General features: G+C 35.0%; 1 protein-coding gene and 1 pseudogene across 1 annotated transcript; one reads left to right on the top strand and one right to left on the bottom strand.

The window, feature by feature from the left end:
* The first annotated feature begins 25258 nt into the window (after positions 1-25258).
* PTPRC (protein tyrosine phosphatase receptor type C) lies at positions 25259-143917 on the top strand. The gene is made up of 34 exons (XM_030818694.1): positions 25259-25389; positions 25478-25593; positions 78488-78514; positions 80165-80299; positions 82809-83006; positions 85693-85833; positions 88508-88651; positions 89405-89479; positions 90871-90897; positions 93137-93352; positions 94531-94659; positions 96073-96210; positions 99370-99489; positions 103353-103511; positions 104764-104972; positions 109099-109159; positions 114979-115087; positions 115772-115806; positions 118254-118363; positions 118933-119023; positions 119114-119190; positions 120834-120870; positions 120967-121064; positions 121764-121889; positions 128518-128675; positions 128874-129009; positions 130690-130839; positions 134739-134829; positions 136048-136181; positions 137129-137263; positions 138894-139016; positions 139239-139417; positions 140928-141063; positions 142561-143917. Exons 2-34 carry the CDS (start codon positions 25521-25523, stop codon positions 142834-142836), a joined length of 4053 nt encoding a protein of 1350 aa, XP_030674554.1. The 5' UTR covers positions 25259-25389; positions 25478-25520; the 3' UTR covers positions 142837-143917.
* LOC105738748 lies at positions 65278-67013 on the bottom strand (annotated as a pseudogene).
* Positions 143918-144179: the final 262 nt, after the last annotated feature.

Raw genomic sequence — 144179 nt, 5'->3', positions numbered from 1 at the left:
CTTTGCTCTTCTTTCCCCTCAAAAATCCTCCAGGACCAAATGCTTTTTGTAATGGTGGGGTTTAGAACATCATACCCCAAACTATCGTGCCTTGCCGTGCTGACTGTCTTTGAGCTCAAGAAAACAAAAGGGCCTCAGAAGTGAGGTCTCTCTGACCTTCTTCCATCCTTTTGCCTCCTGCCCCACTTTCTCCCCCAAAGCAAGCCATAAAACCTAGAAAGAACAGTCTATGACCTACTTTTCCTGAAAGTAGGTCATAAGACCCTCCCGTGACAGATGCCCTGCACTGTGCCAAGAAGAAAGAAATGTTGCACAGTTAGGCCAAGAAGACTGAACACACAGGCCTTGCTCAGTTTATTCCCATTAGAGCATACGTTTTTGTCCAATCATATTTCTATAAAATTACCCACTTCTTTCATTAGATTTAGCATAGAAACAGATGGTCTTCCCTGGGCCTTTAGGTTTTCATTTCTGAAGGATCCCATGTCACATAAAACCTTGATTATATATAAATTTCACCTGTGAATCTTGAAATGGGTGAGGAAAACACACAACTTTTTTCTCCTCTGCTGTAAGAAGTAACATTCACTGTATAAACTTTTCTTGGGAACTCAGAAAAGGAGACACTTCCGTTTTATTTTAAGAGGTTAGCATAATCTTTTTCTTTTTTTCTTTTTTTTTCTTTTTTTTGAGACAGAGTCTTGCTCTGTCGCCCAGGCTGGGGTGCAGTGGTGCAATTGTGGCTCACTGGAACCTCAGCCACCTGGGTTCAAGCAATTCTCCTGCCTCAGCCTCCTGAGTAGCTGGGATTATAAGCGTAAGCCACCATGCTTGGCTAATTTTTGTATTTTTGGTAGAGACACGGTTTCACCATGTTGGCCATACTGGTCTCAAGCTCCTGACCTCAAATGATCCACCTGTCTTGGCCTCCCAAAGTGCTGGGATTACAGGTGTGAGCCACTGCGCCTGGCCTAGCAGGATCTTGTTATCAAAAATTTACTCTAGCAAATTACAAAAAAAATGCAAAAATACTAAGTAAAATATGAGTACAAAAAATTAGTGAAATGTAAAAAGAATAATAGACCTACCTAGTACCATGTATTGCGACCAAGTAGACTTTATTCCAAGAATGAAAGGGAAAGTTTACTATTCAAAAACAATCAATGCAATTTTACCACATAATTTAAAAAAAGAGACAGATAATGAGAGAGAGAAATCCTATAATAATCTCCTCAGGTGCAGGAAAATATAAACACATTTATGATTCAAAAAAAAGCAAAACACCTTAAAGAGTTGGGAAGAGAAAGGCAGTTTCTTAATCTGACAAACAGCTTCTGTAAAAACCTACAGAAGATCCTATAGTAAATGTGATATATTGAAAGCTTTTTGCCTGTGTTTGGGACTGAGAAGTTATTGTCCAGTATCATCACTGCTTCCCAACAAGATACTGAAGGCCCATCCTAGTAGACTAATGCAAGAAAAATAACTAAAAGGCATAAGACAAAGAATGGCAGAAATATGGCCATGTACATAGAAAATCCAAATTAATCTGCAAATTACTGATATTCGTAAGTGATTTTAGCAGCATTGAATTACAATAGCATGTGGTCATTAAACAAAAATCAATTACATTTCTTTTTTCTTCTTCTTCTTCTTCTTCTTCTTCTTCTTCTTCTTCTTCTGCTTCTGCTTCTGCTTCTGCTTCTGCTTCTGCTTCTGCTTCTTCTTCGTCTTCTTCTTCGTCTTCTTCTTCTTCTTCTTCTTCTTTGTTTGTTTGTTTGTTTGTTTGAGACAGAGTTTTGCTCTTGTTGCCCAGGCTGGAGTACAATGCCTGATTTCGGCTCACTGCAACCTCTGCTCCTGTATTCAAGTGATTCCCCTGTCTCAGCCTCCCAAGTACCTGGGATTACAGGTGTGTGCCACCATGCCCAGCTAATTTTGTATTTTTAGTAGAGACATGGTTTCACCATGTTGGTCAGGCTGGTCTCGAACTCCTGACCTCAAGTGATCCACTTGCCTCGGCCTCCCAGAGTGCTCAGATTACAGTCATGAGCCACCACAACTGGCCTACATTTCTTTATATCAGGAACAAAGAAATTGGAAATGAAAGTAAAAATACAATGCAATTTATAATAGTATCAAAATACAGAACTATTGGCCAGGCACAGTTCACTAGAACTCGAGAGGCAGAGGTGGTAGTGAGCTAAGATTGTGCCACTGCACTACAGCCTGAGTGACAAAGTGAGACTCTGTCTCAAAAAAACAAAAACAAAAACAACATCAACTATTTAAGAATACATCTAATAAAAATATGTAAGACATCTACAATTAAAGCAATAAAACTTTGCTAAGAAAAATGAAAGAATACCTGAATAAATGGAAGTGTATACCATATGAATAGTTTGAAAGACAAGTAATATAAATAAATTATCTCTAAATTGCCGTATCTAATGCAATCTCAATAAAAATCTCAGGAGATATTTTGAGAACATTGCCAAGCTGTTTCCAAAAAGTATAAAGAAATGCAAAGGACCAAGATTAGCTAAGACGATGTTGAGGAAACATGCTGGGGGGCTTACCTTTTTATATATCAATATAAAAGCAAGAATGAGAGGGTGAAATCCTATAATAATCAGCAATTATGAGTATTAATAAAGGTAAAGTAATTTTGAGTGTTGGTGTAAAAATAGGTAAACTAAAGAGCTGAATAGAATCCAGAAACAAACCGAAACATAAATTGTTTTACAATTTGTGACAAAGATACCACTACAGTTCACCAGAGGAAGGGGTGGGGTTTTTTTGTTTTTGTTTTTGGTTTTTTTTTCTTCAGTAAATGGTGCTGGGTCAGCTGGATAACTATGTGGAAATACATATCCTGACCCATACCTCAACATCACGGACAGATATCAATTCCGGATGGATTGTATATATGAATATGAATACTCAAATAATAAATGTTCAAAAAGAAATCATAGCAGAATATCTTCATAAACTTCAGATGGCCAACAATTTTCTGTACAGGGCACAAAAATTACTCTTCATAGAAGGAAAAATTTTAAAAAGGCAAATTAGATCACATTAAAATTGAGAACTTTTGATCATGAAAAACCATGTTAGAAGTGAAAAGTCACGCCCACATGTGGGAGAAAATAATTTGTAAGTCTGACAAAGCCTTGTATTTAGAATATATAAAGAATTCCTACAAATCAATTAGGAAAGGAAGGAAAACTCAAAAGAAAAGAAAACGGACAAAATACTTTGAGAGGCACTTCACAAAATAGGATATCCAAATGGCCAATGGACTTGTGAAAAATATTCAACTTCGTTCATAATCATTGAAATACAGATTAAAACTATGATGTGGTACTATTACACCACATTGGAATAACAATAGATAAGGCAAGGTAGAGAGAAGAAAGTGGTGGTGAGAAAGTGGAGCAGTTGGAATGATCATACACTACTGGTGGAAGTGCAAATTGGTACAATCACTTTGGAAATATTTTTGGTATTATCTAACTAAAGCTGAATATATGCATACCATATGACCCAACAACTCTATTCTTAGGTGAATTCTTATGATAAATGGTATATACATTCACCAAAAGATATTCATCAGCAGAATATTCACAGCAACACTATTTGCAATAGTCTTAAATTAGAAGGAAGTCAGATGTATAGCAAAATCAACTGAATAAATAAAATTGATGTTTCATGAATAGAATCTATACAACAACCAGAATGAACAAGCTTCAAATACGCAGTGCAACACAAATGAATCTCACAAACAAAATGATGTGAACAGAAGCCACACACAAGAAAGAAATTGTGTATCACTTATTTAAAGCTCAAAAACAAGCAAAAATGGCCAGGTGTGGTGGTTGGCCAGGTGTGGTTGTTGGAGGCGGAGGAAGCAGGGGGATCTCCTGAGGTCAGGAGTTCAAGACCAGCCTGGCCAACATGGTGAAACCTTGTCTCTACTAAAAATACAAAAAATTAGCTGGGCATGGTGGCGAACACATGCAATCCCAGCTACTCGAGAGACTGAGGCAGGCATGAGAATTGCTTGAACTCAGGGAGCAGAGGTTGCAGTGAGCCGAGATTGTGCCACTTCACTCCAGCCTGGGCAAAAGAGCAACACTCCATCTCAAGAAAAAAAAAATAATAACAAAAATAACCTATGGTGTAAGGAATCAGGATAGTGGTGATGTTTGGTGGTGGGAGTCATTTGGAAGGAACACAAGCAGGGCTTTGGAAGTGTTAATAATGTTCTGTTTCTTGATTTGGGTATTTGTTAATGTAAAAATTAACTGTGTTAACTTCATAAAAATAATCTTTTTTTCTTTGCATTTTTCCATATGTGTATTACATATTAATTACATCTTTAACAAAAAACATATTAGTGACTAGTTGGGTGCCTTGTTTAAAGGAACATACGTTATTCAACATCAGCATATTATTGTCATGCTAAGAATGTGGACTCTGGTGTTGTACAATATCCTTGTTTTTAAAGGGAAGTTTATATAAATTTTTATGTAAATTCTTCTTGTTTTTGAATACTGCCAATTAATTCAGATTAAAAGAGCCACAGCAACAATGTGAGTCAAAAAGAAAAAAAACAGCCATAAGTTTGCAATCGTTGTTTTGAAATCCCTCTACCTGCTCTATAATAGAGATAATACACTACTCAGTATTGATTCTCACATTTAAATAAAGTAATGTATGTAGGAGCTTTATGAAACCAGCAACCAATAGATAATGGTTATTAATATGGTATCATCGTTTTTCTATTGTTGTTTGGAATCACGCTCTCTCCAAATTTATCTTAATTATTCTTAATTTTGATGTACATTTTTACTGGATCATTATTATACCGTCACTATAATAACATCACATTGAACTAATAAAGGGTAGACGTTCATTGCAAATTTGTGGCTTAAATAAATGTGGATCAGTTGATTAATAATACCCTATATTTTACACTTCAGAGTTTCAGTGTATTTGACATGTTATTCTAATAGCATATACCACAACACGGAACATTGTATTAGTGTTAAGATTCTGGAAATTGTGGAAAATATAGATGCTAACTATAAATGATTTAGATTGGCTATAAATGGTTTGCAGACAGTTGGAGTTTAAAAAGCATCTTATTAAAATAGTGCCAAATATGTTTCCTATTCCATTCTCAATAGATGATAAGAATACGTTCACAGTATCCCTTCTGCCATTTGTGAACTCCAGCCTTCTTCACATTTCTCTCAAGTAGTTTTGAGTATCACCTATGAGGTGGGAGGAGATAGTTTCATATATGCTGCGTTTGACTCATCCTCCTGCCACCCCTCACCATCCTTGGTCTTTCTTTTTTACAGCTCTGATGGCATCTCTCATTCCAAAACTTGCCGAAGGTGCCAATACTACTCCCACTTGCTCCTGCTGCTGAAATCAGATATGCACAGCAAGGTACCTGATGTGCATTGTTGAGGACATTAATGTCTACATTAAGGACCATATATCTTTTGACAGAATTATCTACATATCCTGTTGTTGTAGAAGCTACCAGCAGCAGTGCTCTGATATCTTGTACCAAAACACTTTTAGATTTCGGTTGCATGTTTAATTGTAATCCTCTTACCAGTTACAGAAGCTAGATCTGAGATATTATGCAGAGGGGCAAAAACTGGCTGCAGAGGGAAGGAAAGATACAGGAGTATCAGAAACAGAGAGGGATGGAAAACCTCATAAGCTGCTAGGAGGAGAAACAATTTCAAATGCAGACTGAAGTCATACCTTAATGTACTGATTTCAACCAGGCTACCTATGTAACTGATGCAAATGACCACGGAGGAGGGATCCTTGAGTTTTTTCGGATACTGATATGGAAGAAGACACCTTACAGCATCAGAGGAAGTTGATGGATTCACCTTGGCTGGTAAACAGCTCCAGAATCTGGCTGTGCTGTTATTGTCTTTGTGCATTACATCCTTTCATTCAGGGGAAATGGGCCCTTACACTAAGATAATGTTTTCCATATTTAAATATTAGCATATATGAACCTTAGAGATTCTGAAGTTTAAGTCATTTGTTTTGGCAATTACAAAACTGAGACTTGCTAACTTGATTAGAAAGTCAAACAATTTGTAGAACACCACTCAGCTAATTAATAGCAGAAAAAAGACTAGATCCTAGATCTTTGATTTTTAGTTCTACCATTCACTATATCACTACTAGTGAATTTTTCTGATCCTTTCTTGAGAATATGGCCTCTATAGTATGTCAACAATTGTAAACTTGCAGCTAAAATAGCTCATCATATCCATCTACAGGGAGGCACTACACATTTGTGTGAATACTTCCTCTTCTATTTGAAAAGTGTAGATTTACTTACATTCTTTTAAATATATCAGCACAGACTATCAGGCCAAGGGTCACTGTCTTCCAACACAGTAACCATGGACCTGGTTCTTTGGCTCCAAAGAAACAAATGAAAGAGCAGGCTTCAAGGAATTTTATTCATTGGGATCAGTGGGATCAGAAGTGTAGATCTAAAGAATGGAGTTCCTTCAGAGCTCAATTCAGGTGGCCAAGATGAAAATATATACTTTCCTTCATAATATACTTAAGAAGATAAGGTCAGTTTTGTCACCAATATGGTCCTATTCACCTTGTTTTTCTCTTTTAAATTATTTCTTTACCAAAGTGGAGATAATCAACTACATGGTGTCATCACTCATTTATCTCTAAGCATAGCAGACATTTTCAACCCGTTTCAGGTGTCCTCAAATTATTCATTTTTTATTTAAATGAAGAATCATCCAGAGTTAGCATGTAAATATTAGTTAAGGGCAGGGTGTGTGTGTGTCATGGAGGGGAGGACCTCTCCTGTTTAGGAGGAACTGCTGGCCCTAATATGCATGTCACATACATATGAACCTTGATCGGCTGTCATGCGGAAGGAATTACACTTCCGTTGGCCTCCCCTGCCACAACCACAGGTGGAATCTAACCTAGGCACTGAACTTGGCTCACACAGCTGTGAGCTTGCGCTGAGTCTCATCCTTTGCTGTGGAACTCCCTCTGCTGCTTCCTGCGCCAGCGAACTCCCCTCTACCCAGCCACTGGAAAGGAGTCCCACAGGAGGGGAGGGACAGTAGAGTAGAGCCCAGCTTCTCTGTCCAACACATAGAAGTTCTGAAAGGCAGTTATAAAAGGCTGAACTGGGCGCAGGTATTGTTAAAAAGGGAACCACTGACTTCCTGTGAGCACATGTTCCTGTCTCACTCTTGCTCGGTGGCACAGTAGAGGCTGTTTAGTTCATCACAAAGGCGATGCATCAGCACTCCTGAAGATGCTACTCTAAGGGCACCTTTGAGTTGTGGGCCAGGAAGGCATTCCATAGTAAGATGAAGGAAAGGCCATGTTCCTATTGTTAGCGTCACTATGCCTCTGGTTTTATAGTTTCCTAAATTATTGCCACAGGTCATGGATCTGTGGCTCTCAAATGTTCGCTCACAAGATTCACAGCACATGCTCTGCAGTTGCACCACCCAGATAGGAGGGGCGAAATCAGCGGAGCATTTTAGGCAGAGCTCATTTCCGCCCACATCAAAAGTAAGAGAGAAGTTTGTGGAGAGCTACATCTGAGTCCACCATTAGCTGTTTTACATCTTGTAGGCCAAGGTGACACTTCCTACACTATGTGCTGGTGAGATACCACGTGGACAAAATGTTGTAGAGGACCCAGCCCGAAAAATGCTCAGGCTTTAAGTCTGAACAATCTCCACCACATCTCTACTCCACTTCCCACCACTCCTGGAATTTTAAGTCAGGAGACACATTGTGAGTGCATGGACAAAATAAAGAAAAGAGAGAAAGAGAGAGAGAGAGAGAGAGAGAGAAGAGGGAGGGAGGGGGAGAGAGAGAAAAAATATATCAATTAAAAGTTTGCTGAAAGAGTCATGACATAAAGAAGATGAAAGAAAAAAACAAATTAGACTGTTACCAAGCTGTACATTCTTTGTTGAGGGAGAATAGAGATGAATTGGTAGCAGAGAGGAAGAAAAAGGAAGCATTTGTAAGATGCAAAACAGGAGAAATCGGACTTAAGCGAGAATGGAGAAATAATTACATTTATCCACATCAGCTGTATCTTACCAGTTTGACTACTCTGAATGCTTGGGGATAATCTGGGAGTTTTTCACTGCTCCCCTCCTGCTGACCGTCCCAAACATATTGATGAGGCATTTTTAATAGCTTTCACCTCTGGCTCCTACTACAGCTTCATGTCTTTTTCCTTGGTTCTTATCCTCATCATGGTGTCATGATTATTGTATTCTCAGGCAAGCCCATCCTGTGCTACTGACTGAATGATTTTTATTAAAAATAAATTTTTCCCCTGTGCCTCTCCTGTTTACAATGCCTTGATGATCCTTGATTGCTCACATATTGAAATCCAAACCTTTGAGGATCCCATTCAAGATCTTTCAGTACCTGAGTATAGCTCCTCTCTCCAAATTCTTCTTCTGCATATTATGTGTCTGCTAAAGTACTTACAGTTGTTCAAATGAGATGTTTCTTTTGGAAACCTCCCTGCATTCCTACCTGCTAATCCCCTATTTGGAAGTTAATTGTTGCCTTCCCCCACTCAGCTCACAGGTGTCCCCTGTGCACCTTCCACTGCCCACTCAAGCATAGCTGATCACTTCCTCCTTTAGATCTCAATGTCATGACAATTTAATCACACTCCATTTTAATTATTTGTTTATAAGTCTGTTTCACTACTTGGTACTGAGCTTCTGTTTGTAGAATGTGCACTTTGTTCTTACTTATTTTTGTGTTCTTGGGTCCTATTGCCAGTACCTTGAATATACTAGATATAAGTCTAAAAATATTTGTTAAAGAATAAGTAAATGAATATTTCAGTGGAAGAAACTCTTTTCCCATGTGGGGACTTTGCACTTTCTGTTGCAATTGTCACAATATTTGACTTAATCTAACTTAAGCAAAGATGTAATTTATTGGCTAAGATAAAACGTTTAGGGATATAACTAGATTAGACATACTAGATTGAGTGTGCAAACGATATATTTCTCTGCATCTCTTAGTTCCCATTCCCATGGTTGAATTTAAGCTGCTTTGGCTTTAGACTTAGACTTTCTACGGTAGCAAGGGAAGACCCAAACCCCAGCCTTTCCAATTTTCAGTCCAGCAAACACACATGTACACACACACACACACACACCCAACAACAACAAAAAACAGAAGTGAGAATCTCTTTCCACAAAATGCCACTTAAAATTGCCCAGACTACAATGACTACGACTGGGGTACGTGTCCATTGTAGAACCAATTTTTCTGGTCAGGTAAATGCTATATCCTTATGGGCTTAGACCTGTGCCTCACCTCTATAAACAACTCTGGAATTATAGGGAATGAGAGTGGCAGAGGAGGATGTATTCAAAGGGTTACCAGAAGAGAGAGGAATTGCAGTTGAATGGCACAAATGAATAGGTCAGTTATAGAGTAGATTACTCTTTATTCCTTTAAATCTAGATTTGAGACATTGAGAGCTTCATTTATTACCTAATTTCTAATGGCAAACTCAGAAAATTCATCTCCTATTTGGTTTCACTATAACTTACACCTTTCAATATGATTTGTAACAAAACTTTGCTGGTTTTGATAATGGCATGTATCAATGACACCAAGAAAATCAATTATCAACCAAAATTATTTTATATATTACATGTATATTTATAAAGGACACTTCTGAGAGGTAATACTAGTGATGTGGTCACAGAGTTAAAACTAAATGTAACTTTTCATTGTTGTGTTTTCTTTAAGAGTTGTTTCAGTTATCTACTGTTGCTCAATAAATGACTCCCAAATTAGGGCTTAAAATAATTTCTTATTACTATATTTGATGATTCTTGGGGCTAAGAATTTGGATAGTACCCAGTGCAGATAACTTATCTTGTTCTGACGCTCGGGACCTCAGCTGAGATGACATAAATGTCCATAGGCTGGAACAATTGAGGGCTGGCTGAGTATCTCTTTTCTCTCTCATTTTCTGCCAAAACCCATCTGCAGCCTGTGGTTGTGCAGACCACAAACAAAAAGGTTTTCAAATTTTTTAATGTTTAAACAAATCTAAAGAAGAAGACTGCTTCTTCATGAGGTGTGAAACATATGAAATTCAAATTTGTGTCCATAAAGATTTATTGGAAGACAGCCACATGTGTTTGTTTAAATACCCTATCATCTCTGTAATTGCAGGGTTGAAAAGTTGCAACAAAAACCATATATGTTGCAAAACCTAAAATACTTACCATTTGGCCCTTTACGGAAAAATTTGCCGATCTCTACTTTACATGACTTCTCCTTGTGGCTGTCTTGGGCCCCCTCACAGTGTGGAAGCCACAGTGTAGTTGGATTTCTTAGTTGAAGTTCAAGGCTTCAAGAATGAGTATGCAAGAGACAGGACATATAAGCTGCCACTTTTGTTTATAATTGAAACATAATAATTGTACCTGTTTATAAGGTATAGTGTGATTGTATAACAATCAAACCGAGGTGGTTCGCACGTCCACCACCTCAAACATATCCTTTCCTTATGGAAAGCTGCCATTTTCTCAAGGATCTTTCTATTGTTCAAGTCTTGTCAAAGAATGTGTAGCCATCCTTAACCTCACACACTTTACCCACAGCAGGGAATTCTGGAGGGCAGAGGGTTTTGTTGAATTGTTTTCCTCCAAGTCAGTGGACCTTTTAACAATTAGTGTTCAATTATCAACATGATAAAATTTATGTCTTTATTTCAAACTTGGGGGAAAAATGCTAGTTTCATCCAATCTACACCTTTAGTTTAAAAATGAGGATCAAATGAGAACTGAAGATTTTAGAATGCTAATAGCTCTTAGTGTCCTAGATTTATTATTCAACTAGATGTTTCCAAACTAGGATAAACTGATGGTTCATCTAATGAAGAAGTTATTTGTTATTAAATAGCCATCCCTTTGATTTTCTAGTTTTATGCCAAATTACACAATATGGAATATTATTAGCTGGTAACTCTTCTTGTGTTCAGGCTGGAGAATGAAGCACCTGTGTGATTATTAGCCAGTGTGCTGACCATAAAGTGGAATGGTCAGTTTCTTTTGACCATTTCCCAAAAACACCATGTGTCTCTCAAAGGAAACAAAGGTCTCAAACCCCTGACAGTTAGTTTAAGCCAACGGCTTACATATGAAAGCAAAGTCCATGGATCCAAAACAAGTGTCATCTGCAGGCATGGTGGCAGGGTCCTTCAGGTAGGTGATTCTCACGGGCTTGTAACTGGTTATCAAATTGTTAAGTAAGGGGTTGGAAAAGATGGGCTTGTAGTTTTTTGAAACTCATGTTCAAAAATAGCTAAAAATTATAGATTGAAATATTTTGGAAATTGGACTAGGATATCATTTGAAAAAAAGTTAGCATTTTAATTTTTCTCCTTTAGCTACTGTTAAAATTCTAAAAGAAACTATCTTAAATTTTTCTAGTTGAGGCAATGATAGGTTGTCTATCATTAGCTGAGGAAGCTAATGTGAGAGAGAATTTTGTAGGTAGGAAGAGGTAGAGAATTTTCCTTAAATAGGGAAATAAAAAGAGTGGTTAAGTGGTCAGAGAAAAATGTAGTGGCAAGACCAACAACAGAAATAAGGTCCCCTTGCTTCTTGCATCAATGTCTAGATTACAGCCTCTGTTCTCCAAGGAGCTAAGATTTCTTGAGCTCCTTCTACGTATAAAACACTGTGCTGGATGCTTGATATGTCATTTAATTTAACTCACTGCTAATTTTGTAAAATACTATCTGCCCTCTTATATTTGAGGATATTGTGCCAAGAAAAGGTAAATTATTTGTATAAGGGTCTCAAAACTTAGTGGCAGGAGTTAAATTTTTACCATTTCTCTATCTAACAAAATCATTCATGTTAGAGATTACTCTCACAAGAAAAAAGAAACGCACATCTTTTATTTATCTACTTACTCGTTTATACCATCACTATCTTCTTTGCTAACAGATATTTATTGGGCATCTTGTTGAAAAAAAAAAAAGTCACCGTTCCTGGCACGAGTGATTCGATGGGCAAGATAAGCAAGGCCCTTGCTCTTATGGAGTTTACAGTTAAGTGGGAAGATAGGAAAAAGGTTAGTAAGTAAAGTGAAAAATAAAAATTCACAATTATTGAAAAATGTTATGAAATAAATGATTAAGGAGTTGAGATGAGATAGAGAATAGTTGGGGATGCTCTTTAGAAAGGATGATCAAGGAAAGTGTTGCTGAGAAGGTGAGAGTGAAGCAGTGATGTAAAACTGAGAAGGATCCAGTGATGAGAAGTAGTAGAGAAAGATAACTGTTGAAGTAACAGCATATGTAATGGGATGAAGACAAATGTGGAAAAGTCGTACAGGATCAAGTGTGAGAACCAGGTGAAGGCTAGAACTCACAGGAATTTATGGGCTCTGATAAGGAGTTTGAATTTTATTTAAATTGCAAATAAGACCTTTGAACAGATTTTATGCAAGGAAATAGCATGGACTTGTTTACATTTTGAGAAACTCTTTTCTGCTGCAGTGTGGAAATGGCTTAGAGGAGCGCAAGAGTGGAAGCAGGGAGACAGGTTAGGAGACTGCACCAGTCTCCAGAAGAGAAGTGGTGCTGCCTGGACATGGAGGTATTTGGATATGGGAAGGAGAAGATGAAATTGACAAACATTTTAGAGGACAGAATGGAGAGAACTTGGTTCTGGATTGGGTTTGGATGCTTGAAATGAGAATGGGGAATGAGGAAAAAGGAGGATCCAAGATGACATCAAGGTATCTGGCTTGAGAAGCTGTGTCCTCATCAAGGTAGGGGAGTGTGCTGGGGCAGGAAAGCAGGTGAGAAAAGTGAGAAAAACAAGAGTTTAGGTTTGGATATGGTTGTCCTTGAAACACCCAAGTGCCTTTTTATTTTAGGCAGTAGAAAATAGGGGCATTGAGGTTGGGGCTAAGGGTAGAAAATATGGATGAATATTTGAATCCCTAGAAATCTATAGTATTTCAATTGGTGGGAACTAATAAAATCTTAAGAGAAAATGTGGAGAAAGAAGAGAGCCCCAAATGGTAATTTTTAGAAGTTAGATAGATTAGATATCAACTCCCTAAAAATATTTGCTTTTATATTGCATGTGTTTACACTGTTTATTCTTAGAGATAGGAAGTATGTTTGATTTAGAATGTTATTCGATTCTGTGTCATTTCGGTGGCCATTTGCGTTACATAGAGTTTGATCTATTCGTAAGTGAAAACTTCTTAATGTAGAATATTTAGGGTTCATATTATTGAACTTGGGACTTGGGTTTAAATATAATGTAACAAACCTGCACATTGTGCACATGTACCCTAAAACCTAAAGTATAATAATAATAAAAAAGTTCTGTTTCTTATAGTATAAATAAGCTATGGAAAGTTTCTTTACTAATTTGGACCTGGTCACTCATCTGCAAAAATGATGATGCTAACAATACCTACCTCATCCTGGTGCTATGATTAAGGGAGAAAATTCATGTGAATGCTCAGCACGGTACCTGAAATGCAGTGAGCACTATACTACCACTAGTAGTAGTTTTCGAGAAAAACATAAGTAATTAAAACTGAAACTCCTCTTTTGGTACTTTAAATGGTAAGTGTGTCCTATAGAATTGTGCAAGCACATGATATTTTTCTATTTTCACTTCAGTTCACTTCTGTGATGTCTTTTTATATTGTTTAGTTTACAAGATTTTTTGTAACGTGAAAAATTACTACCTTACATATTAACAGTCCATAAAAAATGAAAGTACCAAGATTATTTGACAGGAAAGAAGGTATCACAAATGCTGCACATCTATAAAACAAGTAACATTTTAAAAGTAATATTCCTTTGGCACCAACAAAACCCAATGCTTGGCATTCATCTAAGAGAAAACTAAGGAAACGTTAAAGATCTAAGCAAATTCTGAAGGCTCAGACAGACTTATATTTTATCAAAACTTGAACATACATACACATATATTTGTTTATACATCTATCACATATAATACTATATTACAGGTAGTTGTGCTTTTGTCGTTTTCCTCCCTGGACTGAACTCCTTAACAACATAGATAAGGTATTACTTATTTTTATTCCTACCGTACTCTACATATAGTAGAATGTTTCAGCACTTTCTTGTTTCTAATGTTATCAAGTTCTCTTGGACAATCTTTTTCTTGTTCAAACTCAGGTTATTTTTGGCAGAAATGCTACTTGTTCCCCAAAAATCATATTTATGCTTCCCTTCCACAGTTTAGAGTCCTGATTGGCTAGTGAATGCTCAAATGGAGAATACATTTCCCATCACCTCCATCCCCTGGTATCTGGGTCTGGACAATATGAGTAGTTATTGCCAGTGGAATGGGTGGCAAGTTGATGTGTGTCACTTCCAGTCCTAGGCCTTTAAGAACTGTGTGTGCCTTATGCACGCATTCCTTCTTCTTCTGCCACTAAATGCAGACAACAGAAAAGCCAAGAGATTACAGAGTCTCAGAAAGAAACATACTATTAATTGAATCCCTATATGGAGAAGATCAGCTGCCCACCTTGGAACGCCACTTTGAACTGTTTCGTGAGGGAAGAAATAAGCTTCTGCTATGTTAAGTCATTGTAAATTTGAGGATCTAATTGTTCCAGCAGATAACATTAACCCTCACTAACAGTGTTTAGACAAATAGGATCTTCCATTAAAATAGAACTATATCTTTGGGAGATAACTTTGGTTTTACATGCACATTTTGTTTCTTCCTGCATGCAGGGTAGAAAATGAATTCGTAAGTAGGAAGAATAAAGGTGCTCTACTAAAAAAGTTAGCAGATAAGGTTTTGTAAACTCAATTCAGGTGTTCAGAAATTATACTCCTTTATTTCCTACAACTCAAATTAATTCTAACCCTCTTCCCAGGAAATTTATTCTCTATGTCAGAGTTGTGAGAAGACCTAAGAGTCTTAGGTAGCCCCAAAGCATCAGCAAATATTTTGTGGTTATTCATTCAACTCAACAACTAATTGTAGTACACCTCTGCCTATGGGCTAGTGTATTAGCTTTCATGGAATGTATGATTTACTGAAAGCAACAAAATTAATCAAACAATCCCCCAATTATTCTGACAAGATCCATGAAGAAGATGAAAAAAAAATACTAGGAGACCCATGGTAGGGTATTTGGTATAATCAGAGAAGTACAAGGAGGACTTCTTGGGGACAGGAACAACTGAGCTCATAACTGAAGGATTGGAAGAATATTACTAGATGATTATGGGTGGTGGGGGCAGAGTTTTTAAGGTGAAGAGGGCACTAGACAGAAAATCAATTACCTTCCTAGGAACATGGTAAAAAGCAGGGTCTAAGCCAACACCTGTGTGACAGGGATGAGGAGCCTAGAAAGATGGTGAAAGTTGGGGCTTCATTGCGAGTTCAGCATTGATGCAGAGCCTTTGAGGTCCTCTTAGGCATTTTTCTTTTAATCCTAAATTCGATGGAATGGGGTATGGTGTACACTATATGATTTTATTCAGAAAAGCCTTCTTAGGATGAAGGTGGATAATGGATTGGCTAGTGAGAAATAATATTAGAGGAAATATGGGCAAAACTGTTAAGAGGCTGTTTCAGTTGTTTATTTGAGATGTTAGTAACTTGGACTAAGATAGTGATGGTGTAGACAGGAAGAAGTTCATAAACTTAAGATATATTTAGAAAGTAACATGAAGAGGTATTAGTGATAAATTGGAGGAAGTAATTTTCAAGAATGATACAGAGTGATGAAAAGAGAGTTGAAATAGCTGCAAGAACCTACCTAACTCAGCATACTGGCTGCTGCTTTTAAGAATAAAATGGGTAAGAAAACTTCCTTGTTACGTTGCATTTTGTCAACCCAGAGACAGACTCAAGATCGTATCGAACTAAAGCCAGCATAATCAGAATTTATACGATAAAAACTTTAGACAAATCAGAGTAGAGAATGAATCTTTTTAATGTGTTTATTGGCTAAAGCAATATATAATGACTTTGAGATGTCAAGAGTGTGATTGTTGAGACTTGCAACAGATTGAAGTTCTAGGAATACATTATATCAAAATTATACATTCTTACATATGTTTGGCTCTTGTTTTAATTAGTTCATTCTTATTTACCTTTTTTTTTTTTTTTTTGAGACAGATTCTCTTTCTGTTGCCCAGGCTAGAGTGAAGTGGCATGATCAATCTCGGCTCACTGCAACCTCTACATCCTGGGTTCAAGTGATTCTTGTGCCTCGGCCTCCCCAGTAGTTGGGATTACAGGTGTGCGCCACCATGCCCGGCTATTTTTTTGTATTTTTAGTAGAGACAGGGTTTCGCCATGTTGCCCAGGCTGGTCTTGAACTCCTGATCTGAGGCATTCCGCCTGCCTAGGCCTCCCAAAGTGCTAGGATTACAGGCGTGAGCCACTGTGCCCAGCTCAGTTTTATTTACTTTAGATTAATAGGATTCAATCCATAAGTAACCTGTCACTGTTTACCTTGTGACTCTGTTACAAACTTGGAACATCAGTACATCTATGTTCTTTCAATTTTGAGATTCGCTTTAGCTTTTTCAAAGAAGCTTCTGTTTTTGTGTGTGTGTGTGTGTAATCATTTTCTATTGGAATTAATTACAAGATGAATGCAGAAATTTTAATTTGAAAGTACACCCTTTGCAACATTGATAACACTGTCCACTGATTAGTTATTGATGTTATGTTGCTGTTCCACAGTGTATTCAAACCACTGTGTGATTCAGAGATGGACTTCTAGAAATTTTTTTTGTGAAAAAAACAACAACAACAACAAAAACCACAATCAGAGCTACCAAAGAAGAAACCACTACGAAATACAGCTTCACATCAAATTGATGACAAAGAGTATGTGAGTTGTATGACAAGTGATGAAAAACTGCACATGAAGGTAAAAAAATTCATGCAGGTGAGCAGAACACCAGCTGGGTAGACATGGTGTGAGAAAAACATCACTGACAGCAGAGGTACAGTGAAGTGTGCATGATGTTTTGTTTTTATTTCCTATTATGTTGAAAAGGCAATAATACTATCTTAGCATTGTCATGAAATCTATATTAGTTAATTAAGCAAGCATTCGATAAATGGTTTAAACACACTAGGTTATAATTAAGCATATATAATAGACCATGGACAGATTTATGACATCTATTTTATACTGTTATATTTTCCAACATTATGTATCCTCATAGAATTTGGAAGCTATTTTAAACCCTCTGCTATACTTGCTCCATGCTGTCTTTATGTACCAAGATATGCAAATGGCAGAACCCAGACAGGAAAGTCATTGCCAAAAGCCAGTGCAGAAAGAGATGCAGAGACAGAGAGAGACAGAGAGACAGAGGTTTCAGCAACCTGCAACCATCAAAGGAATCAACAAATGTTATACATGGCTTGTAACACTGAATGTGAGGCCTGAAGTAAAACACATTCATCTCAGCTTAGACCTCATGGAACAAGAAAAATATGAAATCCACAGAAGGCCACTCCAGAGTGGAATTCTCCCTTCATGTGTGAAAAGTTACAAGACTTTCTCATTAAGATGGATTTGGAAACTGGCCTTAGAGTTCATTACCTATGCTTTATAGTTCTTTGTATTTATTACTGGCTTATTAAGCAGTCTGGATTCAATCAGGTATAAATATTAAACGTCATATGTTATCTTGCCACTGGTCAGCTATGCTTCTGTATTTCATTGATTCTAAGATGCACATTTTACAAAACATATTTTAGTGTTGCCGAAGTCAGGACGCATCTTGAAACCAACAAGTATCTTTAAGTTAATAAAACTAAGAATATTTAATTTCCTCTTTCCATCTTTTAACAATATATATGGCAGGTCCCACAACTTCCTAGTAACTTTTGAGTAAAAACAACCCAAAGTTCATTTCAGGCCAGTCGAACACTTTACTTTCATATCTAGTTTAACTCTTTCACCTCCTCTTTATCTTTAGTACCCATCAGGACTTTGCCTGTGACATCTGCAGAAAGGACACATATTTCTTTTCCACTTATCTTTGTCTGTATTTGCATTTTACACAAAGGCAGAGAGATACGTTTTATCAAGTACTACATATTTCTTTTCTCAATGCCTAAATTTTCAAAATACAAAATGGCAGAATGCAAAAATATTTCCTGGTCAAGTCCTAGGGGAACTCTTCTCCCTCCCTATACTTCTTCTGTTGGGGTTAGAAAGAGGAATAGGATGTATGCTATGTTGGTGTATTTTTTTTTTTTTTTCGAGACAGAGTCTCGCTGTCGCCCAGGCTGGAGTGCAGTGGCGCGATCTCGGCTCACTGCAGACTCCGCCCCCCGGGATTCACGCCATTCTCCTGCCTCAGCCTCCCGAGGGGACTACAGGCGCCCACCACCTCACCCGGCTAATTTTTTGTATTTTTAGTAGAGACGGGGTTTCACTGTATTAGCCAGGATGGTCTCGATCTCCTGACCTCATGATCCGCCCGCCTTGGCCTCCCAAAGTGCTGGGATTACAGGCGTGAGCCACCGCGCCCGGCCGGTGTATGTTTAATTATAACCGAATGTGTTTACTTTATACCATTTATTGAATGTTTGCTTAATTAATATGCTTAGTTCTCATGGCAACACTTACAAGTATTATTATCTCCATATTAAAGAGATGAGATCATTGCTAGAACTAGGATTTAACCATGTTTCTTGGCCACTAGGAAAAATATTTTCTTAAAACACCATATTAAAGAACTACAGTGTTGGCATTGATCATTGATACATAGGTATATATGCACTGGGTGTATCTAAGATGACCAGGAAAGTTAAGGTTCTAGTGCTCAAAGTGAGAAAAACTTTCAAAGCAGCACCACCTCCCACCTTGGTCAATTTGCCAGTGGTAAGACTTGTCTTTGCCTGTATTTGCATTTTACCCAAACACAGTACCACATATTTCTTTCCTCAATGTCCAAACTAAATTTTCTTTTCTTTTCTTTTCTTTTTTTTTTTTTTAGATGGAGTCTAACTCTGTTGCCCAGGCTAGAATGCAGTGGCATGGTCCTGGCTCACTGTAACCTCCGCCTCCTGAGTCCAAGTGATTCTTGTGCCTCAGCCTCCTGAGTAGCTGAAATTATGGGGACATACCACCACACCCGGCTAATTTTTGTATTTTTAGTAGAAACGGGGTTTCACCATGTTGGCCAAGCTGGTCTCGTACTATCAACTTCAAGTGATCTGCTTGCCTTGGCCTCCTAAAGTGCTGGGATTACAGGCGTGAGCCACCACACCCAGCCCTCAATGCCTAAATTTTCGAAAGACAAAATGACAGAATGCAAAAAATGTATTTCTAGATCAAATCTTAGAGATGTAGAAGTATTCTCTCCTTTGTGCCCCTATATTTTCATTCATTGATAAGGATGTGTATACAATTTTGTAATTGCTAGAGTTAAGTAATCTGGTAATTTATTTAACTGGTAAACACTTCTGCTGTCATCATTCTTTGCCTGTGCAACAGCACAAGCTTCTCCACCATTCTCCAGATTCTTCCTTTTGCCAACCCCCAATATGTTGACCACGCCACAGCTTCATGTGTAACTCTTATCATTCATCCTTCCATTTATTCATTTAACATATATCACATATGGCAACCATCATATTAAGTACTTTCTAGGCCTCATGGTCTATCATGTGGAACAGTGGTCCCCGACCTTTTTGCCACTGGGGACTGGTTTCATGGAAGACAATTTTTTCATTGGCTGGGTCAGGGGATAGTTTCCAGATGAAACTACCCCACCTCAGATCATCAGGCATTAGTTAGATTCTCATAAGGGGCATGCAGCATAGTTCCCTTTCATGTGCAGTTGAGAATAGGGTTTGCACTCCTAAGTGAATCTAATACCACCGCTGATCTGACAGGAGGTGGAGCTCAGGCAGTAATGCGCAATGGCTTGCAGCTCACCTCCTGCTGTGTGGCCTGGTTCCTAATAGGCCACAGATGGATACCAGTCCACAGCCCTGGGGTTGGAGACCCCTGATCTAGAAGACAGGCTTGTGTTCTTGGCGGGGAGGTGGATATGAATATACAAATATATCCTAGAATTTGGAAAAAGCAAACAAGGTTCTGAGACAGAAAGTAACTTAGAGAGGCTTCTTTTATGTAGGATGGTCAGGGAAACTCCATTGAGGAAGTGACATTTATGCTGCTACCAGAAGGAAGTTATGTAGAGTGGTTGGTGGGGGTGGAACCAGAAAAGCATCTTGGGAAGAATGTAGAGCTAAAGTCCTGAAATAGGAAAAAGCATGACATTTCTAGGAACAGAAAAAAATCAGTGTGGCCAGAGCATAATGTGAACTAGGTGGAAGTGTATTAAATGGGTTGAGAAATAATACAGAGGTTGGATATTATTAAAAATGCAAATAAGAAAAATACTGATAGATTTTAAGTAAGGACTTATCCCAGCTTGATTTGTACGGTCAGAAATCAGTTTGATTTCTCTTTGGAGGAAATACTGAAGGAAGATAAGATGGAGGCTTGGAAGTTAGTTACAAACCTGAGCAGTGATGATGGTTTGATTCCTGGTACAATTGTAAACAGAACACAAGAGAGATGAGGGAGAGAGTATGAATGGGATTTGTTGATGATTTAACAGTTGTAACAGAAAAGAAGAAATAAAAAATAAAAATCAGGTTTCTGTTGCAAGTTACTGTGTGTATACTGGTGCATTTACAGATATAAATAAGATTGAGAACTGGGATGGGTTTAAAGAAAGGATGGGTCAAGACTTCTATGTTCTGTTGAGTTGGCTCTGAGACAATCTAGTGGACTAGTTAAGAATGTGGTAGCAAAATGTGAATCTAGAGATCTCAAATAAATCATAGATCTGATTGGAAATATAAATTCGTGAGTTATTCCCATGAAGGAGCTCACACAGAAAGAGAGAGGTGGGTACAGAATTGAGCTTGTAATGTATCTTAGTAGTACTTAAAAGTTAGGTAGAGACTGGGCAAGGTAGACCACACGTCTGTAATCCCAGCACTTTGGGAGGCTGAGGCAGGTGGATTGCTTGAGTCCAGGAGTTCGAGACCAGCCTGGGCAACATGGCAAAACTCCGTTTCTACAAAAAATTGAGCTGGGCGTGTTGGTGTACGCCTATAGTCCCAATTTCTTAGGGGGCTGAGGTGGGAGGATCGCTTGAGCACTGGAGGTAGAAGCTGCAGTGAACCCTGATCGCACCACTGCACTCCAGCCTGAGTGAGAGAGCGAGACCCTGGTTAAAAAAAAAAAAAAAAAAAAGTCGTCTGGGCACGGTGGCTCACACCTGTAACCCTAGCACTTTGGGAGGCCGAGATGGGTGGATTGCCTGAGCTCAGGAGTTCGAGACCAGCCTGGGCAACATGGTGAAACCCCATCTCTACTAAAATACAAAAAATTAGCTGGGCATGGTGGTGCATGCCTGTAGTCCCAGCTTCTGGGGAGGCTGAGGCGGAAGAATCACTTGAACCCAGGAGGCGGAGGTTGCAGTGAGCGGAGATCGTGCCACTTCACTCCAGCCTGGGCGACAGAGCTGAGACTCTGTCTCAAAGAGACAAAAAAGGCAGACAGGGGAAGAGGACCCAATATGGCAACTGTTGAGGAATAGCCAATAAGGGTTAAGGAAATTTAAATTTGTAGCTAATGATGTTTTGGAAGCTGACAAAACATAATGGTTAGAGAAGGAAAGATTTTGTTTAATGCTACTAAGAAGTCACATAATATGAGGGTAGAGAAACAGATGATGGTATAAAATCTGGCAACATGGAGATGATTGGTAAGAAAATTCAAGAACAATGTTTACAATGCTTCGTAACTTCCTCAGAGCTCTTAGGGTAAATACATATTTCTTGGAACCTGCAAGGCCTGGCAAGGTTTGGCCATCATCTCCCTCTGAAACCTCCTTATTTTCTAGGCTCTGCTTCTGTCTACATCAGCCACACATCTCTTCCTGTTCCTTGCACACAGTCTCCTCCTTTAAATTTATTATTTCTGCCTAGAATACTTTCCTTCTCCTCATACTCATTTAACTTACTTTCTTCGGGTCTAGCTCCATTGCTTTTTATTCCAGGAAAACTTCCCAATCTCCAGAATAGACCAAATATCCTATTATATGCTTAAATCGGAGTGTGGAAGTATTTCCTTTGTGATGAAAGTGTCATGATGATTGGATAATTAATTATTGTGTCTTCCACTAAAGTGTAGATAGGGAAGAAAGCATGACTGTTTTTGCTCACCATTTTTTTCCTCATGTCAGGTAAAATGACTGGATTACATTAGGAACTTGCTCTGTATTTGTTGAATGAATGAGTGAATGAATGCATGAATAAATGAGTAACATCTGCCTCTGTAGTTAACTTGTAATCTGTTTCTGTCTTTATATAACCTCTACTGTATGTAGCCTTAAAAATCTAGAAAATGACTTGATTGTTTTAAGTAAATATTAAGTTTTTAAGCTTTTAAAAATCTATTGTAAGTTGATTAACTATGATTATTTTGAAATTTTCTTCATCAAAGTTTGAGATGACTTTGGATACATACTGTTTTCAGCTACTCAACAAGTGCCATTATATTTGCTATGTATGAAATCTGGTGTTACTTCCTGGCCATTTCCTAGACTCAGTTGTTCTTTGCAAAATACCCATTTATCAGCAGCCAGCCCACCCTCCCTCTGGGAATCAGTGAGAGTGGATCACTTCAGTATGTCATAAATACTCCTTCTGTTTTCTTTGAGAGTTTTCTGCTGATGCAAGTGGAAGGCTTGGATGCCAGGCCTGTATGTGATACAGTAGAAATTTCCCCAGATGCCCTGTGGAAAGACCAGCTGCCACCCAGAGTCCTTCCTGGATGTCCAGCTTAGTGTAGTATACCATCAAGGGCAACCTGGCTCTGTCTCCTAACAAGCTTCTAAGGCCTTCCCTCTTGCCTACCCTCCTGACAGCCTGGACCTCAGGCTATCAAACCTCTGGATAGCCACTGTCTGCATTCTGAGCCATCAGAATTGTATATACATTCATCTGCTGATGTCTCTGTATTTCAAGCTCTATGTCTTTATACCTTTATAATATACAGTACAGATTTTGCTACTTAAAATTCTAATATTTCCTATAGACACTAAACTCAATTTTAACACAATGAATACGTTAAAACATTATATATGTGTTGGATTAACACATATAATGCAACTCATTTGTTGCTAATCTATCTTGGATTCCTTGGGTAGAATCTGTCTTCTCACCTGTCTGAAATGGAATTGAATCTCCTAACTTCTTACTATTTTTTTAAAGCCACAAATCCCTTTAAAATGTCTGTTTAAGGCTGCTATATTGTATAACAATATACATTGTTATAGAGTATATTTTATATACTTTTCTTCCTTTTAAAAGATCATATACACTTTTCTCCTGGCCTCTAATTTTGCCAAATATTCTGCCATAACAGCAAGCTCACAGAACACAAGTATTTGCTTAAAGATATTTAAAGCTAATCCCCAAAGAGTTTTCTGTTGCAAATGTATTTTAAGACATAGGCTGAGGAGCTGAGTATTCAAATCCATGAGTTCTGACACTGATGTTTTATTAGGCCTACCCATATGAAAATTAGTGCTTACTTGCACAGCTATCTTATTTAAAAATACATTTGCAAAAAGAGAATAATTTCATTTTCACTGATTCAAAGGTCTGTCTTTTAGAGTATTATAAACTTACATAGTACAAAAAGATTGGTAAAAGGGATAAGAAACAAAGGGCAATAGTAAGGTGTCTAAGGAAAGCAAAAGGAAACTTGGAGACTCTGGTTCTAAATATAGCTTGTCTACATCCTAGCTGCAAGATCTTAGACAAATCAACTAATCTCTCTGAACATCATAGATAAAATGGGGAATAATAACATTATCTAGCTCAAGGGTATCGTACAAATTATACAATATATGTAAAGTGCAAAGCATAGTTCCTGCACATAGTAAGCGCTCCATAAGTTAAATATAATAATAATCATAGTAAAATAATATTCTTAACTACAATCTTATTAAAAGGTTATTACCTAGAGTTTAAGCTGTGGGGTTAATTCCATTTGCACAAAGTGTGATAGAAATTTGGCTCTGTAGTTCCCAACAGCCAATGTAAGAGTAAAACAAAAAGTTTGTAAATATCAAAAGATTTATTTACTTAAATACAAGGACCCTACAATAATGCTTCCCAACTAGGGTTTGCAGAATTACCACAAGGGCTCTGTCTATCTAAAAGTCCCCCAAGAATTATCCATTGTTCAAATAAATGAATTGCACATGTGTGTACTTTTATTTTTAAAGGCATATAGATATTGTATTAATAAAACCAATGCATCTAATTGTATTGTTGAATTTATACCTTTTGCCAGTAAGCATTTTCCTAATAGATGGACTTAACTAAGAACATCAGAATTGTGAAGAGCATTGTGTATTAATTGATTGTCTTATTTGTTAAAAAAGTTGAAAAAGTATTGTTGAGAAAAAGGAAACAAGTTAACTTTTGTTAAAGATATGTCTTGTTTTTCACTGTCCTTTCCCTCATCAGTAGCGCCAAGAACATCTTAAGTCACAGAAACATTAGTTTTTGGAAGCAGGGTTTGCTGCAGCTATAGTAGAAATGACATTCTGATTCCACTCCTAGCTTCACAAGGATATCTGTGAAAGATTTGGGGCAAAACCGTCAAGCTGTCTGAAAGTGCTTTTGCATAAGAAATGGGTTTTACTGCTAAAACTGTCATATTGCTGAGTTTTGAATGCCCTAATGGTAAATGATACTGGGTTGCCAAAAATAACCAGATTGGTAGTTTTTTCATTCATATGGCCGTCTCAGTAAGTCAAATATTGATACTTTCTACTAAGTCATCTTGCCAACCCCCATTTTGTTACACTCATGCTGAATCTGTTTCTCATCTCTTAAGTAAGAAAATTATTGATTATTTTGTGGGAATTTAATTTAAAAAATGGTAATGGATACTGTAAAGGAGCATTATTTGGATGGTTTAAAAACATCTTCCTTGATGGGAAAATCTTTTAAAAGGCTTTCTAACTTGGCGTAATTACTTGAATTAAGGAAGTGCAATGCCATTCTACTGACTTAGAACAACTTTTTTGACTTCCTGCAAAGAGGACCCTTACAGTATTTTTGGAGAAGTTAGTAAAACCGAATCTGACATCATCACCTAGCAGTTCATGCAGCTAGCAAGTGGTTTGTTCTTAGGGTAACAGAGGAGGAAATTGTTCCTCGTCTGATAAGACAACAGTGGAGAGTATGCATTTATTTATTTACTTTTACCTTTTTGATTCGTTTTTACAGAGAAAAACTTCTACAGAGATAACAATTATTTTGCTTTTCAGAAGGACGCATGCTGTTTCTTAGGGACACGGCTGACTTCCAGATATGACCATGTATTTGTGGCTTAAACTCTTGGCATTTGGCTTTGCCTTTCTGGACACAGAAGTATTTGTGACAGGTAAGTACAAGGATATTCATATTTTTTAAATTATTTTTTCTCTTTTGGAGGAATGTTTGAAATAGACATAAAAATAATTTAAATGCGTTGGTAACTGGAAGTGAGAAGCCTGCTGTAAACCATCAAGATTGTTGTCTCAGGGAGACACAGCTTGTTGTGTGACAGAATACATTGTTTCTGTTTAAAAAGACATAAATGTTTGGGGACAAAAAATACAATTTTAAAAGGAAAGCATTGTCTATCTGTATCTTTATTTACAACTGTTCAAAGATATTACAAAAGCAACATTACTACTTAACCTCCAAAGTGACAATAACACGCATTTATAAAAGCCTGAGAATTTTTTAATGATAAAATGAGTGAGTTTTTATTCTTTTAACAAATTTGGTCTTTTAAAAAGTCATAAGACAGCTTTGGTTGTATGTAAGCCCCTCCCTCTTTTCAGACCTGAAATTTGCTTCCTCAACTTTTGAGTTTAATTGACATATTTTATTGAATACTTGGGTATATAATAGTTCAAAAATATACTGAGATATTTAGTAAAATATTAACTTTCTGCAATTTTTATCACAGAATGTATTTTAAATCAAGTTTTTAGCTTCTTGTTAATAGTTTTAATACATTTTTGCTTTAGAAATTCTTGTGGAGCCACCGCCCTTCCTGGGTGGTGGGTAAATATTACAGCCTTGATGAGATAGAAATATTTAAACTCTTAAAAATCATGCAAATGCTGTATTCCGTGGGAAAATGCAACTAGTTGGACTTCCAGTGCCTATTAAAGTTTGAAATCTTTGCACATTTATGGTCTATTCAATGGATAGTTCTTGAGCGGTGTCAATATGAATCATGAGTACATTTCAATAGATTATAGAATGTAACTAATAATTAATATTTAATATTTCTCTTTATGATGTAGTATCTAAAAGGACATTGAAAATAAAATTTTTGTAGAAATTCCAAAAATTATAAAAAGTATTTTAAAACAACTTGCTTATTACAATTCACTTTTTTGACTTTTACCGTTCTCCTTTCCTCTGAAAGTCAGGGAAGTAGCTACCTCTTAAGCATGTTACATTGACAATTTCTATTTGGAGTAACCTAAGAGAGAGGAAAGAAAAACAACATAAGATTTTTGTTGTTGTTGTTGTGGCTGTTTTGCTTTTTATTGCAAAGGTGAATTTTTAAAAAATCTATATAGATGCAGCATTTGTCTTAGTACAGAAAATGTTTATCAAGTTACCATCCCTTTAAAGCTTATGATAATAAAAAGTAAATTATAAAGAATAATAATTTCAATAAAGTGATATATGTATATTATCACAAATAAGAACAGATTTTCATTTAAAATCCCCACTCAGGAAATGTCAAAAAGCATTTTTAAATGAGCATAAAGAAATACTGAGACATTTTGTAAGCCAGAATATTTTCCTTCTCTTCATATTCATTTAACTTCTATTATTTTCTTCAGGTCTAGCTCCATTGCTTTTTATTCCAGGCAAACTTCCCAACCTCCCGAATAGACCAAATATCCTATTATATGCTTAAATCAGAGTGTGAAATATTTCCTTTGTGAATAAAAATTCAACTCATTCTATTACAGGATTTTTTTTAACCATAAGACACATCTTTGAATTTGTAATTGAAATAAGAATATGATGGGGTCTAGAAACCTTTATATCAACTTTGCTGAATAGTTTACACCATAGCAAATAAATGGATACACTAAATTTATTTTGAAAACTCAAGTTTATCTTCAGTTGCTCACATAAACATTGAGAGCAAACATTTTTCTAAAAGACATTTGTAGACTCCCTGAGATATATGCTTATTTGTGGAAAAACATATACAGATATAATTATTTGTATCTGCAAATGTTGTTTATAATCCTTTCAAGTTGCAAGAAACATTTTGTGATTTAATGTATAATTTGGAAAATTCTTAATGCTTTAAATTATTTATTTTTCTTTTTTAGCAACAAATAAGTTGGATTCTATGTTTCATTTTAACGTGTTAAAATTAGTTTAGTGCCTAAAGGAAATAATAAACTTTTGGGGAACAAAATTTATATTGTATCCTGTAAAGGCATAAAGAAATAGATCCAAATGTAGAGAGCCATCAATGGTAACTCTATGCACAATCCGAATATTTTATTTAATCTCTAAAACGCACACACGGACAAGGCCAAAGTTAATCTTTGCCAGGGCAACAACCAGGCAGGGTTCAGTTTTACTCAAGACTTCCTAATCCTCTTGCTCTGTGCCTTTTTGCCATGGCAACTGGAAGCCAAACTTTGTTTAAAATTTCTAAATAATGCTAGCGGACAATGATGGTTTTTAAGAAGGCAGGTGAGGGTGAGTGTTCTCTGGTTCTAATAAGGTTGTAATGCCAGGCAGATCTACCACAACATAGCATGGCAGTTAGGAGTGTATGAGTTATGCTATGTGAGGTATATGATGAGTTTTGTTATGAGTCATAACAGTTAAGACTCATTTCCTGGACATAATTCTTCATTTTTCCATCTGTATTAAAAATATATATCTCATGTTATAAACATGGACTGTGCCTTGCACATCACAGACATTCAATGAAAATTATTTAATTGAATTTGGTAAGCAGTCCTATTAAGTTCTAAATACTCCACAATTCAGAGATTTGGGAATGTGATTAGAATTACTTATTAATTTGAAAAAAAATGTCCTACTAAAAACCTGCCTGTGACCCTTATCATTGCTAAAGTTTGAAATGTACTTCGTTACAGGAAAGACTAGGGGCTAGGGCCTATATTATCTTTTTCTCTTTTGTTCTGTGTAACTAAGTATAGGGGCAGAGTAGTTAGCTTGAACTTAGTTCTTTCTTTGTTCTGGACTATTTGCTATCCTCTCACCAGTGACAATTAACCAGTATAGAAATGTATATGTTTCTACATTGTTCATATACATGAACGTATATTTCTTTATATAGATACTCACACATAAACTAGTTATATATTTGTGGGTTATATATACTAGTCTATCTCTTTCTCTATCTATCTATCTATCTATCTATCTATCTATCTATCTATCTATCTATCTAACTATCTATCTATCTATCGGTTCTCCATGTTTGTCTATTTGGCGTTCTCATGGACTTCAGACCTTCGCCTGTGTTGTTCTCTTTTCTCCACTTGGTTACGTTTCATTGACTACATGTGTTGATCACTCTGATTCTCTATCTTTAGATTCATCCCTCGGAAATACGGAACTTACTTCCTTTCCTAAATCCAGACATTGGCATGCTCCCCAAGTTCTGAAATTTTGCCTTGTAATAATCTCTAATAACTTCTTGCTTTGACACCTCCATTGCCATCACCTTAATTCATGGCTTTATTATTTCTCACCTGTAAAATTGTAATAGTTTTTTAATCAGTCTGAAGTCTCATCCTTTTTTTATGTAATCTACAGCTTAAAAAATAAAATAAAAAGCAAAGGGATACTGATTTCTTCTCATTGCCTTTGGTATAAATTCTAATCTTTTTTGCCATAGAAACTGGTTCCACTAATGATCTGGGGGCTAGGCCTGGAGCTGGGAAGGGATTTTTTTTTTCTTTCTTTCTTTCTTTCTTTCTTTCTTTCTTTCTTTCTTTCTTTCTTTCTTTCTTTCTTTCTTTCTTTCTTTCTTATATGATTGATTAAAAGAAAACAAACAGGAGGTAGTTTTAACACCCACCTCTATACTTTCTCAAGGTGTTTAAGGCTCTGGGCAAATCCTACTTCTTCTATTATGTTCTCTTATGTCACTTTTGCCACAAAATATCTCCATTGAATTACACACTTTTTATCACCTTTTCTTGGCATTTTTCAAGTCATTCCAATTTGCTGTTGTTGTGATGATGATTGATGATGATGATGACATGTGAATTAGTGGATTTATTGACATTGTAACCTACATGAAATCAGGTACAGGAGACACAAAAGGCATAAACGCATAGTTACCATATTTGATTTTTCACCAGACACTGAATAAATCATGGATTTAAAAAAAATAAAACTGCAGATTGTAGTGATAAAGGAAAGGAAAATTTTCAAAGAGGGAAGTCAAAAAGAGGGAGAATATGAGATAAAAAAATTAACCAGAGGCGAAGTGGGAGGATGAAGGCAGCAGGACTATTTTGTCCAGATTAAATAAGTTGATTTTGGATCTAGATGTTTACAGTCTTGCCTTTTTGTTTTTGTTTGTTTGTTTGTTTGTTTTTTCTTTGCTCCCTTCCTTACTCTCCTTATCTCACCTCTCATCTGGAAAGATCCTCCTGACTTCCTAAAAGTTCATAGTTTGAGAATGTTTTTCCTAAATTTTCTTTGATCTGCTCTTTGGACATTCTAGGTAATGTAATTTGGAGGGTCAATTTTATTTTTCAGATACACATACCCATCGGAGAAAAAGTAAGGAATGGGAGGGAAATGCAAATCTAGCAGAGTGATAACACAAACAGATCAGGTCCAGTCATGGCAATTGCTGATTTGAACACTGATGCTAGTGCTCTGGGATTGCTTGCAAGGGCAGATGGAATATGGTGCACCCTAGGTGTTGCATTATTTGCACACCAAAAGTTTGTAGAGATCTGGGAATAATTTCTTTTCAGATAGTGTGGTGATGAATGTCAATCTGAGTAGATAAGGGGCAGAAATTTGTACTGAGGTTGATTCATTCTCTTGGTAAATACACAATGTTCACAAAGGCAAGGTTTCATCTTCAGACCATGTGTGTCTGTGTCACCTTGGTGCAGAGAGAGAAATTTTTCATCAATGCTTGACCTTTGATTTTTTTTTCTAGACATCTTATAGATTTATGTAGTTATTTACATGGGAAACAATTAGAATGGAAATTTAACATATCTTCAGTTTAAAATTAATTTCAGTCTAGTCTAAATATCTTTGTAAGTACTGGACACTCAATCCCATAGCAGTGGCCTTTTACCAAAGGGTTAGTGCTATGACTTTTGCATACATAAAGACAGCACTTTTTAAGATATGATACACCAGAAAAAAAATATGGCAAGACTTTAGCAGTATGATTTGATGCCTATTTCTATATAATACCCAAATATACAGGAATAAAAATTATGGTAATCACTGGATTTTGTGTACATGGCTCTAACCAATATTTATATTAGAAAATATCTAATTATTGTCTAAAATATTTAATATTCATTCCTGTTTGTATGTCAGTGTGCTACTTCAATATCAGTCTGTTAAAAGAGTCTAGGAATGACTACTATAAGCAGAGAATTATATGTTTGGGAATCACAACAAAAAACAAGAACAAATAGAGAAACAAAAGCTTTCCTACTCTTTCATCCAGGACAAGAATAAATACACATAAAGTCAGTATTAGTGAAGTAAACAAGCATCTTCTATATCCATTCATAGTACCTTCAATTGATTGATTTCTTAAAAGACAATTGGAAAAATTATCAGTTTTTATTAGAATCTTTAGTAGAGACCAAGCTTAAACAAATATATTCTATGGCGCTTAACTCTATAGTATTTAAAGATTCAATATTTATTTCCTCTAAAAATGAGTCAAGTGTCTGAAAGGAAAAAGCCACTTAACTGAAACTTCAGTTTCTACTATACAGGTTATTTATTATAAAACTGTAATTACAATGCAATTATACTGAAGTATAAATGATCATCATTCATTTATTTAAGAAAATAATCAAAATGTGCATATCTGGAAGAAAACCATCCACCCTCCAAAATAGGGATTTGCTAATATAGGAGTAGAAGGCAAAAGTTGAGGATAACTCAGGTGACACATCATACGTATTAGGATATGAACAGCTGGTATAGCGAACTTGATAGAAATCACTGATAGACAAGAAGACATTTTCTGCATTTTAAATTAAAGTAAAATTTGTCTGTGTGCATTCAAGAGATAGTTTAGAGAAACCTATACAAATAACAATGATGCTAAGAGACAATATCAAAATCACAATAAATATCATGGCAATACAGTGTGGCCACTATATTTTAAACACATCCACTTGATGAAAAATATAATACTTTATTGATAAAAAATATTAAGGATAATAGAAAATGAGGCAGAAACCACTCCGATCTGGGAAACATCATGGCATTTGTAGTGATAAATATTTTGAAAATCTAACTCTATGAATCTTGTGATTTTTAGCTAAATCAATTTTCACCCTTGAGACCCAATTTCCTCATCTATAAAGTGTTGTAAGCATTAAAAGTTATAATATTTGTGAAAATGCTTTGAAAGTATGCGATACTCTGAGAAGCTGTAAATTTTTTCATGTGAGCCCATGAAATCAGAGCACATAGCCCTTTAGCATAAACTTGATTCCAAATGATATCTCTTCCTTTCAGACACTGTGAGCAGATAAAGGGATAGTTTAAGGTTAAGTGATAGAGGAATAATCCCTTATAGGCCTTTGAATTCTTTTAACTTTGCATTCTTTATTTCAGAGATTTTTCAGGCTTCTCCAGATTCTACAGTCTAAATAGTTTGTAAATCCACAGCCTTCTACTTTGCCAGGGATTTCTTAGTGTAAAAATATCCCGAAGTCTCATCTGCCTTCAATCTTTACTGTGTCCATACCCACCATTACCAGGATAATCTTTGTAAAAGGCAGAACTCACCTTTGTCCATTCCTCTTTTAAAGGCTCCTATGGGTAGAAAATATACTGAACCCGTGACTTGATACCAAGTATGCTTTGGCTCAACTTTTATGAAAACAAATATTTAATTAGAATATGCCAACATTTATGAGTTTTCCTTAAAGATAAATTTTGGAGTAAAAAAACTCCATTAGACCAATTTAATTCCCTGATGATTATATATATATTCCCTAGTTAAATCCTTGGCAGTTTTTCCATTTTAATTTTAATTTTACTGAACTAATGTTTAGCAGCATCGCTTTCATTTAATTTTTATGATAACTATTAGATTCATGAATCCATTTTACCCATGTCAAATTCTACTCATTATAGCTTATGCTTGGAATTTTCCTTCGTGATTATTACTTTTCTAAATGTAATTCTTCTTTTCAAACAATACAGATCTAAATTTTCCAAAACCATTTAAATTCTTCTCTTTGGCCAGAAACATTTTCTGTGTGTAGTTTTGGCTACTGCTAGTTTAGTTTTTTTAATTGGTTTTGTGTCTCAATGCTATAAAAAATATAATTTATGTAATTTTTCATTTTTGTCAAACTTAAATAGGGCAATATTAACCATTCTCAATTTTTTGTTGTGTTGAAATTTCTATCAGTGACATTAACGTGGAGATTCCCAGCTCTTTGAGCTAGATTCACTTTGAAATTTCAAGACACTTTTGATTATTTCTTAGCTAGCCAAAAGAAACTTTAGAAACACTTTTAAGACTGCTTGCTAGCCTAGAATTATTATGTTTTAATTCTCATTCGTTTGGATGGTATTCCTCTTATTAGCTTTCACACTTAGTACCAACTTCTTATTCATTATTGGAGCAAAAAGTAAAGAGGAGAATCAATGCGATAAGTTTAAAATCTTCTCAATGTAAAATGGTGTGTGGGGAAAGTGTCAAATCATCCTACTTTGGTCTTTGTGCATTTAGGAAAAATAAAAGCAATTAGCATTGCACACACATACCTAATTGAATCTCTTCAGATTTGTCTACCTTTATCTGCAACCACTTTGTGACTCTTTTTGTAACTTGCATTTTTCTAAAAATGTGACCCTTTTGGTCTTCCTACTGTTGGCCATGCTGTTTTTCATTCTCTCCACATCGTTTTGTCAACGGGGCAAATTATAAATTCTACTCAAAATTTACTTTAAAGATCATGTCCTCTGGACAGCCCCCATCCCACTTGTATAACCCTTGCTCTTCAGCCCCTTTCACACCTGCATAGGCGTTCTTCTGCTGTGATGATCCTTTGAATAATTCTCTTGGAGTTCTCTTTACCGGGCTCTCTTGCAGCAACTGGTGAGCTCATGTAGGCTATCACTGGGTCTCTGCTTATTTGCCAGTGCCTGCAGGTCCTCAGCACCTGTTTGCTGAACAAATGAATGGCCTGTCAGCTTAACCCAACTCTGTATGTAAAAGGCACTTAATAATTCTTAAAAACAATTTTGATTCTGTCCTTTCATTGTTATTTATGGGAATTATTTATGGTAAAATTTTCTACATAATAGAAAATTTGGAAAATGTCAAGAAATAGAAGGAAAAAGAAATTGCTTAGAGCCCTTGCTAACATTTTGTTTTTCTTCCTCTATCTTTTGATCACATGCTGTGTAAGAAATTTCATGCTCAATTTTTTCCCAAGTAAACCTTGATTATTCTAGACAATTTGAAAAATATAGAAATGAATAGACAAATAAGAATTTCAGGTTTCCAGTTCTCAGGATCTAAAAACTTTCTGAGTATTTCACTTGACTAGGACAACTAGATCTATTCAGTTATTTATTAACTTATTAGTTTATTTGATAAACAACTATTTTGTGAGTGTTTTCCATGTACTTTGGGCTGAGGATACCTATCCCATGAAGCCTGTATTCTCTATCAGTGGCTTCTTGGAGATGGTGTTTTAAATCTTCCAAAATCTTCATCAGCACCCCAAAATTTCCTCCTCAAAGTAATAATATACCTTGCTACAGATAATTATTGGTGTCATCAATGTTTTATAAATTATAAATTTAAAAATCACTATTTTAAGATCTATGTATAATATATTAAGTAAAACTTATATTCTTACAAGACTACCTCCAGGTCCCTGTTACAACCAGATTTTCTTTGCAGACTTTTAAATTATAGAAGTTCTGATGCTGCCACTGAGTTGTATAGATTATTATTAGATATTCAATAAACAAAGTTGGTAGATGTGGAGAGGTACTAGACAATAGTCCTATTTTGTTTTGGTTTATTTGTTTTGTAATTTATTCTGAAAAAAATGTTTATGTGGAGAGAAAAGGGAAAACATACAGAAATACACAGCACACAGACAAATTCTTACTTTTTTTTGGTAGTCTAATTTTCCAAGGTCACCAGCTAATAGCAAATGGGAGTTGTAGGGGGTGGGGTGAAGGCTGGGGTCTTAATCGGGGTCTATCTGATTCTAGATAGACCTGATTCTAGATTTTCCACTCGGTTACTCAATCTTCTTAGTGGTCAGTTTAATAACCTGGAATTTAAGACATGACTGTCTGATGATGGGCAAATCACAGCAGGACTGAATGGGAGCCGGTAATTTCTCAGAGGTTGTTCGTGTGACATATGCATGTAAGTTCATTCACCTGATTTAACTACGTACATGAACCATTGTGCACTGAGCTGCTTCTATATCTTTAGCGTATTCTATATCTGTATAAAATTCACATAAGATTGTATGACTTTTATAAAAAGCAAAAAGACATCTTTGATTAATTTGTCTTCACTATGAATACTGATGTGATGTGTTACAATCATCCTGAAAAGGAGGCTAACAAAGGACAGGACTGAGTCTGTCTTGAGGTGAGTGATATGATGGAAAGAATGGATTTTCCCCCACCCAACTCATTTTTGATATTACATAAAGTGAAAAACATTAAATAATTCACAAAAGTATCTAGATTTTTTTTTTTTTTTGAAGTGCAAGGGAAGTAACTTGACCTTTGTTAAACACTTTGATCATGGAAAACACATAAGGTTCTCATCTTATTCCAGGAAGTGTAAGCACTAGATAATATTTTCATAGTCATCCAAAAAGCATATTAAATGAACCAGGTAAACCCATCCTACAGCTTGTATTCCAGAGACAAGTTGGCTAAACTTTGGGGAGACTAAAACAAAACAAAACAAAATTATTGTTTGGTTTATTTGATAAATGTGGATTCCAATCAGATAATTTTGGCCAAATATTCTACTTTGACTTCTTAGACTTAGATTTCCAGATAGTCTGGTTTATAAAATAAGATTTTAACTTATGCTTACTGAACTCTATGTATTTCTACTTTCCAATGACCCATGTTCTTATTTTCTGAATTTACTTATTGATGCTTCAGGTATGATAAAGGTATGTAATGGCTAAGGAAACATAAATGAAGCATAAGACATCAGTTGAGAGTTTTGACGGAAAGGAAGTGGTGATATGAAGGAAAAAGATAAACCAAAGAAAAAGGAAAAGGTCAGCGAGCTGATAAAAGTAACTTGAAGAAATGTTAGTGAAATGTTGGATTCAGACAATCGCTACTTTTAAAGTACTTAAAGAAGTCAGTCTTTGAAATCTTGCCCGGATTCCATTCCAGTTTCATCATTGGAGACTTCCAATGATGAAAAATTGGGGAAGAATTACCTTCCAAAGCCTCAGTTTCCTTGTCTGTAAAATGGAAATAATAGCAAGAGATATTAAATGAGATGATTCACTCATCGATTCATCAATTGTTTATAGAGCACCTGCTAAGCTAAGAACTGTTTTAAGTGCTGACACAGTGGTAAATAAAGCAGAAAGTGTACCTACTTTTATGAAACTGACTTCCTAGTAGTGAGAGATAACAAGAAAACAAACAACAAATTGAGATAACTTCAATTATAGATAAATGCTGTGAAGAAAATTAAGTAGTGTAATATGGTAGAGTGTAATCTGGCCAGAGCCACATTTAGGGGTGAATGCACTTTTAGACAGAGTGATCGGGGAAGATCCTTATGAAGAAGAGTCATTGAGCTACTTGTTGGCTGACAAGAATATGGGGATCCATGTGAGGGACACTGGCAAGAGTAAAGGTTATCTGTCAAAACCAAACAAATTGGTGGGTTCAAGGCACAGAAAGGTCAGGCACCTTTAGTATGGTGAGTAAGAACTGAGCAGGTTGTGGTGAGGCTAGAAAGATAAGCAGAAGGCAGGTCCCACAGGGCCTTGATGGAAATGGAAAGAGTTTGAATTTTACCTGAAGTATAAAGGGAAGGAAGCATTTTAAATTCTTAAGTACAGAATAATCTAATCTTTTTTCTGTGTTGAAGAGATCACTTTGACTGTTACGAAGAGAATAGATTGGAAGTAAGGCAAAGCCTTGAAGCAGTGATGAGGAGACTGAATGGGAGGATGGAGAAAGGGGATGGTGATCTGGACCAAGTGTTGGCAGTGCAGGTGGAAAGAAAGGAAAGGCTGACATAGAATTAAGAGAATGGCTGCATGGAGAAGACAAAGACATTTTAGAGAATGACTTTTTTTCCCCATGAGCACTGGGATGGGAAAGAGCCAAATTAGGGTGTCGGCAATCCAGAGTTATGTTTGGGCTGTTATTGATGTCTGATTTTCATTAGATGGTAGAGATGTTAAGAAATCCGTTGGAGATAAGAGGCTGAGGCCCATTCAGTAGGTCTCAACTGGAGACATAAACATAGGAGTCATTGCATTCAGATGGAGCTTAAAGCTAAAGGACTGCGTGTGACAGTGTAAACAAACATGTAGAGAGGAGCAGATGACTGGTTTCTGAGCCTTGGGAAACTTCATATTTGGAAGAGACACAAGGAGGAGCTAGGAAAAGACAGTGAGAAGAGGTAGCCAGTGAAAAAAAGTAGAACTATACTTTGCTTTGAATGTTGAAAAGGGTTGGCATTATAGTGAGAATTCAGTAAATTCCACAAAAAAATCTGAATTTATGTCTCCTCTTGAAAGGTTGATTGTGAACATGCTATTGGTAAATATCTCTATTAACTTTAATATTGTTACAAAAGTAATTATTAAGGAATTTATAATAATGTTTGGAAGAATTAAATGTCTTTACCTAATATATCCCTTGCTAGCTTAACAATTAGAAAAAGAAAGAGGTACATCTTAACATAATTTGTTTTAATAAAAACTACAGAATGTATTGAGAGACTAATGAATTAGAAATTTAACTGAAAATTTCATGTAAAGGTAATGCTCTGTTGAACCATTTTGTGGCTTATGTTTTGTTTTGATACATATTTAAAAATATTGTTTAAGACAATACTTGAACAGAATGGGATTGTGTGTGTGTGTGTGTGTGTGTGTGTGTATTGGTTAAATAACTGGTTTATTTTTAAATTGAAATTAAACCTTCCATTTCTTTGAAAATTTAAAAAGTAGTTATCAATGTGGCAGATATTAGGTAGAATCTAATATCACGAAAATTAAACTGCACATAAATAGAGATAAATCCTTTTGTCGGTGTGTGTATATCTGTGTGTGTAATTTTGATCTCAGGCTTGGCAGCTTTCCTTAAAACTTTTTTTTAGAGCTACTTAATTTTGTACTTACTGGTGGTTAGCTAACAAGAGAAAGCTAATAAAAAATAGTGCTTACCCTGCGCCATGCACTTTTGTTAACATTTTATAAATGTTATCTCATTTAACAAGCCCATGTCATTAGATAATCTAGCTTATACTTGTCTTTAATGTAAACAAATTTGTTAATTTGTGTTTCCTGATATTTATCATAAAATTTACTGGTTGTCATATCCTAAAAGGGAATAGTTCAATTTAATTTTCCTTGTTCTAATTTTAAATACAGTACTAAGGTTGAAAAAGAAGGGGTCAGGAAAGGGAAGTAACATTGAGTGTCTCATGTGCCTAGCACTCCATACAGTGCTTCAATGCACACCAGGCTATTCAGCCTTAGATTTGTTTCTACATTGCTTCTAGTTCTAGAGATTATTCAACGAATGTACAATCCTTGGTCACTAGTCTTAATAGGGAAAACAGAATTATGGTTAAAACAAAAGAGTAAGTAATTTAAATATGAGCTATCAGTATTTATTTTGTATTATGATATTTTGCTTAAGTTGAAAAAAGGGTGCATCAGGTGTTTTGGCAGTTTACTGTGATCTCAATAGTGAGAATGTATTGAAAAAGCTCAGTACAGGAGAAAGCTGTGCAGCTTTCTCTTCCTGTCACTGCTTAATTTTCATGTAGATATAAAGCCGCAGTTTAAGCACATCTGCTTAATCCTCATTTAAAAGACTAGGAGAGAACTGGAAAGGGAGGGAGGGAGAGGAGGGGAAGGGGGAAGAGATTGAGAGAAATCTCTCCCATATAATACAAACACTGTATTAGTGTGTGAGAAACAGATAATCGTGCATGTGGGCACTATCATTTGTGAAATCAGAAAGCATAATTTACTCCCAATGCTGAAAAATCTAGTTGTCTGTAAGCAGCAGGGAGATATTTAAATACCTATCCAATAAAAGATAATAAAAGCCTAGCGAAAGTGAGTAATCCATTTTCAGATGTTAATCCAATTCTGTAAACAAATATTACCCTTTTTTTTTGGTCATTGTTTCAAGAATAAAGTGTGAATGAAAGAAATAGCATTCCATCTAGGTAAAAGAGGAATCAGCATCATTGAAATGTGAATAGCTGTAATTCCTCCTTGCTGAATGGTAGCTTTAGAAGAGAGGGAACCCAGGAGTCCATCCAGAAGCTCAAGGAATAAGAGGTTCTCACCCACAGGAAGATGAAAAATACTTTCAGGGTGACCCATGAGGGAAAATCACCAAAGCCTTTGAAATAAAAGATTTTCCCTTTTCTAAGAATAAAAGGTAGTGTTATGTCAAGGGCAGCTCGATGGTGTGGATGAAAGAACTATTGGGAATGGCTACTGAGAGATCAAAGGCAAGTGGAACCTCAAAATTCTGGAAGTAGAACAAGTCAGATACAATATAAGAAGTACTTCAAAGACAAGAAAATAAGAATAATAAAAATACCTTTAGTTGTCAAATTTAAAATTTGTGCCAGTTTTGTCACATTCTATTTTTCAGGAACACCGTAAAGGTATTTTCTATTCATATCAGTTTAACTGTACATATCTTCCCATCTATCTTAATTAGTCGATTTTCAAGAACAAATGTGTTATGCTCAAAGCATCCAAAGGACTTTTTTGTTAGCCTTAATAAAAATGCTTTCTCTTAAACTAAATTTTAATTTAGTTTACATGTCTACGTATAAGGTGGTTATAGAAAATGAATGTAAAATCACTTCATTAAGTGTAACAAAACAAAATAATATGAGGAATTGTTATACTGTTTAAGCATTTGGAAAACTATAAAGGAGTATAGAAATTTTGTTACCACTACTATGATTAGTTTCTCATTTGGTTTTTCACATTAAGAATTGGAATAAAAGTTGAAATCTTGATAAAAAAACAAGAAATGATTCACAAATTATTTTACGAATTGAAATACTGAAATATAGAATGTTCAACTACCGTCAACATGAACTCCTATTTTGTAATTAATCTATTCTATAAACATCTGTATTTGCTAAAGAGCAACAGATCAAGGAAAAGAAAAAATAATCCATGCCATCCATAGAGCCATGATTTTGTGGAATCTTCGCTCCAGTTTAAGTTTTGTCAGTGTCTGGAAGAAAATACTTCCCATAGATCATCTTTTTGCTGAAGAGTATTCTTTACATTTTAAAATTTATGAATATTTACATAAAGGTGTTTGTGGAAAAGGAAATTATGTGCCTTTTATTTTAATTCATCCATTATTCTATTCCACACGTAAAGTAGAAAATATTACTTTAAGACAAAAGTAAAGCATTATTTATTTAAAAATCTATTTTGTCCATGAATTTTATCAGAGGTAATACTTCTTAATCTTATTCAGTGCCATAACTTGCCTTTTTTCTAGGCTTCCATTTTATGAACTGAACATCTGGATTTGATGGCAAGAAAACATTTCCTTCCGCTGGCTTTTCTAATAACTCCCTCTTACAGATATACATGCCTCATGTTTATTAATAAAATTGACGTGATTTTAATATCTGGTATTTTAACACACTGTGAATTATGGAATTTTCAGTGGCTTTATTTAATTAAATGCATTTTAAAATCCTTACAAAAAAATATTAAGAGTAGCTCTAAAATGTATTAGAGCCACAGATGTTTTCCTTTATAGTGTTAATTGATTTAAGGTCCATCAAAATGCTGTTAAAATGTCTAGAGGTTAACAATAACAATGGCACATGGGTCAGATTAAAATTCTTTCTGAGTAAAATAAATAAATAAATGATAGCTTATTTTCCTCTGATCAAAAAAAATTAGCTAGTGGATTGAAACAACGTGATAGCTAAGATTTCATTCTCTCACTTTATAATGAAAGGAGATTTAAAATTAGGGATTATATGGTACACCAAAAATTTATATACACAGATTACAAGTAGTAGTTTTTTTAGTGAAGAAAAGACAACTATATATTTTCTCTTTTTATCTGTTGTCCTATTTTACAATTGTAGCAATTAATCTGCCAAACTCTTTAATCAATAAAATATAGTGTTTAACAACCAAATTTGGCCTCTCCCTCCCCTTAAATACATTTCCAGTGCTCCTTGCTCCATTTTAAACCTGCTGTCCTTTATAAGAGAATAATATACTTTGTAATTTGAGAAAATCATGCAAAGGAAAGTTTCTCAAAATTCACATTAATATGTAATAATAGTAATAAATATGTATAACAATAATATCTTAGAAAGTAGAATTTTACAATATTTTATAGAAAAGATGAATATTAAAATGTAAATTTAAACACATCAATTTTTCATGTTAAAATTACTAAGAATGAACTACAGATTCATGAATACTTAGGGCAACTTTTATCTCAGGGAACATATCAGTGGACTGAAAATGTCAAATCAATTCAATTAAATCAGTAATAACACTTTGCTGTTTATGTGGCTGTTTTTTCTTCTATTTTTATTGTCTTAGATTGCATGGATACAATCAAAATAAGTTAATTTGTATACAGGATATAAATGGACCAGAGAATGTGTCTTCTATTAAATAATAACAAATAAGAATATCTTTTATTTTGTGATGTTCTTTACTATTTACTGAGACAAGTATTGTTCAAGTTGGTGTTTTTTTTTAACTAGCTGACATATTTCCTGCTTTTATTTGAGTTAGAATTCCTGTACAAAACATTTTAAAAAGAGAAAAAATTTAAAGAAAGAGAAAAGGAATTTGGAAATTTGGAAACTACTAAAGTAGCATTATTTATACAATTAATTTTAGAGAAGCAAGAGACCTTAGAAATAATCCATTTCAACCCATCTATTTTACAATTGAGAAAATTGAAACTCATAGATATTTAGTGACTTGTCCTTTGCTACACCAAAAATGAGAGAACTTGGTCTAGAATTCCTCCAGTATATTATGAGGTATTTGTTCTGTGGCCTGATACAATGAAATTAATGTTGGATTAGGCATTTTGGGACAAGTTTTGAATCCTAACTCTATTACCAATTCCTCTTCACTAGACTGAGATTCTGGTGTGTGGTATTCAATAAGTGACTTGACTTCTTTAAGCCTTGGTTTCTTTTTCAGTGAGATTTACAGCTTAGACTAGTTTCTGAATCTTGGCCCTGTGGACAATCTAGTTGGAGAACTGAGATGACCTGGGCATTGTAGGGTGATTAGCAACACTCCTGCCTTTGCAAACTAGACACAGCAGCACATTTACCCAACCTGCTCTGACTGTGACAACCACAAATGTCTCCAGGCATTGCCAAATGTCAACTGAGGGCAAAATTGCCTACCTTAGCCACCTTAACTGAAAACTACAAACTTCATTGAAATAATTTTTTTATGGCTCCCAACAGTAACATTGTGCTATTCTATACCAGTTGGTTAAACTACTGGATGCTTCATCAGAAAACACCCACTAAGCATTACTCACCATGAAGTTCGTTGGGTACTCTATACAATGAACAAAGGAGATACCATATAATTTAAAAAAAAACTTAAAAGATTCACAGGTGAGAATTTTGTAGTAACAATTAACTATTAGAAAAATTTAAGAAGTTTTAACAAAATGATATAAAAATATATTCACTATAAGTAGGATGTAATTTTTGTCCTCTAAGAGTTATCCATGTATTTACAAATTGTACCTACCAGAGGTTACAAAAATTTGGTCATTATTTCAAAGGTTAACAGGGACTCATTTCCAATCATAGGTGTTCACTATACTATTCTAAGACATTTGCAACTGTGTAAGGTAGTCATTTCCAGTAAGAATTGCTAGAACAAACATTAAGCATTTCATAGTGAAAAGGGTCACAGGTATATTTTCATCCTTTGCATATAGAAGAAATAGCAATCTATTATTCTCAGTTTTTGACTTAAAAGATATTGTTGCTTCCCTTTCTTTCCCTCCCCCACTCGATGTTTTGCCCATGGATCCAGATACCTACAAGGGCCTAATACAGGGATAATGCACTATGTATGAGCTATGAAGGCACAACGGAAGCTTGCCTGGCAATCAGACCAGACAGCTAGTCTGATGAATTCTGCTACACATCACAGGGCTACTACTTTTTTTTTTTTGTCATACATTACTGCAAGTTCCCTGAGGAAATTTACTGATCTGTGGTTTTACGAGAAATGCACGTCATGGAGGTGGCGTGGGGGAGCAGGTGAACAAGGAAAGTTTAATTGCTATAAAATGGGAGCTGAGAGCTCAAGCAGGTTGGTTATGTTCTGCCAGATGGAGATAAAACTGTGGCAGCCACATCCTGTGACTAGAAATTGTTTAAGTAGGCAGACCTGTTGGAGGACTAAAGAGCATTAGGCAAGGAGATTAAATTAGTGTAGGAAAAAAAAATCAGTTTAAAATGAAACATCTCCTTGTGTTAATAGAACATTCTAACTCCACCATAGGATGGAATCAAGAGTTTTTTTTAAATACATATAGTATATATATATAAATATACAGCTATACACACACACTATATGTATTCCTATGTAGATTAAATATTTTGATTTACCTTTTTCTAGTAAAGCAAAGTTCGTTCTGAAATCCAAAATATTCACTTACTAGAGCAGAAAAAAATTAGCTGTGCATTTATGCTAATCACAGTGTAGATAGTTAATCTTTAAGAAAGTAGGTTTTTCTGTTTATAGTTGATAAAGTGTTAATAGCAAGAACTTTTTCTGTTATTGAATATTATCATCAGATTACTGGTGCTTTCCATTTTATTCCTTTAAAAAAATCCAACTTTTGTAAGCCACCACTATTTTCTGAAGATTTTATTTCTCTCTAAGCTAAGAAAGGATGTCAAGAATAAACCATTTTCTCCTTTTAAATAAAAATACATTTACTATAGATATTCATTTGAAATCTCAAACATACCTGAATTAAGTATACTCAGTTTTGTGAGTGAAAAATCAATTATTATTTAAAACAAAACAAAACAAAAAAAATGTCCAACGTTTTCATTTTACCCCTCTTGCTGCTTTTGGGCTCTGACTGGGTCCGGAAGCAGAAGTTGCAAAACATTATGAGAAAACTTTTGCTCTTTTCTTTTTTTTCTTCAGTCTCCACCCAAATGGAAATACCAGAAATCTGAAAGCCCATTCTTGCTAAATATTCATCTCAGGAGTGTATCTCTACTGCAGGTCTTCTATGACGTTTTACAGCTGGCCTCTTTCCATTCAGAGTTGCTGTTCATCTTTGAATGTCTCTGCTTTACTCCTGAATGAACACAAACACATTTTTTTTTTTAGGTTTCTTTCATTGGCTTTCTTCATAGCCCATAAAAAATGCACTTGTGGCATCTCTTCCTTAGACAAAAATAGTGTAATTATGATTCAATACTCGATGAATGTGTGTTAAACTAAACTGTGCCCAAGCTCTGTACAACAGTACAGGTTTTTCACCTTTCCAGGGGAAAGGTGTGGAGCACATATACATTTCAGCCATCCTACATGCCCACAGGGACGTCTTTCTGGTCTGTCTCATTGGAATACCCTTCCTTATTTGGTTTTTAGTTTCTTTCTGCTTTAAGCACCTTTCAGAGAGAGAGAGAGATCTTTTCCTTTGACTTTGTGTATGCAGTGCCTAACGTTACAGAGTAGCCTTTAAATACATATTTGTTGAATTAATAATGATACACATGAACTGATGAGGCTCTATAACTCTATGAGATAATCTGGTATCATGGGAATACTTTTGGAATGTTTGGTGTAGATAGACTGATACTATGACTGGTAATCTGATAGTAAAAATGGCAAAATATTGAGCTTGAGTATTATTTTATTATGTTGCTCTCTTATACAATGAGGGAATAAAATAAAGCAATGTGGACTGTAATTGTGCTCATGAAAGAAACACAATGTATAACATACCTCCTTGAGACGGAATGATAAGGATAACCTAGAATGTTTACCATGATTTATCAATCTCTCCTATATAAGAAAAATATTTCTTGTCCTGAAGTGGTAAGTTTGGTGAAGTCTTTTGCTTGCTCTTTTACAGACTAATTAACAAGTTTTCTATTCCTGCTCTGTCGTTTCCTCTCCTCTCACTCCTAAAAAGTGGTTAAAAGTTTGGCATTTGTTACCCAGAATACTAAATGTAACACATATGTCGCAAGATTTGATGGAATTGCACTTCTGTTCTTATTATTTTCTTTTCCGGAAAATTATGACAATTTGTGTCCCCTTAGAGAGTGTAGCACAGTTTTCTGGTTGCTCCTCATGATAATCCAAAAAAAAAAAAAAATCCAGATATCCCTTACCTTTTAGAGTAAGAATCTCGTAGAAGAAACAGTACTTTCATCAAATCATTTGAGAACGTTAAGTTGAGTAAGTGATACGGTACTACCCTACAGGCATGCGCAGGAAGTATCTGCATTTCTGTGGCGTTCTGCTAAGGAAAAGAATTTTCTTTCCAGACAAGATTTTTCAAAATCACATTTTAAAAATATCTTAATGATGAATTTGAAGTTGAGAACCAACTTATTTCAAGTAAAATTAAAGTTTTGGGAGATAAGAGAATATACTTTTTTTAAGGTTAGAATGCAGAGGCCATTATGACAATTAATGGGCCAGTGGAGACACCTGGTCTCTAAGAAGGAGACACCAGCTTCTTCATGTTTTGATTTCTGCCTTGTTCTCTTGTCTGTCGCCACTAGACACATACTATTTTATAGTAATTATTTGCATATTTTGTAGAAAAGGCAGCTGTGTTTTCTACAAATATTTCACAAATGTTAGTATTGCTCTATGCCAGGGAACAGAAGACAAATTGGTGGAAAAGATACATGTGGCCCCTCCCCAGGTAGGATTTCTTGTGTAGGCCCCATGCAGTGGAGGGACAGAGGGGGCCAGTGCTCATTTTGAGGACACGATAGTTCGGACTGTCTGAGGAAATCGACAGTGTGTGTTTAATGACCAAACCACCATGGCGTTGAAGAATATATATATATATATATTTTTTTGCTTTTTTTTTTTTCGTTGCCCAGGCTGGAGTTCAATGGCATGATCTCAGCTCACTGAAACCTACGCTTCCCAGGTTCAAGCGATTCTCCTGCCTCAGACTTCCGAGTACCTGGCATTATAGGCATGCACCACCACACCTTGCTAATTTTGTATTTTTAGTAGAGACAGCGTTTTTCTATGTTGGTCAGGCTGGTCTCGAACTCCCGACCTCAGGACGTCAGGTGATGTGCCCGCCTTGGCCTCCCAAAGTGTTGGGATTACAGGCGTGAGCCACTGTGCCTGGCCAAGAATATTTTTCTTAATTTTTCTGTAAAACTAGGTTTTTTTTAGTTTTCAAAGAAGGATATTTTGATAGTTTTTCTTTAAAATGTGTATCATTATACAGAAATCATTGTCCACATATATGGACATATATATGTGTATAAATAGATTATATATATCTATAAAATAGATTTCATATATATATTTGTCCATATATATGTCCATATATATATATACACACATATATATACACATACATATATGCACACATATATATGTACACATATATATATATATTCAATCTTTTTTTAATATGGTGTCCTAGACCTGGAATTCCTGTGTTAAAAAATGAAAACATTTTCAGCCTCTTCATAGATATTGACAAATGGCTTTCAGAAAAGTTGTTTCCTCTATTCTCTTTCTAACATTGTGTGAGTTTCCTTTCAGATACTTTTGTCAGAGTTTAATTTTATCATTTTCAAATGTGTTACTTTTATAAAAATTGGTATTTCTTCAATTTACCATTTTGTGATTAATTTAATTTTTACTGTGTTTAGGGTTTTATCACATGTTTATTATTTACATTTCCTTTGTGAATTGTGTTCCTATGATTTGCACATTTATCTTTTGTGCAGCTGTGTTTAAATTTTGAATATAAAGTTATATGAAAGAGGAAAATATGTAATTTACATACACACACCCAAATATATGTGTGTATGTGCGTGTGTGTGGGGGGGGTGTGTGTGCGTGTATTCTGTGTTGAAATAAATGGTAGAACCAGGACAACGGGTAGAGGTTATGAGGTTGTTATCTGTGACACAGTCTAGAGGAGAAACCGTGTGAGCATCTATCAACTTACCTTTTTGAAAGAGTCTTAACTATTAGTTTCTGGAATATTCAGAGAAGACTTGTAAGGCCAACAGGGAGTCCTGAGAAGACATTCCATTATGAAATCTAAGTAACTTTGACAGCGAACCCTTGAGCCTTATCATTTTCATTAGATAATCTACCACCAACATAATGATCCAAAGTGCATTATATTCTTGCACTGGGCTTCTTCACTTTTTGCTTCACCCCAAAACTGCCGCTCCTAACCACATGCTTAGCTGCTAACTTTCACACCAGGCTTATGAGAACAGTATTTTCAGTAAGCTCTCTTTTCAATTCCTTTCACAATGGAGCTGCAGAATCTTTGAGTTGAAAGAAGCCTTAGAGGTGACTAGGATCAATGTATATATATCCCTCTTACCACACACACTCACTGAATATTTTCTGAAAACTACGTTAAGAAGAAAAGAAAAGCCTAATCTGGTGCTGAACTGCTGAAATATTTTGAAATTTGTGATTTCAAAATCTTAACACTATTATCCAAACCAATGTTTCTCACGCCTTTTAGTCTCTGGACTCATTTTTAAACGTTCTTAGACATAAACACAATTTTTAGCATAATTGTGGAATATAAAGAGCTTTTGTCTACATGGGTTATATATATTTATTGTAAAATAAACTAGATAGAATTTAAAAATATTTAGTTATTTATTACACAGTAATAATAAACCAATGTATTAATATAAATAGCACATATTGTATGAAAAACAACCAGATATTACAAAACAAAGATTTAATAGGAATAGTGTCACTTTTTTGCATTTTTACAAATCTTTTAAATGTCTGTCTGAATAATAGATAGCTGGATTCTCATATATGCTTTTATATTCTCTATCTGTTGTAATATTATATACCATATAGTTTCTGGAAACATTAATTTTCTACTAATGAGAGAATGAGAGAGAAGAAGAAAAATAACTCCTTAGTACTGTTAGGTAAATAATAATATTATAACACTTAATTAGTATTATTTTGACCTCAAAGAATCTTTAAAAGGTTCTTGGGGACTATCTTGAGTCTCCAGAAAACACTGAGAACCACTGATAAGCCAACAAGATAAAATTCTTATCTTTACAGCAGCATAGAATAGGACCATACCTTATTCCTTATAATAATACTTCAAGTATTTGAATGTATTTATTGTATTTTCATCTATACTAGTATTTCTTAGGACAAAATAGACTTCTTTAAGTTTCCATATTTGACACATTATCTTGCTCCCTTCCCCACTACCTACCTCTGGTTAGCCTCCTCTGAATACTCTTGGATTTCAATTTCATTTTTAATGTGTGATATTCTGGACTGGACACAGCACTTCAGGGACCTGGTATCTTGAATCAACAAAGACTTGTCTTCCAAATGATGGTGATTAGGAAGCCACCATGTCCAACCGGTCAGCCAATTTTTATACTGTACAAATCAGCAATCTCAGAGTCAACCTAACCAGATTTAGGCAATGCACTTCCATGATGTTTTGATGTATTGGCTATTTTATTAATAGTAATATCAATAAAAATAATCATTAAGATATCTGATAATATTCAGGACTTCATATGTGCTAGATGCTATGTTTAATGCACACATTTATTCACTCTTCTAATTCTTAACAATTTTATGATGTATATGTATTTCTTATTCTTATTTTATAGATAAAGAATCTGAGGCATGGAAAATGTAGGCAATTTATTTGAGATTACAGAGCTAATAAGAGGCAGAGCCAAGGTTTGATCTGAATAACTTGATTCTAGGATCATTTTGGCTGGGAATTTTCTGAGAGCTGTGTGTGTGTGTGTGTGTGCACGCGCGTGTGTGGGTGTATAAACGTGAGACCGTATTAGTATATATACAAATGTCAATATATATTTTAAACTGGAATGTTTTAATAGAGTGGCTTATATGATAGAAATAAGAGAAATAGAGGAGGATGGAAAGGGAGAAAAAAGGGAAAAGTAATTAGGAATATTGAAAAACCTAAAATGTAGTTCTCTCCATATTCTGGATACTCCTGCCTTTTTTTTCCACTTTCCACACATTGACCAGTATTCCTTTCTCCTTTCCTAAAATAGTTTTACAGATACTGTAGATACCCTTAGCTATTTGACAGTTATGTTTCTGTTCTTTTAACATGTCTGCTTCTATAACTGTCACACTTAAATGTTTTCACAGGAATCATGAAAACTATAGTTTTTCCTCCAACGTAAGGATCTCACATCATGCTTTCATTCTGAACTAACCATTCCCTCTCTGCAGTTGATGTAACTGTGCCATGTGATCATTGTACACATGTGGGAGGGAGGAGCTGAATTACGCCTGACCCCTGGCCAGAGCAAGAGCTACTGGCCAAAGGGGAGATTGAGCATCTGTTTTGTACTTCCCACGTCTCTTCACCTAGGAAGTGCAATAGATTTCTGACGAGTCTATGATTGCCTACTGATGAATAAAGACAATCTCCCTGCACAATTGCACTGCAGGAAAGACTGAACTTATGACTACTACTTCTGCGTAATTTTGAATTTCTTAGACCTGAACCCTGCTGAGTACACCTGCTTCCCACCATTCCTTGCTGAAGTTCATTCTTTTCAGTGCGTTAATGGAGCCAAACCAAGCTGGTAGTGGTAACAATTTGAATAATGATAGTCTTTAACTTTTTATCTTTTGAAAAATAGAATTCTCAGGAGCACTTTTAGCTGTAAGATTCCTTCATCCAATTAAATAAGCTGTAAGCTTCATGAAAAGTGTAAAAGGGCATAGGTGCATTTGTGGAAATAGAAGGAAGCAATCTTGAGCCTGAATACATTGAGGTATTGGCAAGCTTCTGGAAGTAGTTGAAGAAGACTTCAGTTAGAAGCTTGGTCAAATGGACAAAGTCCTGACTTGGACATTGGAGACCTGTAGCCACCCTCTGAATCCACAGCTGACCTAGTGGCCTTGATATATAATATTGATTGCAAGATAGTTTTGTGATGGTTAAGATTGCAGGCTTTAATAATTAGATTTCTTGGATTTAAATCCCAACTCTGCCACTTACTGCTTTTCTCTGGGAAGAGTGATTAACCTCTTTGTGCCTCAGTTTCCCCATCTTTAAATGAAAATAATTTGAGTGCATACCTCACAGGTACTAAAGAATAAATGATTGGAAAATAAAAATTATTGAATATAAGTAATTATTATTTTCATTGTTATGCTATTATTATTTTTATTATTAATGTATGACATCATGTTACCTGCCTAACAGAGTATTAAGACAAAAGCAAAATATTTTCTCTATATTAATAATCCTAATAAACACCACTAATGTTTCCAAACTATACTTTGTTTTAACCCTACATGCCTTTAGTTCATGGAAGGAAAAGTATGTTAAAGACGCTATGGGGGCGAGGAGAATGATAAATATTATTATTTAAGACGTTTGCTATAATTTTTACATATCAATTAAGTTTATATGTTCTCAGAAAATTGGTCTTTGAATAATTGAGGACAGTGTGGGCTTTTATTCTGTTTCTGGAAGGTGCGGCTTGTGGCTGTGAGAAATAAGGAACAGACCATCTTCCCACATTTGAGAGGAAACTATACAAAAATGGGAAAATATTTGTTTTAAATATCTTTAGGATGTGAATTTTGTCGTAATTGCAAAATGTTTTGGCAGCAAAATAAATTATTTGGGTAGCAAGAAGAGACTTAACGATGCTATGTGGGAGAAAAACTAAGTCCCTACTATCTTTGTGAGAGCACGTCTCGGAGGACATGATGTGATCCTGTAAGTCTGTAGCAATCTTATTGTGCCCCAGTGCAGACACTCCTTCCTACTTCCCTGTAGAAAACAGAACTGTTTTTTTAAAATTCTTTCTCAACTACCATTTTTAATAGTCACGTTACTTGATGACAAAATCAGATACACTGGTCTTTAATACTATATAGCGAATGATTTTTGAAAATTTGGAAAACTCTAACCCAACTATACCAGGAACTGCTCTCCTCTTCATCTCAGATGTCTACTTCCTCTTCAGACCTGTGTGTGAAGCTCTAGAATAGGCTGTTTGGGAAGACTACAAAATCTCCTCTCCAAGGTCCCTTATAACCCTGATAGTTGCTAGATTTGAAATCAAGGATTTATTGTCCCCCTGCCCTGAGCCTCTCCCTTATGTCCACATAGGCTCTAGCATTGGAAGAAATATTTTAAGAGCTCTTTCTTTTTGACTTTGTGATACTCCAATATTAAAAATGGCTTATGACAGGAAGAGGACAAAAATGCTATATTTTTTCCCTTAAGGCTAATGTTCTGGGGGACTACCATGAAAAATCCAGGTATCCTAATCTGGAGAGTTACCCTTTGGATCTGAATAGCACTGGAGTCAGTACAACGGTTGGGGGGTGTTTTTAGAACATCCCGGCAGCCTTTTTTTTTTTTTTTTTTTTGAGATGGAGTCTCGCTCTGTCGCCCAGGCTGGAGTGCAGTGGCGCAATCTCGGCTCACTGCAAGCTCCGCCTCCCGGGTTCACCCCATTCTCCTGCCTCAGCCGCCCGAGTAGCTGGGACTACAAGTGCCCGCCGCCACGCCTGCCTAATTTTTTTTTTTTTTTTTTTGTATTTTTGGTAGAGACAGGGTTTCACCGCCCTGCAGCCTTTTAAAGCAATTTAATACATGAGTTAAATATCATATTTAAAAAATAGATTTTATTTTTTATTATAATTTTGATGAATGCATTTTCATCAAAGTTGTCAAAGTCAAGAAGTCCTTATTGAGACCCTGAGGGTAAGGCAGGAGCCAAGTGAGAACAAGCAGATGCCAAAGATGGTGAAAAACCAGAATAGCCAGGTCCCCCAGGCATACACAGAGATGTTTTGCAATGGCAGGTCCCCGTGGTTGTCTGACCCAGACTTCCACCTTGAGGTAATTGGGGTAACTATAACGATATTTTCATCCTGATCTCTTCATGCAGTTATATGTTTCCAAGAACAGATAAACTATGAACTTAGTACAAGTGTCTCCTTTCCTTGGATTCTCACCATCTGGGTGGTAAACATGACAGAAACATTCAAATATGTTCAATGCAGTACATGGTAACAAATGCTTTAGCACAGACTAGGGAGCATGTCTGGCAGCGTGTTGGCAAATAATTATATTGGCACATTCAGGATAAAATGAGAATATGGAAAAACAGAATATGATTCTCTTCCCAGTCCTGGAAAGACATCCCAAGTGTACGTATTGTTTATATTTTTATATTATGTTATTAGTACATCTTTACCTGCAAAGGGCAGGTCATTATCATTCAATATGCTCAAATACTCACATTTAAAGATGTAGGCACTTTGAGAGGCCAAGGCGGGAGAATCACTTGAGCCTAAGAGTTCAAGACCGGCCTGGGCAACATGGCAAATCCCATCTCTACAAAAAATACAAAAATTAGCTGCGTATGATGCCTGTGGTCCCAGCTACTTGGGAGGCTGAGGTGAAAAGATTGTTTGAGTCGAGGAAATGGAGGCTGCGGTGAGCCATGGTCACACCACTGCACTCCAGCATTCTAGCCTGGGCAACAGAGCAAGACCCTGTCTCAGAAAAAAAAAAAAAAAAAGATGTAGGGAGCACTGCAGACATCTATTCATAGAGGGTTAAACAATAGAATTAGACAATCGTGTATATGTCTGGAATCATGTGTTTTTTCCACGCATGTAGGAAGGAGAAGGTAGGAACAATGAGAAGATTCTTTTAGTGATCATAGTGCCTCCAAAACAGATGCTTTGGTATATGTAATACCCATCTATCTTATAAAGAAAATGAAAAAATAATAAAAGCATTTGCTAACCATGTTAGATGCTGTAGTAAATGTAAAAATAAAGGGTCTGTTAATCTATTAACTGAGCTTAATATATGATGTGATATAACAGCAGTCTTCAAATATGTGGAGGGCTATAACAGAGATCATGATGAACAGACTTTTATTCTGGCTTAGAAAGACTAGACACAGAAATTAAAAGCATAAATTACTCTACAAGCAAAGCAATCTTAACAAAACACTCCTTTCAAGGTAGACTATGAATATTTCCACCAATAATATATTTATTAAAATAGATTCATTTGTCTTTTTAAGTTAAATATAATCTTGCTCAAATGAGGATGAGTATAAGGTACCTCAATCATGACCTTGTAGATCACTGAATCAGCCAGCTTTGTATTCAGCTATCAAACAAAATAAAATGTGATCACTAGTGGTTCAAATACATTGGAGTTCTACAACTAAAGATCTAAAGGAATGAAATCCATGACTAGTACAAAAACATAATAAGACCCTAAGCAACTTACAATATTTTGATGTTTCTTTTCTGACACCCCATTCAATAGGCTTTTGTCTTCATGCTCAGCATCTCCTATCTCATTTGGGATGCTATGCAGCCACACCTTTCATCACATTCCAGCAAAAAGAAAGGGAGGGCAAAGTGGTAATATATTTTTCCTAGTGAGGTTTTTGCCTCTTTATTCAGGGATGGAAACATTCCCCAGAAGCTTTTGTCTACACTTATTGGCCAGAAATGTAAAATATAACCACTCGTTGCTGTCAGAGGTGGGAAGGAGTCCCTGAAAAAGAAATTATTCATGTTTTCCAACCTCTATTGTAGCATATAACAAGGAAAAATGGGATTATGAATAGCTTTGGAATGTTTATCATGTCTTCTAGTTGCCATAGCTCATAGTCATTTTATATGATTGAATCTATATTAGGCCTTTTATCTGACAAGTTTTCCAATGTACAAAGACTGAAAAAACTAGTCAACTTGCCTCAGACGGGAATAAAGAATGTCAACTAGTCCGACTAAGTGAGTTTGGAAAGCTAAGATTTAGCCTTGGGTGCATTATTGATGGACAATAAAGGAGTAGGTGGCACTCATTCATTCATTCAGTCATTTTAGCTGTGCTATTGAATACTTGCTAACTGCAAAGCACAGAGCTAGATGCTAGTAGGAATATAGAAAAGAAAGTCACAGTCTCTGCCTTGAAAACATATTTATTTTATTTGTAGGACAAGACATCTACACATATACAAACTGTCAATTCATAACATGTCATGGAAATATAAAAGAAGAAATCAGTGAAAGTGGAGTGTTTAAGGAAATTTCCATGCAGTTGATAGAATTTAAATCCTATAATTTCAATAGGTAGTAGCTGTGTCTCAGACATTCTAGGCAGTGCACAGCAAGAGAAAAGACCGTGATAAAGATAAAAACTAGGAAGAAGTAGGCAATCAGTCATATTTCTGCAAAGCAAGGGAGGCAATGTTAGAAAATTGCATGTGTTAGCTTGTATACACAATTTAGCTTACAATGTTAGCTTGTAGCTAACTGAATACAGATATGAGAGTTAAAATATACTCTCCTAACAGTAGAATAATGATTGTTAGAGTGGCAGGGATGATCTTACAGAAATAAACATTGGACAACCAGCAAAAACAGTGAAAGCCAGCCGTATGGCTATCTGGAGGAAGAGCATTCCAGCTACTCAAATCCAAAGTGGTATCATGGTGTGATGTCTTTTTTTTTTTATTTTTGTTTTAGAGACAGGGTCTCACTATGTTGCCCAGGCTGGTTTCAAACTCTTGAGCTCCTGTGATTCTCCTGCCTCAGCCTCCTGAATATAGTCACATGCCGCCATGCCTAGCCAAGTTATATATAAACATAAGCACAGAGTAACATGGTAGCAAAAAATAATGTCACCTAAATTAGGGTTTTGAAGACAATATAGGAGTTAGGTAGATAAATAAGAGAGGGAAGGGCATAACACAAAGGAACAGAAAGTATTAAAATGTCTGTCTTATGAACTTGCATACAAATTGAGTGCTTTAATTTTGCCAAGCACTTTTCATAACACTATAAGGAATTAACAGTATGAGACAGCGTAAGTAAGGGGGCCTGAGAACTTACATAAACACCCTTGGTACGTGGAAAGTAAATATAAAATGGTGCTGATAATTCTAATTACATAGTTTATAGAAGATACATGACCAAGCTTGAAGTAAGAATGATTGATAAGGAATTAGGTAGTTTCTGCATAAGGAAAGGTGATTTCAGATCCCAAAAGGGCATGGCTGAATGTTTCAGCCTTTCAGAGTTGAGGAATCCATTTCTTCCTGTGGAATGATTAGTCTTTAGGTGAATAGATATGTATTGAAGGGAAATTAAGAGAGCATAAGAAAAGCCCACTTTACCTGCCATCTATCCATGGAAGCAGCAATAAGACCACCTGAGAGCTATGGTACAATTAAATTGAAGATATTTGCACACATAAAGTAGGTGTAATGTAACATACAGGCTCAAACATTTGAAATTGATGATATTTGGTCATTGCTGGCCTACAAAAGAAATGATTTTATGTGATTCAGTCTAATGGTAGTAGTTACAAACGATTGACTTCTTTGCAAATAAGATGGTTGAAATAGTACCCAAAACTAGCACATTGGGCAAAAATTACAAAGAAATATCTAAATGGTTGCATAGTAACCACAAAAATGAACACGTTTATTTTCAGAGTTCAAACCGTGGTAGATTTGAGAGTATGTTTGGAAATGACTAATACTTAGTGTTGTTTACCCTGTCACCACATTCCTGCATGAGGCTCTTTATCTCTGACTGGTCATGCTCACATCTGTTTTCTGCCAGCCTTTTCTGGTGCCCGCAGGCACCCACCTGCACCTAATGTCCTCCTTTTATGCTTTCTGGTCTCCTTTCGTGTACTGTGTGGTCCACCATACTACCTAATCTGCTATATACTCATAAAACTACTTACTTCTTTTGAAAAAAATGTATTATTAGATTTAAATATATATATATTTATATTTCCCTTCACTTTTTAAAGTTTTCACTTTATTTTTATACTATGTTTTAAGCTTCCCTAATATCCCACTGCTGAATCCCACCAACATGGAATCCACAGCATGGTGAGTCCCTGACTTACCCATTCCTACTAGAAGTAGAGCCAGAATCTAATCCAGACCTCCTGCCAGCCACTCCCAGACCCCTACTTTCCCCCAAAGAAAATGAAGAACATATTTTTTTGTGCAAAGAGATACAATCAGGAAATTTTTTTAAAATCAGGTTTTATTTTAACTGAATAGCTTACTTAGTCCTGGGACTGTAAAGTCAATTGAATGATGGAGTCATTTTTTTCAAAATGCGACATCTTCTTACCCACTTCTCTTATTACTCTCATCATTATGAAAATCACATTTGTGAAAGGAAATGAATTTATGTCAGATTTTCTTTGGCATCACCCAAAGGACCTTAGTAAAGAAAACTAATACTAATTTTATTTTCTATTGTGAGCACCTTAATACAGAACTGTAAGAATAATGACTATTTTTAATGCCAGCTGAAGCGTGTAAGTATTACTAGCTTCTTTTTTGTATTGACTTCTATACTTATCTCAGGAATTTTTATAGTGATATAGACATTTTGTGAAATAGATCATGAGTGAAACATAGCCCTGGTATAGCTTGACTAGGACCTACTTTACAGATTTGTCCTTAAGTACTGAATATAAATGTTTCTGCTTCTTATTTTCCTTAGCATTTTTAAAGAAAGGCACTGGAAGCCAAAAATTTCCATGATGAAATATTTATAATTATTAATCACTGTTATATGACCTTATTAGGTATGAAAACTATATTCAACATCCTAAATATGAAACGTGATTAGTTCTGATTTTAAAGATTTGTGATAAAACAAGACACCATTGAAGAAATACACAGAAAAGGGAAGACAAAATAGCTTGGGACACATTAATAACTTACACAACAAATTTTAAAAATTAAATCATCTAATAGATTTAATATATAATATACCCCAGAAATATTTACATTATATTTTCAAAGTCTAGAGTATTTCTTCCATAGACTCCAGAACTATTTGTATATATTATCATCAAAACACAATTTTGAGAGAAGTTGGAATGGCAGTGCAGGTAGCAAATAAAAAAAATACCCACTTTCTTTACAAGTCTCTATCTAATTCATACTCTCTATTGCTCTTTCCTGCTTCACAAACTTCTTAAAAGATTTTTTTCTAGCCTCCCAGTCTACACTCTCACTTTTCACTAACCCATTTACTGCTTTCTTGCTTGTTGTCCCAGCACACCACCAAAACAACTTCCATGCATACACCAGTATCACCCCCTTTGCCCCCCCGTTTCCAATAAATTAAACCCAATGGACAAGCTAGAGCTTTTATTATACTTCACCTCTCAGAGGCATTTAACGCTATTGACGACTTCCTTCTTTTCAAAACTCTGTCCTCCCCTAATTTTCATGAAACATGAAACTACCTTCTAGTTCTCTCATTCATCTCAGCCCTCTGGCTCCTCTTTCTCTATTCCCTTGTTACATGTTGGTGTTGGTATGTATTCCATTCTAGAACTTTGTCTCCTCTACCCTGATGCTATCATTTAGGGTGAAATCACCTACTCCCATTGCTTAATTTGTCTTTTATAAATTTGTGACTTCTACATCTATATCTCCAGTTCTGCTGTCTTTTTTGTATTAAAGACCAATTTCTCCAGCTATGTACTAGACACTTCCAACTAGTATGCCACTGGTATCTCAAATTCAACATTATTGAACTCAAAAACTTCTTTCATTAACATGCCTCGCTGTCACATTTCCTGTATTGGTGAATTATATCAGCTTCTATACACTTGCCTGAGCCAATATAACCTAGGACATATTCTCCTTTTCCCTTAACTCAGCATTGACTTACAAAGAACATGCTAGGAAGTCTGTATTCTTCATGTCTTAAAATATTCACCTCTGCTTCCATTGCCACAGCTTTGATTTGGGCCACTCACATTTCTGCAGTAGTCTCTGAGATTGTTATCATCCATATCTCTGCATTTTTCTTGCTAATGAGACCTTCATTAAAATTATTTTGTAAGTATTTAATTATTTAGCTATTCATGCCTTTCCATATGACTTAAAATTCCACTGAGTTTTGCTGTTTTCCTGTAACCTAAAGTTACATCCGGATTGGTCAAAGTGAAGCATAGTAACTGCATTCCCTTTGATAGTGCTGCAATTAAGACCAATGAAATGTGAAGGAGTTTTAGGGAAGACTTTTCCTCAGTCTTAAAAAGAGACAAAAGGAAACAAGACCCCTCTCCTGTCTCTGGTTCATATTTGATGAGAATGTGGCATTGAGTCTTTTTGAGACCAGTGGGGTAGTTAGGCCCATACCCTGTGGATGTCAGAGCAAAAATATGGAAGGAATCTGAGTCCCGGTACCATCATCAAACCATTGAGCTAATTCTGTTTTGTAAGATAATAAATTCCTTACTGTTTACTCTGTTCGAGTTCCTTTTTTTTCTGTTAGTTGTAGCTGAAACCATTTTAATTGTTGTTTTTTGTTTTGTTTGGTTTTGTTTAATACGGAGTCTTGCTCTGTTGCCCAGGCTGGAGTGCAGAGGCGCCATCTGGGCTCACTGCAACCTCCACCTCCAGGGTTCAAGCGATTCTTCTGTCTTAGTCTCCCAAGTAGCTGGGATTACAGGTGCACGCCACCATGCCCGGCTAATTTTTTTTGTATTTTTTTGCATTTTTAGTAGAGATGGGGTTTCACCATGTTGGCCAGGCTAGTCTGGATTTCCTGATCTCAGATGATCTACCCATCTTGGCCACCCAAATTGCTGGGATTACAAGCCACCGTGCCTGGCACCATTTTAACTGTATTCTAAAAGCATTTTACAGCCTGCTAATACATAGCCTCATCTCCAACCTTGCATTCCTAAGTTCCACTCTGCATTCCACAAATGGGATTAATCACCTACTGAAAGCTCTATAATAATTCCTGTCACCTGAGGATATTGTTAAAACTTCTCAGTTTGTAAGAGAGGGCCTTCATTATCAGCGTCACATTTATCTTCCAGAAAGATTTCTAGCACCCCTCTACCTTACATCTTGCTTTTCAGCCAGGAAGAACAACTTTTACTTTCTGAAATGTACTAGATTCTCAATGTTGGGCCACATTGCTATTTTTTTTTCTAAAAGACTCATCATCTTCCTTTCCCACCTAACTCAAACATATCCCTCTTAACTTAGACATTACTTTTTTTGGGGGAGTCTTCCATGATTACCCTAATAATAGGGTAGGCATTCTTCCTCCCTGCTTCCATAGGAAGTAGGAAACTATTGCACTTACTCATTGCAATGTGGCTATAGTATGATCAAAATAATTAAACAATACTGTGTGGATTCAAATTTTTCTCAGCTACTCACAAGCTGAATGATCTCAAACAAGTTATTTATTGTGCCTTATTGTGCTTTCTTTGTCTCTAAAATAGAGGTAATAATTATACATGCTTCATATTATTACAATGATTGAGGAAGCTAATGTATATGATATACTTACATATATGTAACCTAGTATAACGCATGATACATAATAAGTGCTGTGTACATGCTCAGTCAAATAATGGTCATTTGAAAATATTTCTTGAGTAAATGAAGAGGGAAGTGTTTATTTTCAATACATTCAAAGATACTGTTTTGGTTATTTCCATTACAGAGGCATAATCAGTTTACTATTCAGAAAAATGGAAGAGTACATTTTAATTGCTCCTCCAGTGATACTATGGAAAACAATCTTTTAGAAAAATAAAGAAGCTGTGATTAATGACTAAAGAATCACACACTCTCAAAGTGAAACAATGTCCCAAGAAATGCAGTAGAATAAGCCTTTTGTTTTCTGATTTTTTTTCTTAACTTTGCTTGTGTGTTGTAGAAAGTTAACCCAAATTTAAGAAATTGAAATTTTGAAGTATTAATAATGTACTTCTCTCCCAAAATTGTTTTAATGTAATGATTTTTGCAATATGGATGAATTATATATGCATCTAGAGGCTAAAAACCATAAAAACAAGCTTATTAGTAGACTTTTGTTGTTCATTTTGTACAGCATAAAGCAGCAATCAAAAAGTTTTTCAAACAAATTATCTTACGCATTTTGACTAAATCCAGATTTATCTTCTTAAAACGAAGACCTTTGTTGTAGTTGCATTTGTTCCTCATATGCAGTAGAATGACCCAGCCTCTTTGGCTTAGAGGTTGTGTCTCCTTTTTATGACACTTGGAGCGGCATCTCATGCTCATCACTTCAGTTGGATAAGGAATGCTGTCCAGTCACAAAGACTCATGAGATCATGTCCAATGAAGGCATTTAACAATAAATTCACAACTAGTGAGTGAGAATTTTATAAAGCAGTTTCAAGTATTAAGTAGATAGGTAGGTAAGCTTTATTATATTTTTTAAATGTGAAATTTTACAATTGTGAAAATTTACAATTTTACAATTTTACAATGTCAGGATGGATAATATTGCCTTTTTAGTAATGGTAGCCTTCACTATCTGCATTATGACTGTACAATAATAACATATAATAATATATATAGCAAATATATTTTATACATATAACATAATATATAACATATATAATAACATATAATTATAACATAATAACTGGGGCTATGATTGCAAACATTTATAAGATGTGGTATGAAAATGTCCCAATCACAAAAACACTCAATTTAAAAACGAAAGAAAATGAATCTATGCTATGCTTTGCTTCATCTTTCCCTGAACTAGTTACGAACAAACCTTTTAAAAATAAGCTTTCTGCCAGGCGCGGTGGCTCACACCTGTAATCCCAGCACTTTGGGAGGCCGAAGCGGGTGGATCATGAGGTCAGGAAATCGAGACCATCCTGGCTAATGCAGTGAAACCCTGTCTCTACTAAAAATACAAAAAACTGGCCGGGCGTAGTGGCGGGCGCCTGTAGTCCCAGCTACTCGGGAGGCTGAGGCAGGAGAACGGTGTGAATCCGGGAGGCGGAGCTTGCAGTGAGCCGAGATCGTGCCACTGCACTCCAGCCTGGGCGACAAAGCAAGACTCCGTCTCAAAAAAAAAAAAAAAAGCTTTCAATTTGGGAATAATTTTAGATTTACAGAAAAGTTGCAAAGATAGTAAGGAAAGTCCCCATTTGCTCTTCATTTGGCTTCCTCTAATATTAACATTTGCCAAGGGTACATTTGTTAAAACTAAGAAGTAATCATGGGTACAATGCTATTAACCAAATTACAGCCTTCATTTGAATTTTGCCCATTTTTCCAATATTGTTCTTTTCCTGCTACAGCATCCAATCTAGGACCTCATGTTGCATTTATTTCTTGTGTACCTTTAGTCCCCTAGGATTTGTGACGGTTTTCTGTCTTTTTTCTTTTGGAGACTGCTCATTGCCTCTGTTAGTTTCATGATCCTCTGAGATGTTATTGACAGTAAAATAGCATGTGAATTTCACCTAAATAAAAAGTTTATTTGATCCAAAGCCCTGATTTTAAGAATTTGGAAGAAAAAAATGACTGTATTTTTCTCAGTTCTAAACATTTTACTAGAATAGTAATTGTATTCTTTCAACATGGAATTAATGTTGATAAGAAGCAAATATCTAAATTTAAAAGAAAATATAGTTTTGTTGAGGGAGGTAATAGACAATAAAATGTATCTATTATAGAAAAAATTCCCAAAACTTTCTCATTAAATGTGCTTTATCTTTGCTTCATTACTAATATTTAGGTTTTGTTTTAAAAAGCATATGCCAATGATAATATCTCATTAATAGTAAGAATCCATCTAATTTTAGCTTGATCTTCCCTTTGACTAGGCCTGATTGGATTAAATTATCATAAAGAGACAAAATAATGCAAAAAGTGATAAATCTATAAGGCTTCCCTAAGATTTCCCATAGAATGATCAACCCAAATGTGCTCTTTATTTTATGGCATGAAATGACATACTGTGTCAAGAACTGAATTTCATCATACATGAGACATGACTATTTTTATATCTCTATAAATTGGGTATGAATTATAAAAGTATGCTGGTAAATTGATCACTTGAAAACATAAAGTCAATTTTCCCTGGAAGAGTTTCTCACTATAAAAGAAAGGCAACCATCTTTTTCCTTAATATCTAGCTTTATCAGGTCAGGGGCTATATTCTCGGAATGGATAAGTAATTTCTGTTGTATCTGCTAATTTCATTTAAAAAGATAACTAGAGAATATTGGAAGCATTATTGTAGAACTGTGTCAAAGACCGAAATACCATTCCTACCTTAGACTGTACCTCAAGATCAAAGCTCTGGATGCTATCTGGAATTAAAATGTTTACATTAAGATTAAAACTCAGTAAAATAAATGTTTGAAAGGAAAACCAGACCAATAATGAATAATTTTACTTAGACCTACTCTCCAAATGTGCTAAAAGACTTGTAAAAGTTGTTGTTGTTTTAGTAACTAAGTCAAGCCAGTTTTATTTAATTCAATACATGGAGTATTAATGTGCTGTATGAATGCCCAAGGTAGTACTGGACACCAGAAGGTCTTTAGGAACCATGCTTCTGAGTTTCAAAATGGTGACTAGTTTAGCATAGATTCAACATAAGCATTAGGTGTTCCTTTGACATTTGGGAATCAGCCAATCAACAGGAGGAAAAGTAAATTGAATACGAACTTGAAAGAGACCATGTCTTTTTTTCATACAACTGTGAAAAACTTTCTTTGTACAACTGTTAAACTTAAGAAACAGATGGTAGATCTGTATCAGTCAGTGAGGGGTTTCTGAAGTACTTTTCTGGATGAATGCCAAGAAACTGAGTTTCTGAGACTTGCATGGCTCTGGGTTTGTTCTGAGCTGTTTAGTGAAGTGAGGGCTGGCGTTCAGAACCCCGGGCAGGGAGAATAGTCATTCCCATTGCCTTGCACAGAGATAGAATCACAGGTGACAGGTCACTGGAAAAATCACTTCTTGAGAGTGGGTATCTTTATTTTGAGTTGGTATCTTTTTGAGAGTTAGTCACTCATAAGCCTTGCTTTTGATAACATTTCTTTAAATTCCTCCAAGGAACAAGGGGAAGTGCAAAAAGAATACGATAAAATACAGCATTGAATGAGATAAGCATATTCAACCTAAGGGGCACACTAAATACGGTAATCTGGGAACATAACTCAGATTTCTTTTCTTCTTTGCTCAGTATAAGTTGCATAATCATAGAAGATTTATGTAGAAGTCAGAAATCAAGGTCAAGAGGGTAGGCATATTTAGATTCTTACCTATTCATAATTAACAATAAAATAAGATTTTGTGTCCCGATTCAAAGAATGGATGGCTCAGCCCTCATAACCTCTTAAATTAGTTTTATTCTATAACTGGATTTCTGAATCTCTTTTGAAAATTACTACCATTGATGTCACTGAGTGAAAAAGGCAGAAGGATAGACTGGTGTTAACCGTAATGAACATTTACCCAACATTACCCGTGGGCCTGCTATCCATTTTAAATTCTAAAAGCACTTTACAGCTTGCTAATACATAACCTCATCTCCAACCTTGCATTCCTAAGTTCCACTCTGCATTCCACAAATGGGATTAATCACCTACTGAAAGCTCTATAATAATTCCTGTCACCTGAGGATAATGTTAAAACTTCTCAGTTTGTAAGAGAGGGCCTTCATTATCAGCGTCACATTTACTTTCCAGAAACATTTCTAGCACCCCTCTACCTTACATCTTGCTTTTCAGCCAGGAAGAACAACTTTTACTTTCTGAAATGTACTAGATTCTCAATATTGGGCCACATTGCTATTTTTTTTTTGTAAAAGACTCATCATCTTCCTTTCCTACCTAACTCAAACATATCCTTCTTAACTTAGACGTTACTTATTTTGGGGGAGTCTTCCATGATTACCCTAAGAATAGGGTAAGCATTCTTCCTCCCTGCTTCCATGGAAAGTAGAAAACTATTGCACTTACACATTGTAATGTGGCTATAGTATGATCAAAATTATTAAATCTAAACAATAGTGTGTGGATTCAAATTTTCCTCAGCTACTCACAAGCTGCTATCCATTTTACAAAGCCTCTTGCATGTATTACTTTGTCTAATCCTCATATCAACCATATATAAACTAGATTTTATGATTATGGCTCTAAAAACAAGGAGACTAAACCTCACAAATATCTTTTACCCTGTACAAGACCTTAGTTGGCTGAGCTAGGATTCAAAACTAGATCATTCCGAGGACAATATAAAGTCCAGCTTTTTTTTTTTCACATAGGGATGTATATTTCCAGGTACAGTTTACATTTTGTTCTTTATTGCATGAACATAAATATAGATACAAATGAAAACTCAAAAGCACATGAAAATGCCAAGAGGAAATGCAATACCATCTTATGAAATGAGAAATTACACATATCTTACAGTGAGTTTCAAAATTATATTGCTCAGAGTATTTTTACTGTGGAACCATAGGCACAAACTATAGCAAGAGTAAATCCAAAAATGTGTATTGTCCTTCTATAAACTAACTACTGTGTAGGATACAAGGGATGCTGATTTCACCAGTGCCTTTAAGAAGGACAAATCAAATTAAAAAGTCAAAATGACTGAAGGTGATAATCCAGATGGTGGTAACAATAACAGTAATTACTACCATTTATAGAACTTTTTGATGTTGTTCAGTCAACGTTTCTATTTTTATTCAATTGTAAGCAAACAGCAGAATTAACCCAACATTAGCAACTCCAGATCAGCTTTTCTTACCCCCATGAAGAGCTATCAATTTAACAACCACAGTTCTAAGGATTCCTAATAAGCTGTCAATGAGCACTGCTGCCGGTCTAGATGGCCGTGCCCCAACAAAAGCAAAGCCACTCTCCCTAATGCTTTTTCCAGGATTGCTTTTTAAAGGGACCAGAGCAAGATACTGACGCCTATTGAGGCATCTGCGATGCACCGTGTTGGGGTTTAGCCTCCATGCCAGCCAGCCTCTGGTTGTCTAGGTGAGCGACAGCACCATAAAAACACGCTGCGTGCAATTCTGGTATCAGGATCACAAAGGCAGAGAGGCGACCAATCCTTTTTCTTTTTTTTTTTTGTAACCTCCCTTAAAGATTATTTAATGCTTTGCTCTATTACTGTAGGCCTGGTCTTCCCCCCCCCCCAATTTTTTCTTCTTTAAACTTTAGATTGCTATTTTCATATTAATTTGATGACCCCATCACAGTACCAGAATATTCCTGAAAATAGAGTTCCAATTTGATCAAAACATAAACCAGAGTGAGTGAGTGACTAGAATTATAAAGGCCAGGCAGCAGGAAAAGTTACCCTAAACCATCTGACTGCTCAGGTCTTGCCTGTGCAAAGGGGAGCCGGAAGAGGAGAAATCTATTATACATGCAACACTGAACTGGAGAACACGGCTTGGGGCCTGTGGGACAGTTCAGGTCCCTGAGCTGCCCCCTACTTCCCAAACAGCTGCTCGTGCAGTTTGGGCACATAGTCGTCCCACTCAGCCTGGTAACGCTTTCTGGCCACTGAAGCCACGAGCACGAGCTCGTACTTTTTTTTTTTTTTTTTTTTTTTTTTTTTTTTTTTTTTTTTTTTTTGAGACGGAGTCTCGCCTTGTCGCCAGGCTGGAGTGCAGTGGCCTGATCTCGCCTCACTGCAACCTCTGCCTCCCGGGTTCAAGCAATTCTCCTGCCTCAGCCTCCCGAGTAGCTGGGACTACAAGTTGTGCCACCACGCCCAGCTATTTTTAGTAGAGACGGGGTTTTACCATGTTGGCCAGCATGGTCTTGATTTCCCGACCTCGTGATCCATCTGCCCCAGTGATCCACCCGCCCCAGCCTCCCAAAGTGCTGAGATTACAGGAGTGAGCCACCTTGCCCGGCCAAGCTCGAACTTTTGACAGAAGGATGCCATTTTGAATTTGCCACTGTGGCTTCCAGATCTATTGCTGAGGAAGGGCTCATCACACTTCAGCAGCCTGTCCTGTTTGTAAACCAGCCAGACATAGCGGTAGAGGCCTGTGCCCTCCGGAGGCCCAAGGACTGTGCCACAGCTAACGTCATTGCCCTTGATGTTAACCACCAGGAAATGACGCCATTCCCTGTATTGGGGCTTCTTCCTGCCGGGAGCATCCGGGTCTGTTAGGAGTTTCCTTGAATCCAGATCATCCCATGAAATGCCGGTGTGTCTGTTAACCTAGGTGGGCGTCAGCACTTTGCCCAGCTCGTCCACTGCCGCCCTGGCGTAGGTGACATACAGCGAGTGCTGCGGCTGCGCATCCACTTCCTGCAGGCTCAAGGGCCTGGATCGCTTGCTGAGGTCCCTGGCGTGGCTGCGCAAGAGCGGAGCGCGCAGCTGGGAGTGCCACTAGGCAAGGGGCAGGCGCCCCGGCGACTCGGCAGCCTCTGAAAACTAGCCAGGGAAGCTGGGGCTCATTTATAGGATGTTAAAAATATTATTAAAGGCTTCACAAACTGTCTTGTTTAATAGCCACAACATTGGGAGGCCGAGGCAGGCGGATTACCTAAGGACGGGAGTTCGAAACCAGCCTGGACAACATGGTGAAGCCCCGTCTCTACTAAAAATACAAATATTAGCCGGGTGTGGTGGTGCATGCTTGTAATCCCATATACTCAGGAGACTGAGGCAGGAGAACCGTGTGAACCTGGGAGGCGGAGGTTGCAGTGAGCTGAGATAGTGCCACTGCACTCCAGCCTGCGCCACAGAACAAAACTCTCTCAGAAAAAAAAAAAAAAAAAAAAAAAAAAAAAAAAAAAAAAAATATATATATATATATATACACACAACAATCTCCTTTTAACTGAAGAGGAATGATGTAAAGTTATATAAAGTTCAGAGGAATTGATGTAAAGTGAATAGTAAAGAGTTTGGAATCTCCTACTAAAATATTTTAACGGGAAAGAGACACATCAGTGCATTTTACAAGCAGATCAATGTGGCAGTATCTAGCATGCATGGGGAAGGGATGGAGGAAGTTGTCAGTTTAGAAATTGAGTATAAACATCATTGAAATAGGACATGATAAGTACCTGGACCAGGGTAAAGGCAATGGAAAGGAAAAGGAAGCCACAGACCACAGATAGGAGGAATTCAAGGACTGTGTACCGAAATTCAGGAGAATGATGTGAAATGGATGCTCTGAATCCTCTATTCCCAGGAGGCAGCATTATGGAGTTAGGAAAAAATGCAGGAGCTTTGGATTCTAGTAGACCTGGGATTGAGTTTTTACACTGTTACTCTATATTGGAAGCAATATATTTAAACCAGCTGTGTCTTCCTTTTGTCCTTTATAAAACAAGAATAATAATGCTTATCACATAGAGATATTATGAGGATTGTGTAAGACAATGTATCGAATAATAGATATTCGGTAAATGTTCCTTGTTTACTAAAGATAGAGAAACCATTTCCTGATGTACAAAGGGATGAAGAGCTGGCCCAATATGAATTTTCCCAAAGAAGTTAAATGAAAAGGATCTCATGATCCTTTTCAGGATTTATTATTTATGAATGTTAATATATTATTTTAATATTTTCTATCTTATGAAATAATTATTTAGTCAAAACATAAGACAATTGATAGGAATACACAGCATGGAAAATGGTTACCAACTAGAGCTGCAGGGTATCAGGGAATGTGACAAGGCAGCAAAATGTTTCTACACATGTCTGTTTTTTCAGGCATTATCTTTCATGAGACTATCAGGTGTGTATTTAGGAAGCCATTCAACTTAGTTCAGTGCATTTGCTTGCAAAGGGTGCAATGTGATGTTTCCTACTGGTAGGGTTGTATTTCATATGTGATGATAATGTCGCTGAACAAATAGGAAATATCCTTGCCTAGACTATATTTTATCATTTCATTATCTGGTGGTAAAGGAATGTGAGTTCTATTTACAAATAAACACTTTGTCTTACTTTTTTCTTTGTGATCTATTTTCTCCAAGTTGCACAATGTAATGAATTAACAAAGTTTAATTGCTGGCCAAATCAACGGTGACTTTTTATGTTTTTAAATATAAGATTAGGTTTAACTTATTTTTGTCATTAAAATATCATTTGTGAGTGCTTTTCAAAATGAAGTGCTTCTGAAATAAATCACATAATAAAACTAACTTTACTTTTGAAATGCATTTTTATTGAAGCAAACACAAATCAATCTGAAATTCAGCATTTTGTAGCAGTTAAATGTATAGTCAGGCAGCTTCAACGTCAACTAGAGAAGTTGTGGTTTTAACCCCGAGATAGGGCTGATTATGCTGGTGCTATGGCAACCTATTGCACCATTTGGTAGCGCCTGTGTGCTTAACCGCATGAGCTGCGCCTCTTCCTTTCCTATAAAGACTCAGAATAAGAAAAACAGAAGTACACTGAAGAGAAGAAACCACAAGAGCAGTAAAGACACTGCTGTTAGCTTTTAGCTGTGCAAACAGCAGTCTTACGAGAACAACACATTGAAAACCTCTTCTGTTTGAAAGTGTAGCTTTTCCCATTATGCCTGGGTTCCTTTAATGATTTTGAAAGTAAACCAAGTGTTTCTGTTCAGAGTTTTCATTAAAGGGAAATAAGAAGAAATAAGCAGTGCATTTATCAGCCTTTGCTTTTATTATCCTCAGCTTTAGGAGTGGGATGCTTTTGTGCAGCCTCAGCGGACACATTTTATTCTGTTTGTGAGATGGGAGATAAGTTTCTTATTAGGTGGACTCCCTATAATCTAGCATTTATTTTCTGCTAATTTTTTATCATATTGTAGTTAGTTCAAAAAAATAGTGTAATTTTAATTTATCTCCTGGCTCATTTAGAAAGGGTTGTGGTTGGTGCAGTAAACACATTTCTACATAACTATATTAAATTCACAGACACTCACTGTCCTAGCACTGTTTATTTTCTATGGGGAGCTTCAACCTATTCTTTCCCTCACCCCACTTCTTTTACAAGGTATAGGTTGATCAGCAAAGGCTTTTGTTTGTTTTGCTTTGTTTCAAAGCACAGACATAATAAAACTATAACTTTTTTAGCATGTTCTACTATTTTTCCTTCGTTAAAGATTTGGGTAAAAATACCGAAGGACAGACAAGTTCATGCTACCATTTTTGTTAGGCATAGGCCTGTTCACTTTTCTTCCCTGTTTTTCTGAAAAATAAGAATCTACCCCTTTTGTAGTCATTGTCCAGCAATTTACACTTTTTAACAATAAATTTTAATGTGTGGTACTCTGAATCCCATACATAATATTTACTCATTTTTGAGTCCCTAATAGCTCTTTAGCACAAATACTGGATTTAGCATTAAATATTTTTTCCTTATGTTGCAATGCAGTTGAACAAGCATGGGGGTTTTTAGAGTCAGACAGATCTGCATTTAAATCTAGACTCATTTTGCTACAAGCTCTTTATTTAGCCTTGCATACATGTTTTCATGATTTTGAGCTTTCATCTGTGAAAAGAAGAGAATACCATCTACTTTGTAGGATTTCTATAATGATTAGATAAAATAATACGTAACAGTATTTAGGACAGTGCATAGTAGCTGTTTATTAAATAATAAACACTGTTAATAGCACTAAATGCACTAATAAAAGATTTCACCACTTATGCAAACATCTTTTGATGATTCTTTGTTCTTTAATGATGATCGTAGCCTATCCTAGAGGAAGCAAAGAGCTACAAAAACATATACTTACTAAGGGATTAATATAATTAAATGGTTTTTGCTGTCTGAAGTATATTGCGTAAATCAGGTATATACCCCTGGATTTAGGTAAATGAAAACGGACATTTTCATAAGAAGCAAAAAGATAATTAATATGGGAATAAACCTATTCTGGAAAATGTTTTAAAAAGAGAATATGGGTAAGGAAGCATCTTTCTCAGTTGTTCTTAACCTTTGTTTCCATCATAATCACCATCAGAGCTTTAAGAAAATATCAGTGCACAGATCACATTACCCCACAAACCTACTAAACCAGATTTTCCAGCGTTGGAGCCCAGAAATATGCACCTTTAATCTAATTCCCAGTCAGGATTAATACAAATAAAGGATTGATATTTTATCTTCCTCAGGATAATAATACTGGTTACACACACACAAATATACATAACTGATAACAAGCTAGAATTTTGTAAACCATGTTCTCAGAAACATTGCAGTTACATTGTGCAAATGTCCTATAGTATGTCCATGGGAAAAAGAAAATGGGTTTGTGGCAAATACTTTTAGGAGATCTTGAGCTAAATGAAGTAAAATTAAGTTTCTCTATGCTTTTAATATATTAACACACTTTATAAATATCTCCAAAGGGCATGTAGCATGAATTACTTCTGAAACAAATTTGACTATGGGACATTTAAAGGCACACAAATCTAAATCAAAGACTTCAATTTGGCCATCATTGCACAGGAAGCGATACAATTTTCCCCCTAACTTGTAGATAAATAGTTTGAGACAGAAAAAAAGCAGTGTAACTGATTGTTCTTAAATGGTTATCTAGCAGCCTTTATTAATTTTTTGTTATTAATTGTTTCATTAATCAACATGCCTGAAATATATAACATGATGTTTTAAGCGAAATATAAAATACCTACAAATGCATTCCTAGTTTTAGAGGTGTGTGTTTGCAAAGTCATATGTATTCACAAGCAAAAAACATTATTTTAAATATTGGACACCATAATTCATTGGGAGACAGCTAGATATGGTTGCTATCTTTAAAAATTTTTAATTATTTGATTGTATTCCTCTCATGGCCCCCAAAATTTGCCTTCTTTATCCTCAATACTGCTTTACATACTGATATTTTTCTTTATTATTTGCATTATTATTTAAAATGTGTGTATATAATTTGGAAGTTTAAATAGTACCGTAAGGCCTAGAGTAAATAAGAGCAGTCTTTTGCTCCCACGACTCTCCCCTCCCTTGATATTTTGTGATTTTTAAATGTTACCTTTTATTGTAGTGCTGTTTCTTTAAAAAAAAAAAAAAGATTTTTGCCAGTATCTATTGACTTCTTCTCTTGATCTTGAGATGTTGCTTTTTATAACCTCTTGCTCTGTGTTCAGAGGTGTGATGTTTTCTCATTTCTGAAAATATGAATTGTAGTTGGTTATCCTCATTTTTGCTCCTTGCATTGCCTCATTCTTCCAAGTCCCTCTTTTGTTTATTTGAGCTCTATCTTTATTTCTTATTAGAGGCTTTGGTCTAGTGTTTCTTGGATGTCCATTTGTATTTAATAAAAGGCCTCAATAAAGGGATGTTGAGATTCTCTGGACATTGGTGGAGCTCAAATTCATGTGCCTTGACTAGATTGAATGAAATCAGGAAGGCACTAAACTCACTGAGTCTTAGTTTCCTTATATATCAAATGAACTGCATGTCAATAATCACTAAAATCCTTTGCTTCTGTCTGAATAGAAATCTTTGGAATTATTTTCTGATGGTAAGCAGAAAGTGCTTTACTCATGAGATTCCAAAAATAATATTAATATACCCAATATTTTAACATAAAGTCTACATAAAGAATAAGAAAATTATTAAATAGACACTACTTCAAATCTAGCACTTTCTTCGTGTGTGCCTGTGAGCAATTTACTAAACTCTTTTAGGTCCCAGTTTCATTCCGTATAAAAAAGGATAAATAATGCTAACTCATTGGCTTACTGGGATGCTTAAAGAAAAAAAATATGTATATATTATATAAAGAGGTGTGCATAGTGTCTGCTACATAACATTTCAGTAAACTGTTGCTATCATTATTATATTTACTGATAAGCAAATATAATAATGGAGGGTAGAAAAGACTGTTTCCTGTGGTTCTCTGAAATCATAATACCTGGTTTGTCGCTGCCCAGAGTGCTTACTCCATAAATACTTAATAATTTAATATGATTTGTTAGATTTATTGTCTGCGGACCATATAGCAGATTTCCAGCATAAAGTGCAATTCTCTTATTTTTATTGTGTACTTTATTATTATCATGCATTGCTAAGAAAGGAAAGCTATACATATCTGTTTTAGCTGACCCTTATTTTTTGTCTTGATTTGCTTTTTTCCACTTTCGTACAGGCTTTATGTTTATGGAGGTCAAGTATGCATTCTCAACCTTCAAAACATGCTATTATTCATTTTAGGGCAGATGCTGAGAATAAGTATTTATTTCATCTATTCTATTTTACCCTTCTGCCCTTGTACTTTTCCCAGATTTGCAGAACTAGACAGGTTTAAATTCCCTAGGAAATAGCATCCCACTTTTTTTTTTTTTTTTTTTTTTTAGCGGGGAGGGAGAACGGATGGTATTTAAAGCCCAAGTATGTCTTTTGAAATGCCGTTTTCACTGAAATTGATTCCTAGTTTTTGCTGAAATCTCTGATCAGGGACTTAGGGGTGTGACTTCAAGGTAACTTTGATTTGTGATCATTTAAACATTTTGAGTTGCAAAAGAAACATATGGGGAAAGGTAAATTCAGTAACAATACATGTGTTAGAATAACACAGCTTTGAAGATCAAGTGTTCTGTTATCTACATTTTCATCTGTTTAATGTATCTAGTCAATTCCACTGGTGATTCACAACAGGATTATAATGGGAAAAAGAGCTCTTAGATAATTTACAGATTTTTAGTGCTATGGTGCCACCTACTGAAATATTACTAAATACTCCTTTGACTAAATAATGAAAACACGACATTTAAGTTTTTTAAAATGTAGAAAATTTCATCCCTAGAAGATAAAAGTCAAAGTGTAGAATGTAGTAACTGTAATATGTGGAACACTAGATATATTACTGTGTTTTATTTTATATTTATTTGATGTGTTTATAGAATTTGAGAGAAAGCTCAATGCAGTTCTTACTTTGAGAAATAGTGATGCTTTCTCTTTATTGTCACACACCTACACATGTGCCCTCTTAATTTCTATTGCTATTTCACATATTTTGCTTTACCTATTTTCCACACTTTCCCAGTATTGTTCATAAAGAATGTTTACATATATTGTAGTGTAATTTGTATTAAACAATCTCCAAATACTAAATATTTATTGTGCACTGGTTATTAAGTACTTTATGCAAAAATTTTATTTGCTTTTCCCAGATCTATTTGACTCCACTAAGAATACATTGTTGCTTTTAAGTAATACAGGAACTAGGGTAGAGTACAAGGCTGTCTACATACATAAAACAACTTAGATAACTACATCAGTTCATTTGTTTTGCATCGGACAAGCACAATAATATTTAACCATATACTCCAATCTAAATGGATAGGTCATGAAGTAGTTAAATATGTTATATAACCAATCTTTTGTTGTTGTTGTTGTTGTTTTTGAGTCAGGGTCTCACTCTGTCACCCAGGCTGGTGTACAGTGGCACCATCACATCTCATTACAGCCTCAACACCCACTCCTGGGCTTAGCCTCCCAAGTAGCTGGGACTATAGGTGCACACCACCCCACCCAGCTAAGGTTTGTATTTTAAGTAGAGACAAGGTTTTGCATGTTGCCCAGACTGGATTGCTTGGCTCAAGCAATCCACCTGCCTCTCCCTCCCAAAGTTCTGGGATTACAGGTGTGCACCACTGCGCCTGGCCACAACCAATCTCACCGGGTCTTTTTTTTCTATCAGTGAAGATTCAGCACAGTAGCTTCTATGTATGATTTTGGTAATGTTTAATAATGTTTGCACATATGAAGTGCAACAGACAATTGAAGTCATTGCTCATGTAATTTAGGAAGAATTAAAATATGATAGAGAATTAATAAATTATTGCAGATATTTGGTTGTATAGTTTTCTCTAAATAGTTAAGTACCTTCACCTACTCCCTACCTTATTTAATATATAAAGGCATTCTCCACCAAAGTATTTGTTAGTGTACTGCTAATGTTGATGTAAAAATCATTAGATGACTGGGGGCGGTGGGGTGCAGGGAATGTCCTTTAGTTGCTAAGTAGGTGTTTTAACTAAGCTATTTTATATAGGTCACATTTACTGTGTTCCTACTTTAAGACTGGTAAAATTTTTAATATTAAAAAGATTGAAAAATAGATTTATATAATCTAGTGCACATGGCTTGTTCAAATTGATATGTTGTTTCAAGTTGCATCACTCTAGTTCCCACCTTATTTCCTTAAGGGCATTGGCTTAAATGTTGAAGTAGTTTTTAATTTTAAATTTTAATTTTTAAATAGATTCTATGTGCTTTTTTCAGGGACGAAAACGTTTTTATGTCATTTATCATGTTGACTAAAAGTGTTACCAAAACTAAAAATCTGTTTATAGGGATTTTATGACCATGAGAACAAGCAAGTTGAGTCTTACACTAAGTCTAAACAGTGATGCTGAAGTCTTGGAATTTTCTTTTAAAAAGATAAAATGGTGTGGGATGTGCGTGTGTGTGTGTGTGCGCGCGCGCGCAAGCATGTATTTGAAATAGTATATAAAAATGAAATAAAACATAGATTACAATGTTTTAATGTGGCCTAAAAATCACTCAGTGGAGGAATTTAGAATCATATCCAGTGATAAATCGGTGTACAAGCAAACACATATTCAATTCAAGAGGCTTTTATGGGAAGTAAGCATAAACATAGAAGAAACGAAAATGTTAGATCTTTAGATATTATGGTGTTTTCCAAGGATATTAAATTTTGCTGCATTAAAGATGAAAAGATTTGAGGAAATTTTGAATATGAAGCGATGATGAGATCAGAAAAAAAAAATATATGTATGCCCATTATTCTGTCCTCTAGCTCCAGAAACCTCTTAACATCTAAACAAAAAGTCTGTAAATTTTAATAATTGTGCTTAATATTAGTGTAGTTTGGTTGACTTTCCTGTCAAAATAATATTCTGTAATAAATTAACTTGACACATCTCTAAATTTTCTCTAATATTTGTTTGTACCATTATAGAGCATTCACTCAGCACATTATGATTTAATCTGCATATCTATTTTTAGGTTCAAGGTTATTTTAGCATTTGTAGCACTACTAGTAATTTACTTGCAGCCAAATGATGATTAAGATCAATTTTTACTTAACTTATGAGTTTTTAATAAACATCTTCTCTAAAAGAATTTTCATGCTTGAAATTTCATATGAAGAGGAAAGGACATAAGGACAAGTTGATGGGAAAAGACGGACGCCTGATGTGTGAGAGCATGGCCTGTAAAGTCAGACAGGCTCAGGTTCAAGTCTGGCTCACATATACTAGACTGGCCTTGTGAACTTGGCCAAGACACTTGACTTTTCTAAGCTTCTTAGGGTTTTTGCGATGTTTAAGAAAGGAAACATAAGCAAAAGACTTAGTATAGTGCCTGGCACCCAGTAAACACTCAATAAATGTTAACAATTAATAACAATAAAATATCATTTCTAAATTATTCTTTAAAAAAGTAAATCATTAGAAACAGTCTTCTCCATTTTGGTAATTTGCCTCTTGTCCTTCTTTTCAGAAGTTAGATTAAAATACTGTACATCATGTATTTCTTTTAAAAAACTTATTGCTTTTGGACCACTTGGAAGTTTATTAATCTCTCTGAGACATGGAACATGTACGTAGTCTGATGAATAGTGTACTGGTTGGAAACAGTTCTAGTATATTTACTCAGGCATTCACAGTTCTTTTGTTAAAAAAGAAATAGCTTCACATAGTGTCCCAGCATTTTTCTTCTCATTTCTGTGGTAAGCAGATGATGAATTATAATTTTCTTTTATGAAACACTCTGTATAGTTGGTGCTACACATTTTGGTGACAACAAGGTATTAAATCAGAGCAATAGAATATAGTGGTCTGTGGAATTAGTGGTGCAGGTAACATTAAGATTCCTCTTTTCTCTGTCATCAAATTTACTTTCTGATTTCTCCTCTGTATTAACTGATCCAATGGCTTCCATCATTCTGAGGAAAAAGTTCAAGCTCCTTTTCAAGGCCTATAATGCTTGCTCCTTGGCTCTTCTCCTAAAGCTGTTATCATCAGATCTGTTTGATTTCTCCTTTGCACTTACTCATGCTTAAAAGAATCCAACAATTACTTATCAATCACTTCTTCTACACAAGACTCTTTGCTACAGCTGCTTCTCTTTCTTCTCCTCCTCTTTCTCATCTTATTATGTGATTCATGCTGATGTTGATGGGAGAAAGTTTGATTATTAGTCTTAATCAGGTGTATCCATGACTAAAATGTCTTTGCAGATGGCTAGATACATGTGTTTTATGGGTTATAAGCTTATCCAGGGCAAGGATCATGCTTTTATCATGTTTGAATCTAGTCTCCAACAGCATACCAGCACAACAATGTATGTTTCTTGAACCTAAGTGAACTAAATTTACTTCTTTCAAGTTCCAAGGAATGAGGTGCTTGCATGAGAAGGGGCATATCAACCTAATTTTAGATATGTAAGAGCTCACGTATTTCTCAGATAAAGAAGAGATATGTGTTGTATAAAGTATGTTCACACACTCAAAAGCAACTTGAATATTTTAAATTTGGTGATATGTTTTGTTCTTCACAAACAATGAAGGACACTTTTCCTTTCACTTCAAACATGAGAGCTATTAGTTATTTCTATACTAATATTTTTTTTCTTATTACCTCTTTTGCAAATCAACACAATTCTAAGACTTTAATTTACAAGAAAATAAGAACAAATAAGGAGAGCGGAATGCTGTTAAAGGGAACATAAACATAACAATAATTTACATGAAATAGAAAGATAAAAGCTAACTAGATAAGAAAAGGGACAAAAGTACAAACAATATCAATTAAAAACAATATTTAAGTATGAATTATTAAGAAAAAGAGAAATATAATGAGAAAATAAGAAAGTCATTATGTTAATAATTATGTATCACCCATCAATGATATAAAAATATATATATAACAAAAATACATTTTACTTCAAGGAATAAGCCAGGGAATGTCATTGAAGAATACTGGGTGATGCTCCTTGGATGGCAACTCTGAAGGAAGAAAATGTTTTCACATCAGTTTGTGTTCAGAAGATAAAATATAAAGGCAGAAAGTCACCTTAAGTACCAGTTAATTCACTCTTCCATCTGATCTCTTATTCACTTTAACAACCTGAGTTTGCAGTCATTTGGAAAAGAACTTTACAATCTTTTAAATAGGCATTTACTAAGATGAGGGATGAAAACATTGCACTTCACTGTAGACTGAATCTAGTTCCCATCATGCCAAGAAAGCTGCTCTTTTCAACATTTCCACAAACCCAGATGATAAATCCAGTGGACTCATGTTAATCCACCATGTTTATCCTACATGTGAATCCCCATATTATTTGACTTCAACCACTTCCTTCTCGAAACACCCCTACTCTTTTCTTGTTTGCTACAGTTTTCTTCCTACTTGGAAAATTTGATTACCTATGCTGGCTCTCTCCTTAATATTCACTGAACTTCAGGATTCTATCTTGGACACTTCTCTTTTATGTAGTTCGGTGATCTCCTTCACCCCTGTAGCTGCAAAATGTATCTATATGCTGATCTATAGCATCAGCCCAGATGTATATCATGAGCTACAAACCTCTATGTTCAAATGCTATTATACATTTTCACATGAAATCTCAAGCAAATTCCGATTCACCTCTCTCTACTCACTGTTTATTACTTCTCAAGTTCAGTGAAACTACAACTCACTAGCATGTTAAACTATCAATCTAGATATTTTCCTTATTGCTCTTTCTCCTTTATTCTCACTTGCAAGGATTTACAAAGTCTTGGTGATTCTTGTGTGTTTCATCGGTCCTTTTCCCCTAACCTTTCTTTTGGGGTATACTCTTCTTATGTAGGACATCGTCTCTGTCTGATTTGCTTTGGTTTTGGTCTCCTGATTTTCCTGCCCCCACCTTTGCTCTTTAATAATTCATTTTCCATTTCCTGAAAGGTTGATCTAAAATTCAAATGTTTCTCCTTTAGGCCTCCCTTCAAAGACATCCCTCTAATGGATATCTAAAGCCTGTAAGATAAATCCCAGCTTCTTATTCCTCTGGGACCAAGCTAGCTATAAGTATTCCTTTAGGTTGTAGCTTAAATACATCCGAGAAACTTTCTGTATCAACTCCTCTACCAGCCAACCACCAACCCTGGAAATATAAATAAGATGATCCTATTATGTACTCCTTTAGCACATTCTGTCTCATCTGTCATCACACTGTATTGATTGTTTTTGTTTATATCTCACACTAAATTGAGCTCATTGAGGGCAGGGAATTTTTATATGTTGGTCATATTATATCCCTAGCATGTGGCATAATGTCTAGCACAAAATAGGTGCTCAATTAATCATCATTATCTAAATAAATAATGCATCTGGGAAAAAATGTTTCAAAAGTTTTTCAAAAGTCTTTTGCAGGCTTGAAATTAATCCCAATAGTGATCCTTTAGTCTGTTATGTTTCTGATTTAGCCTGGGGATTCAAAAAATAAATAACATAATTTTGACATATTTGGGCTTTGTAAACATGATACTAAGAGAGGAAATATAGTTTCATTAGGGTAAAAGCTACTGAAAATTGCCACTTGGTGGATGTTCTACCATAGACTTGAGGTACATATAAAAATCTAATATATGTTTACGTGAATATGAATGAAATTTGAAATTTTCTAAGAGATTTTTGTTTCTTCTTTGCAGGGCAAAGCCAAACACCTTCCCCCACTGGTAAGAATTAATATTTGCATTTTTACTAATTTTATTTTCTTGTTGCAAAGTTTATATATTTAACTACAATTTTCTATTATTAGCACTGAAATTATTTTTAAGGATAAATTTTATAATCCTAATGATTCTTGACATTCACTTGTTCTTAAACTTTCTGCTTATGTTATAGAGTTTAATAACTACCTAAACATGTTATTAAATTTGTATATATATTTTGTGCATAAATAGTAACTTTTCCCAAACTTGACAGTAAATCACACAACAGGTTTCTACTCTCTTTTAATATTTTAAGACTACAAAAAAATGCATTTAAATTAGATCACAAAATTTTATAGTCTGAAAGCAGGTTAAGAGCTGTCTATGTATGTTATAGATATGTAGATAACAGATTTGTATATGTCTGTATTTCTTTAAGAGTATGTTGCTCTTTTCAATGGTATGCAAAACCTTTGAGACTGTTAAGATATTTTTAAATAATATTTTCAAATTCTACTGGACATTTCAATAGTCCTTATAAATGTCTTAATCATGAGATAAATTAAATTTAAAAACAGAGATGCTGCAAATAAATTCATACATAGTACATGCAAAATAAGAGAGAAAATTAAATTGCAGGTGGTTAAATATCACATCACTTAACTGATATTACTGAAAACGTATTTTTCCTGCGTAATCATATGGTTTGACAGTATGCATTAAGAAGGTAAGTAAAATGATGAAGACAGTTTTGATTTAATATTGTAATGCACAATTCCAACTAACGTACATTCAACGTATCATGAAATTGGGTTATTAAAATGAATATTTTTGTCATGAAATAAAAATTCCGTCCAAATGAAGAAAATAAATAAACATGAAAATAGCAACAAAACACTTCTGAATATGCATAAGAATTATATTTCCTTATTTTTAAAAAAGGCCTAACACAATTTTACAGCTTTTAGCATGGCAGTGATGTTTTATAAATAAATGAAAGTCATTCCTGCATAGTAGATTGTGATTGGTTTATGCCAGCTACTCAAATGCAACTTAGTATCTCCAACTTTTACAGAAGAGAGATTCATCTCAACCATACCAGCTGGTTATTTTTGCAGGAAAGGGATAGTTATAGGGTAGAATGGGGAGAGAGTCTTTAAAATGACACACGACTCATCACCTTATTGAGGGAGTTTCTGTTATCTCTGAATTGACTCTATTATGACAAGCCTCCAAGTGATGAAAGCAGGTAAGTTAAAACTGTTAACCAAAATGCAAAGGAAAATGGTCTCTCCCAAATATTGGCCACAACAATGTCATCAATGGAAACCAGGAGAATTTGCAAAGTGGAGGTTCAAGAACAGTGTGGAATTGGCAATTAAGTCAGGTTTTCTAATTTTAAATTCTTATTTGTGAAAGGGAATGTGAACTGAACTTAAGATGTGTGCAAAGATATGAAGGAGAGTAGTTCTCTGAAAACCTTTCTCCGTGCACCTGGGACTGAATTTGCTTGGCTAGAAGTAATCTTTAGGAATGCTACTCATCAAAATAGCGTGGTACTATGTATTAGTCTGGGTTCTCTAGAGGGACAGAACTAATAGGATAGATGTGTATATGAGGGGTAGTTTATTAAGGAATGTTGACACACAATCACGAGGTGAAGTCCCACAATAGGCCATCTGCAAGCTGAGGAGCAAGGAAGCCAATCCGAGTCACCAAACCTCAAAAGTAGGGAAGCTGACAGTGCAGCCTTCAGTCGGTGGCCAAAGGCCCGAGAGCCCCTGGCAAACCACTGGAATAAGTCCAAGAGTCCAAAAGCTGAGGAACTTGGAGTTTGATGTTCAAGAGCAGGAAGCAGCCAGCATGAGAGAAAGATGAAGACCAGAAGACTCAGCAAGCCCACTTCTCCTATCTTCTTGTGCCTGCTTTTTCTAGCCGTGCTGGCAGTTGGTTGGATGATGCCCACTCATATTGGGCGGGGGCAGGGGGGATTCCCCCAGTCCACTGACTCAAATGTTAATCTCCTTTGGCAATACTCTCACAGGCACACCCAGGAACAATACTTTGCATCCTTCAATCCAATCAAGTTGACACTCAATATTAACCATCACATACTATTATAAGGAGAATGTTGCATGATTTTCTTTCTAGTCTGTTTGTAATTCACATCTAATAAAAGAGTGAGAGTGGACGATAAAGGGAACTGGTTGCAGCATTTCTCTCAAAGCAAAAGGGATCATTGGAAGCTGGCAGACACCAGAATTGGTTTAACCTAAAAATAACAATAATTGTCAAGTCTATAATGATGACAGTGACTTAATGTGAATAGAAAGAATTCTAAACTCTCTCCTTCCTTTCTCCCTCCCTTCTTTCCTACTTTCTTTCCACTCCCTTTCTCCCACCCCCTTCTCTTTTCCTTTCTTTTCTCCTACCCTCTCTCCCTTCCTTTCTTTTATTCAATGCATATCAGTTGAAAAAATCTAAAGTTAGACCTGATTTTACACTGAAGGCTAGAGGTATTACTGTACTTAGTTGGATATGCTGGCATGTAATTATGGGTAAAAGTTTGATGGATTTATTTGTGAGTTATTTGGTTATAAAAATCTAGAGATTGAAGTTTTTCATTGGAAAATAACACACATAACAAGTCTATGATAATTTTGCATTTCTGTAATCACAGAATAGTTCTGCAATATTTCATGTATATTGGCATTGCTGAAGTTCAACATAATTAAGATGAATTTTATCTGTATTTAGTAAAAATTAACTTCAGCTTTGATACTAATGAATAAAGTTGGGTTTTTTATTTATCATACTATTTCCATTTTATTCTCTAGTGAGTAATATTGCAATTTTCATTCTTAACTCTTTCCTGTCCTATCATTTGTACTCCTTTTCTAGTTTCTCTCATTCTCTCTCTTTTTCCATATTTGTGCCATTGTCTTTTGCCCAATCTTGTTGAACTGATTTAATTATTACTTGTTGTGTGATATAGTTCAGTTTTTGCCTAATTAAATATTTAAAAATTTTTTTGCGTTTCAAAAAGTAAATATATGTTAAGCAGAAAACAAAATTTTAAATACATCTTTATAATCCCAACCTCCAGAGATCACATGAGCTTTTTTTTTTTTTTTGACACATTTGGTGTATTTTTCTATTCTTTTATTAAGAAAACCACTTTTTTCAGTAAAAGAGCATAAAAAAGTTTTAAAGGACTTTAATCAACAGTGCTAATTCCCTGCAAATTTTTTTTTTACCATTGTACACTCATGTCAACTGTGCATAAACTTATTTCACTACTACTTTGTCACATATTTTCCTCTTCTTAAAGTAAACTTGAACTGTGGAAATTATTTCATTATTTTAAATTGTATCTCTTTGTTATCATGAAGTCAAAGACATTTCTGTAGACTTTGGTTGTTTGTAAACCTAGTCGTGAGTTTTGTTTTTCAGTCATTTACACACATTTTCATTGCTTTGTTTGCATTTAATTTGTTTTTAAAAAAATCCATGAATAGGCCGGGTGTGGTGGCTCACGCCTGTAATCCCAGCACTTTGGGAGGCTGAGGCGGGTGGATCATGAGGTCAGGAGATCAAGACCATCCTGGCCAACATAGTGAAACCCCATCTCTACTAAAAATACAAAAATTAGCTGGATGTGGTAGTGTATGCCTGTAATCCCAGCTACTTGGGAGGCTGAGGCAAGAGAATCGCTTGAACCAGGGAGTCGGAGGTTGCAGTGAGCCAAGATCGTGCCACTGCACCCCAGCCTGGTGACAGAGTGAGACTCTGTCTCAAAAATATATATATATGTATATCCATGAATAAATAGAAGTTTTGTCTTTCATTTTTTTCTCCTGAAACCCTAGCTCTGCTAAAAACCTTCTAACTTTACCTTTCTCTATCCTTTTCTCTATCTACAACTTTTTAATTTTTTTAATCATCTTTACCCATTATGCTTCATCCTTCTGAACTCAATTGCTTTGGATAGGTGAGAAGCTGCTTTCAATTTCATTTCCCCATTTCTATCTTTAGCTAATGTTCTGTAGCTTGTTTTAGATCTGCGTCTATATATTATTTGTATCTCTGTATGCATCAATATTTGTATATATGCATGTATATATGATTATATAGATTTATGAATACATATACACACCATATACATATACTTATGTATGGTGTGTGTGTATGTATGTGTAGATATATGTACATACACACTATAATGGACTGGGGAGTTAGTATACTTGGATGAGCATACATTTAGGGTATGATTCACATATTTATTTTGTCCTTCTTCCATTTTCCATTAATTTAGCAGGATCGACTACAGCAAAGATGCCCAGTGTTCCACTTTCAAGTGACCCCTTACCTACTCACACCACTGCATTCTCACCCGCAAGCATCTCTGAAAGAGAAAATGACTTCTCAGAGACCACACCTTCTCTTAGTCCAGACAATACTTCAACCCAAGTATCCCCGGACTCTTTGGATAATGCTAGCGCTTTTAATACCACAGGTTGGCACACAAAAGTTGTTAACTTAAATATCAGGGCAATGTCATTTAGAAAATTCTGAAGTTATCAGTACAACTTGTCTTTAAATTATGTGCACAGTTTCTAAGTATGTGATTTTATTCAAGTGCAGAAATTGCAGGAAATTAGTATCTGTGAAACATAGATCGACTGAAGTAATTAATGCATGTTGTTAGGGAGTGGAGAGAGAAAAGGAGGGAAGCAAGATCTCCAAGGACAATCAGGAGAGTAAATTTGTTCTAGTATCCTCTGATCTATGTACACTCTCCATGATTCTCCCGCTTGGCTTCCCGCCACCTGGACAGATGAGAATTTCCCTAGTTCAGAGATTATCAGTCCTGTTCTCCTTGGAAGGTGCCTTAAATGGGAATCTTCCCATTTCTTTGTTTCATTCTAGATTCTCTTTATCCAAAAATTGTCTAAGATAGAGAATGTATTATTTTTAAATCCACTCTGAGAATTGACAACCCAATTTTGTTATTTGAGTTTCTTTTAAGAGCACTTGCATTATTGAAAACACTTTTAATTAAGGTTGTGAGTTCTACTGGTAAAATTAAAGACAATATAGCCATGTTCCCGGCAAAAATCAGATTGATGCGAGAGATATTTTTGCTGAGGAGGGGCACTGATGCTCCTTAGAATGCTGATATATGTATATGCTAATTTAATGTTTAGCAATAGGTCTGCCAGTGTATTCAGTACTCAGATTTACCATCAGGAGAGTGTTCATGCTTTTCTGAAATAATGTGTTATGTTGACTTTTTTTTGGGCAAACAGGTTTATATCTATACTCTGATAAAAGATACTAAGCTATTTGAACTGTTTAACAATGCCATTTATCTTCTTTTGAAAAACAAGCATATATAACACCATCACAGAAATTTTGTTTCGGGTACATCAAAGTATTTTGAGTACCATACTGATGAAGTTTATCGGATATAGCAAGCAGTTAAATAAATGGTCAGCGCCTTCCTACAGCAAGTACAAGACTGTGTATTTAATCTTCCATTTGTTTCCCTGTCACCATAGCAGAGTAGTGACTAGGACCTGTCTAAACACTAAAAATTTGAACACATTGCCCAAAATTTTTACAAAAAGAATGCAAGGTGGAAGGTGCTGATGACTAGATAGAACATCTCATGCTATTTTATTATTTTGTTTATTGCCTGAGTAGTGTCACATAGAGTTTTCCTTTTGAAGGTTCTGTATTTCATGTCACATGCACAAATAAAAACATGCAACATTCCTTTCCTTCCCACATTTTTAAAATCTAAAACCACTTAAGCCATAAATTTACAGATAGAGCAAAGTATGAGAAATATTTAAAATTGAATAGATTGAAAATAACGATGAATAATTTTAAAATACTGATTTGTTCTAGCAAAATAATACTGATGGTGAAATTACCTTGAAAAGTTTATGCTTTCAAATAAAAACACGCTTTCTTTTCTAGAAAATAATCTTTTCATCAGGTGATATTTCAATTATCTATTGGAATAAAGTCCATATGAGTTATTTAATTTATGATTATGATTGATTTATACTGCTGACTGCAGTCAATTTTTTTTCATTTACTGATAGAATTGGGGGAAAAATCCTTTAATCTGCATTTCTAAGAATATTTACATACACTATTCAAAATTGTTCATTTTTGAAAATGGTTACAATAACCATCCATGTGCATAACATTAAATTCAATTATGTAATTTTATTTTATAAAGATAGTTTATGACTATTTCAGAACATTTTCAATATAGATGGGTATGTGTGTAAATATATTTGTATATACTGTTAAGTGTATATATATTTGTATATACTGTTAAGTATATATAAAGTATATGTATGTATTGTGTGTGTATATACTTTAATCCTATATATGCATGCATATACATATAGACATATAGGATTAAAATATATAAAGTGTATACTTTATATGTACTTAAAAGACACACAATGAAAATACCCTTTAAATTCTGTTCCTTGAAGATATCTTTTTAACCATTGTTGTATATCCTCCAGGCTCTCAACATATGATTTTGTGAGTATTCGAGAGACCGTGTGTGTAAGCACGGACATGTGAGATTGTTTCCACATGTTTTCAAACACTAGGTATTATCAACCTTTTAAAACTCTGCCAGTATGCTAGTTAGAAATATTTCATGTTGATTTACATTTAAAAAATTGTTCTTAACGCTGAACATTTTCTCATATACCTTTTGGCCCCTGTGTATATTAGGTAGATGTCTGTGACATCTCTTGTCCATTTTTAAATTTCTTCTTTTCTTTGTAATTTGTAAGAGATACTAGTATATTGGAAGATTCCTTTCTTATTCTGCCTACAAAGAAATGTCCCATCTGTCAGCTTGTAGAGTTGATGGAGAATTCAGAAGGCTCATAGTGATGTGAAAGTCAATAAAGCCACCTGGAAACACGAATTCTCTATGGCTGCATCCAGCTCAGGAAACCTCCCAAGGCTATGTAAATAGGGGACTCAGGTGCCTGTCACTTTCCAGCCAAGCAAATTTAAATACTGACAGACACATTTTAACAGATTCGGTCACTTCACAGTTTGGTAAACTATAATCGCAATTTGCTCCTGATAACCTCTTAGTAAATTATTCATCTCCAGTGGGGGAAGATTGATGTAATGATCTCACTTTCCTACCTTAGGTGTTTCGTCAGTACAGACGCCTCACCTTCCCACGCACGCAGACTCGCAGACGCCCCCTGCTGGAACTGACACGCAGACATTCAGCGGCTCCGCCGCCAATGCAAAACTCAACCCTACCCCAGGCAGCAATGCTATCTCAGGTTTGCGGGTCCTTTAGACTTGTGCAAATATGAAAAGTACATGACGACTACCTGTATTTAAGAATAGTGTGAGGAAATCTAACCACTTATTCAAGGTGCAGCTATTGCTAGTTGATGAATTTGGAATTTCAGTCGCTCTTAGGAATATGAAACCACAGAACAAATGTCCCTTTAATAGAGATGAAATAATAGTGAGAATTGTGAGATTACAGCAAAAATCTGCTCAGGAGGTAAGAGTTATTCAGGATAGTCTATTTTTTATATATTTTAGGCAATTATTCTACAGGGAAAACTTTTTGTTAGAAGTAAGAAATAATATGCATAAATCTTTACTTAAAGACTTTGTACCAACAAACAAAAGGGTGAAGAGTGATTCCTATTATCAATGAAGGGCAGTAAGAAGTTGTAACCACAATGAAACTGTTATTGAAAGAATGAGAAAAAAAGAAAGGCATGGGTTTATTTCCCATTCAAACATTAAGAATCTTTCAGGATGGGATCTCTGTGTTTATAACAATGCAGAATATTTCCTCCCTTTTCATTTCAAAATTAGTGTCCAAATCACTTCGTGGTGTCCTTTTATATGCAAGAAAAACAAGTATGTCTTTTGTCAGATCGCAAATCCACACAGTCTCATATGTAATTTCAGTGATCTGAGTGCTTGAAAGTTAAAGATATAAATGGTAGACCTATGCAGCTGGCAGGAACATGGTCTTGCTTTAGGTAGGAATCAAACACATCAAATAGAATAATTATTATTTTGCAGTATTAAAACTGTGCCCTTGGCATAAAAATCATTCCAGGCAATCCACACTCTTTAAGCAAGTGGGAGAAGAGCCGCCCTCACCTGCCTCATTCCACCTAGTCCAGCTGCCATGGGAACCACAATAAAAATATTGGGAGCTTTTAGCAAACCCATAGATCCAGAAATAGTGGAGGGGCAGAAACTATAAAACAACAAAAGGGTACTGACCTCTGGGGGCTTGTTGTCACACAGACTAGTCTGCTCTGTCCTGATCAAGGAATTCTTCCTCTCAAAGTGGCTAATTCCACTGATTAAAAATCTATTAGGATTAATCAACCTAATTAAAATTGTAAATGCCGCCCATAACCACCACTGAGAGTACCTACATAACAAGGGAAACAAAGTTTTCAAGTGAGGAGGAGGGAAGGTAGGGAGTTTCGGGAGGTTGAGAGTGGAAGCCTCAAAACAGCTTGGGAGCAGGGTCTGCTAGAGAGGGGAGAACAGAACAAGTGAGTGAGAGGAGTGTGGAAAAGAAGGTGGAAAAAAGCTGCTTTCAAAATTCTGCAGAGGGCCAGTTCTATGTCTGAATGAGTTTTTTAAAGGATGAATAAATGAGCTTTCCTCACTCTTCTACATATTCTGCTGGAGCCCTCCTCTGGGGATCCAGAGTGGAAAACATCATGTTTATGTGGTTTATTCTATTCTATGGTTTAGTTAAATTTCGTGGTTTAGCGGCTTCTGAAGACTGAGCTGAGAACCCATGCTCAATTCTTTGGAAGATGCATTTTCAATTCTAATGGAATGTATGTGTGAAATTATAGACTGTACTGCATTTGTAATTGGTAGACACCTGCATGCTCAAATCAAAGCCATGTTCAGAACGTGCATGCATGTATCACTGCAGAAATACAGACTCTGCCTGCAAATGTGAGACTAATCTCATGTCATTGAACTGATGACCTCAGGGATCTTGACAGAAAATAACCCAACAAGCTCTTGAATAGAGGGCAGCTCATATTTCTTTTGCTTTTTCCATGGCAACTAGCGTAGTGCTAGTCACCTAGTAGGCACCAAATGAATATACATTGATTGCTTGTGCTGTAATTCTGGATGTGATGTTGGGCAAAGATGTAAAATACATTAGGTAATTTGAAGCCTGACAATGAAAAGTTCTAACCTAGTATAATGTGCAGCTTCTTTGGCTACAACACTAGATTCTATACCAATTAGCACCTATGTGATCGGAAGATAAGAGAATGATGCCACTGTAATGTGGAGTTTGTTGGATTTCAAGCCGATTTGATTTTTCCTGGCCAGGGAAGCCTGAATTGTGAAAGTAGAATTGTAACCTTCAGCTGGAAAGGAAGAAAAAGAAAACCTTTGGGCTCGTGCTGTGGCCCAGGCAGGATCCCATTCAGCTCTATTTTAAGAAAATTAAAACTGAGCACCTGCACCCAGGGATCCCTCCCCAGAGAGTTGTGTGCCTGCAAGGCTCTCAGCATGTATCAAGTTGCACTTCCTCCTGTGCCAGCCTTTTACACTCAGAGCTCTACCTCCATCTACATGGTCTCAGCACCACTAAGACAGCACCTGTCTCTACTGCTTTGATGCATTTTTTATATTGCCTAAGGCAGCCTGCAGCCCAGAGTCTTAGGCTTCTTGGGCTGTCCAAACTGTATATTTTTTTAAGTCGTGCTCTGATTATGAAGCTGCATAGGTTTCCAGTTGTCTGCCCCTAAACGCATCTTTCCCATAAGCCCTGGTGTTTTTGATACAGGTCTATAGAATGCATGTGTTGTGGTATAGCAGAAGTGCTTGAAGGTTTGTTTCTCTGCCTTAACTTTAGTAGTTGTGTTTATGTTGTCTATCTGGCTATTGCCCTTGCATGACAGACACAAGTGACAGTGCTGATGGCCCTTCTGATTGCAGATGTCCCAGGAGAGAGGAGTACAGCCAGCACCTTTCCTACAGACCCAGTTTCCCCATTAACAACCACCCTCAGCCTTGCACACCACAGCTCTGCTGCCTTACCTGCACGCACCTCCAACACCACCATCACAGCGAACACCTCAGGTCTGACTATGCTGCTCTAGGTGTCTTCAGTTATAGATAATGAAATGGAAACTTAAAACTTTAATGCAGCTCTTTTATTTTGTGCCAAATATTATTTGCAGGTTTCTCATTTTACAAATGTTCATGTATGAACACCAAATTATGCAAAAGAAACTTGCCAGTAAGCTTTTTCTGGGCATATTTTCTTTTATTATTAATATTATAAAAGTCCATGGCAAAGAAGAATCAATAATAGGACTTAATGTCATATAGCTCTGGGATCAAATCCAGTTTCTTCAACTTCGTAGCTGATTACAGGGCAAATTACTAATACTTTCTGCATATCAGATTTGCTTTCTGTAAAAATGGACATAATAACACTCCTTTCAAAATATTAACATGATGACTGAATATGTAAAAATCTGGTATGTAATAAATATTTTAAAAGAGTAATTGTGACCCTTATTAGAATCCAAGTATGGAAGGCCGTGAATGAAAGGGAAATGAATAGTTTGAGGAAGATTGCACATCATCAACTAAGAATTATATCAGGGAATGAATAGCTTTCCCTCAATTTATACGATGTTTAGTTTAAATGACTTGAAATAAATCTTTGATTCACTTTATTATTTTAAAAAGAAGCAAATGTCAAATCAAACGAGGACTCCTAGAGCAAAGATGCCATTAGGAAATTATCTTTGCTAAAGAGTTTTTGTTTCACCTTTTAATATAACAAACTCATTAACTTTTATTCTTCTGTTCATTTTCTTGCAGATGCCTACCTTAATGCCTCTGAAACAACCACTCTGAGCCCTTCTGGAAGTGCTGTCATTTCAACCACAACAATAGGTGATATTACCCTGTCACGCAGCCACACCATCCCCATGTGCCTGGTGATGTGCTCTCACAAGAGCCTTCCACCCACTCTACCTCGGGCTCCTTTCTTTAAGTTGCATTAAGTGTTTGAATCCTGAGAGTGATGGAACAGCAGGAAGACATTTCTCTGCTTAGCAGTGCAACAGCTGATGAGATCAGGATATAATTGTTACTGTCAAAATCCATCAGAAAACATGTGTGAGAAACAACCACATCTACTAGAACTTTTTCTCACAGGGGTTTAGGTCTTTTTTTGAGACGGAGTCTCGCTCTGTCACCCAGGCTGGAGTGCAGTGGCGCAATCTCGGCTCACTGCAAGCTCCGCCTCCCAGGTTCACGCCATTCTCCTGCCTCAGCCTCTCCGAGTAGCTGGGACTACAGGCGCCCACCACCACGCCCGGCTAATTTTTTTTTTGTATTTTTAGTAGAGACGGGGTTTCACCGTGGTCTCGATCTCCTGACCTCGTGATCCGCCCGCCTCGGCCTCCCAAAGTGCTGGGATTACAAGCGTGAGCCACCGCGCCCGGCCGGGTTTAGGTCTTAGTAAGGAAAAGAACAAGCCCATCAAAGGGGCTATCCATTGCAAGTGGTGAGCATCAGACGGCTGATTGCAGAGTTCCAGTTAAGCAGTGAGAGGGCGTGGAGATAAAGGAAAGAGATATTGACGAATGGTTACAGCAATGGTGGTATCTGTGAATCAGCAAGTAACCTGATCAGAGCTTGCAAGCCCACAATTCTCCTCAAATTCTTCCAACCCAAAATCAAGATGAGCAGAGATCTCTTAGCTTTCACAAAGCACATGTTCTCGCAATTATTCAACTTAAATGCCTACACTCACACAAGATACTACTCAATTTGTTGAGAGAGCAATTTGTTACCCTGGATCTAGTAGATGTGCAAAGAGCTTACAAAAGTTAATCTAGAGAATGAAGCAGTCTTTGCATTTTCTCTGACTTTTTTTTTATATAAACGAAAAGTATAAACTTCGTACTATGGGGGTTATAATTATATAAATTGACATTGAGATTAATCAAAAAATGAAGACCTTTAAAATATTTTTGGCTGTGTGAATCTTCAGCCATGTTGCCATACCATAATTAGATATGTACCTAAAAGTCTTAATATTGTTAATTGTATTTATTGGGTGTATTTATGAAAAAGTTTGTAGAATTAACTCATTCCTTTATAATGCTTTAAGTTTTGAAATTAAAACCTGTACTAGGCAAATCCTTCATATTCTGTTAAATCTAACTAGATAGACTTTATGAAGTAGAAGTACTGTAAATCAGCTTTCCCAAAAATGACATGGCAGATATTCTAAAGCAAAATTTTAATAATTTACATTATTTTTTTCTCCATTACAGCTACTACTCCATCTAAGCCAACATGTGGTAAGTTTATTTACTTAGAATCAGTATACCTCACTTTGGAATAGCACTTTAATTACATCTTTCTTTATTCCAAGCTTTGAGGACCCACTAGCAAGCTAAACTCACTGGCTCTAATTTCTCACCAATGACTAGTCTCAAATTAGTAAAAAATTACTAGCTACACATGGACATAGAGTTGGGAATGATAGACACTGGGAAATACAAGAGCGATGATGGAGGGAGGAAGGCAAGGGTTGGGAAACTACCTATATTGGGAACTGTGCCTACTTCCTGAGCATCAAATTCAATTTTACTGCAAACCTCAGCATCATGCAATATACCTTTGTAACAAAGTTGCACATATAATCCTGGAATCCAAAATAAAAGTTGAAAAGTAAATTTTCCAGTTAGACAACTTTGGTAAAGCCACGTAATTTAATTTAGGTATTTGAAAAAAAAATGGAATGACAGCAAGTTTGTTGGTGAGGGGGATGGGGACAAGGATTCAGTGTGATGATAAATATAAAACGTGGATAATACCTTCAAAGCTTATCAAGAAGAAAAATCTCCTTTTTCTCTCTCTTTCTGTCTTGCTTGTTAGCGGCTGACTCAAAGCAGATACTTGAAAACAGTTTGTCTCTCTCTTTTTTTTTCTTTCTCATTTTCTTCCTTGATTCTCAGTTGAAGCAAAGTGGTTCTTCATGGTCAGGGCTTATTCCTCCATTCATTTCTAAGTCTCGCCACTGGAGTCACTGCCTTCAGTAGCTTTCCATACATTTAGTGTGAAGAGTGGCCTTCATATGTCTGTTTAATTAATATGATCTTTTGTAATCAGGTTGTCATTCACCTCTCCTCCTCGCCTCTTGCACCATTGCCTCCTTATGTTCTTCACTTAAGTAATATGGAACCACTTACAGTTTTCTTTTCTTTCTTTCTTTCATTTGTTAGTTCTTTCTTTCTTTCTTTTTTTCTCACTCTGTTGCTCGGGCTGGAGTGCAGTGGTGCAATCTCAGCTCACTGCAACCTCTGCCTCCTGGGTTCAAGTGATTCTCCTGCCTCAGCCTCCCAAGTAGCTGGGACTACAGGCACATGCCACCGAGCCCAGCTGATTTTTGTATTTTTAGTAGAGATGGGGATTCACCATGTTGCCCACGCTGGTCTTGTACTCCTGACCTCAGGTGATCAACCTGCCTCGGCCTTCCAAAATGCTAGGATTACAGGCATGAGCCACCACGCCCGGCCCACTTACAGATTTCTAAACACATACTGTTCCTTCCTGCCTCTGTGGCCACTCCTGCTCTTCTTCTACAATTGGAACTCTGCTCCAACCTCATCCCCCAAACCCCATGTCTATTTTTCTATTTCCTGCTCATATTTTAAAACACAAACTAAGTCACTTTCTCTGGAAATCCTGCCCTATACCTCCAAATGGAACAGATCTCTGTCTTTCTAGTGCCACATTATTTCCTGCATAATCTTATTTTAGAGGTTTGTATGTCTCCTGCAATTCATGCGTGTGTATGCCTCCACATTGGATTATACATTTCTAAAAGCTGATTATATCTAACTTGCCTTTGAATTCCTAGTATTGGTGACCATGTCTTACACATGACAAGGGCTTAATAATTTTTGTTGAATAAAAACGAATGAATAAATTTATATTTGTTGTAAAGATATTTTTATCAGTCAGCAGAAATTGTTGACACTAAACAAAGGTGCTTTGGAGGTATATTATCAACCATAATTTTATCCAAGTTAAGGAATGAATGAGGGATTCTGGTCTCTGAGTAATTAATGCTCCCCATATATGAAGAAACAGATGGTTAATAACTACATTTTAGAAAACAAGAAAATTATAAAGCAAGAATAAATTTCTCAGATGCATCATTTATTTGTGCATCAAGTCAACAAGTAACTAGTGAGCTCCCATTAAGGATAAATATTATGCATACTCCTGGATTTACAGTGTTAATAAAAATAGACTAGACTTTGCTCTCATGGAAGTTCCAAGTCTAGCTAGGAAGACAGACACTCATCTGGTAATCATCTAAATATAAATTTACAAGCTGGGGTCCTTGATAGGGCAGTAAAGCACAGAAAATTACGAAAAAAATGATATGGAGGCACCTGATGTGTTTTTTCTTTTTCATGTTTCTTGGGGATATTTGGTTAGTTGATTTGATATTTTGGCATTCGCATTAATGTAGTTTTGTTTATTCTGGAAAAATAAGGTAACAGTCAATGTTCTATTTTCTTTTAGATGAAAAATATGCAAACATCATTGTGGATTACTTATATAACAAGGAAACTAAAGAATTTATGGCAAAGCTAAATGTTAATGAGAAAGTGGAATGTGGAAACAATAATTGCACAAACAATGAGGTGCATAAACTTGCAGAATGTAAAGAAATAAATGTTTCCATATCTCATAATTCATGTACTTCTTATAAGGAATTAAAATTAGATGTGCCACCAGGTAAATATCAATTTATTTCTTTTAATAAATTTATAAAAACAGTTCACTTTCGTGTGTGGTGTTCTCCAGTGGTAACAGGAACTGGTCTGGTGAGAGAACAGAGCTGAGGGAAAGGAAATCCCTTGGAAACAAGTGAGTGAACTGTCTGCTGTCTTAACCAAGTGAAAATGATAGAGTCAAATAAGCCTTCTGTTTACATCCATTAATCACCACTTTTACTTATTTAACAGGGAGATGTTCATGTGCACTAAATATAATTTATCCTGCTAAGTGATTGTCTACAAGCTTTCTTTATTCTCCTCTACTTAAATGAAGTCATTAATTATATATGTACATATATTTATTGTTTTAAGTACTAATTTATCTGAAATATATTAGGGAGAAAAAGGATTTGATGTGTATGGGAAGAACCAAAATACATTCATAAAAAGGAAGGTTATGGTCATGTTAGTGAGATCAAGCTGGTTTTGTCAGCTAAGCTACTGCTTGGAAAGAGGAGGGGGTGACAGGCGTCGGGCAGACTCCGGGGAAGCATCTCTTAGCCAAATGCATTCTGGAAAAGGGATTCCAGAGCCGTGTAATTTAAAAAAAATTCATATCATTTAATAATTCAAGACTATTATTAAATTTATTAACATTCAAGTATGTTAACATCAAATGTATTTTGAAAATAAAATCCATTTAATTTATTCATTTTCCCTAAATATTACTGAGATAAATTACCAATTAAACACAGAAGATGACAATACTTAAAAATGCATTTCCCAAGAGGGAAACTCCCAATACACTTTATAATAATCATTCAATTAAAAGTAAATAAAGAGTAAACAAAAAATTTAAGATATAAACAAAAATACAAAATGGAATGAGTATTTTTTAAAATGTGCGAAAGCTACAATTTTATCAACATGTTTGCTTGCATTTCATTTTTTAACGTGGTATAACTTATAAAGGAAACACTACCAAAATATATGGTGCTAAAAATAATAAAGTAAATAATAAAAAAACACCAAATCCCTAGAGTTATTAGACTTTTCCCATAGCAATCTCAATCCTTGCCAAATTCTATGTCATTAGCATAATTTCAGTGGCTTTAACTGAGATGTTAGGAATGAATGAGGGCTTGGGATACACATTATGAAATACTAATCAAGTTTATTTCTGTATCTTCTTGGCAGGGGTTGAAAAGTTTCAGTTACGTGATTGTACAAAAGATGAAAAAGCAGATACTACTATTTGTTTAAAATGGGAACAGATTGAAACCTTTGATTGTGGTACAAATAAAATTACCTACAGATTTCAATGTGGTAAGAATATAACATTGACCAGAGAATAGTTTTTGTGGTACAATGTTGTTCTAGATATTATTTAATTTTACTCTCTGCCCTTTCTCTCTTCCTCCCTACCTCTCTTGTTCTCCCTCTGTTTGTCTTTTTTCTTTCTTGTCTTTTTCTTTAGAGTCAAATAATTAAATTATCTATACAATTCAAACAAATTCACAAGATAAATGAGTACTTCTCATGAAAAATAAATATCTAAAAATTGAAAGTCAATTAATTTACAATAATTTTCTTGGCAATTGTTAGGCATTGTTGAAGAGATCATGAAAGAAGGGTGTTATAAGGAAATGATAATACAAAACTCTGTTATGAAGTAAGGAAAACAAATACAAGATTGTATGGTTCAATAGTTTACTTTTTCCATCCTGCATCAACAAAATTCATACACAAGTTCAAGAGCACTTAAATAAGAAGAAAGCAGAAAAAGAACAGGAAGTGCATCTAGAGATATGTTTGGATTTGAATTGAGGCAACTAATAATTGAGATAGTGTTTTTAAAGTGCATTTGAATTTAATGAGGTGAACTCTCCCACCTTTTGACTTAAAGCCATCTGCCAGGCCATAGCTGGCATGACAGACAGATGTGCTCAGGTGTGCATGCGTATGCACGCATATCCACAGCTACACATGTAAAGGATGGAGCATTGCGCTGGGTGTAATCATTACCTAATCATCATAGTATAGATTCACGGCCATCAGGCAAGTAGACAAAGAAAGGAAGAGCAAACATAAGACAGACCAATGATAAAATGTTTTCTCTAGACAATCTATTAGATAAAGACTAGGTGAGGTGCAATCTCAACTTTAAGTTATATTTGCTATATACAGATTGAGCATCCCTAATCTGAAAATCCAGAATCCAAAATGTTCTCAGAATCCAGTACTTTTTGAGTGCCAACATGATGCGGCTCAACCAAGTGAAAAATTTTACACGTGACCTAAAGTGACCGGTCATAGTCAAAATGCAGAAACAACACAAAATTTAGTCAGCATCCCCAGAGAAAAATAAATGACCTCAAGCTATGTATATGAGGTATATATGAAACATAAATGAATTTTGCATTTGAACTTGTGTCCTATTCCCAAGATATTGTATGATCTATATGCAAATATTCCAAAATCTGAAATAAAAAAAAAAAAAAAAACTAAATCCAAAACACTTCTGGTGCCAGGAATTTTGAATAAGGGAAACTCAGCCTGTATTTTCATAAAAGTTGAATGTAAAAATTATTTTTAGGATTTTTTATTATTTTGGTAATTTCCACAGATGTTTCAATCTGATAAATATTAAATAGAGAATTATAAATGTGAAATTAGAAAATAAATGTGTGCGTGAAATATTGCATCGATATATTCATTTGAAATATTTCTTTATTTCAGGTAATACAACATTTGATAAGAAAGAAATTAATTTAGAAAACCTTAAACCCGAACATGAGTATAAGTGTGACTCAGAAATACTCTATAATAACCGCACGTATACTAACACAAGTAAAATTATTAAAACAGATTTTGGGAGTGAGTATGTTAACTTGCATTTATATATAAAATTGCTTCCCTTTTCATGTTCTTATAATTATTTGAGAATAATAGGAAATGAATTGTCTTTTTGCTGTTTTTGATACTTTTTAAGCATATGCTTTTTATTTCAATGAAGCTCAATTTATCTATTTTTACTTCTTTTGCTTATGTTTTTGGTGTCATATATAAAAGTCCATTGCCAAGTCATGCAGATTTATCCATATGTTTTGTTCTAAAAATTGTATAGCATTAGCTCTTAAATTTAGCTCTGTTACTCACTTTGAATTAATATTTGTATATGGTGTGAGGTAACAGTCTAATTTCATTTTGTTGCATATGGCCATGTAATTTTTCTAGTGCCATTTGCTGAAAATACTACTTATTCCCCCATTGAATAGTCTTGCCATTCTTATCAAAAATTAGTTGACCATAATGATGGGTTTATTTCTGAACTTTCAGTTTTATTTTATTGATTTATATGTCATGCTTACACTGTGGATTATTGCTGCTTTGTAGTAAATTTTGAAATTGGAAACTGTAAGTTCCCCCAAATTGTTACTTTTCCTCAAGATTGTTTAGAATATCTAAAGGAACTTAGAATTCTGTATGAATTTTAGGATCAACTTTTCAATTTTTATAAAGAAGCCATCTGGGATTCTTTCAGGGATTGCATTGAATCTGTAGATCAATTTGGGAAATATTGCCATCTTAACCATGTTAGTCTTCCAGTTCATGAACACAAGATGTCTTTCCATTAATTTAGGTCTTCTTTAATTTATTTTCAAAATGTTTTGTAGTTTTCAGTGCATTAGTCTTACAATTCTTCTGTTAAATTTATTTCTAGTTTAAGTTTATTCCTGGTTATAATGCTGTTGTTTTCTTAATCACATTTTCAGATTTGTTACTAATGTACAAAAGTACAATTGATTTTTCTGTATTGATCTTGCAATCTGTCACATTACTGAATTTGTTTATTAAGGATAATATTGAGAAATTTTGGACATAACTTATTAATGTAATTCTAAATTTTGTTTTGTTTTGATTTTGAGACAGAGTCTTGCTCTGTTGCCCAGGCTGGAGTGCAGTGGTGTGATCTCGGCTCACTGCAACCTCTGACTCCTGGGTTCAAGCAATTCTCCTGCCTCAGCCTCCCAAGTAGCTGGGACTACAGGTGCGTGCCACCACGCCCTGCTAATTTTCTGTATTTTTAGTAGAGACAAAGTTTCACCGTGTTAGCCAGGATGGTCTCAATATCTTGACCTCATGATCCGCCCACCTTGGCCTCCCAAAGTGCTAGAATTACAGGCATGAGCCACAATGCCCAGCCCGTGATTCTAAATTTTATGTAAAAAGGATAGTTGAAGGCTAAAGAGGCTGCCTAAAACCTTGTTTCCTCATACTCCCCCAAAATAATATATAGCTACAAGAAGAGCAAATAAAACTATGTGAAAACTATATCCTCAGCATACCTAGAAAATTTTAATATATTTTTATAAGTACCACAATTATTACATTCTTTATAAATCAATGCAACAAAATAGAAATCCCAGAAAACTATGTTTTATATTTGAAAATAGCACAAAATGTTTTCAGTGGGGGAAAAATAGTCTTTTCAACTAATGATCCTGGTATCTCTGTAGAAAAAAAATGAACATCAGCTCTCACCTTTCAACAAACACAAAAATTAATTCAAAATGGATTCCAGACCTAAGTACTAAAGCTATAATTATAAAAATTCTAATCAAAGACATAGGAGAAAATGTGTGCCTTTAACAAATATTTCCTAGGGCACAAAAGCAAGAAACATAAAATATTTTTGATGAATTGGAGTGCATCAAAATTGAACATTCCAGCTCTTTGGATGAGGCCACTAAGGAAATAAAAAAGCAATAAATAGTTTGTAAAAAATCAAAATTAATTTTTTCAACAACAGAAGTTTTTCCAGAATATACAGAGAGCTCTTTCAGCTGCAAAATAAGGAATAAAACAGCTCAAGTGCAAATGGACAAACATTTTTAATATACACTTAACAAAAGAGGATACACAAGTGGTTAATAAGCACATTAAATGATGCTCAACATCATTAGTTATCTGAGAAATGCAAATTAAAACAACACTGAGATGATAATACTATACATCCATTAAAATGGCTAAACTTAAAAAGACGGATACTACTAACTATTGGTCAGGATGTGCAGCCATGACCCAGGAATTTCACTCCACGTATTTACCAAAGAGGAAACATGACAAAGCAGATTCATTCATAGTAGCCAAAACCTGGAAACAGCCCAAATGTGTATTCACTGTTGAATCATAGGTAAAACGTGGTGTATCTTTACAATAACTACTGATAAATTTTTAAAAATCTAACTATGACACATGCAACTAAGTGAATGAATCTTCAGAACATTACATTGAGTGCAATATGTTAGGTGTGAAAAAGTATTTACTGTTTGTTTAATTTTATTTACATGCAATGGGCAAAAAGACAAATTTAATCTGTAGTAGCAGAAAGTTGATCAGAAGGTACGTGAGTCTGGTCAAAGGAGTTGAGTTGACTGGGAAGTGCCACAGAAGGACATTTTGGGATCACAGAAATTTTCTTTATCTTGATTGTGGTGTTGGTTATGTGGACGTATACATTTGTTAAAAACTCATTAAACTATACCTCAAATGGGTACATTTTAATGTAAATTTTACTTCATACATTTTATTTAAACATTTATCAGTTTTTCTCAGTTTCAAATGACTAGTTACTGGAAGCAATGACAAGTGCTACTCAGTGACTGCTAAATTTATTAGTGCTATGAATGCCAGATTTTCAGCACAGCAAAACCTACAAATCCCAGGATTTTTAGGCAGTATCTGGGCAATAATATATATGAATAATGTATATGAAAGGAAGAGGGGATTCTCAGATATCTTCAAGTCAGTGGAATGCTTAGGTTTCACAATGCCAATCTGGTGTGACATTTACTTTGTTAAAGGAATTTACTCTAAAACAAATTAAATAAGCCCAGATGCATTCCTTTAAATTTTAGTTTTAATTCATCATTTGTCGAAATATGGTTATCAATAATGCATGCTTATAATATGAAGAATGCTTTATCCATGTCTTATTTTTCATATTACATAACATTCTTATTCTTTTAACAGCTCCAGGAGAGCCTCAGAATATTTCTTGTAGAAGTACAGCTGCACATCAAGGAGTAATTGCCTGGATTCCCCCTCAAAGATCATTTCATAATTTTACCCTCTGTTATGAAAACAAGACAGGTAATTTGTGTAGAATTTAATTTCATCAGAAAAGAGAAATCAAGAATTTGAAAGTACTAGAAATTTTGATTGAGCCAGTGAGCCACAAAGCTCTCTGCTAAGAGACTGGATAGGCATAGTATACTCCCTGATCTTAGAATTGCTTCCACTCATTCAAAGCTTTCCAGCCCCAGAAATGACTAAAATCCGGAACATTCTAAATATTTGCTTGTCCTTCCTGGTCTTAGTTTAAATCTTTGTGCTCCAAAGCCTAGAGACAGAAAACCTCTGGATGACAATACTCATTTCTGTCTTGCAAGTATTATGTAAGTGATTTGAATCACTTTGAACTTATCATTCAGCCTCCTAAACAAACCAACAAACAAGCAAACCCCTTGTAAAACTTGTTTCAGCTAATAATGCAGACAAAATGTTGGGTGAATAAAAATGAACATGGGCCCATGTAGCCACTGAGGCCAGTTTGGTGTAATCTTGGGAGCATAGTTCTAAGTTTAGAATTAGACTTCTGCAGAAGTAATGCAATTAAAAAAAAAAGAAGAAGAAAGAAATGTGCTATGACTAGTTCACTCATGAAATGTTCAAATGAGATGCTATTTAAGAGAACAAATATCTTCTGGACAATTTAAAGGATCTAAAATGTTTGTAGAAAATAACATCAGTGGAGTATCTCAGAGCAGCCTCAATGCCTGGGATAGCCCTTTCTCTATTCTTTTATCCATAGGTTAAAATAGGAGTGAAGTGAACCTCTTATAGAATTCTGTCACTCTGTGCTGTGGGGAAGGAACCAGACATACACTTCAAAACTTGAAAAGTGAAAGACTACTTTTCTTCATTATGTTATTTTATATTTTAATGGCCTTTTTTTGCTAGTGTGTTTAGGTCTTAATAATCAGATTATTAAAGCAAAGTTAAATATGTATGTAGTTTTCAAATTAACATTCAAAGGCCAAGGAAAAGAAATATATAGTATATATTTGAGGTTATGGCAAATTTAAAAGTTAAGTCTATGGGGAAGGAAAAATGGAAATTCCAGGAAGATAAAACAGCAGAGGTACTGTCTGCCTCATTGGACACCTCTTTTACAAACACTTTCTGTAGCTTCTATGAGAACACATTGTTCGTTTTTTTTTCTCTTCTCTGAATCTTCTATTCACTATCCCTTGCTGCATTCTTCAATGTCTACACTCTCTCTACTATAGAGTATTGTCGATGTCAGAGTATATGGTAGACATTTTATGCGTTTATGACTCTTTATTTATTTATTTTTTGAGACGGAGTATCGCTCTGTCACCCAGGCTGGAGTGCAGTGGCGCAATCTCGGCTCACTGCAAGCTCCGCCTCCCGGGTTCCCGCCATTCTCCTGCGTCAGCATCTCTGAGTAGCTGGGACTACAGGCGCCCGCCACCACGCCCGGCTAATTTTTTTTTGTATTTTTTTTAGTAGAGACGGGGTTTCACCGTGGGCTCGATCTCCTGACCTCGTGATCCGCCCGCCTCAGCCTCCCAAAGACTCTTTTATATTTTTACACAGTTTTTTTTAACTGCATTTCCACTGTATTTGCATAATTAGGGTAAAAAGGATGTAATGAGTTAGTAGCAACTCATTACAGCAACTAGCATGGGTCCTTCTTATTGGGCAACTAAATAGTGTTACCCAAATTTAATAGCTGTCCACATAGAACACTTAAACGGGATTGAATGGGTGAGAAGAGAAGGCTAGATGATATCAGGCTGTGTGTTTTCTTTTCTCCAAAGCTGCCGATTGGTGACTGAATGCAGCTTTGGACCATGCCCTGACACTGCATAAAGGGCTCTTTGGAGCCAGCTCTGCTCTAAACAGCGTACTCTGCTTTTGTTTTCTCCTTCATCTCAAACATATACCTCTCTCCTCTCCCATGTTACCTAAGGCAAAAAGAGTTGATAGGATTATAGTATTGTTAAGGCAATTTAACTTTTCTCACCATTTTAAATAAAATTACTATTAAAAATCCACAGGAAGAAAGTCTATGAAATTTGCCGTTTGTATTACTTTTTAATCAGATATTAAATTTCACTTCATTACTTCACAATTTAATTTTTTCAGTGTCTCTAAAAGAGAGGGATTAAAAGAGGAGAAGAAATGCAATTGATATTAATTTAGTTTTCTTCATTTAGAAGGTATTTTTTATTATGTATTATTTGAAGATTTTATCAACTATTTTAATAACTCGATGGAGATGTGCATACATATCTTGATAGTTCATTTGATGAAACTGAGGTTAACAGAAAATGTGATAGATGTTCAAGTTCAGTAGCTTGATCTGTTTTCTTTCCACTCTTGTTTTTGTTTGTTTGTTTGTTTGAGAGGGAGTCTCGCTCTGTCGCCCAGGCTGGAGCACAGTGGCGCTATCTCAGCTCACTGCAAGCTCCCCCTGTCGGGTTCACGCCATTCTCCTGCCTCAGCCTCCCTAGTAGCTGGGCCTACAGGTGCCCACCACCACGCCCGGCTAATTGTTTTGTATTTTTAGTAGAGACGGGGTTTCACTGTGTTAGCCAGGATGGTCTGGATCTCCTGATCTCGTGATCCGCCCGCCTTGGCCTCCCAAAGTGTGTTTGTTTGTTTTTCCTCACATTTTTAGAGTAAGATATTTTGGAGAACTGCAGTTTTATCTCATTAACTTAATGATGGCAAGTGACAGTGAAGCTTCTTGGTAATTGGGGAATTGGAGAAGAGATCTTTTGTGCTTTATTGGATTTAAAGGATTATTTTTCAAAAGTTACTGAAAGCAATAGGCACCTTTCAAGACCACCATGATGTTGCTGGAAATTATTTTGTGTAATGCCTGTTATTTTTTTAAGAAAAAAAAGCGGAACAAATTGCTTAATCTCTTTGTGGCTCAGTTTTGTCATCTGTAAAATCAGATGATACTGAGTACCAACTAATAGTTGCAGTGATGGTTAAATTAATTATTTCATGTATACCCCTTGAAACAGTGCTTGGCACATACAGTGAGTTATTCTTTTTTAAAATCATTATTGATATTATTATTACTGTAGCTCTATCCAGAAACGTGTTGCCACTCTAATCATCCTCTTTCCTGATGTCACTTGGCTACCCAAAAATAGCAGCAGCTGGTGATTTTTTTACTTAAGTGCTAAGTCTTCTGCCTGAGTGAGAAAACACACGTAGACACTGTCCTACCTCTCATATCCCTCCCCAGCCAGAGCTGTTGTCCTGATCAGGTTTGTCCCTAAACTCAAAAACATTCCTTCTTTCATTTGTAATGTTTTCTTTCCTCCCTTACATGTATTCAGTTCCACTTACCTTTCAATGAAAAGCTGAATTCCACTTCCAGCATGAAACTCCCTCATTCTCACAGCTCCCATTAATTACTGTGGTGTCCAAATTACTATGATAGAATCAACCTAATGACTGATGATCAATTGGATTCTGCATCTAACATTCAAAACAGTAGCTAATACCGATGTTCGGTTTGGAGATTACATATCAGAAAAGGTTTTCTAAAAAAGAATTATTCTGAAACATGCAACTCAAGACTTACAGTACACAATGGGGGCTGTGTTTTCTCAGAAACAAAAGACATCATCTTCACAAATGAGTCTGAACTTATTAAATATTTTGTGTACTAAATTAATGATATAAAACCATAATTTTTCAATATTTAATTTTACCAATGATAATTGAGTTTGTTCAATACACTGGCTGATAATTGTAGGTACTTTTGAGTATCAAGGATGTACTTATTTTTCAATCACTCAATAGTTTGGAGTCCACTTGGAACAGTGTGATGTAGAGACCAAGTTAGGTACGTGGTAGTACTGACTTTTAATGACTTACTAAATTTTTTTCACATTTTTCCTCAGGAAAAAAATGCCTCAATCTGCGTAAAAACCTGAGAGAGTATAATTTGCAAAATTTTAAACCTTATACAAAATATAATTTATCATTACATGCCTACATCATTGCAAAAGTGCAACGTAATGGAACTGCTGCAACATGTAATTTCACAACTAAAAGTGCTCGTAAGTTATATGTTTTAATGCTTCTTTCCATAAATGGTAAAAAGCAAGGTATGAACTTTCTAGCCTACAATATTTCTATCTTTATTCTAGCAAGCACATTTACCTGGCACATTTGTTAACATCTAGGGCTTATAAACATGTAAAATCAAAAAGTTTAAAAACCATTATCCTGGATTCTCTCTCTTCTTCAGATATAGTCATAGAATTTTAAGGACGAAGCATAAAAGCACCTTAATTGGTATCAGTTTGTAAAATTTCATGCAGTTAAGTACTTAACCAACTTAGATTAAAACATTCACTGTTTGCTGTTGTCTTTACTATCTGGAAACATTAATTGTAATCAGAAACCTAACAATGTCTCATAAAGCATTAGCCTACTAACCTCTGTTCACCTGATAAAACATTTCACAAAATGTAATATTTTATTAGCATTTTCTTCTCTTCGTTACCCTCAACTACTTACTATTTTATTTTATGTCACATTATTCATTTAAGATTTCCTTTCAATGGCATTTGGTTCTTGACACTAGTATAATCTCTCCATAGTTTCCAGGCCCAAAGTTAGATCTGCTTCTGGGGCACATGTTAACCTCCATCGAGGACAGGGAAGAAGAAATGCCCTGTTTTAAGGCAGCATCTATAGCTCCAGAGACCCTAATGGGCACTAGACTTGTGAAGAAATATTGTGCTATTTGGGGCTGAATGTAAGACACTTTTAACGTCATTTAGGTTTTGGTTTGAAAAGTGCAGGTCCTGGAGCTCTATGCTTTTGTTGTTTTCCTGAGTTTCTATATCACAGAAAAAGAAGACAATGTGTTTCTGTTCCTGAAGAACCCATCTAGGTATTTACCAGGATAACATTAGCACTCCAGGAAAGGAGGGTCTGGATTGTGTAATAGGCCTTGGAGGTTTCCCAGTCAACAACATTTTTCCTCTCCTCTCCCTAAACTCCTCCTCTTCCCCACTCCCCTCCCCTTTTCTCTATTCTCTAATTCTACACACTCTCCTTCAGGGATTGCAATAACTCTCGTGGCTTCATGTACAACCTATATGCTAATACTTACTGAATAAATGAGTGATTTATTTTTCAGGGTTTTTATATTGTTTTTTAATTTATGTACTATCATAACTTCCTCATTTATAACCCCCAAGCTAACACTTAAAATACTTTATACTGTATCCAAGTATTGTCAAGTAATTTACATATGCATCTATTAAATTATTAATAACAAATATTTCTTCATTTTGATAGCTCCAAGCCGGGTCCAGAACATGACTGTCTCCAGGACATCAGAAAATAGTATGAGTGTCAAGTGTAGGGCTCCCAGGGACCTTAATGGCCCCAATGGACATTACCGTTTGGAAGTTGAAGCTGGAAATACTCTAGTTAGAAATGAGTCACGTGACAACTGCGATTTCTATGTAAAAGATCTTCAGTATTTAACAGACTACAGTTTTAAGGTAAAAGCATGCTCTCTACATTACTATAGTACCAACATACATTATAATGATTGATTCATAGTACTTAAATAACTTTAAGACCACTGCTCACATGAGATTGAGAAGCTCTGATATGTAATGGAATCACACTTAAAAAGTCTCAAATATTTGACTCTAAAATTTTTATTCCTATAGGTAAAGTCAGTGGTTTAAAGCAAATGTTTCATTGGAATATTTTAGAACTTCAATATGACTTAATTATAGCTAAATTAATGCTTCTGTGTTAAGAAGCACAACATTTTATGCACAACAGATTATTACTTAACCAAATATACCTTTTCTTTACTTTGGCTTTTTATCTTTATTAATGTGGAATTTTTCAATTGCAAAATTTCACAGGTACCTTGAGGTTAGAAAATATTTGAAATAAACACTAGAAAATACTAGTGAGCATACAGAATTTAAAACACTCATTATCTCACTGTCTACTGATCATATTTTGTACATAGAATTTCATAATATATTATTCACATTTATATACATTTAACACATGTATTATCAACATTCTTAGTACACAGTTTTCAAAATACAGTTTTAAAACAGTATTTTTAATATATCACTATATCATGCGCACCTTTCTATGTTAAATATTTAACTACTATGTAGTTTTTAATGCCTGTATAATATTCTATGTATGGCTTTATCACATTCTATTAACTATAACTACATTGGTCTGTAATATAAACAACATTCCGATAACACACTTAAAGCAAAATTTTTGAATGTCTTTAATAATTTATGTTTCATAAACTCCTAAAAATGCATTTATTGGGTCAAAATGTATTTTGAGGTTTTTTGAATATGTAACTTTTTTTCTATAAAATTTACCAAATTGCCCTTGTGTATCAGTGTATGAAATGACTGCTTCTTGAGAGGCTTAGCAACACTGAATATGCCTTTCTTTTTCTTTATTTGGTGGTTGAAATATGGTATTGATATCTTTATTTTAATGAAGTTTCTTTACTTATTGTTCTTTGTGTTATTCTTTACCTCTTTTGTACAGTTTTCTCTGGAGAAATGCCTTGAATATTAATGATATTAAACTCTTTGTCACATGCGTAAAAATGTTATCAGTTTATAATTTGCCTTTTAGTTTTCTTCACAGCACTTTGTCTTACATAACTCCCCTTTTTATTTTTAAACAAATGTATCTGTCACTATTATATCTGTTAAATAGAAATTTCCATAGTTAACTTTTTAATATGATGTTGACAAACGGCTTCATATTCTTTTTTTGTTTTGTTTTGTTTGTTTGTTTTGTTGTTTTTTTTTTTTGTTTTGAGACAGAGTCTTGCTCTGTCGCCCAGGCTGGAGTGTGGTGGCGTGATCTCGGCTCACTGCAAACTCTGCCTCCCGGGTTCAAGTGATTCTCCTGCCTCAGCCTCCCTAGTAGCTGGAATTAAAGGCACCTGCCACCACACCTGGCAAATTTTTGTATTTTTAGTAGAGATGGGTTTTCACCATGTTGGCCAGGCTGGTCTGGAATTCCTGACCTCAAGTAATCCGCCTGGCTCGGCCTCCCAAATTGTTGGGATTACAGGCATGAGCTACCATGCCCAGCCCATGTTCTTTATCACTTAAAGGAGTGTTTTTATATTTATAAACTTTTTGATTTTGTTTTTGAACTGGAAATGTAGGTTGGATTTTATTTATTTTTAGGGCATTATGATAGATGATGCCATAGTTGTGATGCCCTGGTGTGATTAGTTTATATGATGCAAAACCATTGTCACATTCTAAGAGAAAAATCCCTGCTCTGTCATTGTGTGTTACTCTCTCAGTATTATTGAAATCAACAGCCTATTGTTGTCTTTATTAGTAGATATTCAAAAAGGAGATCATTCAGTGAGTAGAGATGGTGCTGGCATAGGTGTTGGATGACATCATTCTTATTAAATTTGGTATAAAGGTTACGCTGATCTGATACAACACACTGCTTATATGTTCCTGTTTTTCTAAATCATGTAACTTTTTAAAAAATTTTTACTATTATTTTTTGAGAAACAGTCTTGCTTTGTCACCCAGGCTGGAGTGAAGTGGCGTGATCTCAGCTCAGTGCAACCTCCGCCTCCCAGGATCAAGCGATTCTCCTGCCTCAGCCTCCCAAGAAGCTGGGATTACAGGCATGCACCACCATGCCTGGCTAATTTTTGTATTTTTAGTAGAGACGGGTTCACCATGTTGGCCAGGCTGGCCTAGAACTCCAGATCTCAAGTGATCTGCCCACCTTACCTCCCAAAGTGCTGGGATTACAGGTGTAAGCCACTATGCCAGGCCTATATTATATAACTTTAAATAGTATAGGAGTGATTTGTTCCTGAAAAATTTGTCTTCATTCCTTTCATGCAGAGAAATTCTTTAAGACTCATTTATATCTTCTTTCAATAGGATTAGTCTTTTCAGATATTTTACTCTTTTTGAGTGAGTGTGCCATATATATTTTTTCAAAGAATAGTCAACGTAAAAGAAATATTTTGTTATTGTCACATCATTGCATATTATACTTTATTTCCCACTACTTCTACAGTGCCCTTTAAGCTCCAGGTGCGCTGGTTTCTCTATAATTTCTCAGAGGCACCTAGGTGTTACTCTTTTTAGCCACCTCCTTCCATGCTCTTCCCACTTCCTAGAATATGCCTCTCTCACTCTTCGAATCTTATAAGTTACTCTGGAAAAATATAGGTGTACATCATATTAAAATACAACCTTAACATTCAAAGTAGGAGATAATTATTCAGTTTTGAATTCTCTTCCCTCAATCTTCAAAAGATGGTTTTTGTTTTCTTTATTATACTTGCCATACCTTCTTTTTGTGCTTATTTCTGTCTCCATTATCATGTTTTGCATTCACTCCTTCATGAGAGAGCAGTCATTTCAGCTTTTTCACTATTGTGATCGCTGGTTAATAAATTAATGAAGTTGATTTATTACTATTACTTTTCTTTTCCGTAGATTTATTTTGATGCTCTTCAGGTGGCTTTCGGATTAAAAGTGTTTTCTTCCTTGTAATTTTTTTTCATTTTTATAAACTAAAAGAAAAAAAAGGCTGTAGATTGTACTTTGATAAAATTTTGACTGTAACCCATGTCTATATCGTTTTTCACTAATTTCTGAAGGCCTTCACATGAAATGTGATCAATGATTCTTAAAGTAAAACATTTTGATTATTGATGATTTCTAATGGGTCTGTAGTTATAATTTGGAAGAGTTTTTAATATATCCATTATTTAAGAGAGTTTTTCTACATTTCTGGTGCTTTAATTTCTTATTGCTACTAATTATTAGCTTATAAAAGTTAATTGGCTTTTACAATTTCTGCCTTTTAGGATTTGTAGAATAATTTTTACAGCTCTATGAGTGATATTTATGAATATTCTGTGAATATTGGGTAAATTATATTTTCTCCATAGGATAAAAGCTTATTTGTCAGATTTATTATATTTATTATTATTCTCTTTTAATGATATTATTCAAATATATTTTAGTTAAATTTTTTTGGTCAAAGATTCTTACTGATCTTTTGCTCCTTTCATTTTCCCTGTATATGTAAATTGTTTTCACTTTATTTGTATTACATTTTATGAGACACAGGTGTTTATGCATTATACTTGTATAGTAAATTTTACTATATCTCCATTTGCCCTTAAAAAAATGTATGTGCAGTTTATGCATAATTCTAGTAAACAGCTTATGGTTGAATTTCCTTTTTTAATTAAATATTAGCCTATTAATAGGGAATTTTAACTTTATGAATATTTTGATGTATCAGATTTTATTTCTTCATCCAGTTTCATTGTTTTAAATAATTATTTAATAATTGTTTAATAACTATTAATATTACTATTGCTAAGTGAGATATCTTTTTGTCTTTTCAAATATATTTGACAACATACCAACATAACCTTGAAGTTTAAAGCAAATCAGCATACTTTTAATGTAAATAAAGATAATATAAATGTTTGATGAAACATTTATCATGTATGAAAGATAATATAAATATTTGAAAGATAATATAAATGTTTTACATTATGATATATAAATTCACATTAGAAAACTAATTATTTTATTTTTTGTTACTGAAATTCAGGCCTATTATCACAATGGAGACTATTCTGGAGAACCATTTATTTTACATAAATCAACATCTTGTAAGTTATCACTGGGCTATTTATTATATATATAAAGATATATATTAATGCTTATAAAGCTATATTATTTTACACTTATAATCACATTTGATTGTTAAATGCTTAAATTATATCTTTTCCATAAATATAATATTTTTAATTGTCAGTAAAACCATATATATAGGTAAATATATTTAAATACAGTATCTTAAATTCAAGTTAAGAGATTCAATTATTAAAGGTTTGTTGAATTCATAAGAGGATTTATATACCCAAACTATTAAATTATGTTTATGTTTATGAAATATCATGTTAGTAACAGTTTTTGTACTATTTTAGATTATCTATTTTATTCTGTCTCTTAAGCATATGCTTAGCAGAAGTGGGCCTTGGATACAAGTCTGCCTTGATTTACCTAATGGAAGCTAAGATAAGCACTCCCTAATAACAATATAGTTATATAAATGTTTATCACTGATATTTAAAATATTTTCATCAAAGTAAAGGTGTACATGAAAAATTACTTAGAATTAAATTTCATTATAATAATGAAAATAACAGCTGCATGTTACCTTCCCCACCCACGATTCTGTTTGCCAGGCAACCACTTTTAACCATTTCTATTTTTGGGTCTCCTTATAGTTTCCTTCATATATATAAACAATATTGTATACTGCTCTTTCTAGAGTTACTAACATTACCAGTTGATCTGAGCCTATGGAGGAAGGAGACCTAGTACTCTATTTTGCGCTTTCTCTACCAGTTAACGTTGTAAATAGAATTATTTAAGCCTGTATGTACTTCGTTGTCAGCAACTTCTAGGTCTTTCTATCTTTGCCACTTCTAGTTCTTCCTCTCTTACATATGCACATATGCATGTGCACAATCACTGATATGAATGCAAAGTCAAAAGAGAAAATATAAAAACAGCTTATTTTCCAAACTGCTTTACTAAGCCCTCTGCAAAGTTTTAGTTCTTTCTGCTCAGATTTATGAAATAAAATCTCCTTGTGTGAAATGTCAAAAAAATCCAGCAAGATAGCTTTGATTTTATTTCCACATTACCTTTTTCTTTTACAATATCTTTATAATAAAAATGACTTCATTGACTCTTTCCTATTAAATTGTAAATAATTTATAGCAGTCATAGACTCAGCTGAACATTCACACTCAATTTCACTTGGAAAGACACAGAACAGAAAGCACAGCATGCTAGCAAGGGAGCCTGGCAGCGGGAATCCTTGCAGCAGTGCACACAGCAATCCAGCTACTTTTCTTATGCACTCTCAAAGACAACTGAGATATGAGAGAATGAGACCACATGTGTAGGCGTAGGAGCTGCATTCCAAAAGGAATCAGTATCTCTTATACTAGTTCCATGGGCGTAGCTTCCAGACATGCCAACAGGGGTGTGCTCAGTTATGAGTGGGCACTGCACTCAGGGAAACCCAAAGCTAGTACTTCCCATGAGGACAATAGAGTTCATACATAGCACTCCCTGTTCAGGTGTAGTTTAGCAATCAAGGGTCATTTTGCCATTAACAATGTTGTCTGGTAACCAGTTAATATTCCACTTTTATCAGGTTTCCAGGTCAATGGAGCCAAAAAATTAGCCCTCATCCCTTTTCCACAAAGGAGACAACATTGTATTCACTCTTTGCTCGCAATATCATTATCCTAAGAGATAAATAATATAGTTTCTTTTAAAATAGTGATATGTATTCCAGGAAAGGACTTGGGCTGTGAATTGCTAGGGTACAGCTACTAGGGATGTGTTGTTGGGTTTCCCCAGCATAACATTCCACCACCTGTATTTTGCCATCATTGTCAGTTGAACTCCTGGGGACCCTTTCTTCTTGCTCTTATCTGCACTCTCACATGCCATCTTGAAATATTGCCCCATCAGTTTTCTGGCTTAGATTTGCTGTATCACACTAGTTATTTTTTTTTCCTTCTGATTTCACTGATATGTGTTCTCTAGTGTAAGAAAAAAAATTCTAACTCTCCCATACAAAAAAATATTTTTATTCTACTGTGGCACTTGTTCAGTATATCGACTAGGTATAAAATTCTAAATTAAAAATTTAAAAATTTAAAAATTATTTCTGTCTTATTTTCCTGAATCCAATTATACATTCTAATTCCATCCTGATTCTCTCTCCCTCTCTCTGTTTTTTTTTTTTTTTTTTTTTTGGTCTGTTCCCAAGTTTTCCTCCCCTGGAAATATTAGGTTTGTCTCTTTATTCTTGGTCTTACCTGAGTTTTTTGTTTGTTTGTTTTGTTTTGTTTTTGTTTTTGTTTTTAGAGGGAGTTTCGCTCTTGTTGCCCAGGCTGGAGTGCAGCAGCATAATCTCGGCTCACTGCAACCTCTGCCTCCTGGGTTCAAGTCATTCTCCTGCTTCAGCTTCCCGAGTAGCTGGGATTACAGGCATGCACCACCACACCTGGCTAATTTTTGTATTTTTAGTAGAGAAGGGATTTCACCATGTTGGTCAGGCTAGTCTTGAACTCTCGATCTCAAATGATCCGCCTGCCTTGGCCTCCCAAAGTGCTGGGATTATAGGTGTGATCCACCGCGCCTGGCCCTGAATCTTTTTCATTCATTTTTTCTGGATGCTACTGACCGTTGTAACCTGAAGATTTATATATCTGAGAATTCTTTGCTCCACTTTCTTCCCACAGTCTTTTGTTGAGTCTATTAGTCATAAAACTCATAAGTTGACTTATTACTTTGGCATTCCCCTTCAGTGTTGATGGTTTCCTTAAGAGCTTGGTTCTTATTGATAGTCTAGTCATAGTCACAGTGAGACAACAGGAAAGGTTGATTAGATGTTCTGTGGTCCTTAGAAGATCTTGGTGACTGAGGAGATTTCCTATGATATTGCTGATTTATTTTTTTCTGATATCATTCATTATCACCAAAAACTAATTAATCTCCAGAAATTAATCTCCAGAATTACTCTACTCCTTGTCATATGGTAAAGTGTGAAAAAGTGGTTCTTCTCACAGTAGGACAGGAAGACAGGTGTCCAACTATTGCATATGTGGACAATTACATTGTCCTCCTAATTTTAGTCCTGCGCCTCATCCGTTCCCTGTACTGAGCCTCACTTTATTCTGAGTCTCTCACTGCTTTCACTTAATTTTCCTTCTGTCTTCTCCTCCCTGGTAGTATTTTTTCAAGAAGATATTTTTTGTTATTGTTGTTGTTGTTGTTATTGTTTTTGTAAATAGACATTTGACTTCCGTGTTCTGACCCACGATTCACATTTACTGCATATGTCACTTTCAAACCTGAGACTCAGGCATTCTGAGTAAATGGAATCTATTCCTTTGATTTAGGCTGTGGCCTCCTTTCTTTTATTTTCTACCTTCCACAACTTGTTGAAATTGCTTTACTTCTAATTTCCCTTCTCTCATTTTCTCTGTCATTATAAATCTATGGCATTTTCAGTTTTTTAATATTAGCAGAGTTCCTGGAAAGAAGGGGGAAACACATGTGTGCTTAGAATGCAAGCTTTATCCAAAGACTTGGCTATTTTATTATTAAGTTTGTTGAGAAAAGTCTGATGCTGCTTAATATTTTTGTAGAACTTAATCTAATTATTATGGGTTGGAATGCTAACTTATAATCATTTGCAGTTTCTTGCAAAATCTCGCTTCAGAGTATTCTAGAAGTTAGATGTTGCCTCTGATGAGGTTTTTATTCGCAATATCTGGAAAAAATCATGCTGATTGATATATGCATACTAGTAATCACTGGTATGGATTGACAATTTCAGTGAAAGGAATTTCAGATAGCAATAAGACAAGGAACACTTTGGGTCATTTTAGGAGTCTATTGCAATAAGAACTTCTTCCCTAAAAATGTTCACTGCAATCCACCTATATATTCACATTCATCTATCCCATCCATCTTTATATATGCCGGCAGTATAAATACCCCTTTAAAGGAGATAAAATTATTTCTATTTTATATATGAGGAAACTCAAGTTTGGATAATTTAATCTATTTGCCCTATGAGTCAAAGAAATGACAGAGCCTGAATTCAAGCTCAGGTCTTACAGTCTGTATCTGAAATTATTTTCAATATTTCTATTTGTATGAGTTTCCAGTGACAGAAATTTTGATCATGAGATGAACTGTTTCTGGCAGCTGTTTGCTTGATAGAGTCATTTCCGTCTTTCCAGTTGTAGAAAAACTGTCTCATGCTCAAGGCCTCCACTCACCATACAGAAAATACATCCCCTCTACTTCCTTATCACCCTACTTATTTTTTTCAGAGTATATGAAAAAAATACATAATTATTTCATTTGTTCACTTACCTTTCTTTTTTCTTTTCTTTTCTTCTTCTTCTTTTCCTTTTCCTTTTTTTCCTTTTTTCTTTTTTTTTTTTCTTGACAGAGTCTTGCTCTGTCATCCAGGTTGGAGTGCAGTGGTGCAATCTTGGCTCACTGCAACCTCTGCCTCCTCAGTTCAAATGATTCTCATGCCTTAGCCTCCCAAGTAGTTGGCATTACAGACACACACCATGCCTGGCTAATTTTTTGTATATTTAGTAGAGATGAGGTTTCACCATGTTGGCCAGGCTGCTGTCAAACTCCTGGCCTCAAGTGATCCACCTGCCTCGGCCTCCCAAAGTGCTGGGGTTACAGGGGTAAGCCACAGCACCTGTCTGTTCAGTTACCTTTCTAGTGTCTATTTCCCCCAAAGAGAATGCAAATTTCCTGAAAACTAATATTATTTCTGTAGCATTTCCACGGACTGTCTTCCTTTTTATCTTCACAGCCCTTATTATCTTCTAACCTACTTGACCATTTACTTATTTCTTCTGTTTATTATTAGTTATCTATTTTTCTTCATTAGAGAGTAAATTCCATGAGGACAGGACCCTTGTTTTTCTTTTTGTAGATATCCTAAGTACCTAGAGCTGAGTTTGGCAGATGACCAAAAGCCAAAAATATTTTTTTGTGAGTAGTGAAGAATTAGTACTTACTACATCCTAGCCACCGTGCTACGTGTTTACTGTGAATCAACACCTTTAGCCGCATTTTAGGATTTTGGGAAAGGAGGGACAAAGATAATAAGGAATCTGGCCAAGTTCCCAACTAAGAAGTGGTAGAGCTAGGATTGGAAGCTAAGCAGTCGGGCTCTGGAGCTGAGGCTCTAAGTCACCGCATTATTTTGCTGCATTTTCACTACATAAGAAAAGGTGAAAATACTGGAGATATTTCCAACACACCCTCTCTTCTATAGGAAGAGAGGAAAGGGCAGGATTTCACATTAAACTTAGTGAATATTTAAGTCAGGCTAAGTCTTATCCTAACTATAGAATGAAACCATTTTTGTCTGTTGGTGAATTGATTTTACACCTCAATGAACAGGTAAGAGGGTTTATCTTTGTGAAGTAGAAGTCTTCTCATCCCCTTAAGAGGCTACCCGCTTCTGCATATAAAGTTAAACTATATGAGTTTGTCTCCAAAAATTATAATAACTGGATTACCTCCTTGATCCCTTAAAAATGAAGTGTCTGATAAAAAAGAGAATTAAATTTAAATGTGTCTTATAAAAGAACATTATTTAATCAAAAGAAAGATAATTGTTCTTCTATTCTTACTCTCCTTAAATATAAGATGTTTTCATTGGTTCTGAACAATATAGCCAAAATCACAGAATTAGAAATTTATTGTATTTGACCTTATTCTAAAATGTTTATTTTTTAAAACCTCACAATAAATTTAAAAATATTAAAATATAAATACTTTGGAGGTGATTATTCAATCAGTCTAGCAAGTTATTTGACAATCATTCTCTGAATGTATTATTTTTCATTTCTAGATAATTCTAAGGCACTGATAGCATTTCTGGCATTTCTGATTATTGTGACATCAATAGCTCTGCTTGTTGTTCTCTATAAAATCTATGATCTACATAAGAAAAGATCCTGGTAAGAGTCGATTATACATTTTTAAATAATAATGGTAGTAGTAATGGTGCAAATGCATATCCATATGGCAGTGTTGGAACCGGTTAAATGAAATACGTGAACTAGAGAGAAGACAGCATACAGCCCACTTCATGACACAACTTTTAATCAAAAACTTTTAGTATGGTTTTATTGGTTTCAATTAAACATTAATATTATTTTCTAAATTTACTAGTAATGTTGTGGACTTGTTTAATAATAACCAGTGAAAGAATGTGTGTTTTTTAGTACAAAGTGGGTCAGAGAGATCTAGGAGTGACAAAAGCAAAAGAAAGGAGGGAGATGTCTGGGGAAGTTAATGTGTTTCTTTGGCCAGAAACAACCACATCTTGTGAAAAACAGAAGATTTAAAATAAAATCATGTAGCTACTTATGTGAGTTTAGCAGACAAGTCTTGGTTGTTTTTTTCCTCCCTCACCCTCCTCTCTCCTCTCTGACTCTGCTTTCTCCCATCCTTCTGTCTTCCCTCTGCTCAAGGCTCTTCCTGCCTTCCCTGCTTTCCTCTTCTCCTTTCCTCTCTTCCCCTTTTCTTATCCCTGACTTCCTTCCTTTCTTCCTTCAATATATTCATTAAATATAAGTTAAATGCCAACTGAATTCTGTGCTTCTTGAGAATATAGAAACTTATTTTTCCTATTTTCACAGCAATTTAGATGAACAACAGGAGCTTGTGGAAAGGGGTAAGTATGCATCTTTTTTGCTGATGAATATTCCTTCCCCTGCATTTGAATCCATTCATTTTATTTATTTATTTATATTTATTTTAAGACAGAGTCTCATTCTGTCGCCCAGGCTGAAGTGCGGTGGTGCAATCTCTGCTTACTGCAGCCTCCGCCTCCCAGATCAAGCAATTCTTATGGGCCTCAGCTTCCCAAGTATCTGGGATTACAGACTCACACCACCAGGCCCGGCTAATTTTTGTATTTTTAGTAGAGATGGGATATCACCATGTTGCCCAAGCTGGTCTCGAACTCCTGGCCTCAAGTAATCCACCCACCTTGCCTCCCAAAGTGCTGGGATTACAGGCGTGAACCTCTGCGCCCGGCCCCATTCATTTTAAATAAGAATTGGGCATTTTTAACTTCTCTTGGACTTCTGTTGATACAGTGATAAAACTTAAATTCCTTCACTCAGCACCTGTGAAGTTCCCAGTGTACGCCAAGCATTGTGCCAGGTACTGAGAGGACTACAGTGACAGGCACAGACTCTGCCCTTAAAGGGTTTAGAATCTAATAGAAGAAAGCAGATATATCAACAAATACAACAGTAATTTGATACATGCCCTAGTAGTTGAATGTGTATGGTTCTATAGATACATAGAAGATAGAAAACCGTGTGCGAGGGCAGAAATCTGGTCTGTTAAGATTGTGGGGAACAAATGGACCAACAAATGAGGGAGCGGTGGAGGGAAGGGTGGATGGAAGTCACAGAGATGGGGAGATGGGATGTCTCCTCAAGTCCCCGCCAGGGTGGAATGGTGGCTGTTCCCACTAAAGAAACATTTATGGATTGGACAAAGAATGGCAATTTGACTTAGGAGAAGAAAACAAATTTGTTTATCTTTTTTTTTCAACATTTATATTATTTAATTTTTTAAAAATGTGATTTCTGATCCAATAAAAGGGGACAAAGTTACAGAAATTGAACCTTTGTTTACAATAGAGAAATTTACTTGCTTTCTCATGCTTAAGACAGGAATAATTTCAGAACTCTTTTGTCTGTGTTAATCTGTGTTGGAAGTGTTTCCCTCTAATAGCAGGTACCAAGTCTCTATGCAGAAACTTTAGGGCTGAATCTTTGGAGCTCCTTAAAAGGCTTTATTTTTCTTTGCAGAATGTAACACTATCTGATCCCTTATTACATATTTATTCATTTGGTTGTTGACTATCCTCCCCTAGCTAGAATGTAAGCCTTGTGAAAGCGTGGAGGCTTTTTTTCTTATTCACTGCTTTATGCCCAGTACCAAAGTGAGTACCTAGGATTTGATAAATATTAGTGAATAAATAACACTGACATAGGGTATCCTGAGGATTCATTTTGATAGGCTGAGGGAGGAATGAAGAGTACAATCAGTAATAAACACCTGAGCAGAAAAGGAAAATCCATCTCAAGGAGTTAAGGTGGACTTGGAAAGTGTCAATGAAATATTTTATCTCAAAATTGATACTGATTGCACCTTGGAACGCAGTAGAATTTACTCACTCAGACCCCAAGAAACCCTGAATGTGGCCCTCAGTTCAGAATGAGTGAATACCAGGCATTCCCAACAACCTAAAGAAACAATTGCACATAGCCAGTTTGAGAGCTGTGATTGTATAGAAAGTTTCCATGGGCAATAAGATAAATGGGTCACCCTCATGGATACCTTCTTTCTTTATCTGGTAAATTGGTAAAATTAATATGATTACTGAAAGAAATACTATCAGTAGTACATGGAAGAGTAAGAGAAACATAGTTTTACATATGTGACAGCTTAAATTCTCTTACCTTTCTAAAGCTGTTGGTTTTCAAGTTCCATATGCAATTATAGCTTTTTATGGTTAGTATACCTTTTACTCTTTAGTAAGTTATTTCACAAACATAGTATATAATGTGTTTCATACACTTGAAGCATAACAAATTAATATAACTTGTTTCACTATTTAGTGTAAACAGATGATGAAATTAAGCTGAGTCATGGGTATAAGGGTATTAATTATATTGTCTTATTTCATTTGCATGTTTACAGTATTTCGCAAGTTGAAAATGAAAACAATACAAAGAAAAATAATATTGTATTATAAATAAATAAGTATAGTAATTGCTATAAAATGCATATAATCAAACAAATGTGAATGTCCTTATAATGGTGATGTTTGGTCTGGGATCCCTTCTCTTAAGCATAGAAAATGGGGAAGAACATTCTAGTAGAGGGAACAATATAAAGCCCAGTAGAGATCTGAAGTACAAGATTGAAAAGTCATTGATTTATAGGTAAATGTTTGTATGTGAGTGAGATTTCTCAGGTGAAATGTGTACAAGGAGGAAAGAAGCTAAAGGATTGAGTACACGGTGTAAATTTAATGAAATGTGTATGCCCACCTGAAAGACACATATAACTAGTAGTGAATCTTTAATATGTTTCCAGATGATGAAAAACAACTGATGAATGTGGAGCCAATCCATGCAGATATTTTGTTGGAAACTTATAAGAGGAAGATTGCTGATGAAGGAAGACTTTTTCTGGCTGAATTTCAGGTGTGTGTTGCTTTTGTTATATGATGAGAAATTCGACATCAAGACAATTCCACTTTAAATGTATTTATATTGCCATTTGCCTTTATAATTTATCCCACTTGATATTGCAACATAAGCAAAGTAGATATTATTAGCAGATATCTATGAACCAGAAGAGAGACTCATAGAGGTTGATGAGATTATAGTGTGGAGCTAGTAAATATTTTAATGTAATGCTTTATTGTATTATGAAGTTGTGTCAGAAAATGTATTTGGCTGATTTTGTAGTTGTACTCTAGATACTCATCCAAGTATCTGTTTTTAAATGAATTTGATAGTGACACAACAACTAATCCTAAATTTGTCTCCACTCAAGAATTTGTTCTGAAAGTTATCAATCATTAATTTGTAAGAAAAAAGTTTTTTTAACATAATTCCTGATCTTAATTTCGATTACTCTAAGCAAACTTTTTTATCAATATGAAGAAAATATTTTACAGGATATCTCGTTTACTCAAAACGATCATTGGTAAGGGAAAAATTGTTTTTCCTGAATCTGCTGTGATCCAAGAAATCATTGTTTCTTTCAGAGCATCCCACGAGTGTTCAGCAAGTTTCCTATAAAGGAAGCTCGAAAGCCCTTTAACCAGAATAAAAACCGTTATGTTGACATTCTTCCTTGTGAGTATTTATTGAGTGTTGAATTCCCATATATTTAGGCTACTTGATTATTCACTATTTCACTTGTTTATTTTTATTTTCCTTAAACAGATGATTATAACCGTGTTGAACTCTCTGAGATAAATGGAGATGCAGGGTCAAACTACATAAATGCCAGCTATATTGATGTGAGTAAAAATTTGCATTTTTCTTATACCTGTATATTTCATTCAGCTCCTTGTTTGTTTTGGTAAAATTTTAGAAATATTGTTAAAAATATTTTGAAATGAGCCCATATGTCACTGATATAAACAAAAAATTATCAATGTTTGCAAGGATAGTTGTTTATTATGTGACTATTGGTATTAGGTATAACATAGAATTTTCCTCTACAAACAAAATTATATTAAGAATTAATTTAATATACTCTGGTGCCTATTTTGTGCTAGATATTAGACTAAATAATCTATGCATGTATTTCTGACAAGAAGCCCACATTTGCCTCAGCCATGTGCTGTATAAGTGAGGACTGGGAGGCTCAGTTTAGTTAATTACCTTGTCCTTGTTCACACAATTGGTAAATATTTCAGTTGAAATTCAACCAGAGTCTGACTCCAAAATGTTATGCTTTAATTTCATCACACTAAATTTCAGCATACGTTCCTCATCAACATGATCATCTATCCATTGGATTTATGCAGAAATGTAAATATGTATACATGGTTAATTTATTTAAAATATTTTAAAATTTAATTTAATTTATTATACAAATGTTAAATAATGCATTACACAAGTTAAATAATTTTAAACAGTATAAAAATATATACAGGCTGAAAAAATTATTTTCTTCTCCCCAAATCTGCCATTTTCCCAGTGTCCTCACCTACCAGAAGTAACTATATTTTCTATTCAAATATATATGGTAATTATGGTATCAGGTTACTTATGTTTCCCCAATGGAACTTGGAGCTCCCAGAAAGCATGTGTCTTCTGCTTTTAGATAGGTGATTGACATATTGCAGCTATTCAATAAATACTTATTAAATAAATGAATGTATGTGCAATACTGTGTCATGAGATAGAAGTTTCAGAAAGTTACTTAAATTAATGTTGAATTCTTGTGACCCATGTTTCAAATCTAATCCAATGGCCAAGGTCATCTCTTTCTGAAGAGTTCCTTTCATTGCTGAGGTGAATTTAGGAGTCTGAGATAATTCTGGAAGAAGCCAGTATAATATTTTATCTGCCTCTGTACTCCTTTATCTTGGTAACAGGAGCAGAGAAGGAAGACACTGTAGGTAATGAAATGAAAGTTATTATATCTCTTATCTGAAATGGCAAAGAAGTGTAGGGAATCATCATATTTCAGCAGAAGTTAAGAGGTGAAAATGCACATAAAGTCCGAGAATGATTTGTTGAAAGAAATTGAGTAAAAATCCCAAAAGTAACTACATGGCTGGTGAGCAGGTTTAAATAGTGGTAGATGATCCTATAAGAGTTGGCAGGATATAAAATGTTGAAATGTCTAGTGCACTCTTGTAAATTACCACAGCATCCCAGATGAAGATGAAACCTAGTGTTAAAATTGTTTGAAGTTTACAGCAAAGATACATGAAAGTCATGAATATTCTTTGCAAATGCTAACATGTTTAGCACAGTTAAATGCCTGACCACCAATTAATAAGATCCCCTTAATACTTTGAAACTGCCCAGAGAAATTCACAATCACAAAATGATGGATCTAAAGCAATTCCTCTAACTCACAATTTTTCGTGTTAATGAGTAATTGAATGTTCAGCAAATGACATATCTTTGCATGTGTTTTCCATAGGGTTTCAAAGAACCCAGGAAATACATTGCTGCACAAGGTAATTTCTTTGATAATCCAATATTCTTTTTAAAAAATTTTTTATAGCATTTTAAAGAAAATTTTTCTTAGCGGCTTTTATTTGTTTACCTCCTAGGTCCCAGGGATGAAACTGTTGATGATTTCTGGAGGATGATTTGGGAACAGAAAGCCACAGTTATTGTCATGGTCACTCGATGTGAAGAAGGAAACAGGGTAAGAACCAAGAAGATTCATAGTGTGGGTCTTGGGGTTAGGAAAACAAAGTGTTGAATGGCATTTTGAAAAGCCACATATATCTGTCTGATGACTAAAACAGAGAGTTCCCTATTTTAATCAGTGTTAACATTTAATTTAAAATTTTCATACATGTAGAAAACTGAAACTTTTAAAATACAAATATATGTCTGTATGCATAAAATTTCAATGCTTCTGATTAATTGCTAGACTCTTAACTTGATTCCTGTTCTTTGCAGTATTGTTATAAGTTCAGTAAATTTCACTGTTTTAGCTTCACAAGAACTTAATACTTGAAACAAAACTGACCTTGGGCAGATAGGTGGTGAGTCATGTAATGTGACTTTAGGAATAAAAGCTTCTCTGTCCCCCTGCCTAAAATTAACCACAAGCAATCATACCCTTTTTGCTGACAACTGATTATGTCCTCTCTTAACATGCATCTAAGCCTGGAAAGATCATCCTGCTAAAAGGTATGAAGGAAATTCTTCAGGACACATTAGTGGGAAATAGAATATATTTCAAGCATCACAGCTTAAGGTTTATACGTGCTTAAACTATACAACTGTTTTGAGAATTTCAAATGAGTATAGGTTTTGTTTTCACTCTTTAAAGAAAGTTTGATAAAAATTGGCTTAAATTAAAAATTGAAATACTTAATACTTTTGTAAAATATAGAACAAGTGTGCAGAATACTGGCCATCAATGGAAGAGGGCACTCGGGCTTTTGGAGATGTTGTTGTAAAGATCAACCAGCACAAAAGATGTCCAGATTACATCATTCAGAAATTGAACATTGTAAATGTGAGTTTGCTTTTTACATAATTTTTGTTTTGATACTGTTTTATAAAAATATAATTATGGAATATTAAAAGTGAGAAATTAAAATATATCAGGAAAAATTATTTTTGATAACCTTTAGGATGAAAGCTGTGGTTAGATCAATGACAAAAACCACTAGGGTAAAATTTAAGTCACTGGTCAAGACGTTTTTGTCCAACTCAAATTGAAAGAATTATACTGTATTAATTAATTATCTGTTTCAATTATTAAAAAAAGAGGGAAGGTCCATTAAATGTGTTGAATACATAATCAAATTATTAAAAGAATAAGCAATTTGTCCTTATTGTCAGTGAGTTCCTACTTTTATGAAAAAAATTATATTATTTCCATAAGAGAAATGACAGAATTAGAGAACACTGTAAGAAGTATAAAGTTCTAACTATGCAGCAGAGATAGAACGTTTAGTTCAGAAAATAAGGAGGTCATTGTGGCCTTAGATAATAGTTAAAATGGAGGTCATCACGCATATTATATAACTCCATTTATATGAAAAATCCACAATAGGCAAGCTAATAAAGACAGAAAGTAGATCAGTGGTTGCCTGGAGCTGAGGAGGTCAAACAGAAATGGGGAGTGGCTGCAAATAAGAACAGGCTTTCATTTTGTGATGGCAAAAATGTTCTATAATTAGATATTGGTGATGATTGTACCCTTTAGTGAATGTAATATAAATAGCGAATTGTACATTTTAAACTGGTGAACTTTATGGTATGTAAAATGTATCTTTTATTTCCAACAAATGAATTTTATTTTTAATTTTTTGGGGTACGTGGTAGGTGTGTATATTTATGGGGTAAATGAGATGTTTTGATACAGGCATACAATGCATAACAATCACATCAGGGTAAATGGGGCATCCATCATCCCAAGCATTTATCTTTTCTTTGTGTTACAAAGAACCCAATTATACTCTTTTGGTTATTTTGAAATGTATAATAAATTATTGTTGAATAGTCACCCTGTTGTGTTATCAAATACTAGGTCTTATTGATTTTATCTAACTATATTTTTGTACACATTAACCATCACCATTTCCATCCCTGCCATACCCTTCCAATCCTTTGGTAACCATCATTCTACTCTGTATATCCAAGAGTTCAGTTATTTTAAATTTTAGCTCCCACAAATAAGTAACGACATATGAAGTTTGTATTTCTGTGTCTGGCTTATTTCACTTAACAATAGTCCTCCAGGTCCATCCATGTTGTCGCAGATGACTAGATCTTACCCCTTTTTATGGCTGAATAATACTTCATTGTATATATGTATTATATTTTCTTTATCCATTCATTTGTCAATTGATGCTTAGGTTGTTTCCAAAAGTTGACTACTATGCATAGTGCTCCAATAAACGTGGGAGTGCAGATTATCTCTTCAATCTACAGTTTCCTTTCTTTGGGGTATATACCTAGCAGTGGGATTGCTGGATCACATGGTAGTGCTATTTTTAGTTTTTTTGAGAAACCTCCAAACTGTTCTACACAGTTGTTGTACTAATTTACTTTCTTACCAACATTGTCTGAGGGTTTTCCTTCCTTCACATCCTTGCAAGCGTTCATTCTTGGCTATCTTTTATATATAAGTCATTATAACTGGAGCAAGGTGATAACAATGTAGTTTTGATTTGCATTTCTCTGATAGTAAATAATGTTGACCACCTTTTTATATATCTGTTTACCATTTATATGTCTTCTTTTGAGAAATGTCTATTCAGGTCTTTTGCCTATTTAAAAATCAGATTATTGGATTTTTTATTATAAAGTTCTATAAGCTTCTTATGTATTCTGGATATTAATGCTTTGTCAGATGGATATTTGGCAAATATTTTCCCTCATTCTGTGGCTTGTCTCTTCACTTTGTTGATTGTTTTCTTTGCTATACAGAAGCTTTCTTACTTGATGTAATTCTACTTGTTCACGTTTGCTATGGTTGTCTGTGCTTGTGGGGTATTATTCAATAAAACTTTGCACAAACCAATGTCCTGGAGAGTTTCCCCAACATTTTCTTTTAGTAGTTTCATAGATTAAGGTCTTAGATCTAAATCTAATCCATTTTTTATTTAATGTTTATATACAGCAAGAGATAGGGGTTTAGTTTCATTCTTCCACATATGAATATCCAGTTTTCACAGTACAATATACTGTGGAGACTGTCCTTTCCCCAATGCATATTCTGGGTGCCTTTGTCAAAAATGAGTTCACTGTAGACTTGTTTCATTGCTCTATGTATGTTTTTATGCCAGTACCATGCTGTTCTGGTTACTATAGCTCTGAAGTATAATTTCAAGTCAGGTATTGTGATTCCTCTAGTTTTATTCTTTTCACTTAGGATGGCTTTGGCTATTCTGGGTCTTTTGTGATTTCATATAAATATTAGGATTATTTTTTCTATTTGTAAAGAACATTATTGGTATTTTGATAGAGATTGCATTGAATCTGTAGATAGTTTTGAGTAGTATGGACATTTTAACAGTACTGAGTCTTTCAATTCATGAACATGGAATAGCTTTCCAATTTTTATGTCCTCTTCAATTTCTTGCATCAGTGTTTCATAGTTTTCATTGTAGAGATCTTTCACTTCTTTGGTTAAGTTTATTCCTAGGTATTTATGTTGTTTTTATCTATTGCAAATGAGATTACTTTCTTGATTTCTTTTTCAGATTGTTCAATGTTAGCATACAAAAACACTGTTTGTTTTAATGTTGATTTTATATCTCATGACCTTACTGAATTTGTTCATCAGTTCTAGTAGTTTTTTGGTTGAGTATTTAGGTTTTTCCAAATATAAGATCATATAATGTGCAAACAAGTATAATTTGACTTCTTCCTTTCCAATTTGGATGCCTTGTGTTTCTTTTTCTTGTCTGATGGCTCTAGCTTGGACTTCCAGTTGAACAACAGTTGTGAAAGTGGGCATCCTTGTCTTTATCCAGATCTTAGAAGAAAGGCTTTCAGTTTTTTCTCATTTAGTGTGATGCTAGCTGTGGGTATGACATATATGACTTTTATTCTCTTGAGTTATATTCCTTTGTTACCCTGTTTTTTGAGGTTTTTTATTATGAAGAGATGTTGAATTTTATGAAATAATTTTTCAGCATCAATTGAAATGATCATATGTCTTTTGTCCTTCATTCTGTTGATATAATGTATCACAATAATTGATTTGTGTATGTTGAACCATCCTTGCATCCCTTGGATAAATGCCACTTGATCAGGATGAATGATCTTTTTAATGTGTTGTTGAATTCAGTTTGCTAGTATTTTGTTGAGGATTTTTGTATCAGTATTCATCATGGATATTGACCGGTAGTTTTCTTTTTTTGATGTGTCTTTGTCTGGTTTTGGTATCAGAGTAATACTGGCCTTGTAGAAGTTGTTTGGAAGAATTCCCTTCTCTTCCACTTTTTGGAAGAATTTTGAGCAGAATTGGTATTAGATCTTCTTTAAATGTTTGGTAAAATACAGTAATGAAGCCATTAGGTCCTGAGCTTTTCTTTGCTGGGAAAATTTTCATGACAACCTCCATCTCATTACTTGTTGTCTGTTCAGGTTTTGGGTACCAAAAATAATGGCAACAACAACTTTTCAAGACACAGAGAGCAAAATAACACATGAATTGAAACAAGAAAATGATAAAATCTGGAGGAATGAAGTTAAAATGTAGCATTTTCATTATATTACACTTTGCTTGTTAGTTTGTTTACACAATCTCTGTTGTCTTCAGTGTAAAATAATGCATTATAAGATATGATAACCCCAAATCCAAAAGCATACAGCAGATACATAAAAATAAAAAGCAATAAATTAAAACAGACCACCAGAGAAAATCACCTTCACTTAAAGGAAGACAGGAAGAAAAGAAAAAAGGAAGAGGAGGCCACAAAACAACCATAAAAGATACAACAAAATGGCAGGAGTAAGTCTTTATTTATCAATAATAACATTGAATACCAGTGGACTAAACTCTCTAAACAAAATACATAGAGTGGCTGAATAGATTAATAAAACAAGACCCAACAATCTGTTGCTTACAAGAAACATTCTTCACCTGTAAAGACACAAATAGACTTAAAATAAGAGATGGAAAATTGTATTCTTTGTAAATGGAAACCTAAAAAGAGAAGGAGTACCTATACTTGTATAAGACAGGTATATTTCAACACAAAAACTAATAAAAGAGACACCGATTGTCTCTACATAATGATAAAGGAGTCAATTCAGCAAGAGGATATAACAATTGTAAATATATATGCACCTAATAGTGGAGCATACAGATATATAAAGCAAATATTGTTAGATCTAAAGAGATAGACTTCAATACAATAATGATTGGAGACTTCAACACTCTACTTTCCACATTAGGCAGATCACCCAGGAAGAAAACCAACAAAGAAACATTGGTCTTAATTTGCATTGTAGACCAAATGAACCTAATAGACATTTATAGAATACTTCAACCAATGGCTGAAGAATACACATTCTTCTCCTCAGCACATGGATCATTCTCAGGGACATACCTGATGTTATGCTACAAAACAAGTCTTATAAAATTAAAAAAATAAATTATATATACTTTTCTTTGACTACAATAGAACTAGAAGTCAATAACAAGATGAATTTTGGAAACTATACAAACTCATGAAGAGTGAACAATATATTCCTCAATGATCACTGATTCAATGAGGAAATCACTAAGGAAATTTTAAAATTTCTCAAAACAAATGAAAATGGAAACACAACAAACCAAATCCTGTGTGATACAGTGAAAGCAGTACTAAGAGAAAACTTTGTAAGAGTAAGCACCTACATTAAAAAGGAAAAATTTCAAATAACATAATGATACATTTCAAAGAACTAGAAAAGCAAGAGCAAACCAAACTGTAAATTAGAAGAAAAAAATAATAAAGATCAAAGTAGAAATAAGTGAAATTGAATGAAAAAATCAAAACAATACAAAGCATCAACGAAATAAAATGTTTTTTAAAAAAGAAAATTGACAGGCTGGGTGCAGTGGCTCATTCCTGTAATCTCAGTACTTTAAGAGGCCAAGGCGGGCATATCAGTTGAGGTCAGGAGTTTGAGACCAGCCTGGCCGATATGGTGAAACCCCGTCTCTACTAAAAATACAAAAAAAAATTAGCCAGGTGTGGTGGCACGCACCTGTAATCCCAGCTACTCGGGAGGCTGAGGCAGTAGAATCACTTGAACCTGGGAAGCCGAGGTTGCAGTGAGCCGAGATTGCATCATTACATTCCAGCCTGGGCTTTGCAGTGAGACTCTATCTCAAAAAAGAAGATAAAATTGACAAACCTTTAGTCAGACTAAGGAAAAAAGAGTGGAGACTGAAATAAATACAGTCAGAGATGAAAAAAGAGACATTGCCACTGATACTGCAGAAATTTAAAAGATTATTAGATGATACTATGAGCAGTTATATGCTAATAAATTGGAAAACTTAGAAGAAATGGATAAATTCCTAGATACATGCAACCTGTCAAGATTGTAAAATGTCTCTTCATAGAGCGGTTTAAAAAAATACAAGTCTTTATATAGGGAGTTAAGATTTTCTCTTAATTTCATTTATTGTAGGGCTTTTAGTAATCTAGATTTTATTTTTGTATAGTCTAGCTATATTTTCTACAGGAGAAACAGACTTAGTCTGTATATCTCCGTAGGTCTTCTTAGGTTTCCATGGTATTACTAATTGTTATGTCTATAGAGTGCTGTGAAACAATCCTATCAATAGTTTCTGGCTAAACACTTGTTTGACTAAGCCACAAAGGCACCTGATCCATAGATATGAGGATATATTTCTAGATTGATGCCTATCTGGCTACATTCTGTAGTCTGGATTTACTGGTGTTAATTAACTCAGTTTGCATGTTTCTTTTGTTATCTAAATGTAGATGGTTCTTTATACCTGGTGAGAGAATTATGACTTATGCATCTTATGGTGATTACCTTGAAATTAGAACAAACCTGAGCTGTAATCTGGGGCTGACTTTCCTCAGTCGTCTCTCTACATTCTGTGTTGACAATGCTACCATGTGAATTCATGGTAAGGAATACAGGAATACAATGCTCATCAAATAATTAATCAGACTTCACTCACATAAGAATTAGTCCTGTTTGCTGGCCTATCAAGCAGAAGTATTTTAAACAGCTGTGAGAATGACCTTTGCCATATCATTTTAAACACACATCCAAAAAGCTTCCACCCATGCACCCGCCTTTTATGGTGTATGTTTATTTTGGGTTTTTTTTTTTTTTTGCTTGACAGCATGCAAGTTCCTAGAAATTTTGGTTATACTTTTAAGGAAAGTATTACCTTACTTACCTTACTGGTAAGTTATTGCTTACAGGGTAGTGCATGCAAGTCCTGCACAATATCTTAACTACTAGTTATTGATTAAAAAGGAAAACACGATCATGGTTGAGAAAATGTATAAGACACCTGAGGAAATGATGAACTCTTCTGAGTAGTTTATGCTTGCATGAGGAGACTTTGTACTGGTACTCCCTTCCACTTATTTATGTTTCTTAGTTTGCTTTAAAAAATCATCTCAAAGAAAATATTATCTCTTGACTAGAAAAAAGAAAAAGCGACTGGAAGAGAGGTGACTCACATTCAGTTTACCAGCTGGCCAGACCATGGGGTGCCCGAGGATCCTCACCTGCTCCTCAAACTGAGAAGGAGAGTGAATGCCTTCAGCAATTTCTTCAGTGGTCCCATTGTGGTGCACTGCAGGTAGGAAAAAGGGAAAAAAGAAAAAAGGAAAAAACTCCAACAGAATCCACCTGCCTAGGGCTGTTAGAGACATCTTTCCCTTTGGCAATTGCTATTTTGGGAAACAACCTATGGGAGAAGCTTAGATTCTTATATCTGCTTCACATCTGACAGCTTTTCCATGATCACGCCTCTGCTTTTTTTTGCTTGGTTTGCCAGTGCTGGTGTTGGGCGCACAGGAACCTATATTGGAATTGATGCCATGCTAGAAGGCCTGGAAGCTGAGAGCAAAGTGGATGTTTATGGTTATGTTGTCAAGCTAAGGCGACAGAGATGCCTGATGGTTCAAGTAGAGGTATGTTCTAATCTTAAGCGATTATTCTCAGTTTGGTTTTTTGGACTTAAATCTTTTCCAAGTGATAATAATGATATTTTTAAAAAATCCAAATTCTTCACAACTTCAAACAGTAGATGATTTCCTGAAAACTAAAACATGTGGTAATCACCAGAAATACTTATAAGCATTTTCCATTAGTGCCTAAAAGTACTGTGGAAGAAAGATGACCACAAAATGTATAATTTTTAAAATAATGAACTACTGTTAACATATATCAGATTGGCAAAAAAAAAGTAAAAATGCTGAAAACAGATTTGGCTTCATCTCATAAAATTAAACTGAAGATACAGAATAGGATAGTAGTCAATAGCCTGGTTTTAGAAACTACACTTTCAGGTTTCAAATCTTGCTTTTAATTATTAATACAAGGGTGAGTGGTATTGTTTATTAAGTATTTTTAGTCTGACTGCGCCTTAGTTAAGTCATCTGTAAAATGGAGACAATGATAACACCTCACAGATTTATAACCACAAAAGTAATACAAGTAAAGCACTTAAACAAGTCCCTGGCCCATGCTATGCATTTGGTAATTGTAAGTGATGGTAATTACTGAAAATGTCTGTATTTGACCCAGCAAAATCACATATATGCATATACCCAAGAGAAGCATCAACTAGAAACATTCGCAAGAATGTGCATTGCATTCAGCATTGTCAAAATAGCAAAAAAAAAAAAAAAAAGTGAAATATGTATCAATGAAAGAATGGAAACACCGTAAATATGTATCAATAGGGGAATAGGAAAACAAAATGTGGACATGTGAACTCTCTGTACAACAAATGTTATGTTGTGGTAGAAAGCAATAGTCTAGGTTTGTGTCTATTTGGAGAGATGCTCAGATGAAAACAATGAGTGAGTAAAGTTGCCATACCAAACATTCAGGATATAATTTATGTGATTTAAAAAAAAACACGAAAATGTACAATGCTTATGATTATAGATACATAGATAGCAGAGTAGAAATATAAAAACAAATTGTTAACCAGGTAAAAAGAAATTACTTACAGTGGAAAATAAAGTACAGTGCAAAGACAGTGCCAAACTCAGGGAACTAAAGGTGGTGGTTAAAGAGGATTATCAGAAGTATACCATTTCCTTGAAAATACTGGATTCAAACAAAATAAGCAGTAAAGAGTGGTTAAATCTGGGTTTGGCCTATTGGATTAAAAAAAATTTCTAATTAAAAAATAATTTTCTTATTTTAAAAGTTCTAAAAACTATTAAAAAAGGTTTTCTAAGGAATAACAACTTGCTTTTTTACCTCTTGAATATACTGTGAAATTTATTATAGTTTTACATTCAGTAATTTGGCTTACTGACCCAATAATCACTAAAGGAAGTAACATACAATGTTCTTTAGTTTTTAGGAATAAAAGTTGTGCAATACAGAGTACATGGATAATCTATTTGCAAAGTAATTTTTTTCTGAAAAAATAATCTGAAAATAGAATTTGCTCATATTCCAGAAAACTCTGAGAGTGAACTTCCAGAATATTTAAATATTATAGATATCAATTTACTTTGCCATGAATTGTTCCAATATGAGCAAATTTATGGGGAATGTATATTTTATTTAAATATGACTTGGAGGACTCTAGATTATCAGTTAACTATGTGTATTTGTTCTTGAAACTGTAGGCCCAGTACATCTTGATCCATCAGGCTTTGGTGGAATACAATCAGTTTGGAGAAACAGAAGTGAATTTGTCTGAATTACATCCATATCTACATAACATAAAGAAAAGGGATCCACCCAGTGAGCCATCTCCACTAGAGGCTGAATTCCAGGTAATGATAGTGACAACAATAATAATAATTACAGGTAATTTTTATTCAGTGTCATCTACTTTCTAGGTGTTTGCTATGCACTTGACATAGTGCTTGCATTTAGTCCTCACCATAACCAATGGAGCACAGATGAGAAAACTAGGACGGAGTGAATTAAGAGAAATGTCTGAATCCACACAACTATTATATAGGAGATTTCTTTAGACCCAGAAATCTGATTCTATTGCTAACACTTTTAGCCATTCCTCATTAAGCTGGTATAAAATAAAGTGTCAAAATAATAGTATATAACCACAAAACTGGTCTGCCAAAGGCAATACAGCATATCACCTTTAAAAATCGTATCTGGTTTTGGTTTGTAAAGGAAATCATTAGAAGAGTTTATGACTGCTTAGGAAGTTGAACTGGCTGGAGCTGGCAGACAGACAGTAAAGGATAAGTACACGTGTCCTAACCTATTTATTAGGCAATTATTCTGACAGCTAACCTAGCATGTAGTTCATTATAATTTCAGTGAGTTTGCATAGCTGTCCTCAAATTGCTCAGTTGTCAAAAAAATGTTTTGTGTTTTTTTGTTCCACCTATGATTTCCAGTTTACTGAGTCATTCCGTAATCTACCAAACTGGTAAATTCAGAGTTTCTAAAGACCAGGAGTGTGCTTTTAACCATGTACAGAACTATTTAATGTTTAGGATCAAAGTGGAGTTAAGGTGGGGTTGGAGGTGGAGCATGCAATAATGACCAAATGACTCAATCCCCCAGAAGACCTGTACTTATAATGGAAGAACTAGCAGGCACAGGGTAGTCTCAGAGTAGTGTTTTATTGTTGTTTTCTTGCTTTTATAGCTGATAAATTAACCATATTCAATATACCTGCCCTACTAATCCACATAAACACATAAGCTGTTAGAGACAGTTATACATTTAAGTTAAACATTCTTATGAATATTTATTTACTATAGAAAAGACAGACTTTTTTTTCACTAAGTAAATGTGCTTGAGTTTCTGCTCTGTGCCAAGTACAACTCGAGGCACAAGAGTCAAAATGATCTGCAAGTGGACATGGGAAGAAGGATGAGAGGATGTGATCCAGATCACAGATGGAAGCTGTGAAATTATTCCATTTAAGAAGACAGTAAGACAGAAGATGAGGGTAGAGATGCAAGTCTGTTGGTAAATTTGGCATTGGGAAGTTGAGGCAGCTCTTGCCTGATGGTCTTTCATTTTTCAAGAAAATATGAAGCTAGATCATCAGTTGAGAGTTGAGAGATACAGGGTGAGTAGGGCAAAGAAGAGCTCAGTGCTTGAGGAAGTGTATGAACTAGTTATCTCAGAGTATAAAAGCAATCTCCCTAGGCAGAGGCAGTAAGATTGCCAGAAGTTATCGTTTGATCACCTGAAATTTATGATTATGAGTTTAAAGAGGAATTAGTCTGTTGGTTGTATTGTTTTCTATAGCAGTATTGAGCTCTTTGGGGGTAGAGGCTGTGTATGCAGATAGTTGAATTAAACCTATCTAGATTTTGAAAACTGGCTATTTGAAAGTAGTGAGGCAAAGAGTTGAGGGTGTTTACAAATGATTGATTATTGAGGTGGAAAATAAAAAGCAAATTGGACACATGAGGGAGGTGAGAGAAAGTAGTAAGGATAATAAGTTGGAGATTTTGATAGAATTACAGATTACTAGGTTGAACATACCAGAATAAATGACTAGGAATAATAGGGGTAATTTTCAATAACAGAAAGAGTTGAACTTATGATTTTAGAGGTGATGTAATATTTGGAATGAAACCTACAAAGGTGGAATGATGAAAGTGGATGACTGGGAAGAGGAGGGAAAGTCATGGGAGGCGAAGAAGCTAAGAAATGAAGAGACTAGAGTGTTGGATAGATCATTCTTGTCAATGCTGAATTAACCAAAAATGATGACAGACCTCGGAAAGAAGAGCATATACTTAGCCAAGCCTAAAACTAAATGAGGTGGAGTGATTCAGAAATGAATACCTGACACTTCCCAGTGAAGCCGGTGGATAGTAGCTAGTATAGTATGATGGCAGGAATATCAAAGTGGTTTGTTTATTTGAAAGTGAATGAGTAGAAATGGTTTGCAAGTAGAATCAGGGATCAAGGAGAACACATATCTTTTCTTGAAGCTGTGAGGTAAATGGAGTGTGAGGAGGAAAGTCAACTTTTTCTTAAAAGGGCTGTCGAGTTATTGGTGGTGTCCTTAGCTGACATCCAGGTTTCAATTGGAAAGAAAAAAAAAAGGTGAAGTGACTGTTGGGAGAAGATGATTAAGATAAATGGGAGTTCACGGATGAGAGACGATGGGCATCAGAGGGCAGGGAGGAAGGCACTGATGGGTTAGATGTAAGAGACTGGGTTGTATCTGAGGATACAAATAACCATTCAGGAATAAAAATCTGGGGAATGTGGATGCACTGGGAAGCTTAGACTTGTGATGGCAAGTGAAACAGGTAGAGATTTAAGAGTGACAGATCCTTTGTGTCTTAGACGAAGGTGAGCCATTAATTCCACCTATAATCCTGAGTTTTGCTACAGGGCATAGGCTGCCTTGGTGACTACACTCACAAGAGCATAAGGTGTTGTAATAGTTTCCAAAACATCTGGTCCTTCATGCAGCTCATGGTGGTGTTCAAGTGGCCTAAAATTCAGTGATGATATTTTCTTTCCCTCAATTACATAGCTAAGAATGAGGTTTGAAACAGGGTGCCATAATTAGTTTGAACGAGGGTACTATGCCGAAAAAATATATATCTATATACACACACGTATCTACATGCATGTGTGTGTATATAAAATCTTACCGAATTGTACATGAGGAGCCTTCTCAGTTTCAGTTATTTGTAACGTTATATATTATCATTAAATATTATTCACTTGACAAATATTTATTTAAGGACTAGTGGAGAGGAAAGACTGTAGGCAGGGAGGTCTTCCAGAAGAAATTGGTATTTAAACTGATACCTAGAGGGTAAGAAAAGTTATTAGAGCAACCAAAAGGGGAAAGGGTAGTTCAATCAAGAAAAAAAAAAAAAATGTTTATCTGCCAAGAGTTAAAGAACAGCTTGGCCCTTCCAAGAATTGAGGAAGCTGGTTTGGTAGAAGTATTGAGGGACCTAGTGGGGTGTAAGGCTGGAGAAATAGTCAGGGGCGTATCACTAAAGACTTTTCATGCTATTTTGAGGAGGTTTGTTGTTCTCTTATAGTGATGGAAAGCTGTTCATCTTCAGAAGAGCATCTTCTGTTTTGTGTTTTAGAAGGATTAGAGCAAGCGAGATTGAAGACAAAGAGGCCAGTTAAGAAATTGTTGATGTTTTACAAGTGACAAATGAAGGTAGACTGGATTAAGTAGGAAGAAAGAAAACTAAAAGGATTTGTGTGTAGAAATGATGGATCTTTTCTGACTATTTAGGAACTGTGGGTGAGAGGAAAGCAATCTGGAAGGTGTAAACAAATTAAGAATCAACTTTCAAAACATGTGCCAAGTCTCCTATGAATGTGGTGTCTCCAAAGTTTATTTCTGATAACTTAAAATAACTTACCATTGCTTTTGTAATATAGATCAACATCAGTCTAGTGCTTTCAATTTATATAAGAACAAACTATATTATTTTTCTATCAAGCAGCTCTGAAGAAGGAGACGTAGTCTGTATATCTTTAGCGCATACTCACCCTGTCAAGAGGACTAAATGCCTGAGCAATTTAAAGAAAAAAAATCAGAGGCAAACTGAAACATTATGGCCTATAGGGAGCATATGCAAATTTCACAAAAATTAATGAAATGCTTTTCCTTAGGGAGCATCTTATGATGCAGTAAGCCAATATTTACATTTTAAAGGAGTTTTTCTTTTCTTTTTTCTTTTTTTTTTTTCAGAGACTTCCTTCATATAGGAGCTGGAGGACACAGCACATTGGAAATCAAGAAGAAAATAAAAATAAAAACAGGAATTCTAATGTCATCCCATGTATGTAGTTTATTTTATTTTTTATTTTTTGTATCAGATAAAGTTAAGCTCTTTTGGATTTGTTTAATGTGGGACACACAGTCATACAAATGATCTTGAAGCAAGTTTTCAACATTTGGTTGTTAATAGGGAAGAAGTTAATAGGTATTAAAACACTAGTTACTGCAAAAGGACTTATAATCCCGAACATTTACAATGGGCTTTGGAGGGTGGACTGTATTCAGTGTTTTCTTTTTACCAATTATTTCAGAAATGGGTTGTCATAAAAGTGAAATATTTAAAGCTGGGAGAAAAAAGAGCAAGTCTCCTTTACCCATTTTCTTTCATTTTTAGTTTATTTCAGTTATTTACTCCAGGGTAATTGACAAATAGTAAAAATTACATCCATTTGTTCTCTTTAGGTTTCCTTTTTATCCCTTATAACGGGGAGGTTGAAAGTAGGGGGAAAATACTCTATAAACTCTAAATCTTCAAATTTAACAGATCAAAATATGCACAGTTTCAAGACTTGAATTCTACTATTTAAGCATATTAAAATGATCACATATGGTAATTTTATTCAGCTGCATAAACTAAAATTAGCATGGATAAAATATAACACAAGTTGATAAATTAGACAACCAAATAAATCAGATCAGTGCATGGTTGACCTAGTTAATTTTCACAGGAGTCCTTATGAATGTAGTTTAAAATATGGAATTGATGGTGATATGGTTAATCAAATCATTTGACCAAGTTATTATAAATTATAGAAATTAAGAAACAGTGAGAAATTATGGATCAAATAATTTTCTGGGCTAAATAATCAAAGCTACCCATATAAGATTGTTAATTTAATATTACTGGAGTATAATTGAGGGAAAAAATTTAAGCTATGTATTTTGTAAATTTATATCAAGCAGAATTATAATAGTCCATGGGACATTAAAGTATATGTATCAAAGATTAAATAATCATATATAATGATACGATATCTCTTTGTTGTTTGACATGGAATTATGTTCCATGTTTTTTCCTGGAATCCTTTTTCTTAGACTTTTGTTGTATAATTTGTTTATCAACGAGTACTGAACTTTATATAGGATCTTATTTCATGTAGATCAATAAGTTTTCATAATACAATCTGTCCCTTTTTAAACACTTTCAAATTTCCACAAGACAATGAAGAAGAAATTTAATTTTTTCGAGGAAGACTTACTACTGATTTATTTCACATAGATGACTATAACAGAGTGCCACTTAAACATGAGCTGGAAATGAGTAAAGAGAGTGAGCATGATTCAGATGAATCCTCTGATGATGACAGTGATTCAGAGGAACCAAGCAAATACATCAATGCATCTTTTATAATGGTAGGTACTTCAATTACCAAAACCCAAGATCCAAACATTTTAAAATAATGTCTATGTTATTAGGGCCATTCATTAAGCGATTTTATAAAAGAATAATGAGCTTGGTCATAACTACATATAGATTGACATGAGGGTTTCAATTTCAATGCTACATTTTAACTTAATGAAAGATTTAAAAATACTATAACCTAATAACCTGAGACAAAATAAGATAATGCTATTGGTTATATTTTATGACAAATAGAGCTATAATCACATCAATTTTAAAAATAGTAAAATTTGAGCAAATACAAGTATTTGAAAATGTTTATACATACTCAGACACCCAAATTGTAGGCAATGCCAAATTTGTATATTTGTGTGGTTAGAAACTTTTCATTCAGATTAACTGAATTATTAGGTGAGTCTGTGTCATATCCCCCCACTTTTTTAAATTAACTGAGAATTCAAACAATGAAACTTTAGTCATTTATTAAATATTTATTATTTATACACTAAGTTGGATTTACCTATTTTCCAAAGTTTCCTAAAGCACACATTCATAGAATATTAGTTTAATTAGGAAATATAATAAGAATGTAAAGACACTAATTAAAATTAGTATAGACACGATGAAGGTAATTTGAAATGCTTACGTAATTCCTTTTTACAATCACACTCACCTTTATAGAGAAACAAAAAGGTGTGTCTTTTGTGGAAAGGAAAACTTGTTTCACAAGATATGTTGTAATCTTGATTTCACATTATTAGCTAAGAATTACTATTATCTGTATAATTATTTTACATATAGCTATTATATTGTTTCTTGTAAGAAACATAAGAATCTTACTATTTGTATGTAACAGCATTGATATCAAACTAAGTGACTGTATTTCCAAATGGTTATTTTAAGAATCTACTGAGCTCTCTTCTGTAGTAACAAAGTCCCACCCTTTTTTGTCAAAAAGAGCTACTGGAAACCTGAAATGATGATTGCTGCTCAGGGACCACTGAAGGAGACCATTGGTGACTTTTGGCAGATGATCTTGCAAAGAAAAGTCAAAGTTATTGTTATGCTGACAGAACTGAAACATGGGGACCAGGTTTGTACTTTTGAGGATTTTTTTTTAAGCCTTTCTGTCATAAAACGTCATTCTCTAGTCTTGGATTGCTTGCTTCATCGCCACACCCACGTCTTTTTGTATCCCTCCGTCACACAATTCTGTCTGCTCAGTCTTACCCCTTTCACCCTGGTGTTGGCCTCCATCAGCTGTGTCTGGATTCTGACAGTCTCTCCTGTTTGCCCCCTCCAGTCTTGCATGCTGCTCACAGATTAGCCAGGATGCAGCAATGCCAGCGTCACAGCAAATAAGAGCTACATTTTCACTCTGTTTTCCTCATTTTCTCAAGATAAAAACCAAGCTTTTCCTGTGATATCCAGCACCCTGGACAATCACCCCCTCATGTGTCTTTCATCTTTCTCCCATTTTTATGTTTTCCATCCTCTCCACTCTGGACAAGCAGGTTTTGTGCTCAAGCCTAAACACACCATTTGCATTGTCATCACTGAGTCTAAACTTACTGATATTCCATGTAACTAAATGTGTGCTCTCTTCCAATTTTGACCCTATTCTTTTAACAAGACCAAACTCCTGAAAAATGTATCTATATCCTCCTTTCTTTATTCCCATATAATATTTATTGCCATAAAAGTCTATAGTTGAAGGTGAATCTAAGCTATAATTTGATTTTTTTTACTTAATGCTTGTGACAGATATTTTATCCTTTTCCTAATGTCTTCAGTTATTATTAAAATTTCCCTTGTGGTAGATCTCACTCAGCTTTAGAACCAACCACATTATCTGACATATGTTCAAGCTTATTCAGTGAATAACCTTATAAGTATGCAAAAGATTTATGCTTTATTATGCCCCTCTCTCTCCCCTAAATCTCACTCTTTCTCACCCTCACCTGGTCCCCTTCCCCTGTACATGGAAAGTTGCTTTTTATGTTTTTTGTTTTAAAGGAATGTAAGTCCAGATTTCTGGCGTGGAATTCCCACAATCTTTTCCTTCATATAAATTGTGAAAGCTAGGAAACAGGATGGAAGTACAGGCAGGACTCCCTGTCTTTGTCAGAAATTGTGGGGTTATAGTTGGTAGACAACAGTTTGTAGTGAGAAGAAACACTTTTGTGATTCATCTACTCTTCAATCTGGCCCTTTCCTTAGATATGCAAACAAAATATATAAAGCTGCTCATGGTGTTGGTCAACAAGATGACAGAGACAAAGCTCCAAAAGATGCAGCCTTCTTCCTCAAGAACCACTGAAGGGACAGTGGGACCTGAGTTATTGAAAGGGTCATGAATAACATTGCCTCATGCCAGCCATAAATATTGAAGAGGTGATGATAAGCATGTGGAAAAGACGAGCATACCTCAAAGACCTACACTATGGAAGACAGCTGTTCCGGGGGTGTCCCAGCCACCTCGATTGTGCTCAGCTTCCCTTTTCTTACACAAGGAAACACCACATATTTATTAAATGGGTCCCCAACACTTAAATAGATTCTGGATTTTTATAAGTAGGTTTCAATTTTAGAACACAATAATTTTCATTTAATAGAAAAGAGGCACAGACAGAGAAAGAAAGAGAAAGAAAGGGAGAAAGAGGGAGACTGATCCTTTGCATACTTCAAATAGGAAACAAATTGTTGAATTGTCTTTTATCTAGGAAATCTGTGCTCAGTACTGGGGAGAAGGAAAGCAAACATATGGAGATATCGAAGTTGACCTGAAAGACACAGACAAATCTTCAACTTATACCTTTCGTGTCTTTGAACTGAGACATTCCAAGGTATGGAAACAATTTGGGGAGTGTGTTTCTTTGATATAATGGATCTGGTAGCAAAATGAATATAAATTACTCTATGCAGGCAAGGCCATCATATAAATAATGTTTCAGAATAACATTTTAAAAGTATTTAAATAGAAGTAATAGTGAAGAAAATATGACTATCAAATTAGAAAATAAGCTGACCTTCACTCCAGTTAATGCTCTCTTCAATTCTGATTTTAGAGGAAAGACTCTCGAACTGTGTACCAGTACCAGTATACTAACTGGAGTGTGGAGCAGCTTCCTGCAGAACCCAAGGATTTAATCTCTATGATTCAGGTCCTCAAACAAAAACTTCCCCAGAAGAATTCCTCTGAAGGGAACAAGCATCACAAGAGTATACCTCTCCTCATTCACTGCAGGTGCGTGGGATTTGGTAGAATGTGCTCTCAAAATCATAATGCCTGACTTCTCGGTTCACATGTTGTCTTATCTATTTATCCTCATATATGAAACACATAACCACAGCAAAAACTTCTTATGGAGTCAGTCACTCTCTTGGTTGTTTCCACAACACAACTATTGTAGAAATATAATAGAAGTGATTATATTATAGTGCAATAATTTTAAGTTGTGTATTTTAATACTTGGTGTCATGTCATATTTGATTCCTTAGTAGCTAACATTGAGCCAGGAATGTCATTTGTGTGAATGAATTAATGAACGGAAGGGTGTGTGAACAGATAGGTAGATGGGTATCACATTACACATATACCCATATACACTGATCTACTCTATTAGGTGTCACAAAGACACCTAATAAGTTTAATGAACACAAAGTTTATTAAACATATTTTAAGTTAAATATTAACTGAAATCACGAAACTTAGCAATTTTGATTTGAAACTCATTATTTGATTTTCTAAACTGAACCAAAGGCAAAGATTGTGATAATATCAATAATACTACTAGATTTTATTAGTTTCTTCATCTGTGATAGGTGCTTACATATTCACCTTAAATAAGCAATATAATTGAAAGAAAGATATATAATACAAAAGTTTACATGAAAAAGAATATTGAAGTAAATGAGAAATGAAAAATAGTAAAGTAAAATGAGAAATGTTCATCTAGTGAAAAACTTTTAGAATTTTTGAAAAAGTCTAATTGTTATTATTGGAATTGCATATACTAGAATCAAGCCTTAAGAAATATACGAATTTTCAGCATTTATGTGGAAAGACAGCTGAGGAAGGGAAGTTTACGCTGTAAAACTATGTATGTTTCTTAGAATATGATTTATGTACAAGAACTAAAGTGCCCTGCTGATAACATATTGTTTAAATTGAATCTTTATGATAATGCTTTATACTTCTCATTGTTTGGTAAACTATTTGATTGCCCTCTTTTTAGTGAATAATTCTACTAGGTATTACTTTTCTACTGATGCAGAAGTGAAAACATTTGTGAAACGTGGTAGAGAGGCAGAAGAGTGAAGAAGAGCATGTGTTCTAGTAATTTACAAAATATTAGGTCTAATATTTCTGATTACATCAGCTTCAAGCTATACCTTTCTCTTCTCCAAATCTTGGTTTCCTTATCTATCATACTGGCATTCTGATATTGGTTTCAACAACTTCAGATGTAAATAAAAATGCATTAAAATCCATAAAATACTAAATAAAATAAAATATATTTGTAAAGTCTAAGACAAATAAGTTTTCAATTCCAGGATTATCACACTCTTAAATTGAAAAAGTTTGCCTAATAATGCATTTAGCATAAATAATTTGGTTCTTGAAAGAGGTTGGAATAAGATAATTATGATAAACATGAAGTAAAACATATATTCTCTCTCTTCCTGTTTTTATTCTAATATCACCCTTTTTGGTAAGAAGTAGGATTATTTTCTATCTTTTCTTTCTTTTATAGGGATGGATCTCAGCAAACGGGAATATTTTGCGCTTTGTTAAATCTCTTAGAAAGTGCGGAAACAGAAGAGGTAGTGGATATTTTTCAAGTGGTAAAAGCTCTACGCAAAGCTAGGCCAGGCATGGTTTCCACATTCGTAAGTATACTTCACCATTGCTTTTAACATGCTTGGAATTTTTTTTTCTTTTTGACGGTTTCCTTTTTTCTTTTCTCCTCTCCTTTCCTCTCTTTTGTTCTTTTTCCCCCTTTCCTTTTCTCTCCTCTATTTTCTTTCCTATTCTTTTATCTTTTCTACTTTTACATGATAATTCACATTAAATTATTATCAGGCTAAATAAGAGCCTAAAGTTTACTAGCACTTTGTTGTGACAGTTCATGAAGAGTCTTTCCCTAAATGCTCATCAATTTCTTAATTTTCTTTCCTTCACTCCTGTATCGATTTGTGTTGTGTAACAAACCACCCCCAAATTTGGGAGCCTAAACAAATAACACTTATTACGGTTCAGTAGTCTAATGATATGCTGGAATGTTCTGCTTGTGTCCTCAGGCTCAGCCAGTAGAGACCAGGCTGACTCACGTGTCTGCCTTCAGCTGATGTGTGCCCTAGAGTTTGGCTGGTCTAAAGTGACCTACACTGCCAGTAGGCTGGCATGTGGCTGCCATTTAGCTATGGCAACAACAGTGAGTGGGCCACATGTCCCTCCTCATCCAGAAGACTAGCCCAGGCTTATTCACATTCAAGCAGCAAGTTCCACAAGGGAAAGAAGACTTGTGTGAGACTACTTGAGGCCCAGGCTTAAAAGTGACACACATGTCTTCGTCTGTATGTTATTAGCCAAATAAGTCATAAAGTCTGCTCAGATTCAAGGCGTAGGGAAATAGACTCCACTTCTTGAGAGGGCCTGCAAATTCACATTGCAAAGAAATGTGGATACAGGAAGGAAAAGAAGTTTTATATTTTTGTAATCAATCTATCGTGTATACCCTCTACGTGATAGTAACTGTAGATGGTCATTTGGTAATTAATCCTTATTCACAATGTAAACTTAATTACTCACTAAAATGTATAAAGCCTTTAATCATGTATGATGTTGAGATTTCATATCTTGATACTTAAAAATGTATCAAATGCTTGCTTATGCTCTTGCTATAAAGAGCTAATTGGTGAGTATGAGGGAAAGCCAGGTATTTTCTAATCAATGTAGTGAGTAAAATGACAGAGAAATTATAAGAAGAACATGAATGAGGGCATTTAATTTAAACTTTAGGAATCAAGGAACGCTTCTCGAAGCAGTGATTCCTGCCCTGATTCTTAAATAATGGGTAGGCATTAGAAAGGAGGATAAGTACAAAACGTGGCATCATGAGCAAAGGCATGGAAATGGCCCATGAGCGGAGTGAACACCGGTTTGGGGTTGCTCCAAGGTAAAGTTCAAAAAGTACCCTGCAGTCAACCCTTTAGCACCATAAAGAAACTAAATTATTTAGATGTTTTTATGAGAACATATCAAAGTACTTTTCTGTCATCCAATACTTCCACAAATGAATCATTAGTTCTTGCTAATCTTCATCTGGCATAAAAATAATGACATCAACTTTCTTCGTGTAATTTCCCACTTAATTCTTTTACTAGGAGCAATATCAATTCCTATATGACGTCATTGCCAGCACCTACCCTGCTCAGAATGGACAAGTAAAGAAAAACAGCCATCAAGAAGATAAAATTGAATTTGATAATGAAGTGGACAAAGTAAAGCAGGATGCTAATTGTGTTAATCCACTTGGTGCCCCAGAAAAGCTCCCTGAAGCAAAGGAACAGGCTGAAGGTTCTGAACCCACGAGTAGCACTGAGGGGCCAGAACATTCTGTCAACGGTCCTGCAAGTCCAGCTTTAAATCAAGGTTCATAGGAAAAGACATAAATGGCGAAACTCCAAACCTCCTGTTAGCTGTTATTTCTATTTTTCTAGAAGTAGGAAGTGAAAAAATAGGTATACAGTGGATTAATTAAATGCAGCGAACCAATATTTGTAGAAGGGTTCTATTTTACTACTGTGGAAAAATATTTAAGATAGTTTTGCCAGAACAGTTTGTACAGACATATGCTTATTTTAAAATTTTATCTCTTATTCAGTAAAAAACAACTTCTTTGTAATCTTTACATGTGTACGTGTATGTGTGTATCGGTGTGTGTTTGTGTGAGAGACAGAGAGAATTCTTTCAAGTGAATCTAAAAGCTTTTGCTTTGCCTTTTTGTTTTCGTGAAGAAAAAATACATTTTATATTAGAAGTGTTAACTTAGCTTGAAGGATCTGTTTTTAAAATCATAAACTGTGTGCAGACTCAATAAAATCATGTACATTTCTAAAATGACCTCAAGATGTCCTCCTTGTTCTACTCATAAATATCTTATATAGTTTACTATTTTACTTCTAGAGATAGTACATAAAATGGTATGTGTATGTATAGCTACTACAAAAGAGTTAACTAAATTAACATTTGGAAATCTTATATTCCATATATTAGCATTTAGTCCAATGTCTTTTTAAGCTTATTTAATTAAAAAATTTCCAGTGAGTTTATCTTGCTGTCTTTACGTGGGGTTTACAATTTTGCATGATCGATTATTCCCTGTACAATATTTAAAATTTATTGCTTGATACTTTTGACCACAAATTAGGTTTTGTACAATTGAACTTAAATAAATGTCATAAAATAAACAAATGCAATATATATTCATATTCATTGTATAAAAATAGAAGAATGCAAATATATTTGTTAAGTATTTACATATGAAATTTAATATAGCTATTTTTATGGAATTTTTCACTGATATGAAAAATATTGCATATGCATAGTTGCCATGTTAAATCTCATTCATAACTTTCGTTAAAGCATTTACTTTGAATTTCTCCAATGTTTAGAATGTTTTTACCAGTAATGGATATCACTAATCGTAATAAAATTCAACCATTATTTTTTTCTTGTTTATAATACATTGTGTTATATGTTCAAATATGAAAGTTGTATGCACCTATTGAAATATGTTTAATGCAGTTATTAACATTTGCAGGACACTTTTACAGGCCCCAATTATCCAATAGTCTAATAATTGTTTAAGATCTAGAAAAAAAATCAAGAATAGTGGTATTTTTCATGAAGTAATAAAAACCCGTTTTGGTGAATTCTGTAATAGCTTATTACAAAGGCCAAATACAACCTTTAGATTGGTTTGGTTTTCTATGTCTTTACT

This window comes from Nomascus leucogenys, chromosome 9, assembly GCF_006542625.1.
Source record: "Nomascus leucogenys isolate Asia chromosome 9, Asia_NLE_v1, whole genome shotgun sequence".
NCBI classification, from domain to species: Eukaryota; Metazoa; Chordata; class Mammalia; order Primates; family Hylobatidae; genus Nomascus; species Nomascus leucogenys.
Note: the sequence above shows the minus strand (reverse complement) of the source record. Positions and strands in the feature narration are given on the sequence as shown.

What these genes read in the sequence shown, in the direction of transcription:
- PTPRC (XM_030818694.1), top strand. Translation starts at nt 25,521, where the DNA reads ATGACCATGTATTTGTGGCTTAAACTCTTGGCATTTGGCTTTGCCTTT. An exon ending in TTATGTTGACATTCTTCCTT is followed by an intron (nt 119,024 to 119,113) that starts GTGAGTATTTAT and finishes TTCCTTAAACAG; the next exon opens with ATGATTATAACCGTGTTGAA. An exon ending in AGAAATTGAACATTGTAAAT is followed by an intron (nt 121,890 to 128,517) that starts GTGAGTTTGCTT and finishes TCTCTTGACTAG; the next exon opens with AAAAAAGAAAAAGCGACTGG.